Consider the following 144,179-nt stretch of genomic DNA (forward strand, 5'->3'; position numbering starts at 1 on the left):
GAAAGCGTAGCGCGTTGCTGAAGCCTGGTGTTGGGGGTGCACCTCCTCTGCTGGCTGTCCTGCAGCCTCCAGCAGAGCTGTCTTCAATCGGGGAATATGCCCTTGGCTGCTTCAGGTCTTGAAAAAGACCGCCAGGGTTTCTTCCCCCCTCCGACAGTCGTCTTCATGATTCCAGCTCTCTTCTTCTTCAGGTCACTAATGAGGAAAAGCCCCCCGATATAAGGGCGCGTGGCTCTTTATAGATGGACCGCGTTGTGCCCACAGGCATCCAAACACTGCCATTGGTCACACTCCATCTGGATCCGTGTTCCTATTGGTGCATTCCGGATCCGTCACCAGCATGTGGACCCACCTGCCGACCAGCGCCTAGGCCCGCTCCCCTTCCAGAATGTTCCCCTTGATTGACAGTCACTCCCCACCAATGATTTGACAACATAAGGGTGGGACACAAGGGTTAACTAACTAAGGGTCACACAAAGGACAGCATGATTGACAGGACACACAAACCACAAATAAAACCTTTCTAGCAGATTTAAAACATAACTTTCAATCTATTAAGGGTCCTGCTATGACAGTGTATATGAGATAACTTGCATGGATTCTCTTCCTTGAGGATTGCTGGATCTGGAAAAGGCCATAGGACCTTAGGTCTCTTAGAGAAGGTCATCAATATAGCACATATGTCAACATTAAATACATGCAATAAGGAGTTTTATTAGGTACAAATGCAGAACCCATGTCACTGGAATTCTTCTGGGTTGGATACTTTTGTCATACAGTGTGAACTGATTTGCTCGTTAGGTAAAACGGGCTGTGCAATTTATTGAGAGGTTAGTGTGCCTCCTTCAAACATATCTCAAATACTTTAGACAAACACACACATATTGAGTTCTTTAATCAGAAGCCAAAAGGTGTATCTCTTTACATTGGCATCTCTTGGAAACAACTTCAGCTTGTCATCAGTTTAACCCAAAACTGTACTTGGCTCTGCTGAAATAGCTATGTGTTTCACCTTGGTTGAATGGCAGCCTTTGCCTTCTTTTGCTCTCTCTATGCTCATAGTACACACTGGACACACTTCTCTGACTCAAAATTATTGCAAAGATGAGAACTTAAAGTCACTGCTAGGTGTTACCCATTGATCAGATTGAAACATTTAAATTGACAAAACAAGAACATCACCAGGTTTCTTTAACCTGGATTTGCAGTCCTATGCTGCAAAAGGTCCCCACTGGGTGGTGAGGACCCACTGCCCACACTGTATGCAGTCAGAGGGATTTGCTTCAGGCTGGCACCGGTCTACCTCTGTGAGCTTGTGCCCTCCAGGATCACTCCCCCATGTGAACCAAAGAATAGTAAGTAGAGACCAACAGGAAAATCACTTCAAAGGTGCGCTTCTAATCCAAACCATAATGCAAATATAGACTTACCCTCATTTGGCTTTTTTCTCTTCTCTTTGGGACTTCTGCTCTTGACTCCAGCAAGAACAGAATTTGGAGAAGGAGGAGAGATTTATGAAGCCCCATACCTGCTCTGCATACTGCCTAGCTTTTCCTTTTAAATGTTTAATCTTTTATTGTATCCATATTTCCTCTAATACACTGTTCCTTACTGCTTTTAAAGTCTTTCAAAGTGTTTTGTCTTTTTTTCCTTCTTCTTTCCAGCTTATCTCTTCAGGAAGTTCTTTTTCATTTATTTGGTATTTATTTTGATTTCTGTGTTTTCTTCTGTACACGTTTGTCCTCTGCTAATCATTAGCACAGTGCATTTCTACTTTTGATTCAGTCTTCCTTCTTTTCCCTCTTTTATGACTTTATTACATTTCTTGGCATGGGACGAGGAGGATTGGGTTTGTTTGCCAACTATAGCTAGTGAAATTGTTTATGGAGGGCAAAAGAGTTTGGAAGAGTTGCCCTTCAAAGTCAGATGATATGGAGGCCTGTGGAGGGATGGACCTCTGTCATAAGGCTTATGTCCAGTTCTTAACTTCCCTAAAGACAAAACTTGTTTTTATCCAGAGAAGAGGCACAGTGTGAAAACCTAATCAGGGTTTTGTTGTAACACCCTTTTTTAAAAAAGATCTGACAATATATCCAAATGAACAAAATATCCTTCCTTTCAATACTATGCAACATGTCTGTATTTTCTGCTTAAAAATTTATAGTGTGCCATATTTTTACTAATGGGCAGAGTCTGTACATAAGGCTACCCCTGGGGAGTATAACTAAGGGAAGAATTGTGGCTCTGGACTTCAGTTAGGTTTAGGGAAAATATGACCCTGTTGGAGACCACTGCCCCAGAGTTTATCTGGTAGCTGCTGACGGCAAGCCGACATTGGAGGGGAATAACAAAAACACTGAAGCTGCACAGATGGAAGGACCTTAAAGGGTTATCATCATCTTGAGACGTGTATGTCTGGAGAGGGTCTTTGTGAGCATAACTGTGCAGAAAAGAGAGGCTGAAGAAAGAGGCTGAAGGGAAACAGGTGGACTGGAAAGAGGAGGAGGGAGGAAAGAGTGAGAAGTACATGAGTTACATGCAGTCGTATGAGTACTGGGAGAATGGAGCTGATATAAATCAGAAAGGAGACTCCCTTCCCTCCCCTCCACTTCCCTTTGTTTGCCTCCACATTTCTATTTCTCGTTTGTCATCTTTTTAAGACTTTATGATATACTTATCACTACAAAGGCCAGTGCTGGCTCTTGACAAATTGGCTGGTGCTCTTTGTTTGTATTTTTCCATTTATAAAACTGTTAAAGAATTAGGAAGTTTAGTCTCCCTATAGCCAATATAATATACTTCTAATGACCTAAACACATTGCTGAGACAGTAGTGCCTCTTTAAGGGTATAAAATATGTGCTACACAGTGCCCGGTGGTAAACCAGTGCAATAGAAGAGACTAATAAAAAACAAATTATTTTTAAGGTGAATTTTAATATTGTTTAATATTATCCAGATTACATTTGTGTAGTACTTAATATGATGAACAAATTCAACATTCTAAGAAATATATCTAGAAGTCTATGATTCCCCAAAGACACAGAAAAGTATCTATCTGCTAGTTACTCATAAGTGCTTTTGTTAAGGCCACAAAGAAAAGAAAATGCAAAGAGAAGCTTGCCATCTAACATTTAGAAAAGCACACAAATTCAAGCTGTACCTGTATAGTGTACTGCAAAAGGAACATTTTTATAGCGCTACAGATAACTTCAAATGAAAATAAAAAATAGTTCTTTCTTAATATGAATTTCAAAATGTTAGCTATGTTCTAGACATTAAAGTTTCCCTTTCTCAGTTAATCACATTTTAATTTTCTACATTATTGTTTATATTGTTAATGTAAGCAAGTATCTCTTATACAATCAGAAAGCAAAAAGGCTAATGAATAATTTGGGATATAAAACTTAGAATTTAGATGGCCTTTGCAGAGTCATTTAGCATTTGAAGAAGCTAAATTCAACACCTCAAGCAGCATTATGAGTTCTTCTGTGGGATTTTGATTGTGACAGTCTTAACTTCTGTGTATTCATGAAGGCCATATTCTCCCCTAGATAAAAGAGAACCAAAAGCAGTACTCAGACTAATGCTTTTTATATGAGTTATGTCCTGGATGGGATTTTCTGTGGTGCTGTACAATTGGCCAGATGTATAGCCAGCACCCTAGGCATATTCTGAAGACGTCTGTGCGGCTAGACTGCTGCTGGATGCTTTTTGAAAAGGAACGGCAATCGTTTCCCATGAAAAGTGGGAGAGAGAACAATTTCACTTTTGTGTAAAAGAATGCTGTTTAATCAATTTAGTGCATTTCTAAATTGGGCTTCTGACCACCAAATCAGGGACATACTAGGTCTTCACAAGCATGCTCAACAAGTCTTTTGCAAAGGTCTTCCTCAGCTGTCAGTTTTCCCCAGAGTCAAAGAACAGGTGCTTCATCTCAAGTAAATGGGGGGACATACATACATGATTAATCCACTACAATCTCTCTCAGACAGTGAAAAAATCTTAACTCTTACTGACATGTAATTAGCATGATTCCACCTTTAAATTTTACATTATGAGATGAAATTGCTTGTGTGCCTAGCTGTTTTGTATTTGATGCAGTCACAGAATTTGGATAAATGATTGTTTTATAGAACAATAAGTTACTAGAATATAATGCTATCCAGTTCCCACAGCTATCTTACTAAATACATACGTATGCAAAACAGAAATCTGTGCTCAGGACTGTGTGATGTGGGAAAACGTTTACTAATCTCCTTTTCATACTATTTTGAAGAGGCATTCTGTTAATATGTAATATTCAATACTTTACTTCACAATAGTATTAAGATTCCAAGAATTATTTAGGGAGTTTTCTTCTGGTATTCAAGGAAGTTCTATATATACCTTGATACATTGACTTTCTGATTATTACAGTGTAATTGTTTCACATTTATTTCTTCCACTCCTAAAATTTTTTGTTACATGTTGTTTACAAAATTATTTGGCATTAAATTTCTTTTTTCCATGGCAGCAGTCTATCTAGTACTAATTCCTTCCTTTCCCTATGACAGAAGCATTTTTTGTTGGTTCACTACTTGTAATTATGCACCAAACATTAGGAAAAAAATTCATATGCACAAAAGCTGGACTCATTTAAAATGCACTGTTATAGACAATATTAATCTTTATGATATTATATTATTGTTTTCTTGTTATTTCCAGCAGATAAATCCCCAAAGTATTTCTGCAAAGGACAGTAATTCAGAATTGATGATCTCCCAATTTTTGGCATTCAGCAAATGCAAAACAGGCCTTGATAGTAATGGCCTAAATTATTTTTTTTATTTTGACATTTTCTAAAGCTCTCAGCATTGGCATAACTATGTTTCTTTTGACGTCAGTGGGAACCTTGCCATCAGGAGCAGATTGAGTCCAGTGATGAGCAAGCTAGCCTTTCTCTCTCTTTAAAAAAAAAAAAAAAAGGAAAAGAAGCTCTGATGCATTACACCTGCACACATATTATCGAATTACTTCCATAATTCACTAAAAGTACTTTGCATTTGAATTAACAAAAGGGAAAACTTACATGTTTTGATATTTATTCTTTTCTGTAAAAATAATTTGGTTGCTATTCTCACTTATTTGGCATTCTTTAGCAAAAGGCTGCTTGTAATTTATGTTCCAAAAAACCCCAGAAGACATAATGCTATATAATGTAACAAACAAATATGATCTCTGATGTTTCATGATCTAACACATTACAGGATTTGTTTGCTAATATGAAGATCAGAATGAATGCAGATAAAACAAGACATGATTCAAATTGAAACTGGACTAAACCTTAGATGTTCAAAACAATTTGGTTAGCTTTTCATTTGTGTATACTTCTGCACTACTAGTTTGGGAAAAGGCTAAAGGCTTAAAGACCTCAGAGAGCTATTTTTGTCATTACTTTTGACCAAGCTGGATAGTACTGCAAAAACATTGTTGCCACAACATTGTCAACCTGAAAACTCTTTTCTAAATCAAAGATTTTGAAACTGGAGCAAGAAGGTCTTATGATTTCAAAAACTGAGCACTTAAAGGGGATTTGACAAACTATGCATGACTGTATGTATATTTTCATGCAAATGACATTGTATATATATGCAAAAATTGCACAGTGTAAGCACAATGATCAGTTTTGCATATATATGCAAGCTACTAAAAGCCATAATTTTGAAAAGACGTGTGTATGTAAATAATTTTCTTACTGTTTTTATAGACGAAATCTTTGCTTGGCATTGTCCCTAATAATAGGGACAAAATCTCAAACTGGGCATCCTAGTCACGAATATTAATAGTGGGCTTTGGAATTTCATTTTGAAGTTCTTGCGAATCTAAACTTAGAAAAATATTTACTTACATTTCTCGTCCATTTCCTGACATCTTAAATCCTCCAAAAGGACACTGAGCAGACAATGCACTATAGCAATTAACCCTGGAAAAATAGGAAAATGACTTTACGCAGTGTGGTACAATTTTTCCTTCTGAAAAATCAGTGTTGTTCCTTTGACTGTAATAAACCTATGGTGATATTCACAAACTACATATGACTACATATATTTCAAAAATCCATGTAGATTAAGGTTCAGAGAAACAAAATATCACTAGAAATTATACTACTAGATATGACCAGGTTTTACCATTGATCAAGGGTCTTCAGAGTGACAGTCTAATCTTTATGCTGATAACTATGGCAAATCTCCTTCCTAGCTACTGCATCAGCTCTCAAACCAAAGAATAGTCATGGTTAGTCTTCTGCAGGTACACTTCCAATAGGCAAAATTAGGATCACTTCAGTCCCTATTTAGGAAATGTTGTTTGATTCTGCTCAGTGGTTTAGCTATTCTATATTGTTGTTGAGGACAGAAATATATTAACAGGTAGGCTTGTTATTAAGAAAGGAATTTCACACGGAGAATTTGTAGCATGAAGAGTTTTAGTGGAATGAGCATTCTGCTCACTAGCTGAGAAGCTCTTTCTGTCTTGTAACAATGGCAAATAAGAGATTCTCCATTTTCAGACCTTATAATTTTTTCTACTCTCACTGCCAGCCTACTGATTTCAGCAAAAGAGGTTCTTCTCATAGCTGAGGATTTCTAGACAGACCAACACTGACATAAGATTAAAAAATAAAGTTATTGTTTTTCTTTTAAACTTTCTTCCTTTTAAAAGAATACTAACTCTTGAGTTAAAATAGTTAACTGAGCTTTAGAAAGTATGTTTGTTTAGGTCACAGGGCCTGGGCAGGAATTTGTGCTGGCTGCAAGAGATATAATGTTTTGTGTTCAAGTAAAACTGGCTGTTCTCTGTCTGATGCAGTGATATCTGTAGGGAAATACAGGTCTCCTTGCCAGTGATAGTCATGAGACTTAGTCTGCTCTTCCTCCAGGCTTTCACTCTTGCTTCTCCCAGCCTTTCCCTTCCCGGCTCCCTGCAGGTTGCCTCTTTCTGCTCCACCTCAGTGTGGCAGCTTCTTTGGCTCCTTCTCCTGCCTCGTAGTTCCCCTTGGCATCTGCTCCTGCCTCCTTGCACCAGGCCTCCTCCCATTTCTGGTTCCACCCTTCTTGGAGCCACATTTTATCTACCATTTCAATAACAAGAGGACATTCTGCCCAGGCTAATGGCCAAAGGCCTTCAAATAATGGATTTTTTGACATAGGACAAAAAGTGATCCCTCCAAACTGAGTATACGTTGGGCTCTCCCAGGATCCTGAATGGGAAGGAAAGTAGCGCTCTCACTGGATTCCTTTTTCTCTCTTTTCCTTTTAAGCAAGTCACTTTCATTTTTCAGACTGACTTTACAGGAAAATCATGTGAAGACTTGCAAGAAATATTTATTTCATAGCTCATTAAGTGTGGAAAGGTGGGGGGAAAGAGAGACAGAGGAGGATGGCATTAATCTACCTCTTTGAAGATGGCCAAGAATTGAAATATAAATGTCTACCTCCCCCCAATTACTGCCATTGGCACTCGCAGATCTGAAGGAGGAAGAATTAAGTCATTACTTACCATACTGTTCCAGCCTGAAGAGCAGCTGTAAATGTCAGTGCTTTATCAACATCTTTGGTAAAAACTGCTGCTGCTAAGCCATAGGTAGTATTGTTTGCCCTCCTGATAACTTCATCTGTAGTTTTAAACTTCATGATTTGTTGAACAGGTCCAAATATCTGTTTCAGACACACACACACACATGAAGTGGATTAGTATAGCTCATTATTATGAATCATTTATATTTTTAAAAATTATTTCTTTCAGATGAGCCTTATTCCTACACTCATTTAGTCAAGAGTATGCCTCTTAGAACAGAATAATAAAGTATTGTAAGTTCACATAACCATAAGATTTGTATATTATGCTGCATATCAAGCCTACTGTAAAAGGATTAATAAAGCAATAAATAATAAATGAATTGAAAATAAATGATGAAAATAAATGAAGAAGAAGAGACTTTATTTTATTTTCTAAACTCCAGTTAATTGGAAAAGGCATTCAGCTTCTCCTTCTCCTGAACTTTTTATTAGATTTTTATTGCTGCAAGTAAGCTGCACAACCAGACATATATGTAAAGTAAAACAACTAATTATGGTTTCCTTCTGGGTGTTAAGTGTTATACAAGAAAATACTCTGTCAGAGTCAGCTTTCCTGCTACCACCTCACTCTGTGTTCTCAACCAGAGATGTCAGTGCCACCACACAGTGCTATTGTTAGGCAGGGGAAGGGGGGCATTGACACATCAAATGAGTTTTCTTCCCATGGAAATCATCATGAGCTTTCCACATGATTTTACTGGAAAGAGTGTTTGGTGCTAAATTTCTAACTATAGTTGCAGGGTTTGATTTACATAAATCAGAAAGCCTCCACAATTCAACCTGTGATATTCAGAACCTGAATATTTTTAAATTGCCTTAGCTCACTATGGTTTCATTATTCAATAGTTCTGAAATAGCATGAGAAGAGCAGTTCTTGTGGTACTGCTGACCCACAGGAAACAAATAAATCTGTGAAGAAACATCTCTCTCTGCAATTTCCCACCTGACTCCCAGACCAGCAAAAACAATCAAAATTACTTCTCAGACAGTGCCCTCCTATTTTCCTCCCCTTTATAATGAACTCTAGATGGTTCAGTGCTAATTTTAAGTCAGCCTATTGACTCTTGCTCAATGCACTGGATACTTTTAGCAGAATGCATCTGCAGTATTGCTGGCTATGTAAAGTAACACCTAGGTTTGCAATGATTTTGAAGGAGTCATCTAGTATGCAGAAGTATAACGGGCACCAATTGCAGCACAATTGTAGCTGTTAAAATCAAGGTGAATGTAAAAAAACAGAGAGAGAGGAGGCCAGGACTGTACTTTGAGGCTGTGTTTACACAATTAATTTTCTCAAGCAAAGCAGCTCTGCACTCCTAACCCTCTCCCCTCCCTTCCAGTTGGCCATTGCTGTCTAGGCACTGCCCCCTTAGTGCAGGCTCCTTCAACACTGCATGGGTGCATCTGCAAACTGATCCAGGTTAAATAAACCCTGCAGAGGTAAAATTGCGCTTTGTTGTCATTGATATCAAAAAAAAAATGCTTGTGGAAGCACAGCCAAACTCTTGTCTCATTGCAGAATAGCTCCTTGTTGCAGAGCTGCTTCAAAACCCCAACTGGCGTGGCTCCTTATGCAGTGCAATGAATTTGCAAGCTGTGCCTCCAAGGTTTGTTTCTCTGTTATAGGTTACCATGACTCTGGTATGAGAGACACGGGAGTGATGTAATTAACAGTCCCAACCTTAACATTTCTTATCTCCTATCAGCTTAAGCTGGAGCCTTTGTTGGCAGGCCAGCCTCCTTCTCCTCTCCCTCACCTCCACGGAGTTGCTGAAACGGGCACAAGAAACTAAGAAAAGGATTTTAAACCGCACCAGGCTGGAATGACAGATTTACTGGGAACATTATTATGTAGCCACTTGACCTTCTAAATGGATATTTTGTACAGACATTTAAACAGACAATCTCCAGTGAAAGTACAAACTGCCAGGAATTTATTTACCTCTTCTTTGGCGATGCGCATATCATCTGTAACATTAGAAAACACTGTGGGCTGGATGAAGTAACCTTTGTCTCCCCATGGACCTCCTCCACATTCCAGTTTGGCTCCTTCTTTTTTTCCACTCTCAATTAGCTCCAGTATTTTTTGAAACTGCTCCTTATCAATCTAGAAGAAAAGATATTGCAGGGATGAAAACAGTGTACACTGATAACAATTCTTTTCTAACTCATTAGCTGCGCCATAACAATGTTCTAGCTTTATTCAATTGTACGTGTTGAAGTGAAACAGCTGGAGAGCCCTACAAACATTCTGCTCTTAACTTCTCAAAACTTTACAGGCTTTTCTCAGATAGATCAGTAATCAGAAATTTAGGCGTAAGAGAATCAGCTCTATGAGGTCTGATATCCTGTTTTCCCTTAGTAAAAAAAAAAAAAGAAAGAAAAATAAAGAAAAATGTATTCTATATTTCTTTCAATACTCATGTCAACTACAAATTGTCCATTAAAATTAGAATTGCTGGGCTCGATTCTGCAGTCATAACAGAGGGTTTGATGCAGCCAGTGGGATTCTTCCACACTTCACTAGGGCCAGTAGATTGGCCCTGCTGTTTTCCTAAACTATTTAAAGAAAGTTAAAAAGCAACAACGATACAATATAACTGAAATTCATTACTGTTTCCAGTTCATTCTGACATGTTAGTGGAATAAAGCCTTTTACATTTGAGCCTGAGAAACATAGATGGCAGATTGTTTACTGGATGAAGCCAACTCCTGTCCCTCACACAAACCCACTGACAAATACAACCTATGTATGTCAAGCATTTTTTTGGCTCTGTGGTATAGCAGAATGCACAGTGTTTGTCTGGGAAAGGAGTTTACGATGGCAGTACAAAGAGGCTTGCCTTCCTCTAACCCCTTCCAGTTTTCAGTGGCAAAGAGATAACTGGAAATAGGGCTGTAGCTCCCTAGAAAGTTCTAAATGGGGTATAGAAATAGCTTACTCTTCCTTTCCTCTCCTCCCCTCTCCACATCAACACTTCACCGCTTCATACCCACAGGGAAATTTTGTACAAGGTAACATTTATTTCAAGAGAAAGTCAATGGTAAAGCTTGCTTGTTAGAGGCCATTTTCACAATTTCATTGTTCTTGTCTTAATTTTTTTCAAAGTTCAACCCTTCAAGCACTGGCTCATGAAGACACTGAGATTACTTCCAGGGGGACAGTTACTCTTGCATAGAAGATGCTTCTCTGTGGTCATACTACAACATTCAGCAAGGGATCATGTATATCTTATTCTTTTTTGCCATTTCAGCTTAAGGAACAAGTATTACTGTGGTCATAAAGTAAAACAGTATTTTTAAAAGGTTTTGGGGAATCCTGGAGGCATATTAGACTAAACAGTTATTCAACAAAAAATGTGCTAAAAGCTTATTTTTATAAGAATATTTATTTATAAGGATATTTATAAGAATGTGATTCTTAGTTCCCTGCACTCCCTTTGTCATTATGCTTTCAAACAATTGCCTCATTGCACACTGAAGACATACAATTTCTGCTACTCTGGTGACTTCTTGTGCGTAAACATTACAAAGAGAAGAAAACGTTTGGATGATACAGCTCATGTTGCTTACAGTTGTTCCTTTGTTATTATTATCATCGTCATTATTTTTCTTAATAATGTGTGAATTAGCATATATATGTTCTTGTGCATTCCAACGGGGCCTTCGGCTCTTCCTTGGTGCCCACTGTGCAAAGCGGTGCCAAGGCAGGTGCTGCCCTGCAGAGCCTGCACGCTGCAGAGATGGCAAATACAGCTTTCGAGGCAACTCTATGACAAGAGAACATAGCGATATGCCTGACCCAAGATACCTTTTTTCATTTTGATAGAGAAGTAGGCAAAGCACAGCAAGGAAGTTAAAGACAAAGAGAGGTATTTAAAGTAATTACCACAAAAGAAATGAATCTAAATTGCATGGTTACAATTTTCCATTAAAATTGGAATGGAAGAGCAGCACAGACAAAAGTAGAACATACTAGTTCTAGAAGGAGAAACTTTGCTAACCTGTGAAGAAGTTGTCTGCTAAAGCTTGCTAGGAAGAAAAAGAGGTCAAGAAAGGCAAATGCTGAGCCTGATGGAGAAAGAAGTTCTCATTTTCTTTCAACTATTCTCAACAATGCCATTTTCAAGTGTTTAACCTTTCATTTTGGTTAGTAAAATTTATTTTTCTCTATCATTTAAATTATTAGTACAAAAATTATTAGTGCAGAAATAAAGCAACAATAACATGAGGGCAGATTCCTCTTAGTTTAGTATTAACTATATACTAGGCTGAAAAACAGACACTGAATTCTCAGGATATCAAAATAGCATCCTTAGTATTTTCAAGTTCTCCAAAGCTTGTGTGGCTTGGAATGCAGTTTTCTAATTTGCTTGGTTTCTTTGGTTATATAAAATGACTGTGATAGCTAGTAGAGAACATGTTATCATTATCAACCGTGTGGGAGTTTCCTTCACTCCAGCTTTTGCTTTATCTCTGATACAGTTCCTTTATTCTGTAAGGATTAAATGGGTACATAATAACTCTGCCAAGAAAGTGTACATCCTGTAGTACAAACTGATATGTGAATAAGACTCTAGATGAAAACTAATTTTAAAATTCTCTGATGTAATCCACGGACATGTGATAGCAATGCTTTCTAATGTTGCATGTTAGCATTCATGGGCAGCTGTTGGCATAATCTTTTAACATAGGCAGGAAAAAGTACAAAATTATGCATTTAAATTGTGCAGTACTCTAAAATTGAGAGTCTGATAATGATACACTAGCACCTTGGAAAAGGGGAAAAGACACTATTAGCTTTGATTTCCTCAAGTTGCTCACTTACAGTGGCATTATTTGAATACAATGCTATTAGCAATCTCTGACATGGGTGATTGAACTTGCACTTTTTCACTTGCCACATCTGAGCTTTCTTGAGGTGTTTTAAGTTCTGTGCTCTTGTCCCCATTCCATAGTAAAAGGAACTAGAAAAGAGGATCAAAGCTTACCTTTAGGCCTATGATGGTGGCAGTAATGACTAGAACTCAGGTTTCTTCCTCCTGGTCCTCCAGCCTAACCACTAGACAATTGTACTTAGCTATAACACTAATACAACAATAGATTTATAAGTACATTAAACTGTGATGTCCTATTCAAAATATATTAGAAATATGTAACATAACTTACTTGAGGGCCTTGCTGTACACCAGGCAACAGAGGATTCCCAAGGGTGTACTTCTTTGCTCGTTCAATGCTTCGGCGAACAAACTCATCATAAATAGGCTCTTCCACAAAAATCCTAGATGCTGCTATACAACACTGACCCTGGTGGTAGAACAGACCAATATGTGCAAATTCCACAGCGGCATCCACTGCAAAGAAATGCAGAGTTCATCAGATCATAAGCTTAAGTGTTCACATCACAAATTATTACTCTTTGTCATGCTACCTCATTTCCCTTTTTAATACTTTCTATTTTTGGCCCTTTAAAACACAGATATTCATCTGTTTACTTATGTCCAAAGCTACTGTCATGAAGAATAGCACAGTATACCTGAACAAATGCACATTTGACTGTGCCACATGAAATGTTGATTCAATGTTATTTGCTCTATCAGCAGTACCAAGAGGAATGTTCATCCAGAAAGTTAATGTACCTATATAACATCCATCTAGTTGTTTTTTGTTCTGAATTCATGTTGAATTAAAATGATACTTAATTACAATGAGGGTTGGCATGCTGTCAGAAGTTCCCATCCATCAATGGGCCATCAATTTCTGGTGGCAATCTAAGTGAAAACTATGGCATGACTAGAAAAAATGAATAATTACCACTCTTTTAGTCATATACAAACCATTTTTCTACAAAGAAAAGAAAAAAGTAGGACTTGCAAATATATTAGGTTTATGTAATAAAAACACTACTAACAGTCTGCATCCGCAAATATAATGATAGGACTTTTCCCTCCAAGTTCCAACGTTACCCTCTTCAGATTACTCTTCCCTGCTGCTTCTTTGATTAGTTTGCCAACCTAAAAGGCAGGAAAAGGACAACTTCATCTCAACAAATTTATTATGACCTCAGTAACACTTTTCTGAGTTCCTCAAAAGTGAAAATCACAGTTCACAGTTGTCTACTATCACAGTAACTATAGAAACAAAACAAAACAAAACAAAACAAAACAACCAAACAAACAAATAAAAGGGAGAGTAGACTTGGAAGGGAAGAGCTAGGATGCAGATGAATCACAAGCCAGGACTGCTTCCTAAAAAAGTTTCCCCTTGGACTTTCTCATACTAACTGCCAAAGATATATGGTGCTTGCTTGGTACTGCCACTCTACTTTCTCACATCTGTAATCTAAAGTAGGCACTGATTTCTGCTCTGCCAATTCCTTCCATTAGGTTGAGATTTCTCTACTTTATACATGGGAAAGTCCCATGGGAAAATGCAGATACCCACACTGCCTTCATGGCCTACTCTTTTTCCCTCATCAGTGATAAAGAGGCCTGAGAGAACTAGAGGAAAGGGGCAGACCTGGGCAGCTCTCTTGTTTCTTTGCATTGATGATATAATTAAATAACTTTCTTCTATGAACTGTCCTGGAAAAAATATATGTGCTTCATTTGTGGGGGGAAAACATGCTCATAGCACTTGTGACTGTGGCCAGTGTGTAGCAACCTTCAGATAGTTTCTTCCCTGTGCTTGCCTTCCAGCCTTTGGGAACACCCCTCCTTCCTTTCTTGCTGCTAAATTGCTCTGTCAGATGAAGAGGACTGTCAACAGAGTCTACAGATATTCCCTCTGCTTCACGTACCCTTGGAGGGAATGAGGTTCCCTGGGAACACTGGGGATTTTAGCTGTTGCTTTCTGTTGGGAATGTCTATGGGATATTTCTCAGAGATTGCACTTTCGGGTTGTTTTCTTTTCCCACTACTTTAGAGCCGAGGGTTTCTGAGAATAAACATAACTCTCAGTGCGTACTGACCCTTGACATGAGGCAATGGTATTTATCTTTGGAGTCTACATCCAAGAAGTTAAAAGACCAGTTGGCAGCTCTTCTACGTAGCATGAATGCAGTATAGCATAATGTACTGTATTAAGTTTATAGTTATATAATGTCTACACTGATAAATATTTAATTCTGTGAATCACTGTTCTTTAGAAAGAAGGCTAGGGAAAATTAACAGTGACCTTCCCTTCAATTATTAAACTCATACATATTCAAATACACTTCCAAGGCCATGCAAATGATTATCAGTATTATTCAAATATCAAAAGCCATCACCTAACCTAAGTCTGTGCAGGACCAGAAATGAGATTTCTGGAAGTACCTTCTTAACATCACGTTGTTATTAAAATTAAATAGAACAGAGCACAGCTTGTTTCACTTTTGCATTTTTAAAAATAACCATTCTTATACAAGAAGCAAACTGAAAAATTTATGAAAATATTTTATTTTTTAAAGGACAAGCCTTAAAATAGCATTGGTATACTAGAACCAATTGTATCTCATGGAGTGCCTTTGTTTGAAGAGCTTTCCTGCAATACAAACATTGTTTAAATATGTTTGAAGTTAATAATAACAAACAAATCATTAAACAGACTTTGTTTAACAAACCAGCAGCCAAAAGAAAGAAAAAAGTTAAAATAGTTACACAGAACAAATTAGACATTAAATCATTACTGGGAATCAGAGGGGCAGAGTTCCTGCTTATACTTTCTTGCATTCATTATAATACCTCAGTAGAGCCTGTGAAAGCCACTTTATCTACATCCATGTGATGAGAAATTGCTGCTCCGGCAGTGGGTCCAAAGCCTGGCACAATGTTCACAACTCCAGGTGGAAATCCAGCCTGAATTAGAAGAGAGAAACCCATAAAGCTGAGGAAGTGATAATGACTAGAAAAATATGTCTCATATTGTCTTATTTCCCTTTTCAGTTCTCCAGCCACCTTTTCTCCATCATACAGTTATTCTCAACTGTAGAGTCCCAAAAGTGTTCATTTTTCACATTATTTTTCCCCCACACTTATCTTTTAGGCCATTAAATTTGCCCTTAAAAAAAAAACTATTTTATTTTAGGTTTTTTTCAGTGCCATTGCCAACAAATACATTTATTCTTTCTTTTCTCCCTCAGTCAGATGTGTAAAGAAAAAGATTGCTTAGTTTCTTGTCTGCTTCATTAAAGCTGTTTGAATCATTCTGTTTGCCTGTTGACTTCTGCTCGTTATTCAAGTTAGATGATACTTAATTTGTTAGTAATTGCTAACATTATTACTAATTACTTAATTAATGATTATTAATACTATTAATAATATACATGTGAAATGCTATTATGAAGAATGATGGAAATAGTATTTCAAATTCAATGGCTTTGCTTCTCCTTCTGGACATGGGTCGAAAGCAGAGCAATGGACAACATGACAGTTTACAGTACAAAAGAAGGCAGATCTGGGTAACAACCATAAAAAGACTGGCTACCTGGCATATCTGCAGTTCTAGTATCTTGCAAAGTTTCTTTTTAAAGATGCCCTTCTTATGGGCCAAATAAAATCTGTTGTCTCCTGCTAATTCTGTATTGGATATGCTCCATTCATAGACAAAATAAGTTATTTTTCTTCTAACAGCCCATCAGCCCAAACTCTCATGAATGTGAGATGCAGCTGGATTTTCTTTCCACTTTTGAAGCAGCAATGGGATCTCCATGTCACTTGTGAAGCAGAGCAAGCATAGAGTTACAAGACTAAAAATACATATCTCCTGTATTATCACTTTAACAAGTCACTTTTTAGGGTTAAACAGGACTTTGGAATAACATGCACAGATTCCATTTTCATTTATCTGCTGGTGAGTATATTCTGCATTATGGACATCAGACAAATATTTCTGTTCTAGTGACTTCAGTTGCTCACAGGATTATGCTTTGATTCACTCCATCAATCTTTTTATGCTCATTTAACATTTCAGATCAATATTTACCCCAGAATTGATGAGACAATGAGGTTCTTTGCATTTCCTTTGCAGTGTGCTTCACACCTAATCTGGACAAATAGTTTGTAGAGAAAAATAAGGATGATATCCTCTACAGAGTGTGTGTGTGGGGGGAGTAAGTCACACCTTCTCATTTTAGGCATTTAATTTCTGTGTCTGTAGTAGAAGCTATTATCTATATCAAAGGAGCCTCACAAGGGCTATTAATAAAGATAGTAAGGATTACCAGTCATGACTATATTTCTTTTCTGATGCAGACACTTGAGAAATAAAAAATTAAATTAGCTCATCAGTTAGTTTCACTAGAACTCTAAAGAAGCTACTGAAGTGAACACTGAGTTTTTGATCTCTAACAAAGATTTGGGCTCTCACTTTATTTGAGTAATCCAGATATAAACAAAAACTCAGATAGATTTTGGTGAATAAATCTTGAGTCATCTGATGAGATAAATATTTGCCTTTAATTAAAGCCCCACAATGTCTGCCAGATAATCCACTAAAGACATTTAACACATATACTAACATATATTTAAATTTCTCATCCAGCTGATCACTGAATAGGCAAAATGTGGATCATCTCTTGTCTTTTCCTAAAAGTGTAGTGTCATACCAGTCATTATCACTATGTAAAAGTCCTGAGCTTGAATGCAATCATGACCACATTCCCAGTTAGCTCTCCTTTCAAGAAGTCATATCAGAACAGATACTTTATTAGACTTGGTGCAGAGCTGAGTTATTTTCCCTGTAAATTTGCTTTTCTACAGAAATAAACTTTTTGATACTTGCTAAAAATTAATAGAGAAAATACCTCTGAATGTTTTTAAAAGCCATCCCTTCCTCTTCGATATTTTCTAATAACAACTGTTGTGCAATGCATAATGGCAGGATTTGGCTTCTTCATAACACTCACTCATTTCATGCCCTTTAGTCTGCACTGAATATCAGGGTGTAGGCAGTCAGTGCACCCTGCTGAATCACTGTTTCGGAGCAGCATACTGGAATGTACTAAGTCATTGCCATTAGCACTTTGGAAGGTCACTGAGCTGGTGATTATTGACATCCGTGCCAACTCTTCAAGCACATGAAATTACATTTGTTGACCTTATTGGGAGGCAGGATAGTTAAACTATTTCACTGACATTCTCTGGGTGTTTGCTGGGCTGGGCACAATAATCAAGGTTGCTTTGGAGCCATAGGGGAAACTACTCTGCTCCCTGCACTCAGAAGCACAAGGTGTCCCCTTCTTCCAGTTTCTGTGTGAAGAGAGTTCATGAGTTTGGCAGCAGTTAGGCAGTTTAGTTTTACAGCTCTCTGTTAACCATAAACTCATATGGATGAAATGTTTGTTCAGTCAAAAAAAAAAATAACTAGCTGTACAAATAGATCCCTTTCTGTGATAACTATGCTAATAAAGGCATTGCCACCCATCTCTAAAAACCCTGCTCTTGACTCCTTGTTTCCTTTTGACTTTGAAAGTTATGGTGCTTTTGTAATACACATATGTTTGCCAAGGAATAGGGTTTACTAAATTGCTATCGTGGGTTTTTTTGTGTGGGGACTAGGCTGAAAGATATTCATGCTTTTGCCCTGAATTTGCTTCACTGCTTTACAGTAACGCAGGTTCCATAGCACAAGGCTAGACATGCAATGAAAAGTACTTGCACAGGACAGCCAGGCTTACATTACCTCCATGACATTTCAGCTGAAGTATTCTCTTACATTTCTGAGAAGTGCAAGAACGTGGCTGTTACAGACTTACCTCTTTAATTAAGGATCCCATGTAAAGGGCACTCAGTGGAGTTTGTTCTGCTGGTTTGACAACCACCGTGTTTCCACAACAAAGGGCAGGGGCGATCTTCCAGACAAACATAACCAATGGGAAGTTCCACTGAAAGACAGATGAGAAGGTGTATCCTGTTTCTAATACACCACCAAACTGCCTTTGCTCTTTCTGCAATAATAACATGAATTGTCAACTGGGTGGTTGAACTCTTTGTTGAACTCTTTTCAGTGTGAAGATAGTTTGAAAAAGCAACTGGCAAGCAGTGTTATACAAAGACCAGTGATTTTGGTATATATGAGTCCAGGGGATCCAAAGGGTTATTTAAAAGCTCAGGAGACAATAAGAGTACACCTCTAACAAAGCTTGACAAAAAGTTGCTGGATTAGTGGTGAAGTTGGGAGTTTTGCTATCTTGTTTCTTAAACGATCACTTCCATCATCAATTCAGGTTTCTAAGGGAGATAAGGTAATAGTTTGTAACACTGCCCCTGCCCTCTTCCCTGGCAGTTTCACTGGCAGCTGTTTGTTGCAGTGAGCCCAGCCAGGCTGCAGAGTAGCTGACTACTTCGGCCCCCATGTTCAGTAATGTGGGTCACAGTGTGGCTGGGGCACAAACCAGGACAATCATTTCTGCCCCTTTGAGAATACTTCTAAAGGGCTTTGGAAGTACTGAGCCCATGAGCCTCACCGCAAAAGACATAGAGCATCTTACATCTAAGAAAGCAGGGGAAAAGGCTGTTAGCCCTTACCTATTATTTCAGAAAGGCTTGGAGAAATACATATACAATTGCTCTCTCTCTCTTTCCTTAACTCATTCCAATCCTCCTTCCCCCCCCAAAATAGCAAAAGCACAAACTAGCACAAAGTAAGGGAGTACAGGGTTTCCTAGGTCTTCTTGTGTGAAGTAGAATTATACGAGCGGAAGGGAAAAGCTGAGCTAGTCAAAGTGTTTTGCAACATTCACCTAATCCTCCAAGATTTGGTTTATATAAAAAACCTCCAACTTGATGGGTTCATGTTTCAATGGAGAGCAAAGAGAGATACACTTAGAAGTCCTTGAATATTTTATAAGGGCAGCCAGTGTTTGCACTAACAGGCAACTGCTTATACTTGAAGGCTACAATTTTACTTAGAAGTGACTACATCTAGTGTGTCTAGTTCATTAGCGTATCTAGGCTCTGAGCGCTTTACTTGAAATATCTTGCGCCTGACTTACAAGGGAACTCAGAATGGCAGCTCTCTTGGAGGCTTGATCCAAATGTTATATTCCAGTGATGTCTTCAAAACCAATGTAGTGATCTAAAGAGAGGTCAAACCTCCAAGCTCAACTGAAAGACATTGGGAACACGTGTGGGACCCACATGTCTGAGCAGACCTGGTGGACAAGCTGACTATTTCAGAAACTGGTAGGCTGTCAAGCAGGTCAGGTCAGACTGCCCACACCCTACCATGTGCACAGAGGTGGGTGGATTAGGAGTGTGTAGTATAACTACAACTAATAATAACTATTCTCACCCATCAAATCTCTATAGACCTTACCAAAGAATCTCAGAGTTGAGTTGCTCAGGGTTTTGGGTGTTCAGACTCAGGCAGTCCTTTTGACTCCACTTAGAACAAGTAACTTAAAAAACTGGGAATGTTGACACTCTGAACAGGAGCTTGGGAACATGTGGCTCAGTATCACTGCACTTATTGGACACATTCTTTGTGTTGTTACTTGTACCATCAACAGGGTGTATGAGTCTTAGTCATAAATAAAGATCCCAATGGTCTAGGTGCTGTACAAAACAGAATAGAGACATTCCATGTCCCAAAGAGCGTATTGTTTATAGGCTATAAATATTCACCTCTCCTACTAGTTTATTCCCAAGTCTTTCAATTCCAACAGAACACATAACCTGTCTTTCAAAGCAATCTATCAATCAATCTTTTGAGATTTATTTTTCTTCCATACATGGAGAAGAGAGAAGTGAGGATAGACAGATGAGCATTCTTCAAAATGCCACTTTACAGATTTTTGAGGAATACTCAGGATAGTCTCTACCTTATAGGACCAGAGAAGTTCTGACTGGCAATGTTTCACATATCCACTTGCACAGACAAAATTTCAAAAGCAAGTCCATTTACAGTAGAAACATTTGTATTTTATATAAATGGCTCCAACTTACAGGAATAATTTGGCCACACACACCAATGGGCTCGTGTCTTGTAAATGTAAAAAAGTTTCCATCTAGAGGAAGAAGAAATAAATTAGACATTCAGACAAAGCATTTGGGAGAAACAGTTAAATAAAACAGAAGATAAATTTGGATACCAAAATTAGCTGCATACTATTTTACTTATAAATGACATTTTCAAAATCTTAACTATGCAACAACAACCAAGAAGTACACCTGGATTCAATCTCTACTTTCCTCATAGCTTCAAGGTTTGATTCTGCCAGTCTAACCGACTTGCTGCAATGGTAGCCCTGCTTCTCAATATGGTATGCACAGAACACCAATGAGCATTCTTCGTTTCTTTTGTCCTCTATCACCTTTTTTTTGGAAAGTGCTTTTTTAAAAGCTAGTTACAATCCTAGATACATAGCAGACATTTTTTAATATTAGATCTTAGCTTAAATCAAATTCATTAAGTATAAAATTCTCTTTGTTTCAAATAAATGTGTTCCATTAAGCATAGTATAGGGATCTGCGTGATGCAAAAAGTTGGAAGTATTTATCACTTTAGTTTTCCTTAATTCCTTCTTTATTACCATTCCTTTTTTTTCCCCCTCCTGAGAGAAGGCAGTTAGAAACAATGTTTTCATAGATATACTTAATGGGAAGAGGGAACAGAATGGAATTTCAGCAAAATAAGAGAGTGTTTCATCATTTCTCTCTGTTGAACTCTTCCTAATACACTATCCAATAACTGAATCAAAGATTATTATTTGTGCTAATCTCAGCCTTAATGAGCAAATATCTGGCTTACATTATTGTATCATCATATAATCTACACTTTGCTATGAAAAAGTAACCTATCAGACTTCTTTGATGCACATACAGGCTAACACCTTTCTAGTCAATAAGGAGTACTTATTAGTGCTGTATCTATTGAATAAATCAATTTGAATAACTGCACTAAATATGTAAAAAGAGCAAAATGATAAACCTCAATTAACCTATATTTAAATCTATTTAAAATATTTTCCTTTTAAGACTTTTTTTTGTGTGGCACCACTTTTAGAAAGAGGTATTTTTTCTTAAAAACAGATCATATGGATTCAGTCCTGTATTTTGGTTTTCTCAAAAATACTTACCCATTGGCATAGTACGACCATGGTTTTTATCAGCCCAGCCTGCACAGTAGCGTAATGTTTTAATACAGGCACCTACATCCATTAGGTAGGCAGTGGAAAAGAGTTTTCCACCATCAATGGTTTCCATTGTCTGCAGACAACAACAATTACAAAGTTAATATCAAATATTGATAAGCATTCTTACATCAGTAATTTGTCATATAGCTTTCAGTTGTTCAATTTTTCAGCTTTACAATCATTTGGAACATTAATTCTCCTCTGAGGGAGAGTCAACTTTTGAAAAACCCAAGCGAGCAATTTACAAATGAGAAATTTTCATAAAGGTTTATTCTCAGCAATCTATGCAGATAACTTGGTCATGGTACATTTGAAATGATAAGAGGTTCTGAAAACATTAAATTTCTCCCAGCTGAATCAGGGAAACTGCTCTGATTTAATCTAAATATTCTACAAGCATAGATGAAAAGATCTACAGCTAGGAGTCTGTGGATTAGCTGATGTAAATAAAATGAGGGGTCCCCATCACTCTATGTGCTTTTTGCACTGACATCCAAGGTAGGCGATAGTTTCCTGGCAATGACTAGCACACTTATTTAGACTGCTGTGCTTTTTAATTGCCAAGGGACAATTTTGCAGGTGCTTAATGAATGCATAATTGGCAAATTATATGAGCAAGAAGACCCAAAGCATGCAATACTAGTCCCAAAATAAACCTTGAGTCGCTGAATGAGCAAAGACCTGAGCCCTCAAGAACCTTTAAGGGAGAGCAAGGTAATATGAAAAATAAATATTTATACAGAAGAGACTCTCTTTTATTGGCTAGCTAATAACTGAGTGAACTAACTAGTCAATATGAAGCCATCTCCTCATGCCTGGCAAATATATATCCAAAACCTTAACCTGTAGAATAATAATCAGCAAGCGTTCATCTATAACTTTTCCACTGACCAATTCTGTTCCTCCCACAGTGCTATAATGATCTCATAGAGACTCCAGCACTGAGTATGGTGGAATTTGAGCCAAATCTAGAGAGTATGGTTTGGTTATGGTCATTTGAATACTCCTAATTGTTGGGAAATTTAATTAAAGATCATATCTGGAATGTGTGGAGCTCTGCCTAGGGGTGGATGATGAGAAGGTCGAGAGCTTAAAGGGCAGGCTAACATGGGTGACACTGTTGTGGGTGTTTGCTACAGGCCCCCTAATCAGGAAGAGGAAGTAGATGAGGTCTTCTACAGACAGCTGGAAGTAGCCTCATGGTCACAGGCCCTGGTTCTCATGGGGGACTTGAACCACCCTGACATCTGCTAGAGGAACAACACAGCAAGGCACAAGCAATCCAGGAGGTTCCTGGAGAACATTGATGATAACTTCCTGTCACAGGTGGTGGAGGAGCCATCAAGGAGAGGCGTGCTGCCAACCAACCTGATAGCCTTCTATGATGGAATGACTGGCTGGGTAGGTGAGGGGAGAGCAGTGGATGTTGTCTCCCTGGACTTCAGCAAGGCTTTCGACGCTGTCTCCCGTAACGTCCTCATAGGCAAGTACAGGCTGTATGAGTGGACAGTGAGGTAGATGATTGAGACCTGGCTGGATGGCAGAGCTCAGAGGGTTGTGGTCAGTGGCACAGAGTCTAGTTGGAGGCCTGTAGCTAGCGGTGTCCCCCAGGGGTCAGTCCTGGGTCCAGTCTTGTTCAATGTATTCCTCAGTGACCTGGAGGAAGGGACAGAGTGCCCCCTCAGCAAGTTTGCGGATGATACTAAACTGGAGGGAGTGGCTGACACACCAGAGGGCTGTGCTGCCATTCAGAGGGACCTGGACAGGCTGGAGAGTTGGGTGAAGGGGAACCTCCTGAAGTTCAACCAAGGCAAGTGCAGGGTCCTGCACCTGGGGAGGAATAACCCCATGCCCCAGGACAGGCTGGGGGCTGACCTGCTGGAGAGCAGCTCTGCCGAGAAGGACCTGGGAGTGCTGGTGGACAACAAGTTGACCATGAGCCAGCAGTGTGCCCTTGGGGCCAAGAAGGCCAAGGGTATCCTGGGCTGCATGAGGCAGAGTGTTGCCAGCAGGTGGAGGGAGGTGATCCTGCCCCTCTACTCAGCCCTGGGGAGGCCCCACCTGGAGTCCTGTGTCCAGTGCTGGGCTCCCCAGTACAAGAGAGACATGGCACTCCTGGGGAGAGTCCAGCGGAGGGCTACTGAGATGATTAGGGGACTGGAGCATCTCTCCTATGAAGAAAGGCTGAGGGAGCTGGGCCTGTTCAGCCTGGAGAAGAGAAGACTGAGGGGGGATCTCAATGAGTATCAATGGTATCTGAAGGGAGGGTGTCAAGAGGCTGGGGCCAGTCTCTTCTCCGTGGTGCCCAGGGACAGGACAAGAGGCAACGGGCACAAACTGAACCACAGGAAGTTCCATCTGAACCTGAGAAAAAACTTCTTCACTGTGAGGGTGACTGAGCCCTGGCACAGGTTGCCCAGAGAGGTTGTGGAGTCTCCTTCCCTGGAGATATTCAAAACCCACCTGGACGCGATCCTGGGCAATGTGCTCTAGGTGACCCTGCTTGAGCAGGGAGGTTGGACTAGATGATCTCCAGAGGTCCCTTCCAACCTAAACGATTCTGTGATTCTGTGATTCTGTAAACATCTTCTTGATACTCCTAGAAGCTTTGCCCCAAATCTTCCAATCACAGAGACACTGAGGACCTTTACATTTGTGGACTATCCTGTGAGAATGCTTGGCAGAAAAATCCCAACTTATAGTTCAGAGATCTAGTCAAATCTTTGAAATATTCTTTTCTTTTGAAATTTGGTATTTCATATAGCTAAGGTTCCTTAATGTTTCAGGCTGAGTCTATAGTCTGATCTTGCAAAGATATTGTTTCACCTAAATACTCCCTGCATTGTCCATAATTTTAGTTAGTTTAGTGAAAGGACTGCAGGAAGAGAACAGAGCAAATAGAGAAGGCGGCAATGCTTGATGGTTTTCAACAACAAGGAACTGATTCAATGAAATATGCCCTTGCCACTCAAGGTGGCAATCCAGCCCTGTATTGTTTACATTCTCTTTGACCATAGGAGAAAATTCTTCCCTGGCCCCAAACTTATGTACTCTAACTTTGAAGATCACAACAGACTGAAACTTTAGAAACAAAAATCTCTGTGGCTCTTTCAGTACCCTACTTAGACTTACTCTTCCAGTAGCCTACCTACAAGACTGTTCAGCCTCTGGAGCTTTTGGGAGAGGCATCTTATCATTATATGAAATAACAAAATGGAATAATTTTGATCCTGGCCAGATGCACAAACTCATGAAAATGTATTTACAATGAACTTTGGGGGTCTAGTTTGGCCTCTAGTGGTTACAAGGCTATTTTTTATTCTATCTCTACTGGCTCCACTGCTCCTCAGATAAGCTGAGAGTGGAGAAAATCTCTTTGGCTAACTCAGACTATTCTGATGAAGTCTGGAAAGCACTTCAAGCACTTCATTCAAACACACCTTATCTAAAAGGGAAAAGTAGCCAATAATGTATTGAAGGTGTGGGAAATAAAGTCAGTAAAATAGAAACAAGGGATAGACCCCTGAGGGAAGGAGAACAAAAACTGACTGCTTTGTTTCTGCTTCCTTGAGGAAAAAAGATTATTCCTCTGTCCTCTTTGCATGTGTAATGCCTTAGACTGTATGACAAAGAAAATGCCAGTTTATCCAATATTTAGCTGACAAGCAGGTATACTTTTCCTATAAAAGGTGTAACTCCTTTAAAATATAGTCTCTCTCCAATAAACCTAACATTATTAAAGACACAAATGATGGCCACCTTAGTTTTTTCCTGAGAAACTTAATTATCACTCCAGATCAAGGTGACAGGATTAGTTTAGAGAAAGAACTTAATTGAAGAAAAGTGTAAAGCTGACAGTTGCAAACTTTGAAATTTTGAGGAAATAACCAGTTCCAGTGCAAGTATCTGTCTAGACTAGAGCCAGAAAGAAACCATGGACAATAGAATCTTTTTTTGCAGATTATATGTATTTTGGAGATTTAAGTTTTACTAGCTTATTGTTGGCACTGTTTGTAGCAAATGGCTAAATGCTTTGAATTGCAATTAAATCAATCAAAGCGATGATCCTGAGTGTTGGATGCTCCTTATGCTTTCTTAAATTTTTGACACTGTTCAAAGAAAGCCAGAGCTCATCTTCAAGATAGTGCAAACAAGTATCCTGTCTAAACTTTAGTTCCAGGAGGTGCTTGAAATAGCAAAGAGATCATCTTAATGGCAGCATCAAACTTGGGGTTTAAAACATGTGTAGGGTAGTACAGTTTACCAAATAAGTAGTGCATTTCTACTTTAAACATTGTTTTTTGCATTTGTGCACAGATGGTAGGTGGTGCTGCTGCTTTTAAGAGTAGTAAAATTGGTGCGCCAACAGACAGGAGCTGACAAAGACGGGAAATCCTCCCCCCTCCCCCCCGATGCTCTTCTTACTAACATATAATTTGTGTTGCCTTTGGTTCTGGTTAATATTTTTCACTCATTGCCAGGTACAAGCTGGAATTAATGAAGGACCAGTGATTAAAAAAATCATACCCATGAATTCAAGGTTTCTCCTAGTTCTGACTTGTTTCTTCTGTAAGTATGGAACCTCTGAGCAGAGCTGTGAATTAGGCCTTGAGTCAGGTCTTGATTTAGCTAAGTGTTAAACACGTTGGATGTTAGCGTGTCCTTAACAATCAACAATTAAAACTGCATTGATTGTAGGGGGCTTAAGCCTTCTCTTAAAGCTGATCAAATATTTAAGTACTTTGTGGATTTGGGGCCTTAGGGGACCAGAGTGCAAGCTGGTTTAATGAGGTCCATTTGCAATACAGAACAAAACCAAGTATTTAGATAGCCTGACTTTCCAAGGGGTTAAGCATGTTAACCTTGCTGATACCTCTTTCTTTAAAATTCAGGGCATAGACTTTTTTCCCCTTCTTTTTGTTCACATATTATACTTACAGCAAGAATTAGCCGGTCTCTTTCAACTAAATCAGCCAGTTTATTCAAGAGCCTTCCTCGTTCTGAAGCATCCATCGTTCGCCAGGGTGAACCAAGCTCAAAAGCGTTTCTGGCTGCTTTAACAGCCTTGTCTACATCTGCCTGTGGGGAAAACAGGGAAATTTTATGATCAATAATTGATTCTGTCATCCAGTTTTGTTGGTTGTTAAACATGCAAGGTGTTTTGCAGAATAAATAAGAGACTCCCATACCATTAGAAAGCTTAGAATCTAATCAAAATTAGTGCAGTAACTTTGTAGTAGTAAACTAGATATATGTTTTAATTCTTCTTTCAAAGATTTTTGCTACCATTTCAGCAATGTGAAGTTGTATGAGAAACAGATGGGTTCTCAAAGCTCCTAAAATAAAAACTTATTAAGGAACTCTATTTTTAGATTTAGATTTTTCAAACCTGTCTGTCTTTTAGCATCCATAATTGGGGATACACCCATACGTTGCATTGCTGATGCAATTTAAACTCTCTCATGTACAAAGAAATGCCCAAATCTGCAAGTTAAATTTTTAGGCATCCAACATAATCTAAAAATATCTGGTGGTGTGATGAAGACCAGTTTAGAAAAATTTGTTCCTTAAAATGTTTTGTAAAATGAACCCAAATGTATTATTGGGAGAAACAAATCATTTGTATTTGAAGACATTAAGAAACATAAGTATTTAAAATAATGTGAGCAATTGACTATTTGACCAGGTTTAAAATGCTGAGCCTAAGCACTGTGAGCATTGTCTTTGCATTAAACAAGTTAACTTGTCAGACTATTAATGTTTTTTATAGCATAATTTATTATTTATTATTTGGCTGTTGCTATAGCAAAGAAACATACAATAAATTATATGAAACTCTTCTCTTTGTGAGTGTTCCAGGATATAAAAAATCCAATTAAAAATCTCCTGAGAAATGGCTTTCAGTACTTGGAATTTTTCTATATTTCATGAATCTTGTAAAAGTTTTCCTAGCAAAACAAAAAGAGGTTTATTCTAGTCTTTCATTATAAATTAAAAACAAATTTAAATTAAAAAGAGCAAATCTATCCATGGCACATTTCCCTGAGCAATTTACATGCATTCTTTAAAGGATTTCTTTTGAATGTTTTTGTATTGCTGGTTTCTAGAGTCTCCTCTGGGTAAATCACTATCAAGGTTGACTAAGTCAACACCAAAGTCAGTTGTTTTTAAATGTGAACCAGCTCTAGAACTTTTAACTGATGTTGATAACCAATAATTGATTCTCCTTAGAGGAGGAAAAAAGCCCCAAATCCTGCCTTGGAAAGCCCAGAAATCCCCAAACCAGCACAGATCTGCAAGGCAGGACACCCCCAGAACTTATTCTACTTGTAAAGGCAGGAGATCTGGGAAAAGGATGGATCAGAAGGATCCATCACCTGATTCATCATTATATAGTACTTCTAACCAGTCACCTACATCAGGTAGATGAAATCTGCCAGACTAAGGATTGCTTCTCTTCTGAACTGTCAGAATCTCACCAAATACCTCATCACTTATCTGTGGCCCAGAAAACTACATTCAATGAATAATTAATTCATACTTTTAAAAAAAATGTTATCTATTGTAAACATTCTAAAGCTTTTCAATACAACAACTTGGGATATATGCCTTGGCCTGTAATATTTGTCATTTATAAATATTGGAAAAGAAAGAACAAGGTGAGAACTTAAGTCATACTTGTATGAATGGTGTAAATTAAAACTAAATACAGTGTCATGTGTTCTTTCTACTACAGGTAGAAATAATTAAAATCAAGAAAAATTATTTAAAACTAATTAAGTGCTGCGAATGAAAAGTAAGAAAAAAAAGATGTTCTTCAACTATATGAAATTAAATTTAGGTATATAAATCTACACTGAGAGAATCAAGATTGATAGTGCCTTGCAGAGCTAGTTGTTTTAATAGATTTTTATAGATGTGCATTTACTTTACATCCCATTGACCATTTGTTAAATAAATGTAGTTCTCCTTTATTATTATTAGGGGCCTTTAGGATTAGTGAATGTAGCTTGAAAGAGCCAAACTGAAAGGAAAACAGTTCCCACCCACATACGTGTCTGTGCTTTGTAATCTCCACTTTTTTTAAAAAATACCACTGCAAGGCAGTGTACAGCCCTTTGTCAACTCTATTGTACGCACAAATTAAATTCCTAAAATCTCTTGGCTCATTATCTAAAGACTAGGCTCTAGAATATTAGGTTCACAATGACTGTGTAATTTACTAGATTTGTACATTTCACTTGGCAATTTAGTTAATAGCAGTTGTCATTACACATTAGTGTGCAAAATTATTGGAGAGAAAGCAAACCTGTGTGTTGAACAGTATTATCTCTAACAAGTTGTTAGATTGCTTGTAAAGAATGAAAGCTACAAGAGTTCTGAATGCTAAGAGTTCTGAGCACTAGATACAGATAACAAGGACTAAAGAAAAGCAAGAATGAGACATTTCAAGAACTCATGCTCAGACATTTAAGATTATAAAAAGCCAGATTTATGCAGACTTTTCTCAGCCATCTTTTGTATAACAAAAAGTTTTTTAAAAAATGTCTTTACTATGACTTTTTTAATACTGGCAGCATGCATGGTCACTGTTGCTCACGTGCTAGACAGATAGCATTTGGGCCAAAGTTTATCAGATCCATGACAAAAATTATAGAATCAAGTAATTGAGATTCAATGGGTACTGAAAGTTGAATTCCTCAAAAAGAGAATTTAATTTCGTGGAGAATCTCCATACAGTAAATTAAAATATTCTGAAAGAGACTGTGTTTATTATATTGGCAATAAATTGTGTCAGTAAACAGGTAAGATAGATACACTGCTTATAGGTTTCATAATAGTTCTCATGGATGAGAAGGGGTTTAACAGACATTTTGCTGCTAAATATAAAACAGATTCTTTAAACAAATCATTATAAGTATGCATACTTCTTGATCAAAAACAAGTCCAATTGAAAACAAATTGAATGTCAGATGTCATTTTGTGAGAAATACGAGCAAATTTTCTGGCTTTTGGACATGAAGATTTGCCTTTGGTGGGAAAGTGTAGAAAAGCAAATAAATATTTGCATGGGCCAAAGCATTAATTATAAAATCAGTATTATTTTCAAGCCCAGTTAACAATTTTTGTATAGCTGTCAACTAGGAATAGAACATTCACTTCTCAGACTTACTTTCTCAGAGTTTATCCAAAAAATTTCTTTGGTCTTTTGAAACTGTTTAAGCTGCAGCGTCTGTTCTTTTTAAACAAGTAACCCCCTACTTGATAACATGCATTTAAACTATATAATACCACTAAGCAAACCCTTTTCAACTGAAATTTACCTAGAATGATGAAAATATATAGCCGCTTATTTGAGTGTTTAGGTTTTCCTTATAGCTTTGATTAAACTGCATTTATCTGTAATTTTCCACTAAGAAATCTCATATATGTGAAAAAGGAATGTTTGTTTATAGCTGTCAACAATTTTTTTTAGTCCTCTTCTTAAATTCATCAATTCAACAGGCAAATCAAGTTTGGTGGAATTAGTATCTATTTGATAGGTGACCTACATCTTCAGTCTTTTTTAGTACTATGTTCCAATATATTTTTTGGAAAACCACCTTGTTGAAGGGGGCAGTACTGAGAAGACAGAAATTCACAGCTGTAACTGTGGATAGCAATGATCCTATTAACATTTTCTCAGAGTTTTCCTATCATGGGAAAATACCAGTATTTGTCCACTTTATTATGTTATTGGTAATGAAAGGCCTTATGTAATATGTGCTGTGAACAGATTATATCAGTGTAAGGAAGACAAGTGAAAAAATAGCTAAAATGACAGTAAAATGACTAGATGCCACCGATCAAAGAAAACAGATAAAAATAATATTATTAATAAATAAAATTAGCAAAAAAAATTTCCTCATAATTTTCTTCAGATGAGTAAGGTCCTAAGTGTAAATCAGTTTTCCAGTGTCATTTTATACACAGCATCAACTCCTAGTGAAAAAGCTAAGAATTATGTTTGCAGAAGAATTTATACAGGAAGTAGGTAGATCTCTACCTGATGTAGTATTTTACGTGAACACAGAAGGATGTTTGCCTTCCTGCTTTTAAGGTACAGAATTGTATTCAAAGCCAAGGTTAAAAACATGAAAGAAAACCCCACCTTGTCACCTTCTTCAATCTCACAGATTTTCTCTTCAGTTGCAGGGTTAAAGACCACAAATTTTTTACCACTGACTGAATCATGCCACTCATTGTTTATAAAAATCTGCAAAGGAAAAAAATAATGCAACATTATTAATAACATCTTGTCTATTGTTTATTTTAATGACTAAATCTATTGTTCACAACTGAGAGCTGTCTGGTTGGCACCTGAATGCAAAATGGAATAGGTATTTCTACGTTATTCTGAAGAGATATGCAGTTAACCAGGAATAGCTTTTTAAAATTAACTTCCTATGGAGACAAGCCACTTTCTCTCTCCACAAGATATTTTCACTTTGTCTCAAATTATGAAAAGATATTGGTACATAGAGGTCCTTCCTCTGTCAAACCAAGGTCTGTGAAGTACAGGGGAGATACGGTCCTAAGTGACCTACCTAAATTTACCCATCTTTACTATGCTCACAGGTTTGGTAACTGTTGAGGGCCTTTCTGCTCCTACAGAAATAAACATGTCCCTACAGAAATAAACCCAACAGTTGGGTTTAATACATGTAGTATCTTGGAGAATGCAATTTTATTCAGCTTTCTTTTAATTCTTTTCATTCTCTCCTGAGGGGGGAAAAAAAAATCCTTTGGTTTTGTGGATTGGTACCTCAGTGGATGTGATCCTAATCAACATTTAAAAGAAGAATCATAATTCTATTAATCTTTTACAGGAAAAACAGGATCTACTCCATTAAACAAAGGAAAGAATCACAAATCAAGAGGAAGTTACTGATGTGTTTGCCAAAAGTATACTGTTAGCATCCATGGAGAAATCCTAAACTGTCCTTGCAATTGGTGCAAATATTCTGAAAGAATATTTGCAGGATCTTGACCTGAACATCTTCTCATCACAGTGCTGTATTTCCCAGAGTTTATATGATGGGTGCCAGATGTGGGGTTATGATCATATAACCATAATCCTTCACTCAGCATGTGAATATACTCACATGAACATACAGCAAATGTTGCTGCTGACATTATAATGTACCCTCACTGCTGGGCAGGACTACAGCTGATGGCCACGTTTATGGGTGGCTCTTCTCTCTTCCCTCTCTACCTCAGCTTTTCTCTCCAACACACCAGGAATTCAAACCTCTCCCTCTTTGGTCTTCAGCATGTGCTGCAATTCCTGCCTTTGAAAGATGAAGCTACTTACATTATGAGACTTCAACTTTCAATGAGATGGTCTTCAGGTGACAGTTTTAGCTGTCATTACTGCATAACCAGTATGACTATCTTCTCTTTTAGCCAATCACAATCATTTTTTGCTATTCAGTACTTATTAAATAATTTCCATCAATGCCCTGATTATCTCCAGTTTAATTGCCACAGGCTCCAAATCTTTTGTCTCCCTGGTATTAGTGCTGCTTCCCTGTCTCCCATCTGGGTGATAGGTATAGAGTGCAAACATACCCCTGTTATTCTGACTGTCACTACTGGGTTGAATATTTTTATTGAAACTGCAAGGGGCATTACAGTAAATTAATAATACTTGTGTCCAGCTTGACAGTCTTTCATACTTTATTCCAATTCTGAGGATCTCTGTTATGTTTCTGCACTATTTTTCCTCAGGAGACATCACTGCTTTTGAATTTCCTTTCTCTTTCCTGGCCCCTTTTCCTAAGCTGTTGCCATCAAGTTGAACATCCATATTCCAGGAATACCAGGCAATCATACTTTGCTCACTTAAGTGTTTTCTCATTACTTTTACATGGGATCTTACATGGGACAGGGATGGGAGGAAGTCTAATAACATTAAACATAAAATAAGTTAAAATTATGCTTTCCTAAATCTTGACAGAATATCCTGTCTTTTTATTTAATACCTTTCTATTTCAAGCTCTTAATAAATGGCCAAACATGTAGTTAGCAATTAAGCACATAAAAAGCAACAATTGCACAGCGGCTGGCCTACATCAAAGTTAATCATAACAGCTTACCCAGCAGCAATGAAACTGATATCCAAAGCTCATTTAATAACTGCTAGGAACTATGTCCTTATTCAAAGATTAAGCTTTTATGCAGGCTGAAAGTACAGTGTGTACCAAAATTACTTTGCATGGCTGGAACAAACATCATCACATCTTGACTGAAACACTGTTGGCACACATATAATAAGAATAAAATAAGACAAGATGGGCACTGTGGTTTCCTATATTGAGCTTTTATGATCCATAACTTTTCATGGTATAATAGCATTAGAAATTCAAACCTAGACCCTTTTATATGGGGATAAGTAATTGGCAAATAGACCATTACAGTAGAAGAAATAATTAAATGTCTATTTTCCCTATAAAGTCTAAATGACATCAGTGTCAAACAAGAATACTTTCTCCAAAGACAGCACAAAATCATTTCTGGTTTGCTTTTGCTCTTATTTTGTTATCTGTTTGGTATGGCTCTTACCTTCTCCTCCAAGCTCTGGCATCCTTATTTCAATTTTGCTATATATCCCTTAAAACTACACCAAAAGAGTGTTTCAGGAGTGAGAAGTTCTGCATCTATGTAGATTTTTGATTACTGGCAAATCCTGTCTGAATAATAAGACTGTTGATGCAATCTGTAGAAATTCATCTGCTTCCCCATTAAAAAAAAAAAAAACAAATAAATAAGGAAATAAACCACAGCAATTTTTACTGAAAAATTAATTTTGTTTTGATTCTGTAGGGAAAAAATATGACACCTTCCACTTCACTGTGAAGAGGTAAATGGTGTCGTCTAAAATGTGTACTTTATACCATTATGAAAAGACTATAATGTTGCTGAAGTTTCTCTTCTGTCATATTGAAGATGATGCAAAATGAACTGATTCAGCAATTGCTAGACAGTAGAGAAGGAATAGATCTACTAAAAATATTCCCTTAGTTGTAATTACTGAGATATTATAAAATACTACAAAGCTGTGAAAATTCAGAAGACAATAGAAGTGTGAAGGCACAGATGATAAAAAGAGGAGGCTGTGTTAGGTGCTATGTAGGTTGCTCTTTAAAGTGGACACTATTATGTGTACAGTCTGATATTACCAGTAGCAATCGCCTCTGTCAAATCCTCCCTACGCTGTCTGGGTTGAGGTCAGTGTTGAAATGAGATCACCTCTCTGAGCAACCCCAAAGCCCCACATTTGAGCCAATCTTCCTCCCCAATGATGGCCAGCATCCTCCTTTCCCATGGGCTTCTAACGCCATTGCACTGTCTGCCCTCGCATAAGGCCTGCCCTCATGCTCCTGGAGATTGCAGCAGGCTCTGACTGTACCATCATTGCTACGAGGGTATTTTATTCTCAGATCATGCCTACCTTCAGGATCATGGTTTGAAACTATCATCTTGTCCCACTGGTTATTAACCACACAGTCAAAGGGAGACCAACTAGCAGAAAAGGTACCATTCCCATTTCCTCTCCATCAGGATAAAACACTGCTGCTGCTCGTAACAGCAGGAGTTTCTACATTTATATAGAGAATCAGGAAATACTTTGGGGCAGGAAAATCAAAGTAAATAATGCTTGATTCGGGGAGGGCAGAAGCAAGGCACCATAACTGCAGGATAAATGTGTTTTGTCACATGGAACTGCAATTTAAACACAGCCACCACAACCACATATGTTATGAAAACAGAAAACCTTTCAGGAAACAGATTTTTTGCATAGTATTGAAATTACTTACACTGACTCTCTGGGCAGTTAAGAATTGGTGAATAATTTGGTAATAAACTATCAAGGCCAATAAAAATATTTCTCTCTAAATGGATATGGTAACAATTTGCTATTATTATATTCCTATATGTTTGAATTTGTCTATATGTGGGCACCATATATATAGTGTCATTATTTCCTTTAGCTATCAGGGCTGACCATCAAACTCCTGACTTATCAAAAGCTGTAAGGCAAATAAGGGAAATATGAGTCCCTGGAAATTTCAGGAAGAACCACATAAAATTGATTGTTATGAAAGGGCAAAGACAGCAGTTAAATGGTTAATACGAAAAAGGCCATCTTTAGTAACTAGATACATTGCCAAGAAAAGAGACAAAGTAAAAGGTAAATATTAACATAACACTGCTATGATGTTACAGTATGCCAAATTCATATCTGTCTGTGAAAGGAATAATAGTAAAACATACCATTTTTGGAAGTTTTGAAAGTATTTGTTTAAATACTACATTTATTGCACCAACCAATATCACCCATGATATTACTTTAGAGTAACTTTCTTATTAATGTTTCTAATACCATTTCCTTTTAAAATTGTAACTTTATTACATTAAATATGTACACGACATTGTATCAGGACTGTATAAATCAAACTATCCAGCTGTCTTCTTTAAGTTAGATGGCAATCTTCCTTATGCAGGTGTGAAAGACAGAAAAGAGAAGGAAAAAGTCAAAACTCTCCATGTAAGCAGCATTACATGTATTGCAGGCAGCTGCACTCCTAGTTGTGTGAGAAGCCCTGCTCATTTAACACTGCAGAGTATATGCTGCAAACAAACAGGATGTGGATTTCTAAATCCAGGGAGCATTGATGTCCCAGCCAAAAGCAGTCTCTGGCTACTCCCCCGTCTTATTGAAAAAAGCATTTGGAATCATCTTGCAACAGGTTACAGTGTTTTTTTCCATCAGGCAGAACTTCTTTGGCAGCCAAAATCCAAATTTTTTTTGTTTGTTTGTCAGACGTAAATGCAAAAGACCCACTTCTCTCTTGCACATGCTGTGCAGGGGGTTGTCTATAATGACTGAATACAGACCATGGAGCTTAGGGCTGAAAATTTATGTTGCAAGGATTGACATCTTCGAAATGCTGTTGCGTGCATTTTGTAACTGCTATTTCACTGGCATTTTTAAGAAACAACAAATTTAAGAATTTATAACTTTTACCCTTCTTTGCACTAGACCTGAAAATCAGCTTTTGCTGGAGATGATGCTGTACACTAGTAAAGCTTTGTATTTAAAATAAAGCCCAGGTAACAGGCTATTGCAGTCAAAATGCCTTTGATTGGCTTTATTTTCTGGTGTCAGAGTATAGTAAAATCTTGATTCTCTGAACTGATTGACTTCAATTCAGATAATCAGATATAGAGCTTCCACCATTTGGGGCTTAAGTTATCTGCAAGACTGAAGTGTTTCTGTCCTTGTTTAGACAGTTGATTTGGTCATTCAAGTGTTCTGAACAGAGAATTGGGAGACAAGACCTGCTCTTTGCCTTTCTTTGTCATCCCAGTGGGTTTTTTTTTTCCTCCCTTCAGCCCTTGTGTATGTTGCAAAGACAATGAATTCATTTTGCATATTTTGCAAAGTATTTGTTAGCTGGAAAGTGCCATATTTGTGCCTTTGTTGTATAAGGAAAATGTTTGACTCAGGACAGCTTTGTCTCAGGTGGAACATGCTGTAGCTCTGCTGGGAAGGATTTCAGGGCTCTGCCCTAGGTACCAAGCCCTAATAAAACAGCTCATTAGAGCATCTCCCAGAGATTAAAGATCCCCTTTTGTGGGCTCTCTATTGTGCAAAGCCTGTATAGGATAGTCAGGTCTCAGTGCTTCCACAGAAGTAACTTAAAAGTTTTAGTCAGTTGTGCAACTTGGAGAAAATGTTTCATTTCTGATGCTGCAAAGATCCTTTACATAGCCCCATATTCAGGATCTGTCCATAAATTTATTCTTCATTAGGGAAGAATTTTTATTAGAATATTATAATCTATAAACCATACTACAGAGATCTAGTCAAGAAAAGTAAAATAGCCATCAAAAATATGGACAAATTGACCTATTAAAGGTGGCTTTATAAATGTGGAAGGATATCACTAAGCTATCTTCTCTTTAGCTACTAGCAACTTTTCCAAATGCATGTAGAAAAAGCATAACCTCTTCCCCTATGAATCTGCCACCTGGCAATCTACAACTCTGGCTTGATAAAGTTTTTCTTGACAATGCTCTTCAAATGTGTCCAGTTGCCTGTTATACAGAGCTAAATGTGGTCACCTAATTTCAACAGCTGTTCAGCTGACTCTGCTCACAAGCTTTCTAGCACAGATGGTCAACCAGAAAGCAAAGCTACCAGCTTTCTTAAAGGCTAGGAGTAAGAAGGGGGCACCAGGGCTTTGGCTGGGCCCTTGAATTCAGCATTGCTCAGGTGAGATGAAGGACAATGTTGGAAAAAAAGTTGGCACCTATTCACACCTGCTCTCATAGCCTGCAAGAGTTACTCAGTTATACTTGTGTTTGATGCTACCAATAAATCTTAGGGTTACATCCATACCTGAGAGATGTGTGGCCCAAGAGCAGACTCATTTCAAGTGCTATAAACTCTGATTTACTTCTACCAATATGTTTAATTGAGTCTCACTGTATTCTTTAAGCAGTACCATTAAAATCAGTGAAATTACTTCTAGAACTACTCAAGGTAAGAAATTGCAAGCCTTAAATAAATATTTCCTATATATTAGTATAGAATACCTGCTGTGAAGTCTTTCTTTTTTTTTTTCCCCCTCAAATTTTTCCTTACAAGAAGTTGATATTTGGCTAATATTTCATGTGACAATTTTTGAGAACTATATTTTATTATTGATGCAGGAATTACATTTTACTGCTTCAGTGAAGTAGTAATCAGAGAGGCTACCCTTTCTATTTATTATTTATTTAAACTTTTTGGTGTATCAGTTAGTGGCTTTGTATTTACAAAGTCAGCTGAGTTTAAAAAAAAGTTGGTTTCTATAGTACCTTTATGGTTGACTACCTTTCCTTCAGACATTGTAGTTTTTTTCCATTTCCCCCCTCTCTTCATTTTTGTTTTTGATTACAGCATACATGATACTTGGCTGCAACTTTTCTTGACTCAAGGTGGCTTACCTTTCCATGCTTTCTGGTATTCCACAAGGAGCTTAGTAAGAAAATACTTTACTGTTTTTCTTCTCCAAATGCAATTTAACAACCTAATATTTATCTGATCTGGATTTCCCTGATTAAAGGAGCATGATAGGGCTTACTATATATTTGAAAGAATCACGACAGAAATAATTTGTCAAACAATCACTGTCTAATTCCTCAGAGTTGACTAAGTAAAACATTTACTGGTATGTTTGTAGCCAGCCACCAACACTGAAACACTCTGAGTTCATTGGAATATCTTTAAAGGAGGTTCTGATAGGAAACCAATTCAGGATCACACCATGGTTCAACATCCAAATCGATTTAAATTTCAAGAATTAAACTGAATGAGTTTTAGAAATTCTAATTCTCTGAAGTGTGCTTAGTCTTATGCTCTATGTGAAAGCCATGATCTGAAAGGTAATTATATCAACCTATCTGCCCACAGATGTATAGAAATACTTAATTAAAATAACTTTATTTAAGGCCCAAGCTGATCCCTCTTGTAGAAAGCAAAATAGGGGTAGACTTAAACTAAGTGTTTGGAACATCTCCTGTAGACTTTTCCCCAGATCCTTGTGTGATGGCAATTGACGTTATACCATTATATACGAGGAGAAGAGTGAGTTCCTAGAGGTGAGGGGGCTGCTGATGGTAAGGGTGCTTCAGGCAGCAGGGTTAGTACATCAGCACTAATTAACGCTTCCCTCGTCTTGATCCTGCAATGGTCCAACATAACTCATCAGGGCAAACCCACACGCTGTGCACTAACTTCGAGGGGGCAGGAGAGGAACAGGGTTGGTAAGAAGACAGAGTGGAAAGGCTATAGGAAAGTCAGTCCAGCCCTATTAAACTGATGGAGGATTGCTGGATGTGTTGCTGGTGGGATGAAATTTCTATTATCCCTTCTCCCTGTTCCCCCCATTCACTTTTGTGGCTTTCTGACAATCCTGTGTCATATCTGAAGAGAGGAGGAGAGAATTGCAAATGGAAAGCATTTACAAAGATGTATATGATTTGTTCAGTTGTAGGTATATAATTCTGCAAACAAATGCCTTGCAATTTTTCAAAGGAATGCATTATATGCAGTTTTTAAGGAACTGTTATCTATTGTCAAGGCAAAAAACCCCATGTGTTTGCAAGATGACACTCTCCTTAATGCAAAATATAGGAAATTCCGCCATGCTGCCTATCTTGTGGTTGCCTTTGGTATGTCTGATATTAATGAAGTAGGCTTTTGCCTAAGCACTAAATATTTTAGAAGAATAGAAATGTTTATAGGAATTTGTCATATTCAGTGACAGCAGATTTCTGAGTTGGCACTTAGCTCTTATTAGTTGCTTTCTGTTGGAAAACTTAGAAATTGAAAAAATATCACTGTAGTTTCTGGAACACCACTGTCCACCAGGTACTAGAGTATCTTCTCCAAATTAAGTGCTTTTTTGAGACAGGAAGAGCACTAGTGAACTATCACATGGCAGAACTACACTGCTCTCCTAGCCTGTTAAATACTTGCAAACGAAGGTCCTGCGTGCATTACTCAGGATAGGTATGGATTGAAATTTGGGTAGGTTTTTAAATTAAAAATATTAAATGATGGAATAGAATTCAAAATCTAGATAATTGCTGAACACCTTACTTTTGGAAAAGAAAGTAAGCAGTAGTTCTAGAAAAGTAAGAATTATTTCCTTTGTACTGGTAATGAGGAAAAAAGGAACTGTAATCAAAAAGTCTCCAAAGAGAAGAGGTCCTTTCTGATCAATTGCTCTACCTGAAAGTTTCAGAGGGTAGAGTTTCAATATTTTTGCCAACAGTTTATTCAAAGTTCTTGCAGATATCTGCATATTATGATATAAAACAGGCAAGGAGTCTTTTAAAGCTGCGAACGCAAGTAGTCTTTATCTGTGTATTTCTAACTTCGTATAGAAAGAATTTGCTATTACAAAATGTTTTTGGTAATATTGAGTAATTAGCAATGGTAGGCTTTATCCGTTTTACTGATAGTTATTTGCTTAAGCTGAAAACCAGAATTATTATCTCTAAGAAAAATGTGAGTGGTATGAACTTCAGTTTCATTTTCACATATCCATTTCCACATGAGCATATTTGACATAATTGTTTAAATCTGCTTATAATACATTGTGATACCCTAACATTTTAATTTAGTCTTGCTGTTCTGAAAAATAATATTAACTTTTCCTTCTTTGCTCCATTTATGCTTTCTAGGAAACTTTTATCGCTGCAGAAACTTCAGGGGGGTTAGGGAGAACAGCTCCCCTTACCAAGAAAGCATGAAATAATTCTATCACACTTGCACATTTCCTGATACACTTATACACTTCCTGAAATGCTTAGGCAAAAGGATCACAGAACACTAATTACTAACAAATACAATATCAGAAACAAATCTGAATAAAAACTTTAAACACACCTCTGACTTAATGTTACTTCCATGGCTCAAATAAGATTAAATTAGCACATCTTACACTCTGAACTGAATGCATAAGGAAAGTTAACAAGTGCAAACACTACTAACCTTGGTGTACTTAATTTTCAAATCTTTGACTGGTTCTGGCAATGCTGGATTAATCGGAATGGGATTGCTGTCCAAGCAATGTTTCTTCATATCTTCAGTTGAGAAGTTTGGGGATGTTCCTGAAACACAGGTGAAATGAAGTATCAGGGAAGTGCAGTGATTTTTGTCCTGACTGAGCCCTTAGCTTTATTTGTGCCTTTTTTTTTTTTTTTTTTTATCTGCACCAGCTATAGTATATTTGCATACAGGAATATGATTGGGTGAAATAATTCATTGCAAAGAGAAAATGACACTACTTATTTTTAAGACCAAGAGCAACAGTGTTTTTGCCGAGCTGAGACCTCAACAAAGCAAATCCTGCTGTACCAATCTGCCTACCCAGACACAGAATTTCTTGCTGAGGAACACAATTTAAGGCATCCTCTTCTTACCTGTAAAATTGCTTTCTTTCAGTAGGCAGGTCCCCAGATTTTAAGTGGAGTTCTTCACTTTCTTGAAGGCAGCTCTGGAGGCAGAGACAGACTTCTTATCTCTGGGTACAAACTGAGCCCTCACTGTAGAGCTAGCGAGAATAATTCCCAGAGCTGCAAAGCGTTTGCCAAAAAACCACCACCTTAGTTCTAACTTTTCTGAAGAATGATATCACAAAACAAATTGGGATTTTTTTTTTGTTCAAATCAACACTTATTTTTCTATGCTAAGCTTCTTATATATGCACAAAGGATTTGAGCCATTGAAATAAAGGGAAATGGTCTTATTGCTTTCATTGAGACTACACAGATACTTGAAGAACCCACTGAGACCAGTTAATTCTTGTATCAGGACTCATCTAAACTATCTGGCAATGGAGGCTTTGTTGCTTTTAACTGTTGGATGATATAGGACATATCATGAGATTAATCTTATGATGCATTAGTTATATGTAACATACTTTCTGAATTAAAGAATATGCTATAATTCTCATTGATTTTTGTGTTTGGACAGATGATTGTAGTAAGAGTTTCTGGCCTTTAGAAAAGTCAAAGTAACTTCTGGAAAAGAGATTATTCTATTCTCAGAATAACTTTCTCCCAGTGAGATGTAAAGAGCTGTGGGGACCTGAACAATTTTCAGCCGTTCGCTCTTTCACGTGAACAAAGGGCTCCAGTTCTCATCTCTATAATGCTGTGATTTCTAAGGCTACCAGCTCAGTAACTTCCTTCCAGATGCATTCTTCAGCTTCTCTGCATCAACTGGCTGGCTCAAGACATCCTAAGGTACAACGATATATTTGAAAGTGCTGTGTTCACCTCTTGCTGATCTTAACATTTTGGGTTACAGTGTCTGCCTGCCTTAAAGAATGTCTTTGAGCCTCAAGAAAAAACACAGTGTCTAAATAGGATTTGTTCATTAAAGATGCTTAAGCATTTTCATGGTATGATCACACTTTCATCTGGAAAATAGCTTTTCAATGCTATTTTCATTTGGCAGTTTTTTGTGCCTTTTTAAAAATTCCATGCAAATTTCTGATTTAGATACTAAATTCTAATTTTATAATAGTCTTCCTGTTACTTATTTCTCCATTAACCCACCAAGATTTGATCTCCAGTTAGCTCACCTGCTAATTGCTCAGATTTGTATGGCTTAAACTGAATTTAACTGGAGCTGTAACACAGACATCAGTGAAATTGCCTGGTTTCAAGCCAAAAAAAAAAAAAGATTTCTTTCTCCCAAGTGAGATCCTTCTGAATGCATTCTCATTTTTTAGGCACCACTACATCCCTGATTTTTATGTATTTTTTTTTTAAAATGAGTTAATCACAAGTGAATTAAGATAGCTTCTCTGAAAAACAATGGCATTTATCCCCTTTCCATGTCTATAAGGAGAGCCTGCAACTTCATCAGACAGGCTTTAGAGATACTACCCAGGGTGAAGAGTTTCAACTTTTCCAAACATTCTGGTAATCATTGCTTTATTTTCCACATCATTCATTCATTCAACACATATTTTACCCTCTTTTTTTCTCCTTTTTGTTTCCTTCTTTCACTCTTGGATTGCATGAGTCACCTTCACTACTACACTTTCAGTGACTCCTTTCTTTTTTTCCTCTAGACCTTGTACATTGTTAAAAAGGTCTCAGCTCTTAAAAAGATTACTTGGTATCTTGAGCTCTTTGCTTGTCCTATTGTCTGACCTTATCTGCTGAAACTTGTTCCTTGCATTACCATTAATGTCAATAATTCCTTTAACTTCTCTGTCTTCTCGTATCTATGAATGCCTGCCTCCCTTCCCCTTTACAGGAAATTTTAAATATTACTTAGAGTAGCTGTTCATGATCATCCCAATCCCATCCAATAACTTTCCTATTTGCTTTCAGCCTAGCATTCCTTCTGGCCCAGTGTAGATATGATTTCCCTTTCCTCATTTCCTGTCTTCCTGTTTATTACAGCTTCCTTCACTTTCCATTCTCTGAGGTTTTTTTTCCTTATTCTGCAACATTACTGTTACACATTTCACCAAAATAAAGATGTGCGCTTCACTTTAGCAGACTCTACTATTCTTTTCAGATAGTGGATTAAACAACACTCAGATATTACAGATATTATTATACATGGAAGTTTACATAGTTTTGTTGTCAATATTTTCTATCCAATATGGAAAATTTTAGATTCCATCTAATTTTTTCCTCTTCTTTTGGTCATTGTCTTGATTGTTACTTATTGTTATCTCTTCATTGTTAAGGTAAGAGCCATTTTCTTTGCCACTACACCTTGAAGAAATGCATGATATCATATGTAACTATGTGATAGAGCTTTCTACTCTTTAATGCATAACTTTTCTCCTGGTTTAAACCTACTGAGTTCCTCTATTCAATACATGATCAAGGAGGAACAAAGAAAAGTAGATGATTCCTCATACAAGTTGTAATTAAGCTATGAAGTTCCCTACTGCAGGACACTGGAGGTGCTAAAACACCTGATCTGGGCTGGATGAACTTTGGGTCTGATTTATGTCATTCTATGTGAGTTATTTAAATGAAAGCTGGTACACTGCTGACTTGAAAGAAGCTGTAAATCATTTATTCATGTATTTCTTCACAAAGATTAAAAAACTAACAACCAACCAAACATAGCATTCCACAGTGCAAGTTACCTTTCTCCTCAGATGTGGCAATACAGTGAGATATCACCAATGTTGTTAGTTGCTTTTTGATCAGGTTCATTGAAACCTAGGTGGGTAAACTATTTGGCTTGAAGCAGATTTGGCCTATACTCTTGTGATTCGTTTGCACATGAGATATCTCTTAATAGCCAGCAGGCAGAGTTTTCAGTTGGGCTAGTTGGAAATCTTCAACTAATGAAATCACCCAGAGGTAGCCTGTCACTAGATTCACTTCCCTAAATGCAATACTAGTATTATCTGAAATGCCCTACCTACCCCAGGATGTCAGTTCAGGAGAGTCCTGTAGGTCCTGTGTCATCTCTGCCAGGCTTCTGCACCAGAAGCCATGAACTAAGGTTTAGGATTCTACTTGGTATTTTTATGTTAGTTTATGTCAGACAGGACATAGTCTGAAAGCTATATAATTGTTACAGAACTCCCCCTTCCATCATTTAATATAGAAATATTTACTTTTTAATTATGCCATATTATTTCAGAAGATCTGTTTCTCAGATATTCATTTAAAAGCTGTTATGGGAATAGACACAAACTTACCTCTTTTCAAAACAGTCTATTTCTATTTTTTTTTCTTGAATCAGTGCCAACCATCTTCCCAATTCCCACAGTCTGTGTGCCTCCGTTCTCCAGCATAGGGGACAGGTGACTTACTCTGTGTAATGCTGAGCTTGTGATCACAGCAGTAAGACATTCTGGCCATAGTTTCTATAGAAAGGAGAGTTTGCCCTTCAGAATACATATATTTGATCATTAAAGACATCTAACTGTTATCTTCTATTAGACATGCTCAAAACTATGTAGATCAGATAAGACTGCATATATTCAGCTTGCATTACCTTTAATGTAGGACAATGCAAGGATTTTATTGCAGGGAAACAGGCAGTAGATGTTCTCTACTTTCAGTTGTTGTCATTTACAGTTCTGGGAATGTTCCTAATTGCATGTTTTTGGCATCTGATGATCTACCAAAATTACTCCTTGAGCTGCATAACTATTATGCCTTCTAGAAAGTGGTATAATGGTCTAAGCAACATCCAAAAAGTTGTAATTGTTATAATTCAAAACACTTCAGGTGAATAACCTAGCATAGCTGCTTTAAGTGCTGTTGTCAAACGTCCCTTGGAATAGGAAATGAACTGAATAATCTGATGCACTCCACAGTTTGGTAGCAGTGTTGTATCATCTGTGCTGAATTTAGACAAGTCTTTAATGCTTAAAATACATTTTTACCTTGCAAAACCTTATCATGAAAAATCACTTGAAAAATCTCTATTGAGACAATATCAATGTTAATCAAAATCATGATTAGCTGAACCACTTCTTCCAAACTCATGTTACCCAGGGAGTTAAGAATGGAAATGATTCTGTGATTCATACACATCCCCTAGTGGTACTGACAGAAACTGTCTTTAACTAAAGGGTAGAAGCAACAACTGTCAAAAGCACCAAAATATGTTTGAAAAAATGTGGTAATCATTGATATTCATGAAATCACTGGACCTTCACTCTAAAATCTTTTACTCACTTTGTTAATCTTTCTTCTGACATCCCATCAATGACTATTGAACAGAAAGAGTGGTCACTATTTAAATTGCTGTGGAAAGGCAGCCATGTCAGAAACTAGTCAAAACTGGTGTGAATTTTATGCTCTCCTTTCTAGTTTAAATTGAAAAGCCAAAGGAGATTGGGATTTAAAAAGCTCTGATAACTCTAATTTTGAGATTGAAGTATTCAAGTCAAAATGACCAGATTTTCAAGGCCATTGAGCAAATTCCTTTGACTTTTGCAGCATACTGAGTATGCTGCATTTCTGAAAATCCAAGCATTCCTTTTATATAAATAGTGGTATCTCTGTGTACAACTATTATTTATTCATTATAAAATGTCCATAAGGTACAAACTCCTGGAGTGAAGCAGCTGACAGAGGAATAAGTATATATTTGAGTTTGAACATATTTTATTTAGTGAAAAATCTTTCCCTGTTGCTATATGGAAGATAAGTGTATGAAGAAATGTCCCAGAAGATATTTCTTGATAATGCCTCCACAAACAATTCTGAGCATGTATAATGCTAACTACTGTTTGGCTGATTCATGCAGACACCTTTGCTCTAGTAATGGCCAGGGTTAACTTGCATTGGTTCTCTACAACAAGTGCAGAGGCAGAGGAAGAAGTAGAAAAACTAGTGTTACTTATTTTGTAATCTTGGTATGAAAAGATATTGAATAACTTCTTGCCATCTGTGCTTGGACTGCTTGTGTGGAAGCCATAGTGAGATCTATTCTCTGCTGAATCCAGTACTGATACTTTTGGCCCAAGACACTTTCTGCAAAGAGGGACAGAGTGTCCCCTCTGTTCCTATATAGAAGGTGCTAGGCAACCACAATATAACACTTTCTCATCCAGAGAGAGACCCATCTACTAGTGGAACAATATTGTTTCTTCTAATTTCATTCACAGATCAGAAACTCCCTTCTTGACTGTATTCTGTGTGCAGAACCCAGACCTTTGAACAGACATAGCAACAAATATTTCAACTTTTCACCATATATCCTTTCACAACAGGCAGGAAAGCATAGACAGAGCAAGAGAGAATAAAATACCTAGAAAGGAAACTTGGGCCTCAGTATGGGAAGACCACAACCCATATTTATAGTGTGGACAGCAGTGCAGATACCCTGTAACCCCCAAACACAGGGACAGCAAAATTACCTGGTGGGCTGGAGACTCTGCAAATCATCTAGGCTGCAGTAGAACCAGTCAAAAACTAACCTTAGAAAACCAGTCATAATCCCAGTCCTTCAGGTTTTGCTGGGCTGAGTTGACATGATTTGTCATGATTAGCCTATCTGCATGGAGCTCACTTGAGCAAATTTAGGTTGCTCCTACACAGCTGTCCACATCTGAGCTAACCATGTAGCATCCCTTCATAATCAGTGGTGAGAAATGGGCTCTTTTAGAGCGTAATTCCTTACACTCTGAAGGAGGCAACTAATTTAGATTGGCTGAATAGAATCCCATAGGTGCCTAATTGTTGGTGACTGTAAAGGGAGTCTAGACAACTAGTTCAGATACAAATATCTTACTGGACATACCTAGAGTGAGGTGAGATAGGTCTCCCTTTTTTTTTCCTGACCTTAGGGAGATGGCTTCCTGTTTATCATTTATGAACTTTTATATTGCTTCTGGAGCTGTAATAATCTGTGAATAAAGCTTAACATTATTAGAGATTAACAATATCCCTTCCATGGATATGACCCCTTCCTGGCCCTCAGGAGAAGATAAACATATCCCCTGTGCAGGAGAGCCTTTGCTCTTTAAAAGAGTGACTGGGAGTCCAGGACTATTTATTTAAAACCTAGCTTAAAATCTAGGGTTTAGTTAGGGCAAAATGCTTTACTAGAAGCATGTGCATCGTCTAAACAACCACATGTTTTTAGAATGCTCATCTCTCTTTCTGTTACCTGGACACCAATTCTTCCTGATCTCTAGTTTGTGTAGCATACATTTCTTAATATGTATTAATTTTGAGGATAGATGCCATATCGCTGTATGTAGGACAATTTGAGTATAAAATAATGATTTTAGGATCATCACAAAGACACCAAGGAAAAAAATAAAAGGAGAATGTTAAAGGGAACTAGAAATATTGTGGGACAATGAGAGAGAATAGAGTAATAATTTCAGGAATTAACACCATTTTTTAAAAAAGGTTAGCTGCAGAACCTGTTTCAGCCATAGGAAGCAATTTTCTTTGTAAAACAAATTAGATGATTAAGTACTAACTACTTCAGCATTACAGCAGTTTCTAAAAGTTGCAAGAATATTTAGTAACGTTTAATGTATTGTTTCCTTAGATTGAAATGACTTGTGATTGTTTTTCTCCCCTCTTGAATTTATCATCAAAGAATTGAGAGAAAAATAAAACAGATCATAGTGTCCATGAAGAGAGCAACAAATGAAAACAACTCTATAGTCTGATGCCTCAAAAATGTACATACAAGGAGAAAAGGTCAGTTTTCACGAGAGAGGGATAAACCATACCAATGAAAAATGTAACTGAATCTTAATGGTCTGCTTCTGCGCGTGTTTACCCTAAAGTATGGAACATACAATTCTAAATAATGTCTTTTATATTAATAGAATTTTTCCTGCTCTAATCATTCCTCCTTATATTCTATCATGGCATCAAATAATTGCAAAACTAAGATCATAGAAACCGTCCATTCGTAAATTAGCAATTGACAAAAGTATATATTTTTCACTCAGGCTAAACTAGTTTTCATGTCAATAGTATATTATTCAATTAAAAAAATTATGAATAGTCTGTTGCTTTTTTAACTATTCTCTGAAATTTAATGGAGATTTAAATCTCTTTCGCAAAAGTGCTTTGAGAAAACTGTGGAAAGACTATTTTATGTGGGCTGTAACAAATGAGAACTAATAAAAGGACAGTATTACCACAACAACATCTTATCAGTAAATAAATATGAGAACAGTTTTCATCGTTATAGTTTCAGAGACTTCATGCCTGTCTTGGAAGCAAAGAATTTTTTTGACATTTAGAGTATTTTTCTGGAATACTGTTATATTTGTCCCTAATTTATGCTGTAGAAGTGTAACATTAAGTAGAGGCAATTTGCCTGAATCAGGATGACAAATTTATTCCTGCCTTTCCTGTTAAAAATTAAGCTAGCTATATATATTTATTTATTTATTGAATATACATAATGAAATAGTTAAAAGTTTTCTCAAATAGTTGCTTATGAATAAGGAGGCTGATTTATGCCACAGGTCGCAGATAAAAGCTCTTATCAGTGAACGTCATGAATAACTTGATGCAAATCAATGGAGTTCATACAAGTGCAAAACCAGTCTGAGTTAGATCAGAATCAGGCCCAATGCTAGTTATTAACCTGCATTGTTAGCAACAATTGCTGCCAAATAGTTTTCAGCATTTTCTCTATTAACCTTTGTTTCAAAGCCAAGATCTAGACAGCCTCAATTGATTTTGCATAATTGCTGTGTGCTTTATAAGTCTGCGTGTAGTGATTGTGCTCTTCAGTTATGAAAGCCTCACATATGAAAATAATCCTCTTTCTACTTTTGAAGTTTTAAAGAGCATCTAAAAACATTTAATGTACAACTAAAAAAAAGTCAGAGGGATATTTAATCTACCTCTTTTTTGATAAAAAAAAAAAGTTTTCCAAATATATATTATATAATTTGCTTGTATCAATTTTTATTATTTTTAATGTTAGTATTTGACATTAATATGCAGCATTATTATAACTTGCAGTGTTTTTGCAAGATTTATTTTTTGCATAGGGTATATAGGGCCATAGGAGCTGCACAGTGGATGTGAGAACAGCCTTCTCACTCGAGATCCACTGCACTTTCCCCATAGAGCTAGGATATGATTTGAAACTTGCTTGTAGTAGGAGAAATCAAAAGGATCTCTACTGAATTTAGAATTAAAGCTAATGTGGAGTCAATAACAGGCCTTCTATCTCTTTCTGGACTTGATTTTAGCATGATTATTCCCAGAAAGTTCCTACAGAGTTTGCTAGAAACTGCTCACATGGGTAAGAAATGTTTGGATCAGAACTCACCTTTACAACATTTGAAGTGAAATGAGGAATGCCAGGAAAGTATCATGCTTGTATATGAGTTATCAGAAACAAAAAATAACTTGACAGAGTGATTCATCATATATTTCCAAATTAACTGTGACACTCAAGTATTTTCCTAGTATTATAATGCCAAAGGGGAATTTTGATGGATTTCCAACTCCCCTATTTCCCAACAATTTAGTTTAACAAACATCTAACACTAGACGAGACCTCTCTGTTTACTGAGTTCAGGGAGGTTTCTGAGGATGCTGTCAGATGGTGATGTTCATAATGAAAAGTGGACTTTAACCCAGTTGTAGATCTGAGCATACATGTGCTCTGGGGGAGTAAGACTCAGAATCCAAGTCCCAATATAGAATAAAACTTTTGCAATACATAATGTACTATCTCTGTTTTGCTGTTGGTAGAATATACTCTCCTTTTAAGGTAATTAGTAAGATTGACATTATCCCCTGTCCTGTAGTTCACATCTTAATTTCAAGTTTAGATATAGTGAGTTGACTGCATTAGCTTGTCATTTGTAACTCCCATTCTTCATGTACTTTGTCATGGTTATAATCCAATTCTCATGTGTTTGTTGATAGGAGTATTGTACTAATGTACATATGCTACTCATTAGCATCATTGGTAAGTGAGAATTAACAGCTAAAACACTTGACTATGACTTTTAGAAAGATGATGTGATTAGTCTAGCTCCCACTGAATGCTGTCGAGAACTTTCCCACTGCCTTGGGAAGGAGTAGTTTTAAGTCCTGTGTACCATTTAATTAAATAATAACATTTAAAAAGGAATATGTGTTGTGGCAAATTTGAAGTATATTAGTCATTTCTGTAAGATCCCTTCAACTCAGGAATGAAGAAGATGATAACCTCCTCATACAAGAAATCAGATAAATAAAATACATTTGGGGAACTAATTTCCTGCTTTGTTACAGAAAAATGTTAGCCAGCAGATTTACAAATGCAAGCCCAGCTACAGTAAATCTTGGAAGGAGCCATGCTTACAGTGAAAACCACATCCCTGCATGTGGTATGTGACACCACATCCCTGCATGTGGTATGTGACATTATTAACATTTTGTCTAAAATTAGAACTACTGTGAACAAATATGGTTTGTGGATGTGTATATGTGTGTGCATTTGCATACACATGCATACACATGTAGAGTACAGCAGAGATTGCTAGAACTATACCTACTTTTTTTGAATTGATTCAATAACTTTGTTTCACCTCCCTCCTAAGAAGATAATTGGACAAAGGAAAAAAAAATCCTTTCTCTAAAGAATGAGAATATTTGACCCAGAAATTCTATAGCCCAATAAAATGTACCAATACTTTACTATTTTACTGTAATTATGAGAAAAAAAATATGGCTGCAAATATTTTCCAATTACCAAACAATTTCTAAGAAAATTAGAGCAACAAAGCCATTTATCTCTGTGGTTCTAATCTTTATTTTTGATTTTTTTTGGTTGCTTTTTTTCTTTCCACGAACACAGTAAACAGTGAAAGTACCTTTCAATCTCACACTGCATATTTCATCCTATTCTGGTTAGATTTCACACAACTTTAAGTAGGCTAATGCTCCAAAGCTTGCTCTGATCATCAGTGGATTTGAGCCACTGGTAATCTATATTAATCTATATAATAGATTAATCAAATACATAAGCTGCCTCATACTTCTGACTTGTTGCTTTGGTGGTGAGTGGCAATGTTATGCCTTATGCACAATAATTATGCTTATACTAAACTCACAAAAAATTCTAAGAATTATGCATTACCTGGATGATAACCAAAGTTTTATTCTGGGCTGATGTTAATGATAGTAATAAAATGAAATTCACCTGAACAATCAGCATATTCTGGAGAAGACAGAGAGGCAAAAATGAGTCAGAGACAGGGGACAGCTATCAAAGGTAGAAGTTTTTATTGATTCCTTACAATTTTTCCCTGAAAAACAAGTTGCATATAGCTAATGTTATAAGTTGGGCTAGAAAAATTAAAATACTGCTACCCTTCCTTGTTTAGTTAGCTTGCCAAACTTCACTGACACAGAAATTTTGCAGGCCATGGCAGACAGAATTTAGTCTTTCATAACCATTCAATTCATAGCTGTTTTGCTCAGGATGAGAGTTGCATGAAACCACTCCTTTCTCATCATTGCCAAGAAAGATTTACCATTTCATCTCAAAACTAAGCAAAACGTTGGTTATATCTGAGTTTCACCTTGAGTTTTGTATTAATTCAGCATATGTAAGTATGAACACTTTTACCAAACCATAAGGCAAAAAAGAAACTGGTCCAGAGGAGGAGCAGAGGGGAAAGGAGTGAAGTTTTTCAAAATACATGCAAACTAAAACTTACAATGTTAATAAAGGTAAAGAAAGAAAGGTTTGAGATGAATATTCAGCTACTGTGGACTCAGATATACATTAGAATCAAAGAGAATTGTGTATATCCAACTATTGAAAGAAACTAAAATGACATAAAAATGTTAGAAAGGAAATTAGGAATAGGAATAGGAAATTTGGGATTCTTCGTTTACACTCTGAATATTTCCCATTATAGGTTAAGTATAGCCAGATCCTCCTTTCATGACCTCAGTGAGAGCACAAGCAGACAATTTTACATTCTCTTTCAGTGCATATGCATCCATATTGCTGCACTGTGGCTTTTGAAGAGAAATATTCCCAAAGCCACTGTAAAACTTGGTAGTTGCTGGGAGCTGGAGCATGAACTGCAGCAAATGCATTTTAAAAATCAGTTTTCTTCCATTTTACTCTAATCTGTTAATTGCTACTGTTGGGGCCATACAGAGGCTCCCAATCTTCTTTCTTAAGTTGAAACTTCTCACTGTCTCCTTCATGGCCCCTTAATAAATCTGCTTTTGCCTCTGACTTTTATTAACCATTTCTCTGACCGTGACTCAAGTGGTAAAGCTGGCACACTAGAATACATTGTACACCAGAAGATATTCCATTTTGTTCCTCTCTCACAAGTAATTCTAAGCTTCTAAGCACTGAGATAACTAGAATAGCAGGCTGGAGTCTGCTCTTTGTGCATCTCTACATTTTTTGGTCTGTTTTTCACAAGACTAGCTTCCATTTTTCAACCTTTCATCACTACCAGCTCTTTTGGCCTTCAGGTTGTCAGCCAAATAAATGTACCTGATTTCTTGTTAGAAATTAAAAAAAAAAACAATATTTTAAAAGATACCTGACATTAACCATATTTGCTCAGCCACAGTAACTCTTCCTCCTTGTACACATCCATAGTTTGCAACTTTTCACTGTGTAATATCACCCCAAGATTATAAGGTCTTAGAAGCAGAAACCTATCTATCTGTTCATTTGTTTGTTTGCAAAGTATCCTGCATTGCCAAGGGAACTTAATAGTGGAATGGAATACTGTCACATTTCTGCAAAAAGCAGAGAAAAATCTGTTTCTACTCAGGATCATTCTTAGAAGAACTACAGAATATCTGTTCTCTGAGGGGAAATTACATGAGATCCAAGTGCTGCAATTTGCAATGAAGAGGAAGAACAGTTGTAAGATGAGAGCAGGGTTATCTAGCTAGAAAAGTCATGCAAGTTCATGTTAAGTCAAAGGGGGCTATTAAGATGTCACTTACTATCTAAGCAGATTTAAAGATACATTTAGTACTCAGTTCAGAAATGTTCAGTGTTTGGAGAATTGCATTTTCAGTTCACCTGATGCAATTAAAAATATTTCATCATAGGCAGTAGTTTTTGAATGGAGGGATAGTCAACGTAAGAAGCTCTGAAAGACAAACTGCACAAGACATTTAACAATATTAATCTCATAATTTATTCTCTCATTTCTTCAGCTTGTGACAGCATGCAAAAAGAAACAATATGAATGTTATGTTAGATTGGACTCCAGTGTTTTTTGTGTTTTTAGTGTAGCTATAGCTGTATAAGTAATGGATTTAAGTTCAATTCAGCAACAAATCTACTGAATTTGTATATGTTTGTTTATAAAGATAGAGGAATAACTGTCTGGCCATGCTACCACTACGAAAATAGCAATAGTGAACTTAAAAGTAATGAAGTTTTGATAAGACATTTCAAATCCATTCCATCAGTGTAATATCCAGTCCCTAATTTTATCATGAACTGAAGTGTAGAGTTAGTTAAATATTCCACACTGATGACATGTTCTTAAGGCTATGTATATTTGTACATTTCATTGTTCAATTTATACATAGACCACCAAGAATATTTCTTAAAATTACTCATAGCAATTTGTTTTGGAAAAAGTTGTAAAATTCCAAACACATGAGAATGTCATAACTTCACAAAAATTTCCAAACAAAAATCTCCAGGCTCTTTTTCCTTCTCTCACAGATATGACCACAAAATAAGAAAAGCTGCTTGCTTTGATCTAAAAAGATAGTACTTCTTAGGTCTCTAAACTCTATTTAATAGTTTTAAAATAATGATTAATGCTAACATAAGTTAGAAAACAAGAAAAATTTGTTTACCCCAATCCAGGCTTAAATAATATGCTAACAATCAATACAAGATACTAACCTCAGTGTTATGTACAGACATTTTGTCAAGTAGGTTTTTGCCTGGAGTTGGACAGCCAATACAGGGAATTTCAGCATGACTATTCATGGCAGCAAGTGCTTTGCCTGACGGTGAGCATTTGCAGAAGCAGGGACTCGATGTAATGCTATGCAATGGGCTAAAAAGGGAGTGTTTGTGAAAAGGGATGGACAGGGTTCAAAGAAGGAAAGGACATTTTGGACAGGGTACTCCATTACAGGAAGAATTTGTTTGCTTCTCGTCCTACAAATTAAGTAATTTCAGATATTTCCCTACATAATCAACATATAAAAGTAATCATATACCTCTGGAAAAAATACTCAATTTCAATGAGAATTTTTACATAGAAACTCTTATTTTTTTCAGTCAAAAGGTAAAAAAAGTACCCAATAAAGAAGCTTTATAACAATGACATTAGATTCCATCAGATTTAAAACTAGGGATACGTCAGTCTGATTTACACAGTCCTCCCATTAGAAATGTCCTAAAATTTACATTCTGTGAAATACCAGTTTGCTTTAAAGAAGCAGAGCTTCTCTCAGAAGGCAGGATCAGGCCAGCATCAGTGAGTGGAAAGTATCTGTGATGGTGGAGTTGGTGCACCTGGGTGATTCAGAGCAGCTTCTCTGCTGAAGGGTGCAGGCATTTCCCATGTATACCTGGACCTTGCAGTCCTTTCTCAGTGTTTTCAGCCACTGTTTCATTTGTGAAGTTAGAGGATGACATTTGTGTGTACCCAACTCTGTTATTCCCACCACATACTGAAAATAATCTGCTCAGAAATGAAGCCCAAGATGTCTATTTCTTATTTAAAAGTGTGAAGCTAATGCCATTTTTTGAGAACATGTTAGACCTAATATGGGAGAGAGAATATGGAGCCTCATTATCCAATATATTATACTGTTTTAACATCAGTCTCACAAAATGAATAGCCAAGGCAATTGCATTTAAAGGCACAGTTCTATTTTACCTCCAAATTTCTTGTAAAATACAATAATAAGCAGGGTGGAATATCTACTACTGAAAAGAGCATACTCCAAAACTGTTGCATATTTCTGTGTACAGTAAACTGTCCTGAATATCTAAATCCCTTGTCAGTCCCCATATCAATACATTAAAGCTTACTAATGTCATCACAATTTTCTGCTGTACCTCTGACTTCTCTGGAAATTAGCATGCTGGTTAATATTCTGTATGTTCCTGAGACAGCACATAAGAAGAATCTGTTTGATTATTGCTAATATTCTGTATAGTTAACTTGAGCAGATACATTGAAGTCAGGAAATGTAATGTTACAATTTCAACAATTTGAGATTTGTTATTCAGTACCTTTTGTGCTTTTTTGGATTTTGTTTCTGTAAGTGCCAGTATTAGTTTTTATGTAATTTTTCACAATCTACCTAGGTATGTATGCAATCTATGTTTAAGATATTTGTTAGTCTGAATTTTAGTTCTGATGTGAAGTGCAAAAATACCACCATTTCAAGTGCAAAAAATACCACTGTTTCAACCTATGTGTATACTTATCTTTCTGTACATATACTATAAGTAGATATTTCTATATCTACCTGTCTGAAGAACAATGTAAAATCAACTACAGTACAAGCATAAGCACTGAGAATATAGCAGCACACCAAAATGATTTGCAGTAGTTTCTAGTACCAAAGTTAATAATGCACTAAAAGCAGTATTTCTTAAACGATAAATTTTAAAACCACTGGCTTTATGCATTCCAATATTTCCAGTTAGATAAGCAAACGTATGAATCTCTATGTGCCATTAACTCCCGTAGGACACAACCACCCCTGCATTATCTGTACATTTTCAGCATTACTTTGCTCTTAGTTCTGTAACTGTTTATTAGACATTTATTATCTGATCCTGCATTCTGTAGCTCTGACAAAGTTTCATACCCAGTGTAGCTGGAGCTGAGAAAAATGTGTCTGGACTTAATTTCATAGATAGCAATGTATTGAAAACAGCCTGTATTGTGGATTTTTCTCTGTGTTACATAGCAATCTTCTAGAGTAATTCCACTCAGTTTTCTACAAATATTTGTCCTAGTTAATTATGTACTAAAGTGATTGTCCTCAGACTGTAGCACTATCCTTCACCTATTCTCACCACGCCAGCATATGCTGATGGGAGCCAGGGGTTTTGTATGCATTAGGCTGAGAAGCACACTGTTATAGGCACGGTGCATTTTTAGTGGCTTGCATGTCCATCTTAAATGGGGAAAGAAATGAGTAATGACAGAAACCGTGGTTCTGATCTGCTGCATTCGGGGGAATACATATGTTCACTCCTATAAACCATCAATGCATTTGCTGTGTATGTGATAGAATGGCAAATATTTTCTGCCTTTCTAAAGATATGCACTTGCTGGATAGCTGTTGGATAGATGTTATATTAATTTAGCTTTACTGTTTTTTCTGTTATTTTACTTTCTGACTAAGCAATGGTTTTACATGTGAGTTTATATGTGTTTTACGACTTTTTAAAGATGTTTCAGCTGACATTATAACTATAATTGATATAACCTCAGATATCAAAACTGCATAAAATATAAAGTTTAAAAACTGTCCTGGATTTTTATTAAGCAAAAATTTTGTGCCTTTGCCTTACACAACTCTCCCACTGTGATCTACGATACTTAGAGAAGGAAAAGGATTATGCAATTACAACAGATTTTTGATATTATTGATATTGAAACAGGAGGTATTACTGTAAGTTATTTTAATTTCATGGAGGAATAAAAGTATTTTTCATTTGTGGTGTAAAATACAACAACCCACGTCACTGCATTTTTGCATTACTGTATAAAGCAAAGATGGAACAGAGGATTGTTATAAGGGCCAAATCTATCTCTCCTCACAGTTTGGACATAAATGTACTAATACTTGGGGAAATAAATAACCAATTTTTAAATCAGAAGCTGTGGGAAAAGTAAACTTACTGCAACATCTCCCTGCTTGGTCTCATGTGGGTTCTGTCCAGCTAGAAACTCACTTCCACACTCTCAAAAAAAGTACCAAGGATATCTTTTAGAAGGGATACGAGCTTTTCCAAAACTTTAATGCTCTTATATGTTCTGATAATCATGCTTATACTTTGCTTTTCATTATACATTCCTTTTGTGCCCCTTTAGTCTGATGTTCTCCCTGTCATAAACAAATTTTTGGGGGAGAAAGACAAATTATTTTTCTTACAATATATAATGATATTTTGATTGCAGTACCTCTGAAGTCTCCCTTTCTTCCCTATTTCAAACTGGTTTTTATTCTGTTTCCTGGATATCAGATGTCAAAAAGACTTCTGAAATTCTTTTAACTTCAAAGCATGTTTGCAAAAACATTACTAATTAATGGATAAATTATTAACACTAATTACTACCACCTTCATGTGCACATACATACAAAATTAACAATTTTATGCAGCCATTGTCATAAATTTGACTGTTGATAGACCATGAATCTCACACTACTTTCTTTGAAGGCTTAAACTTTATATATATTTATATATACATACAAGCACACACAGACTTATATAAATATAATACACACATGTATCTTTGTATTATGTGCACAGTTCTACCTACCTTTCCTGAGCATGCATTTCATCAAGCTGCAGTCAATCAAAAATGCAAGGCCTTACCTTTACAATCAAGGCTTGGTTTCCTAGATCTGCTATATTTCACTTCCACAGCACACACTGCCCTAAGGTCTGTGATCAGCACTACAGTCACAGTACCAGGCATGACCTCTATATATACACAATGCAGTAACAGCAACAAGTGAATACTTAGGTTCTTACTTCAGTTCCACATTTATCAAATGATATTACTCATAAAAAGAGATCCTTCAAGCAAACACTTAATCTGCATTGAATTGGGAGTGATCTTGATGATACACTTGGAAAAAAAGGAGCTTATTGTACAACAGCAGATGAAAATACCTGCAGCCATTGCATGTACCACTAATTCTGTTAACCATGTAATATACATTGTCATTTTGACATGTAGACTATTTCTCTTCCTCTATCACCTCCATGTCAATCCAATTCATTCATTCTTGCCAATGATGAAATGGAAAAAAAAAAGCAGGAAAAAAAAAAGGAGACACAGAAAGATTGTTATCCTAGATCTCCATTTGCGGAACATTTTAAAGCCAGTTAGATTAACCATTGGGAAGATGTTAGTCTTGATAAGAGAATCCCCACTGGTTTTCTGTCTCCCTTAGACAATGAAATCACATAGTTGTGTCTGTGCCTCTCTGTTTTGGATTGCTCTATTGTAACATATAACAGATTGAGGGCTGCCTACGATTCCTAATTAACTCAAGTTAAACTAATGAGAGAGAGAGGATGGAGGAAGTGCCAAAAAGAGAAAAGAAATCATGAATTGGAAGAGATTGAATTACAACTTAAAGGGGATGGAGAAAGGAAAAGAAAATGGGGGGAGGGGAGGTGATACAGATACAGTTAGGCTGCAAAGTTGGGCAGAGGAAGGGCCTTTGAATAGTTTTGCCCTTCATTTCCAAGAAAAGGCAAAGAGGGCCTGTAAAAGCATCAAAGAAATATATGCAATCCAACACTGTACTGGCTCAAATTCTTACTTCTTGTTAGGGAATACTTCAGCACCCACTTGAGAACAGCTCAGATTCCAAAATCTCACTCTTGCTATGCTATCAACAGCTTTCTCCAGCATGTACCCACAATTTATTGACGTAGTTCTTTTTGCCAACTAAATGCCATGTCAACTACTCATGGAAGACAGTGGTTTCTGTTTGTTCTTTCTAAGTCTCATAAAAAATGCCAGGAAAATGTCAGATTTTGTTATTTTGTACTGAACAAATTTAAATGTACTTTTTCTTATGATAGGAGTTAGAAATATGCACACATGCATAAAAAAGAAGGTAGAACTGAATTATTCCAGTGCAAAACTAACATACTACTTTCTGAGCTGTGAATAGACTAATTTTGAGATTGTATGTTTGTGCACAAGAGGTTTTCACTCCTGACTTTTGTTGATATAACCTACTTTATGTGTAGACAGCTTTATAATAGAATATATTACAACACATGTTTTGATAGTGCTTCTTTGGAAGATTTCCTATTTAAAAACACAAATCTGAACCTCTAGTGATCCTGAATACCACAGGTCCAAGTAGGTTAGTTATGTTTGATGGTGCAACTTACAGCAGTGACTAACTTTACTGCAGAGTGAGTGTGAAATAAGAGTCAGGTTTCACATGTGCATATACTGCGGGTAACGTAGTGTTTAGAGGGGCATGTTTTTGCCCAAACCCAAGGGGAAGACTCTGGCTAATGGTCCCACATTTTCACTTCTGAGATTTCCTTTCTTCCACATCTGGAGACAAATCAAAGCCCTGCAGAAAGCAGAAGAGGAAGGCAGCAGTGTCCATGGTGGAGGTGTAACCAAGGTTGCATTGCTTGTCAGACAGGAGAGCTCACCTCTTAGTACATGTTCCTGCCCCGAATTCAAGTGGGGGAAGGAGGAAAGCAAGTACAGCAACACCTGCTTTGGGGAAGTCAAGGCCGGGGAAGTGACATGAGGAGCAGACAGAGGGATGGGAGAGCTGGGTGGTGGCAGTGTGGTGTTAAGGTTGGATGGGAAGGGTGTCCCAAGGAGTTAAGCTGAGGACAGAAAGTGTGGTGAAGGAAAAGTGGGGCCAGGCCTGGAGAGGAGCAGAGGGGGAAATAACCAGACTTTTGGGTCAGGGAAAAGTGACACACAGAGAGACGGGAGAGGTGGAAAACCGATCAAGAAGGGGTTACTGCAGGCAGTGGCGGCGGTGTGGGGAGGGGAAGGGAGAGCCGTGGGTGAGGAAGGAGGGTGGTGGGGAGCCTCTGGTGGGGGAGCCCATGGGCCAGGGCCAGGCTGGGCCTGGGGATTTGGGGGGTCTCAGCCACCCTCACCCAAAACCAGCAGCTCTTGCCAGACTCTGGTGCGTGTGTGCATCTACTGTGGCTTGGGTTGGGTTTAATAAAAGCACTGACTGGCCTAATGAAAGCCGAGGGGATGTGACAGGTAGCTGGGAAGGAAATAGCGGGCTACTTTTGGCTCACCACAGTGGTTTACGTCTAACTAGGCCAGCTCGCCGCCAGCCTCTGTGCAGATGAAATGAAGCGATGGGCTGAAGCAGGGCAAAGGAGTTGCCATGCCCTGACAGGCTGAGGTGTGACCTGACGAATCCTAACCATCCCGGACATCTGCAGGAGAGCGTGGGGAGTGGATGCAACTCCAGCTCAGGCGAGGGGGAAGGACACACTGAGGGAGAGAGGGAGGAAGAGGGGAGCTGTGCATCACATTCTGAGCACAAAAGCAGGCTTGAATCACAAACACAGCCCTGCCAGAATGCCAATCTGCCTGAAGGAGAAGGTTTTTCTTAGGTTTTTGTTTTCTTTTTCCAAGGAAATTTTTGTCATCTCCACTTTACTTAGTTAAAAACAACTTTAAAAATTCTCACATCTTCATATCATTATCAACAGAGGGTTTTGGGGGGGAGATATATATGGTATATGAGAGGAAACAAACATTTTCTTTCAAAATGTATTCAAAAACACAGCCAAAGGATAAACAGCCTGACCTTCAGGACCTAAATATACAGACACTTGTATATTTGCAATTGCTTAGTGACTTTGGACATCCAAAAGCACTAACTTATACCCCTGACAGATGGATATCACTGCAATAGATGGTAACCCAAGCATACTGTTTAGCTGTGTGTTTGTACCTTTATGGAAATACTCTTTCTGTGTGCACATATGTGCATACCTGGGTCTACATGAACGAGGGATTTTGGTTATGTACAAATGTACCTTGCTAAAGGGCTTTTACAGGAAGCTGTTGAAGGATGATTAGGAACATTCTGTTTTAACTAACTTGTGCATAAGTCTAGCTGTCTGACAGAGCAAATTAAAAAAAAAAGCATGTGGATTGTAATTTCAAAATCAGAAGTAGTGGAAGAGAATATTCTGATTATCGTTAAGCTGTTCTCCTCTTGAGAAGCACACAGCAACTGTTATTAAGATGTAGAAGCAAGCAAAGACAGACCTGGATGAACATTTATGTAGCTATATGCCAGTTGCGTTTCAGATTCCCTGCTACTGTTATTTCCTAAAATAAAGGAAGTAATAATATAAAATGAAGACTGAAAAGAAAAAAAAAGAACGAGATAAATACTACAGTCTATTGTCCTTGGTAGTGCAATATTGTTAGAATATACTTTTGTTCTGATTAGGTTGGATTTGCTTTCATCTTATGGCGATGTTTCACACACATCATAAGAGATTAAGTTGTAACACTGGGTAGGCTTAGGCTGCTGGATTTTGCTGTGCAAACCTCACACTAGGAATTAATATGTTACAGAAACCATCCTATGGTTAACATACTGTGCTGCTTGGAGTCAAAGGCAGTCAAATTGGTGCAGGATGCCAAAAAGTCAACTGTTTTACCATTTTTATACTTGATTATCTAGAACATAATGCATCTGTGCTTATGCCAACATTCTTTATCTTTGTACTGGAAAACATACAATAAATCTTTGTTTCTCAATAATTATCAAGAACACACAGAGATTTTTAAAGACACAAAAATCCTCTATTCTTGCCATCTCAATTGAAGGACTCTTCTCTATTGCACCTGTGTGCACATGTATGTAAATGAGAAAGACCAAATTTACAAATGTATAAAGTAACTTATCTCTGTGAACTATGCCTTTTCCCTTATCAGAGAGACCTTTACACTAGTTCATAAATCCAAATAAATATTGTATGTCACCTGAAAATTTGTATTCATGAAAAAAAATAAGAAAAAGGAAAAAATAATGACAATTCAGCTGCAGCCCTAGCAGAAATAGGCCAAAACCCTATAAAGATCTGACAGATATCTATGTTACCTACACACATAGGTCTAATGTAGAGCTAGACTGCATATCACTTTTCTTTGATTAAACAAGGCTGTAAGAGACTTCTCAGGAGACTGGTATCCTGGCACAAAGGGCTGCTGAAACTATAGGCTTACAATTCCTATGAGACTCTGGTGACTCAACAGCCCTGGAGCTCAGCAACCTCTGGGGTGAGGGTAGAGAGGACAGAGGGCTGAGGGCCTAAGGAGAGGGGATGGCCTCAGCTTTGCCCCTTCTGTTAGTCTGACTGCTAGAATAGCTTGCTAAAGATGAAGGTCAGAATAATCTGGCCCTTCCCAACTCACAGTTACTGGAACAGTAATGGAAATAGTTGCAGAAAAACAAAAATCAACTACTTGGAGAACAAAAGGCTTTCCAACGTATACAGAAGCAATAACCCAAATATTGATTTACACATAGTCATTTTCTGCCAAAAAGAGAAAAAACAGACAGAAAAATGTGCACTTCTGGCACAACACAAACTAATCCTGATGTAAAAAAAAGGAAAGGCCTTTTACATCACCCAATGTAAATAACAAGAAGCTGTGTTCAGATTATTGTTGTGTTGGACTCAGTGAGGCCATATTAACTAAAAAGTCTCTAGCACAGTTAATATCACACTTACCTGCAGTAGTCTTTCACTACAGCTTGAATTCCACTGAATAATGTAGAACTACTCATTCTTCTCCTGTGTATCAAAGTAGATTTTTAACGCTGCAATTATCTTCAAGTTATTCAAACAAAATCTTTGTCTTGAGAATGGTGCAATGCCAAACCATTAATAATATCTTCTGTATAATGCCTATTACAGACTTATTGTGCAAATTACTTAAGAATTATATTTTACTTTCAAAAGACAATACATATTCTTTCTCTATTAAAGCTTTCTCTAGAAAGCTATTAATCAAAAAGACAAATCATGACAAAAACTCACTTCCAACATGTACCCTACTGCTGGATAAACAAAGTCCCTGCATCTGTGAACCCAGTGAGTCTCTACAAGAAGGCACCTGCCTGAGACGTCAGAGAACTTAAAGGATAGCTGTTAAGAGATGTGCCCTATCCAGTTTATTTTTTTATGACTGCTGAGGCAATGTGGCTAACAAATTTAATCTTTCTTCTTCACCTGAAGATGCCACGGAATTCAATAACTTCAATTTTGGATTAATTATTAGATCACAAAGGTTTCCATTTTGCTACAGCAGGTCACATTTTTTTTTTAATCACTATGTGCTGGCAGGAGTTTCCTAAAGCTGTTGCTGGTCTCCAGCTTTTCACGTGAGAGGGAATAAATTGCCATGCACATGGGCAATGGAGAACAGGAGAGGTGCCTGAGGACTGGAAGAAAGCCAAGGTCACTCCAGCCTTCAAAAAGGGTGAGAAGGAGGAGCCAGGGAACTACAGGCCTGTCAGCCTCACCTCCATCCCGGGAAAGGTGATGGAACAGCTCATCCTGGAGGTCCTCACTAAGCATGTGGAGGACAGGAAGGTGATCAGGAGTAGTCAGCATGGAGTCACCAAAGGGAAATCATGCTTGACTAATCTGACCTGGATGAAGGGACAGAGTGCCCCCTCAGCAAGTTTGCTGATGGTACAAAACTGGGGGGAGTGGCTGACACACCAGAGGGCTGTGCTGCCATTCAGAGGGACCTGGACAGGCTGGAGAGCTGGGCGGAGAGGAACCTCCTGAAGTTCCACAAAGGCAAGTGCAGGGTCCTGCACCTGGGGAGGAATAACCCCATGCCCCAGGACAGGCTGGGGGCTGACCTGCTGGAGAGCAGCTCTGCCGAGAAGGACCTGGGAGTGCTGGTGGACAAGTTAAACATGAGCCAGCAGTGTGCCCTTGGGGCCAAGAAGGCCAAGGGTATCCTGGGGTGCATGAGGCAGAGTGTTGCCAGCAGGTCGAGGGAGGTGATCCTGCCCCTCTACTCAGCCCTGGGGAGGCCTCACCTGGAGTCCTGTGTCCAGTGCTGGGCTCCCCAGTACAAGAGAGACATGGCACTACTGGGGAGAGTCCAGTGGAGGGCTACAAAGGTGATGAGGGGACTGGAGCATCTCTCCTATGAGGAAAGGCTGAGGGAGCTGGGCCTGTTCAGCCTGGAGAAGAGAAGACTGAGGGGGGATCTCATCAATGTGTACAAGTATCTGAAGGGAGGGTGTCAAGAGGCTGGGGCCAGTCTCTTCTCCGTGGTGCCCAGGGACAGGACAAGAGGCAACGGGCACAAATTGAAACACAGGAAGGTCCGTCTGAACATGAGGAGAAACTTCTTTCCTGTGAGGGTGACTGAGCCCCGGCACATGTTGCCCAGAGAGGTAGTGGAGTCTCCTTCCCTGGAGATATTCAAAACCAGCCTGGACGCAATCCTGGGCAATGTGCTCTAGGTGACCCTGCTTGAGCAGGGGGGTTGGACTAGATGATCTCCAGAGGTCCCTTCCAACCTCAACCGTGCTGTGATTCTGTGATTCTGTGATGGGAAGGAGGCTTTTGAGCCAGATGTCCAGGCAGCTCTATAGCAGTCAGTACACTGGGTGCAGACCCAAGGGAACTGGTGAATATAAGCCGCCTGCCTGAACTAAAAAACCTTCCGTCCTGAAATCACAACAAATTTTCATCACAGATTGTCAAGCATAGGCATCGGCAGCCAGACAGATGGGAACAAACCAGAGCCATCAGCCATCTTAGCAGGACACTTTTACCAAGCTTGTAAATCCAGGGTGAATTATGCCAGTGCTCCTCTGTACAGCCACTGCTCATCCGCATATGCTTTGGTCACTCGTGTGAAGCTGCATTGCCCAGCATTTGGCAATGGAGCCCCAGGTTTTAGGTCTGTTCATTGTACATAAGCCCTTTCTATGTCTTTCTTTTTCTAGCCTTGGAGCATGGAAGGCTCAAAAAAAGTTATCACCACTCAACATAGAATCATGCCTGAAGCTAATGTCCCACTAGCTTTACATCAGCATAACTTCACTGAGTTTAGTCACGTTACTGTTAGCCTAACCCAGCAGGAGAACAAGGTCAGGCTTTTATAATAAAAGTGATTTACATTTTAGGCATGTTTTTAGGTATTTGGATTGCATGTGTTTTCACAGTTTGCAAATATTTTAACACCTTTTGTGCTCAAAAATTTGCAGATCAGTGGAGGATGAAGGACTGTTTGGCACTTGTCCATCAATTCCCATCTTCATTCTGTTGTAAAACTTATTAACAATAGTCAAATCAGAAGCTTATTTGCTTTGGACAAGTCCACCCTCTAAATGATGTCTGGCATGACCAAATCTACATCTGTGTCATTTGTGATTGTTTTGTTTCAGGCATATCTATGCCTGTGGCAGTGAAACAATGTCTTTCACTTCTTGGAGATGATAAAACAGTGGAATATAATACAATATTGTTATTAAACTTCTTGCAGGATGAAACAACCTCTTGAAGCAAACTACATATGTATTGCACCACAGTGATAAAATGCACATTTTATCATACATATACAGAATAAAATATACAAGTAATCTTAACTTGATATATGTTGTAAAATAAGTTAAGCAGCAAACATCAGTCAGATGTTTCTGCTGCTCTGAAGGAAGAAGTATTTAGCATGGTCACTAAGCTAAGAAATAATGAAAACATTTAGCACATGCTCTAGGGAGGTTAACTGTAAGCTGGGTTTTCATTAAGGGAGAGAAAATGTTTAAATGTTCAATTTTCGATGAAACACTTTCATAACTGAATCTGGGAATAAGTACTCTAGGAAGATTCTAGGCATGACACTACTAAATTTGTTGCCAAGCAACAAATCTCTAGCTCCAAAGTTCATAATCATGTTCCTGCAAAAAATTTTAAATAGAAAAGTGTCCCCCAAAACAAAAGTAAGGGATGAGTCTCTGACAGTTGTAAAATAATGCAGCAGACAATTTAACAGGAAATGCTTTAGCTATTATGTTACTTTTTACAACATATGCTCTTGCAACTGAAAAGGACAGCTCCAGAGCAGTCAGAAAAATGCCTGAGTTTTATGAAGTGTCAGATATTGAAGTTATAGGATGAGACTACTGGAATGCAACATCGTTCAGACCACAGAGCTATATGGAGAGGACTGACTGGCTCTGCAGTGGGTTGTTCACTCCGATGTCCTGAATGGGACTGTCAGGAGGGCCAAGGACAGGTGAGCAACTATCTGTGCTTCTACCTTACTTTCTTAAAGTTGCCTTGGAATTTGTTGTGTCTGACTTTTTTTTTTAATAAAAAAATTGAGTTGACTGTGAGGGAATCTATTTGCAGCTCATGGTGAGCTTGAATCACAGCTTTCTGAGCTGGGAAAAGAACCTGTCACATCATAAAGATCTATTTTCTATTTTTCGGTACAAATGAAGCCAGTTTTTCTCAAGGGCTGCCTTTCTAATAGTTGCTATCTTTGAAGACAGCAATGTGCCTGAATAAAAGAGAACTTCTGATGTTTTCCTCTGTGGATGATTACCTGTAATGAAGCTGAAGAAGAGATTTTACTGGTCAAAGATGTTACATTTAGCTGACTGTGCAGTTATTGTTTGGGGTGGGTTTTTATTACCTTTACGAACTCTGTTGTTTCAGTGGGTTTGAGACTTCTCCAAAGACACCTGCTTTACCAGAAAAGTGTTGCTCAAGTTGACTGCTCAAACCAGCTATTTTTCTGTGGTAGAGGAACTTCTGCACTGAAAGAAGTTTTGGTGCTCTTAGGTGGGCAAGGAGACTGAATTAATATTGACTAAATCCAAGAGATTTATTAAGACTGTTTAGTCAGCTGGCATGCATTGCTACCTGATTTGCATTTTAACATGTTGTTCTTTGTAATTAACTGTCATTGTCAAGAGTACTATAGAGATTCCATTACATTGCTTCACTGATAATTGAGACATCAACAGCTGTAATGTTCCTGTAGGAATTTTGGTATATACATGACTGATCCTCAGCACTTCTTCTATTATGTTTTCTTTCAAACGGCATTAATAAACTCCTTCAAAACTAGACTTATTGAATGAGTCAACTTAAATGAGTTATCTTTCAGCCTTTTTTTAAATATAAATGCATTTATTCTTGCAAACATGATAAATGAATGTAGTACCTATTATAACTGCTATATAACAGACTATTAGAAAATGCATAGTAAAAGTTCACCTCTTTGACTTCTTCTACATCTGCTATTTCCATTTATGAAGATTTGTTGAATTCAAAACCCAACTTTCATGGCTGAATTCCCTCATATCTTCTCAGGTTACTTGAAAGAGTGCATTAGTTAATAATCTAATATTGCTGGTTCATTACTGTCCATAGAGTACTTTGAATATGCGAAATGCTGTGCAAGTAGCATTTGCCAGGACAGTATTTGCCAAGACAGTATTTGTAAATATTCTCCCTTTGAATAAAGGAAAATTAAGTAATTTAGGGGACGGTTCTGATTTAATTTACATCCATACTTATCAAAGCCAGAATGACAGTGGAATCATTTCCAATTATAGCATGCGTAATCAGGATTAGGCACTTAGGCTTTGTGGTAGTGAAAGCAGATGTCGTTGAAGTTATATTATCAAAAGTGGTTTGGTCAGATTCCTAAACTTTAATCATCAAATAGATTTTTTTTCATTATCTGAGAAATTTCTTGCAGTTTAGTTTTCAGTTATTGGTATCACTTTTCAGATGATATCTGAAACTATAGCTCAATCTCATAGAGATAATCACTATTTATTTTACAAAGAGCTATGCTCAATAATTGCAACTGTTTTTCTTTTGAGGCTACTTCTATCTTTCTGAAAGTCCTTCTATTTTCCCACTTCAGGTATCGTTACTTTAATGAACACTCCTGGTGTTCTAACAGTAGCTCAAACAAAGCTCAGCAATTATTCCTCTGGTTATCTTTTGTTATACAGTGGGGGTTGTAGCAAAAAAGGGAGTGAAGAGTGTCCTTTGTTCCATTTGAGAGTGTTTTAAACTGGGTCTGTTCCAGCTGTGAATCTGGTGTGACAAGGCAGTCAGTACCAAAACGTGGAGGATGTAAGGTATTAACGTCTGAGCTAAGAAATATTTACTAAAGAAAAGGCCAGACTCCAGTTCCAGTTGTGTTGTTGGCATTGTTACAGGACACAGTGAAGAGCTGTCGGCCTCTGTGTGTGCCTCTAATGCTGGGGACCGATCAAGAAGTTTTCAAACTTTCGCTAGGCTTTAAAAAAAGAAAATCAGAATAGCAAAAGAAGAAATTCATATAGTTATTTTAGAAATGTTAATATGAATTAGAAATAAAAAAATGTGGCAATGCATTCAATATATTTAAGCAAATTAGTTAACATCTACATAACATGTCCAAAGACAAGTTTTTCTGTTTTACATCCACTACCAGGACCAAGTGGTCAGTTTACAGTTTTGCAGAATACATTTTAGAATAAAGATTTATTGCAGAAAGAATTGAGAATAATTGATGATTGACTTGTTATAGGGCTTCATAAAATACTTAAAAATTGGACTAGCCTTCCAAAATCCTGCACAGTAAATATTACTTAAGCAAGGCTTGCACATAGCTTCATTAACTATTAAGACATCAGGGAAGGCTGGATAAGAGTTGCCTAGCATTTAAATATAAAAATTGAGTTCTTTTTTTTTAAATGTAGTCATAATCTTAACAAGAACATCTACCTTGAGTGATTTTTGTTGCTTGTTTTTCTGCTCCCACTGTTCAACAGAAGTTGGGATCACTTCCTGGAAAATACATTTTTCTGGAAGTTTAAATATGTCCTGTAACTATTTATCACTTTAATGGGGAGCTGGCACCACCAGAGTCCTATTCTTCTCTTTCTTCCCACTGTAACACTCACATCTAATAAGCAATTTCAGACTGTAACTGCTTCATCAGAAAGACTTCCTTTATTCTCAAAGTCTGTTATTAGAATGTCTCACGTTTTTTTTTAATCATCATTTCTTCTTCCTTACATTTGGGGCTATTTGTATACATATAATAAAAATCTCTATTCATTATATATATTTTTTCATTCTATTGAATTTGTACATTTAAATGAGCTTATGAATGAGCTACCTCATTTTCTGTTTCACTGTGGGTGTTGAAATTGAAGAGGTTTGTGTATCTTGATATTCTTTTTTCTACTGAGTTTATGTGAGAGCTGCTGTCTTAAGACAGAATTAAATCTGAAATGTCTCTTGCCTCCTTCCTATGCAAATTTTATACTCATCCTCACAGAAGAAATTAAGAGAGGGTACATTTGGAATAAAAATATATTCCCAGAATTGTTAAATTTTGAAAAAGCTGTGTACCAAGAAATTCATAAGTGCTACTGATCTTTGACTTCCTTATCCTTTCCAAACTATTTTGGGTTCTTTACAAAACTGAATGAAAGTAATTTGCTTATTCTCATCAAGGTAATTCTGAATTCTATTTAATTATTGCTGATTAGTTGTGGAATATTGCAAACAGAATTTGATTTATTATGTACTGATTAGCTTACTTGGATTATTTTGTATATTAAAATAGCTGATTGATCAGTTAGGTTTTGATTTACAGGTTCTAATACCTTATCTCATTAGTTTTCATTTTCAGTATTTGCTTTTCATTCTTTTACTGCATACTTTTCTAAAGTTGCATACTTTTCCAAAGTTTCTCTTTTCCAGTAATGTTAAAATATACATTGATATTCATTAAATTAATCAAATTAGTGTAGCAAGTGGACATGCAAACTTTCTCTAATATCTAATATCTAATCTAATATCCAATGTCTGTAAATTTATTTCTTCAGTCATATGAGAAATAGGTGAATCCTGAATGAGCACTGGTTTAATAAAACATTCCACAATACTTCACACAACACTAACCAGAACCAAGGGCAGACCAGAAGCGGGTGGCTAAAACTGAATTCTTGCATATGTTTTCAAGTATATGCACACATATGAAACAGAAGTTGGGATCTCAGGGAAACAAGGAGCTTCTCTTAATACATCATTGCAGCTTAAATAGGTAATACCCGTTTGCTCTACTTAAGTGGAAGATTTCAAAATGCAAAGCAACCATTTGGCTGATGGAGACCTCTAAAGAATAGAAGCCAAGAATTATATCAAAGTACTAATTATATCCAAGGTGAAATCTTAAAAAAGATAAGAGATTCTATGGGCAGCCTTGTCCTCCACTAAATTGTATTCAGTAAATCGTCTTTGTCCGAAAGCATATAATAAAATATAACCCATGGACTTTTGATCTCAATAACAACTAAAGGTAAAATTCATTCAACTTTAAAGTCCAGGTTTTCAGAGGGTATGTAAATAGAAAGGTGATATTGGCTTACCTGACTGAACAAGGACCATGTCTTCTTATGGAAGATCCTTCACAAAATCCTGAAGGTCATTTTAACCCAGAACACCCAGTACTACAGTACTTGCCAAAGAACAAACCTTATGGCTAATCTGCTATATTTTTCTTACAGTTCTAAGCACCAAACCTTCAGGTTTGTGCATTTCCTTACAGTCTTATTCACTTCAATATGACATTCTGTACTGCTGAATTGCAGTCAAATCTCTGGAGACTATGACAGGAAGACAACAAGAAAGAAAGAGGTAAAATACAGATAATTAGCTCATTACATGAGATTTGCAATGTGCAGTAGCAAAGATTTTGAAATGTTATAAATCTTGTTGCATTCATACGACTGAGAAAAAATTAAAGCATCACGAAAGCTTCATGAAAGAAGCAATTTTTATTTAAGAAATCCTTTTGAATGGAAAACATCAACCAATTGCAAAAGCCACCCTTTTCATGGCCCTCACATTAGAAGATTATCCTTTAACATCCATTCTCTACTCACACGGAAGATGAAAGTTAAATGAGAAAACTAATATCTGTCATCAAACAGGTGATAAGAAATAAATGATAAATTAGGCATGACAAGTTATGTTTGCTAATGCCATTTACTCTTCTTCCAGTCTAAAATGCTCCTATCATGCTTTATTTTACTGCTTGCAGCAGCATTGCGAAATACCGCTGGCTCCAGCGATTTGCTAACGCAGAAAAGGAGAAAGGGGGCCACAAGTTGGGAAGGTTCACACATGAAGATTGTCCTGTCACCAACAAAATTTCTTACACAATTGTTCATCAGATCAGAGTGGCTCTTATATCTGTGCCTTTGTGTATAATTTTGCTTAAAACTACCAGTTTTTTATCATGAGGAGTTATTCACTTTTTTAAGGAATCATATGGTATGGCAGAAGAGAGTCTAAAGGAGGCAAATGAAGAGCCACTGCTTTTAAGGAAGGGTTCAGTGAATTCTGAATTCATAGGGATCTAGATCCAGCGTACTCTAGAAAAACAAGCCTGACTCAGGAGTTTTCATCAGCTTCATCTTGCTCAGCCCTTTTAAGGACCTTCTTGCATTTCTGGGCTATTGGAACATTCTTTTCCAGAAATTCAGAATGGAAGATGAACCATATGGTAGCTATTCAAAATATTTTTATCTTTTTTTGTAGGAGTCTTGATTGTACACTATATACCTTGACATTTCATCTGAATGTTATTCTTCACTCTTTCACAGTTGCTTACTGTGATTGTCTTTCTTGTATCTGCTTGAGAAATGTCTAGAACCCTATTCAAGACTATACAGACACAGCACAACTGTAAAGCTACCTCTGTGTGTTGATATGTAGCTTAAATACTGCCTATATTTAGAAGAGATATCTAGAAACCATGCTCTTAGCCAGATCTTTACATAAATAATACATCAGTGAAGTGATACTGATGTAGTGGTGGTGTGATGAATTTAACTGCAATTTAAGCTCAGGTGATAATATAAATAAGAATGAACTTTGTTCTTCATCTGCTAAGAGTAAAACTATATCAGTGTTTTATCTGAACAATGTCTGGGAGTTCCTTAATCTTCTCATAAAGCAATTTCATGTTCACAGACTGTTAATGATTTACTTTCCTTGCTCTACTGTCTTCTGCATCTGCTTTTCATTATACCACTAAGGGCTATAAAGTTTTGCACTGATTTCAGCTCACAATGTGATACATTTCCAGACTCAAACTCAGCATAAGTCTTGTCTGTGCATCTTTATTGCATGTTTGCTAAATGAGTTGAATAATGGCATTATTCAAACTTTTAAAAAATAAAACTTCATAAAAAATACAATAGCACCACTGTGTTACTCCATTTTTCTAAGTATAGTAGTGGATTTAGTATAAAATTAGTATAACTTTATGGTGAATTAGAAACCTTACAGGAGATCTGTGGCAGAACAAAATAAATAAGAAACTAAGATAATGAGATACCTAGAAGTCAATAGAAACTTGGATGCCTGCAACACCAGCTTTTTGAAGACATTGTTGAAGATTTAAGTAATCTGTGCTTAAACACTGAAGTTAAACATCCACTACCGCTTAACTTGCAGCCATGCAACCTTGGGCTCTAGTCTTTCAAGATTGCAAAACCTGAGCAGCCTCAGTGATAACAAGACCTTGACTGGAAGGTTTCAAAGGGAAGAAACTGACTGCTGCAGTATTTCTTCTCTGAGTGCCTGGCTAGATGTCACTCCTCCAAGAAAGATGAAAAGTAGGATATAGGGAATCTTTTTCTTTCTTTCTTGCATAGTGGCTAGGAGTAACCAAAATGTAAGGGCAAGTACTTCATTTCAATACTCTGTATTGCACTTTACTCAGGAATACTTACAGTATGACTAGGTGTATTTGAACTAGTTAAAGGATAAAAACCTTGGACGACAGCCAGTGAGGATGCATTAGATGAGACTTCAGGAAAGGCTAGGTGACACAGCAAGCACCACAGTGTGCTTTTACAACCTACTGTGACACTTTTGCCAGTATGACTGCAGAACTAACTAACGTTTACTTGGACACATCTGCTTATACTTCCAGTATGTATTTTCAGGACAGTATAGGAATATTTTAAGGTACACAATAAAGAGCTAAGGGGTCACAATGGACAAGGGGCTGGCTGAATACCAAGGAAGAAGTATGTTGTACCTTTTGAAGCATTAGAGCTGTATTTCTAGATTGTGGGGGGAAATTAACCTGAGGCAGAATTCCTCCTGAAGAGCTCTCCACATACACTGCAGTGGTCTAATTAGGAACTTTTTGGCAAAAATAAAAAGAATGTCAGTCAAAATGCTGTTTTATCGAGGAAAAAGAAAAGAAAAATATCATGCCTGGACTCCTGACTGCTGGCTTGCAGGAGAGCTCAGACTTCCGTGGACTGTACCTCCAAGACCCCTGTAAAAGCTGAGGCACTAAATGAGGCTTTTTGAAAGTCCTGGCCCTTGGGACTTCAGTCCAAGATTTCAGTAAGGGGACTCAGTATTTAACTACCTGGAGCATGGAGAATTTGAAGGATGGGTAATTCCCTCTCCTTCCTTGATTTTCACCACTGTATATCATTCCTACCCCTCAGCTTATTCTGACTGAACACAAAATGGAGCAATTCACAGTTTATTCTGAATGATACACTCTACCAAAACCCAGACTTCCTTTTCATAACCGCCAGGCTATGTCACCACTCCTAAAGTCATCTACCCCAGAGAAGCCATTCCCTTGGCCCCTAGGTTTAAATGATACAGAGTGGTTTCTGACCCCACCACTTAAGACTAGTCTTCGAAGTGCAGAGGGGCTCAATCCACACCGTGTAGCACTAGAATGGCTCCCCCACGCCCTTAAGGTGCAGTTTTCTATGTATGTGGTCTCAGACCATACTTTATGAAATAATTTGAGGCTGTTTTTCAGTTTTCCAAGAGTGTCTGTGGCATGAAAGATGTCAAGAAGGAACAAAGCCCACTGGAATACTGCTGAAGGTGGGATTTCTTCAGAATTTTTGTAAGTATTGTTCCTGGAAAGAGGTATTCCTGACCCCACCTGGATTTTGTGTCAGAGGCAGTTTGGTGGTTCACTTTAAAGGAGAGACTGGAAGCAAACTAACAAGTGCAGTGGACCAGGTTCTCCCAGTAAATCAGAGAGCTCTTTGGCAGTGTAGATGCACCCAAAGAGATTGCTTCTGAACCACTGATATTTCCAAGTTAAACTTACTTTATTATGGACTCTAGATGTCTTTTACCTCACCATACATCCATTTCTCAACACAGCTTTCTCATATGACATTGAAATACTTATTTCAGAATATTAAAACCTTGCCTCACAAACATTTAACCATGAGGATTGCTAATGAAATGATTAATCTGTCTGGTTTCTCATGGTCAGTAATCTTTTAATGAACTGACTGCCATTCACTCATTTAACCTTCAATGAGAAGCTGGCAAAACTGAGCACATATTTGAACAGACTCAAAAATGATCGTGATGCAACGGAAAGGACTATTCAATGATTAAAACTACCGGTTAGTTCCCAAATCCTTTTGCTGAATGTCAGCATCAGCAATGATGGGAGCCACCAGCAGCAGAAGGGGTACCACTGCTGGTAATTGCAGCTCCCAACCCTGTGCTGGAACAGGTATCACTGGAGTGGCTGGGAACAAGATCTGAACTCCTAACTCCTTGTAGATGTAGCATCTTGCTCCCTCTCACTCCATGAAAACTGCTATTCTATAGATATCTATATGGACACCATCTATTTATCCTTATATCTAAGTAGTAATAGTGGATCCATCTTCATTCCCTGCTCTTGTTGTACAAGGAGTTAGAAGTTCAGATCTTGTCCTGTCTTTACCAGACAAATGATGAATATTTTGGTATGTTCAGGTTCATTATCTTCTCCTTGAAAAAGTGAATAAGCATTCATTCATTCAGCATACATTCTAAATACATTTTTCTATTTTGAGGGTAAGAAAATGAAAATATTTTTTCTTAAAAATTTTTTTTGTTTACATATTTGGAGGATTTTAGCATTGTCTATTAAGAGAAAAGTTTTAAGTGAACTTCTGAAGAGACAAAGACAGAAAAATACATGCATAAACTGAAATTAAAAGGAAAAAAACCCTTAAATGAATGCACTTTCATTTCTATAAGTCTAATCTAGTTTTTCTTCTGAAAGTTTTATGTACTCACCAGCATTTGGAATACAGTTTTTAAAACAGTAAGATAATTTAAACACAACAGAATACTATAAAATTTTTCCTGTTAGAAGAGGATGAGTTAGTAGATTCCATTAAACTCAGGCAGGTTAGGAATAAGTAAATTAGGACATATGCAAGAAAGAAAAGGGAATATAGCTTTATTGTATAGAGTGAGTGAGTGAAAAGTCACAAGGCAACGTAATCATGACTTTTCACACAGAGTAAATAGAAGAAACAATAAAGCTCAGTTGTGAGAACAGATGGGTGAAACAATAAAAGCCACCACAATTTAAACACGTGGAGAGTGTGAGTGGAAACTGAGTGATGTGGCCTAAACACTGATATATAAATGCAATAGCAAAGGTGCTGCTTAATGGAGCTTTGTGGCAAAACTATTCCCAGCTTTCTTTCAAAGAAAGAGCTAAGAGATTCAGGACAAAATGCTGCCCGAAAGAAGCAAGGAATTGTGAGTAAAGGAACAATTATTTACTTAAATGCTAAAGGGAACAGCACATATATGCAGCTTTTGTAGATATTCACAATGGCTTTGAAGAAATTGCTGCTTCTGTCTTCAGGTTTTCCACCCAATGGAAAACATGAACAAAACAAAAAAAACAATTGTTGAATTCTGAGAAATGGATAACTGTTCAGATTTGCAAGAGGCAACAGTATTGCAGGAGAAAAAAAATAAAAGGTGAGAGAAACAATAGAGATTCTTGGAAGTCAGCACAAGGGAATCTGAAGATGAAATGGCCACTGTGCATCAATATGAAAAGTCATCTGTTAGTAACAGCACAGTGTTCAGACCTCATCTAAGAGTATTTTATCTACTTGTTGTCATCAACACTTCATCAGTGCTGCTATCAGCAGCAGATATTTCAGAACATTATGCTTTGGCCTTGTATTTTCCATATTCACAAAATCATGAATGTTAGATAAAATTCAGAAAAGGAAGGAAATTTATTTTATTCCTACCACAGAAGACACATTGTAGAAATACAGTGATATATAATCTGAAATCACTGAAATACAGTGAGATATAAATATGACTGGTTTTGCCTGGAGGGCTACAACAATGTTTTGATATATAAACACTGTTTAATCTTGTTAAATCAGAATAATAGATGATTGTACCTGTGTAAAGTAGATGATAAACACTACCAAGGTGAAATCGCAAATATTCTTTATCTACCATATCAAAGAGCAAGATGGATGATGTCTGATGTAAAATATTTAATGCAGATTTTTATCAATAACTTGAATATAGTTGACAGCTAGACATGTTCTTTGTATTGAACTAGTACTCCCTCCTTATAGTGCAGAACTGTCTTATGTATTTCATCCTTTACTATTATTTTTCTTATCTATCTATCTTTACTCAAAATACTGGGGCTTCTACACTTTAAGGTATTTTCTACAAGCAGATAAATCTCAATATCATGACAATGATTTGGGGACTTTCTCATGGTCCATTTTTTTCCTGCATCAGCATCAGCAGCACATGGGATATGAGGTTAGCAAGGAAACCGAAACACTGATGAGAAAAAAACCATATATGGAAAAAAAAACATAGCTGTGCTGTCCAGAGAAGAGGTCAGTTACATTAGCTAGGAGCCAAAGAAAAGTTAAGTTTACTACTTTCTGTTTTCATCTAACACCAAAAAGGAAGTATCAAAGAAAACCATCAAAATTCACAGAACAATAATTGGCATTAAAAGTGTGGCAGGCCAAAAAAAAAACCAACAGTTAGTTGCTTGAAAGGATCAATTGCACCTCCTTGTGGTATACCAAAAAAGTTATCAGTCTTTGACTCGGCTGATTTTTACTAAATTGAGACAATTAAGGTAATTCTATTTGAATATACCCTGGAGATTACATAAGGAAAAAAAACATCAAATACATCTATTTAGAAATGTTTCTTATTCTGTGTCTATGTACAAGGCCCTGAAGCAGATCACTGCAAAAATGACATTAAATAGGCATCTATAATTACTGGCCATAGGAATCTGGCTACAGGAAGATCTATGAGGCTTTTGACCAGTACCAGTGCATCAAAATCAACAGTCAAATATTGTCACTATTACATAAAATTATGACCCAAAGTTGGTCACATTCCTACCCTGGCTACTGTTGACCCAATTTAGGCCCCTGTGTTAGTTTTTTCTGCTCTCAAATATCCTATAGTAGACTCTTTTGCTAGAGAGAGTTTCCAATATACTCACAGCCACAGAGGACTTTGTAGCACTTGAGGTTACCTTTGGGCTGCACATGCATCCCCTAGATGTTCAGTTCGTGATTGTACCTTGCCCATCCTTCCATGCAGTCATGCTTTTGGTACCGTCTTGCCCTCCACGCTTTGGGCAAAACAAGGATGTATTGTTACTCTCCATCTGTCTTGGATGCACCATGGGGTGCAGATCCTGAGCAATATTCAGCAAACCAAGTATGTATTTCCCTGGAATTGTGTGGGGAGTGTCATTTTATTGGCAGTCACCTTGGGAAGCTAAACATCAAAGTGCTATAGATTTACCAAAAAAACCCACAAAACAATCCAACCAAACAAACAAAAAAAAACCAACCCAAACCTAAGAAATCCCAATTGCTCAAAAGGCAGATCAAAAAAAAAAAAGAAGCTTTGAAGTTCAACTCTGATGTATCTGGAGGCTGGGAGCTGCTGGTACAACCACAGCAAATTTATCTGTGTTTCTATTTACTTGTTCCACCCAAGTCTGTACCACTTGCTTTGGGTCTCAGACTCTTCTTTAATAGGATTATCTCCATTAGAGATGGCATGTGTACATAAATATACAGAGTTGTAAACCTTTAATATATTCTTGGTTTGAGTAATCTTCTTGTTGTCTGTTTTTATTGTAGAACAGATATGAGACAGGTGAAATCTACACCCCTAACAGAATTCAATAAGATTTTCCAGAGTTAAGTGCTGCATTTATAGACTTTTTGTTGTGTGGAAGAGATTTCCATAGACTGAGAAATGAATAAGGAAATCAGGAACTGGTACCAGGCAGATTACTGTTCTTTGTTATTGGTGAATGCTATTTGGGAAAATAACACACAAATGCTGAGATATGAGTGCATTGCAACTCTACAAACCTTGGTGAAATAACAGCTCAGGTACACTGTTGTATGTGATATGAGACTTCAGTGGGCTTTGGATCACACTTCTAGGGATTATTTCCTTACTCCTGGTCATTTTTTGTTATGGGGAAGGTGCGATCTAAAGTGGTCACTTGGTGAAGAATGGACTAGTGTAAATATAATGAGTGTTGGTTACAGTGGTGGAAATTGAAGATTCAGAAGTTTTGCTAGATATGAACTCCAGCTTCTCATGTTTGAAATTAAACTAATGTTGGTGACACACAACAGTCTAACATTTATTTCTGCTTTTCTGAACACTCATCTTGTTTATTTACAAAATACTGTAAATATATATTACATGCACGTGATTCAGAAGGGTTTTTCCACCAGAAGTGAATAATACAATTCCCTTTGTAGGAAAAATGCTTGGACATCCTTGATATTATCTTTAGTCTGAGATGCCTTCATTGAAGTGATCTTTTCTGTCATTTTTTGATGAATAACCAGAGAATTTGGAGAAAGTTTAATTTCCACAAATAGCATGTACAGAGCCCATTGAGAACATGGCAGAGCACAGCTTGCTTAACATTAATGTAAGATTGGAGAAGCACTTGAACTTCCTTGAACTACCAACCAGTCTGTGTCCAAAGTGGGAATGAAATGGCCTGATGTTAGGAAACCTGGAAATAGTGGTTGATGCTTGTAGCCACACCTTCACTATCAAATCACAGCTAGACGATGCTAGTTTCTGCCATTAGTGAGAACAAGATAGAAAGAATGGCTCATTGTATGAAGGGGAAAATACAAGTCCTTGTAGGTAAAGCTGTTCATACCCCTTTGTACCCTCTGGTTGTTATTATCCCAAAATCTTGCCTTCACACTAGTCACAGAGTGTGACAATAATGATTGAAAATGATGACTGAAACAACTTTGTTTATCCTTCCTTCAGTGACCCAGGACTTTTAAAGGACTTTTTAATGAACTTCTGAAGAAACAAAGACAGAAAAACACATTTGCAAAGTGAAATTAAAGCTGAATTAAGCTCTAAAGTGAATTAAGCTGTGTGGGGCAGGTTTCAGTGGAAACACTGTGATAATTTGGGGAATGCTTTAATTTAGAATGCACCTCATTTTTTGCCAACTAGCTTTCTTGCCTTGTAAAGAGAGAGGCAGCAATGCAGGCCCTATAGAATTTATTTCTGCCTTTATGTATGTGCAGTCTCTTGTGTGATCTGGGTTGAGTGAGGCAAACCTAGCTTTGTTGATGCCTTTACTTACTCTAAGAAAGTTTTTGTAAGTAAGTTAGGGAATCAAACACTTAAATATGTAAAAAAACTCCACTTTCAGAGTTCATCACACAAAGTAGTTGGAAGAAAATGAGTGTCACCTAGATCAGCAATAATTTTGCATTTTGAATACATAATTGGTAACAAGGCAATAAGCTAAAGAGAATATTTTGTGTATGTTTCATGAAAATGTCCAGAATGAACAAAAAAAAATAATTTCCTAGAAAATTTCTTTGTTTCCATACTTTTTTGCAGAACACTATTTAAAAATCATTAATATTAAGTATTTCTACAAAAGGAGATGTTTTCCAGTACAACAAATATATCATAAAACCCAGAAATAAACTAAATAAATAAAAACACATTAAAACAAAAGTAAATAAAAGCTAAATAAACTGAGTAAAAATGTTTGGAACTATAAAATCAAATACTGGTAGCTGGGAGCAGTTTCCACATTGCAAGAACCCTACAGTAAAAAGTGTTCATGGAGGAAAAACAAATGATTTAATCAAAAAGATTAAACCTTTTGCCACTTGGAAGGCAAGTTGTGTGCTTCAGAAAGGAAAGGAAGCAAGGATACCTGGGAGATATACTCTACCTCAAATTATAAACCCTAAGAAATTATTTGGGCTAATTCTAGAGAGTTCTTTATTACCAGGACACCTATCTATATTAGACTTTGTATTAAAGCAATGACAGTTTCTTTGCAGTTAATAATTATTCCACTGTTAAAAAGTTATGTACTGTACTAACTAGGGCTTAGTATCTGATCAGTCTGCATTTCACTGGGCCATTCAGAGTCCTCATGAATACATGTTTTTGAGAGTCTCATCTCATATCCTTACTCAGTGCTGTAAATCCCTTTCATTTTATTGTTACTGTAATTAGCAAGAACTTTCCTATCTTGAAATGATCTTTTCTGATAGCCAATTACATATAAAATCATGTTATCATCAGAGAATATTAAGGCTTTTAAAATATAAAATATATAACTATATCCAAAGAGTAGAGAAAGCTTACAAAGTTGAACTTTTAAAAGCTAGTGAAAATAAAAGATCAGAGCTGCCACCACAATTTTTTGAAGGTTTTTTTTTTTTACTTTTTAATTCCTTTTAGAATTTTGGTGAGGTCTGTCTCAAGGATTTGAGCAGTCGTAACAGACACTCCTGGATGTCGTTGCGGGCAGTGGAGTTTTATGAACAATTGTAGAATCACAGAATAACTTTGGATGGAAGGCACCTCGGGAGGTCAGGCACAAGCCTTCGCGCAAAGGAGCGCCAGCTAGAGCAGGTTGTCCAGGCCCTGTCTGGTCGAATTCTGAGCCTCTCCAAAGATGGAGATTGCACAACCTCTGTGCAATTCACTGACTACCTCACTGTGAAACGTTTGCCTTGTACCCAGTTGGAATTGCCTGTGTTCCTGTTCCCTCATCCTCTCACTGCATGTCTCTGAGAAGGGTCTGGCTCCATTTCCCCTATGCCCTCCCACTAGACAGCTGAAGGCAGCAAGATCTGCCCCAGTCTTTGCTTAGTTGCTCTTCCTGGATCATGTGTTCCAACCTTTGACCATCTTGGTGGCCCTCCTCTGGGATGAGTTGCAATTTACCTCATGAAAAGCATAGATAAATTGATAGTCAAGAGGCCAGAGGTCAGACATTCTGCCAGCGATGTCTACTGGTGGGACAGGGAACTACTACAGACACAAAAGGATGTGTCAGACGAATGCCTCACTCAAGACTTTTATTACTTGTTTGTAATTTAATGATTTATTAGCATTTATGCATAGCCAAGACTTGGCTGGATGAGATTGCTAGCCTTTTGCAAGCCTTTTTTTCTTTAAATGACATCTCGTGCAATGTCAAGTGGCAGAAGGATGTAGCCGGGTTGACAAGTAAATTTTATTTGAAGGTGTTTCTCTGTCCAAAAATGGATTTAATTGATGTACAAACCTTGTTGGTGGCATGACCAGCAAGTATGACCACATATAAATGGTGTGCGCAAATTAACTGTAGACTGAGTTTTCATTTGTTATGAAAAGATTTTCTAAGTTTGTCCTAGATTGAATGTCCATGAGGATATTATCTATCCAGTGTTCACTCATGACAGCGAACACTGTCCCAGTCATGCTGTCTCAGATGTCTTTTGGATGCACTCATTCAATAGACACAACTTAGCTTTTGTACATGGCTTGGATAGAAGGAAAAGAATTGGAAAATTACAACAATGATGGACAGATCTTCCTGCAATATGGTCAAAATTTGCTCCTATTGACCCAGCAGTGATTTTTTCCTGAAAGACCCTTTTTTATTCATGAACATCTGCACAACTGAAAGCAGATGAGGGATACAAAATAGGAGAGCCTGGAGTCCTCCTGTCAAGACATGCATTTGCTACACAGAGTGGCTCCTCTGAGGGGACTCTTTGGATTGTCAGTAGCAGTTTAGAATATACTTTGAAGCTCTTTTCAGAAAAGACACCGATATTTTACAAGCAGCTATGTGAATTACAGCCTCTGTCTTCTGTAATTTAGTGCTGGCTTCTTTGGCCTCATGAGCTCCTCCTCTACCTGAAAACTGTGAGCACAAGAGTGTTTGATATATAATGGCTATAAATATGTGCCCATGGTGGCACTTCATGCCTAAAAGAACATTCAAATCTGCAATGGGTTTCTTCAAATTTAAAAGCCTGAACAGTGCCTTTTGTATTGGGTCTAAGGAACATCATCCTTCAAAGATTTTTGCCGCAAGTGTAGGATAGAGGTGGACTGACATGCCATTCTTGTTTTTTTTAAAAAAGAGGTTTTGGTGCTTAGTGGAATATGTGCTTATGGACACTGTGAGCGGGCTGAGTTTGAAACTCAAATGATTAAAATTTGAACATACAAATTTCTCAATGACGTTCAAAAAAAAACGACATCAGAGGGAGCCATAGACTTTCTGAACGTGGATATTACTGTGGCTGGATGCACATGGGACATTCCCAGCTGGAATAGGCAATGGTTTAATCTGGTGTCAGGCACACATTGAAATCCACTTATAGTATGAAAGGTTTTTTTGGTTTTAGACTCATTCTGCTATAAAGATTAACCATGATCACAAAATTTACTTGTGCCCAGTTTTAAAATCCTCCCAAATTCAATGTTAGGAGGTTAAAATGTCCATTCAGGCAGACCTGTATGCAGATCCAGGGACTGTTTAGACACTCTAGGTTAGGCAATTTTCCTGCCTCCAGTATTTCCTGGCCCATTGACCTTAGCTCACATACTTCATATATAGCTCTGTTGCTGCAAAGAATACGCATGTCTTTGTGGCTCTTTTGGCATGCTCTATTTTTGTGTATGGTCTATGTCATTATATTGTTTGTTAAGGATTTACAATAGACATTCTTGAAAATCAATATTCTCTTAAAGACAGAGAAGAAAAAAAGAGCAATCTAAGCAAAGCAATATGTTAGTCTATATTTTTTTTATCCTTGCTTTCAGGGAAAGTGAGTTTAATACAGATCTCTACTCTAGAATAATTTTTGAAAGGCAGTAAAGCAGTATGTTGGTTAGACATGCATCCAGTGGAGCTCAACATGGCTATCACCACTCAGGGGACACTTATACTGAATACCTTTAGTAAAGGGACACAAAATTCCCCCAGCTGTGGTATTGTGTCCCAAAATTTTGGTAGCTCAGTTGCTGTGGTCCCTTACTAAGATGGTACCGACATTTTTTAAAGAAAAGCAACAAGGTTTTACACCTTTATGCCACAATGTTTCTAGTGTATCAAGTATGGTTACTGTTTCCATGTTGTATATACAAGTTACCTTTACTCTGATCTTTAACTAGAGATTCAGGATGTTGCACTGATCATGCTGCAATTTCTGGGTTGCTGGAAGGCCTCATCTAGCTATCATGGAAATATAATGAATTTGATAATGAATGAGATGTGGGGAAAGGGGAGAGAGAGGGCTAAGTTTGATGCAAGCAAAACTCACTCATTGCTTCTCAGAAAAAAAGATATTTAAAAGAAATGAAGTACACAGGACAGATGCTAATCACTGTTCATTTAGTGCATGATGAGACATCACTACACTGCAGCAGTGTGTGCAGTGAGAGAGCCTGCCTAAAACAGAACTGAGCCAACCATGTAATGAAATAATGAGATAGAAGCAGAATTTAGAAAGGAAATTGAAGCCCAGTGACCCCTGTGAAGATATGCATTTATCCAGTCAACGTGACTCCTAGACGTGACGTCTAGATCAATAAACACTGTGCCTCTTAAAGTTGAAATGGAGCAGAAAGAGGCTGGTAAGATTCAAACTCAGCCTTCTATTTCTTTCACCCTTTCTTTCTAGTAAGGGAGCTAAATTACAGGTGATGGGCTGTACTAATGAAGCTCACTTGGGCTCTCTCTACACATCTAGTTAATAAATCATTTAACCAAAAAGTGAGGTTGACTAGTGTATAAGTTAGTTAAAAACTTTAAATCTCCTGCCTAAACTGATGTAAAATGCAAACATGTTTGGGGGCCAATGCTTTTCTGATTCCGAACTTTTTTCTCCATACAACTACTTTCATCATTCAAACTATAAATAATCAACAAGTTTTGCAAACCTTTGCTAATGGTCTTCCATTCTGAAAAGATAGAGTTGTTTTTTTTTTCCAAAGTGGCTGTAACTGTCAGAGCTGTTTTTCTGTCCTTCATACTTGTTTTAGATGGGATCTAGTTTTCTGAAGATCAGTAAAACCAGCGTATGTGAAAATGGAAGAAGACTCGTGCCATTTGCTTCAGGTAACCAAGCATTCCTTATCCATTAATGTTTGGGTAACATCTTGAATCTTTTCTCATTTTGGGCCACATCTGTGGAAATACAGTTCCCGGGTAATACAACATTATTCTGATATTCTTCTGCTGACTCCATACAGAAACAGCAGTGCTGGACATTCAGCACAGTTTTGTTCCCAGCTCTCCTGCCTCCATCCTGTCTTCCAGTTACACCTCTTCCTGCTTCCATACCAACAAACGAGAGATGTGCACATAGGAAATGTGCAGGTTTTGCCTTCATGACTTTTAAACTAGTAATTTTCAAAGGCATAGAAAAACAGTCAAGGTCCCTATTCTACTAAAATTGAAAAGGCAATAAACTCCTAACTTCCATTTGTGCTCCTGTAAATCTGCCCTGAATTAGAAAGGTCAGGTTACTTCCTGAACAAGGAAAGAACATTTTTCTTTACATGGAGTCTCAGGAAATCTGCCAAAGTAAACACAGAAAAACTGTGACTGCTTCTCATTTTACCAAGTAGCTTTGTACGACACAATCTGCATGAAGCAACATATTAAACAAATGTTCAGGCAGATTAAAGTGCCTATGCCTCTTCATTTCAGCTGTGATCAAATGGCAGAAGCATTTTATTTCTGTTAGTAAAAACCATCACAGAAAATGATTCACAGAATGGTGCTTAGTTCTGATTTCTGATATAACACTGTATATCTGGTGCTACCCTGGAGTCAATGGTTTTACTGTACAGTTATGAAATGCAAATAAGATCAATCCTTAGACTGGGGAACTCAGAGTTTTCCTCTGAGAAGGATATCATCATTACTTTTGTAGAAATATACCAAGATCAATTCTTTTCTTATATAACTGCCATGAGTCAGAGCATGTCGTTGAGAAAATATTAATTGCACTTGCAAGAATAATTTTAGCAGGAATGTCTAAGGTACTTGAAGCCATTGGCCCCATGTGTCTCAGATTAGAGTCAAGCCTATTACATGTGAAAGAATGTCATGTGAAAGCTTTTTCAGATGAAAATTTATCCAAGATTTTTGTTTTGTTTTGGAATCATCTCAGAAACATTACTAATGCTCTAATAAGTATAAGCAATAAAAAAGAACTGATGGAAAAGCTCCAGACTTATCAAAAGATAATATAATAAGTACTGGTAATGGCATCTTTTGAGCTGGCAGGTATTAATAAAGTCAAGCAAACTTTTCAACTGTTACTCTTGGGAAGTTTCAGAGTATTTTAGAATAGGAGGTTGAAAATTATTGCAGGCCCACTTCCTTTTTCATATATGCCAGTGTATGGTAATTCAACCTCATTGTCTTCCCTGGAAGATATTATACGGCACATATGCCTACATTATGAGAGTTTTATCTTACATTTTGCTGCTGGTTTTTTTTTTTTTTTTGGCTTTTGTTTTTCTTTCTTCAAGATCAAATATTTTATTACTATGGCTGTAGTGAATCTTTGTCAGACATTCAAATAGAATTTCATGAAGAAATTGGTATTATATTTTAATCAAAAAGAATTCATTATTTTCATGAACTACATTAAATAGTCCCACTTGATTGTTTGCAGGTCAAAAGACTGGATTTGTTAAGTGAGAATTACATTATATGGAAGCTTTCCTAAAGAGTACTTACTTATTTTCTACAGCAAGGGCTTCTTCTCTGACAAGAAATGAAGCATTTTAAAATGAAGTTTCTAAATAATGTAGGTTTTCTAAATAATTATTCTTTTTTTCAGGATACCTGCATTTATTTTGGTTAGCTTCTTTTTTAATTTTTTTTTTTTGCTTTTTGTTTCTGTGTGCTAGGGGAATAGTAAAACAAAGTAATCAAGGATTTCTAATACCACTGCGATGCATCATAAGCATCCTTTAGAAGGCCAACCCTGGAAAAGATTTACAGATTATAGAAATTGACAGATTGCTTTGGAAATAAATGTGCCTTTTTCATTTTTATCAGCTGAAGATGATGTAAGTATCCTTTTTTTAGCTTTGCTATTTAAGGCTTGATTCTGATCTTGCTCAGACTAAAGTGAAATTTTTCTATTTGTTTTTTTTTTTATTAGTTCCTTCCAAAACAGGAAACAGATTGGGAGCTAATAAAGCTAATAAAACTTTTATTTAAACAAACAAAAAAATCAATTTTTATAACCAGTTTCTATGGGACAGACCCTGCTTAGCATTAACTGTTGAAACACTAACTATGGTTTCCACTGGCTCCCTCCAATGCCCACTCTCCATGGGATAGAGCTGTTCATGCTGTCTACCTTAGACAGATGCTTCACATGGAGAAATTTCCCTCTGGAGCCACCTCTCTATATATTGCTTGTAGAGGCAGCCTAGATGCCCAATTTTAGACTGCTAAAGCTTAGCTGACTAAAACACATCCCATCCAATTCAACCAGATCTATACCTGCTTGACTCAAAGTCCTGGATCCTTTGTTAGTCAAGAACTCTTTCAAGTTATCACAGTGCTGTCATTGTTAAAGATGTCTTCAAAATGTTTCTTAAAGTGAGTAAAATTTTCAAAATGCTTAAATGGCTGTATAAGCTTTGCTGGCAGTTAAGTAGTAAGCAACAAGCTTGTAATTCTTCAAATTCAGTTTCCACTCCAGAAGTACTGTGGAAAGTGCTTCTCCATTCCATGCTATATCTACTACGGGAGGAGGTTAGTAGGCTGCGTAGCATCCGAGAGGATGAGCGGGAGATTGACAGGGCGTTCTCGGAGACTGTTCAGCTCCAGGAGTCCCCAGCCCCCACTGCAGCGGAGTTGTCAGAGGGCTCAGCACCATGTGTAAAGGTGCATCATAACGCTGTTGAAGAGGGCTGGAAGCTGGTGACCTCTCGTAGAAGGAGAAAGGCTCTTGCTCCTCCTCAAGGTTACCCTTGAAGAACAAGTTTAGCGCCCTCCAAGCTGAGGAGAGGCTGGGCACGGCTCCAAGGGAGGCAACTGGCCTGGCAGACCCTGTGCCGTGCAGGAACCCCCGGAAGAAGCGGCGAGTGATTGTTGTGGGTGACTCCCTGCTGCAGGGGACAGAGGCACCTCTCTGCCGACCTGACCTCTTGTCCAGAGAGGTTTGCTGCCTGCCAGGGGCTCGAATAAGAGATGTCGTGGAAAGACTGCCAAGGCTTGTCCACGCATCGGACTACTACCCTCTGCTGATCTTCCATGTGGGCGCTAACGACACGAAAGGCAAACTGGAAACCATCAAACAGGACTTCAGAGCTCTGGGAATGGTGGTGAAGGGTCTGGGAGCCCAGGTCGTTTTCTCCTCAATCTTGCCTGTGAGGGGAAAGGACAGGAGGAGGAGTAGACGAGTTTTCCAAGTTAACAGCTGGCTGCGCCGCTGGTGTTGGCAACAGGGCTTTGGTTTCTATGACCATGGGACCCTGTTTGAAGATCAACAGCTGATGGGGAGCGATGGGATCCACCTTACCAAGAGGGGCACGCATGTCTTTGCCAGCAGGTTGGCCAGCCTGGTAAGGAGGGCTTTAAACTAGGCAAGATGGGGGAAGGGGAGTGGTATAGTGGCAGGGGAGTCAGTAAAACACCGCTCAAGTCAGGATGCCTCTAGCGGGTGCACGCAGCCAGGGGAGACAGCATGCAACATGGCTATGGAGGATCCTCTTGCATCTCTCCTGGGAAGCCTGCGTGCTTGACTGGCTCTCTGAAGTGCCTGTACACCAATGCACGCAGCATGGGGAATAAACAGAAAGAACTAGAGAGCTGTGTGCAGTCGCAAGGCCATGATCTCATTGCAGTTGCAGAGACATGGTGGGATAGTTCACATGACTGGGATGCTGTCATGGATGGCTATGTGCTTTTTAGGAAAGACAGGCCAGGAAGGCGAGGTGGTGGAGTTGCTCTTTATGTGAGGGAGCAACTAGAATGTATGGAGCTCTGCCTCGGGGTGGATGAAGAGCAAGTTGAGAGCCTATGGGTAAGGATTAAAGGGCAGGGTAACATGGGTGACACTGTTGTGGGGGTCTACTACAGGCCACCTGACCAGGAGGAAGTCATCGATGAGGCCTTCTACCAACAGCTGGAAGTAGCCTCACGATCACAGGCCCTGGTTCTCATGGGAGACTTCAACCACCCTGACATCTGCTGGGAAGACAGCACAGCTAGACACAAACAGTCGAAGAGGTTCCTGCAAAGCAGAGATGATAATTTCTTGACCCAGGTGGTGGAGACGCCAACAAGGAGAGGTGCAATGCTAGACCTTGTACTAACAAACAAAGAAGGTCTAGTTGGAGATGTGAAGGTTGGGGGCAGCCTTGGCTGCAGTGACCATGAGATGGTGGAGTTCAGGATCCTCCGAGGAGGGAGCAGGGCAATAAGTAGGATCACAACCCTGGACTTCAGGAGAGCAGACTTGGGCCTCTTCAGGGACCTACTTAGGGGAATCTCATGGGGTAGGGCCCTAGAAGGAAGAGGGGTCCAAGAAAGCTGGTTAATATTCAAGCATCACTTCCTCCAGGCTCAAGAGCAGTGCATCCCTCTGAGGAAGAAGTCCAGCAAAGTGGGCAGGAGACCTGCATGGATGAGCAAGGAACTCCTGGCAAAACTCCAGCAGAAGAAGGAAGTGTACAGAATGTGGAAAAGGGGACAGGCCCCTTGGGAGGAATACAGGGACGTTGTCAGAGCGTGCAGGGATGCGACAAGGAAGGCCAAGGCCCATTTGGAATTAAATCTGGCAAGGGATGTCAAGGACAACAAGAAGGCCTTCTTCAAATACATCAATAGCAAAAGGAAGACTAGGGAAAACGTGGGCCCGCTGCTGAATGGGGCAGGTGCCCTGGTGACAAAGGATACAGAGAAGGCAGAGTTATTGAATGCCTTCTTTGCCTCCGTCTTCACTGCTAAGGCCAGTCCTCAGGAATTCCAGACCTTGGAGACAAGAGAGGAAGGCTGGAGAAAGGAAGACTCTCCCTTGGTGGAAGAGGATCAGATTAGAGATCTTTTGTCCAAACTTGACATCCATAAATCCATGGGCCCCGATGGGATGCACCCACGAGTGCTGAGGGAGCTGGCGGATGTTATCGCTAGGCCACTCTCCATCATCTTTGAAAGGTCCTGGAGATCAGGAGAGGTGCCTGAGGACTGGAAGAAAGCCAATGTCACCCCAGTCTTCAAAAAGGGCAAGAAGGAGGAGCCAGGAAACTACAGGCCTGTCAGCCTCACCTCCATCCCTGGAAAGGTGATGGAACAGCTCCTCCTGGAGGTCATCACTAAGCATGTGGAGGACAGGAAGGTGATCAGGAGTAGTCAGCATGGATTCACCAAAGGGAAATCATGCTTGACCAATCTGATAGCCTTCTATGACGGAAGGACTGGCTGGGTAGATGAGGGCAGAGCAGTGGATGTTGTCTCCCTGGACTTCAGCAAGGCTTTTGACACTGTCTCCCATCACATCCTCATAGGTAAGCTCAGGAAGTGTGGGCTAGATGAGTGGACGGTGAGGTGGATTGAGAACTGGCTGGATGGCCGAGCTCAGAGGGTTGTGGTGAATGGCGCAGAGTCAAGTTGGAGGCCTGTGGCTAGTGGTGTCCCCCAGGGGTCAGTCCTGGGTCCAGTCTTGTTCAATGTATTCATCAATGACCTGGATGAAGGGACAGAGTGCACCCTCAGCAAGTTTGCTGATGATACTAAACTGGGGGGAGAGGCTAACACACCAGAGGGCTGTGCTGCCATTCAGAGGGACCTGGACAGGCTGGAGAGGTGGGCGGAGAGGAACCTCATGAAGTTCAACCAAGGCAAGTGCAAGGTCCTGCACCTAGGCAGGAATAATCCCATGCACCAGGACAGGCTGGGGGCTGACCTGCTGGAAAGTAGCTCTGCAGAGAAGGAAGGACCTGGGAGTGCTGGTGGACAAGTTGACCATGAGCCAGCAGTGTGCCCTTGGGGCCAAGAAGGCCAAGGGTATCCTGGGCTGCATGAGGCAGAGTGTTGCCAGCAGGTGGAGGGAGGTGATCCTGCCCCTCTACTCAGCCCTGGTGAGGCCTCACCTGGAGTACTGTGTCCAGTTCTGGGCTCCCCAGTACAAGAGAGACATGGCACTCCTGGAGAGAGTCCAGCGGAGGGCTACCAAGATGATTAGAGGGCTGGAGCATCTCTCCTATGAAGAAAGACTGCCAGAGCTGGGCCTGTTCAGCCTGGAGAAGAGAAGATTGAGAGGGGATCTCATCAACGTGTACAAGTATCTGAAGGGAGGGTGTCAAGAGGATGAGGCCAGCCTCTTCTCCGTGGTGCCCAGCAACAGGACAAGAGGCAATGGGCAGAAACTGAACCACAGGAAGGTCCATCTGAACCTGAGAAAAAACTTCTTCACTGTGAGGGTGACTGAGCCCTGGCACAGGTTGCCCAGAGAGGTAGTGGAGTCTCCTTTGCTGGAGATATTCAAAACCCGTCTGGATGTGATCCTGGGCAATGTGCTCTAGGTGACCCTGCTTGAGCAGGGAGGTTGGACTAGATGATCTCCAGAGGTCCCATCCAACCTAAACGATTCTGTGATTCTGTGATTCTGTGATACCCAGTGTCTCCTAAAATAGGGACCTTGCTCCAGGGCTGGTGTCTCTCTTACTGTTCCTTTTTTTCATTAGTAACCTAAAAATATAAGTTATGTTATTAATAAGTGCCAATGTAAATATATTACAGTTCATGTTCATTACTTACCAGTGCAGAGTTTCTGTGCATTAACTCAGCATGACAATTGTTGTATTATCTGTATAGGGGAGATAAGGATTTCAGGCAATTTTGGGGCTACTTGCTTTGAGATCCAACAACAGCAATATGTTAAGGGTCTCATTGCACTGTGGTTCTCATTGCATTGCTAAAGTACTTCTTTGGGTCACTTTCAGCAGAGAAAACTCAAATCAACTAGCTATTTCTTGTCTGCAAGACAAGATGCAAAGACAGATGAGAATATAGCCTACGACTTAAGTAAGAAATCTATGCATCCCAAATCTTCAGATACATGAACACTTTACCTCTACTTGTAAAAGGCATCAAAGGCCATCACAATGTTTAAAAAGATTTGTATGTAAATGAAAAAATGCATATAGAGATGTGCAAATAGAACATTAAAATCCTTACATACACAAAAAGATACAAATTTATAATTTGCTAGTTAGCAAGGCTATATTATTCTTAATGTAGATACTCTTAGTGGCTGGTATAATATATAACTGTAGATCTCTATGTAATTCCTATTGAGATTTGCTTTTTGGAAAAAGGCACACATGTAGACACATCACAGGATATAATCCAGAGCAAATCTCACATCCCTTAAGAACAGTTAGGAAAAGGAAGGCTTTTTTTTAGTAGCTTCCTTAAAACCATGTCAGATGTCATTTTAGTGTATTACCTTGATTTGTGATTTAAACTTCATGAGTTTGTCTGGAAGGTGGCTTGTCTTCTCAGAACACATATGTTTTCCTGGGCCTGCTGGGGGTTTCCAGTAAGTGCATAGTTAGTATGGTAAGTATATAACACAGTAATCGTCTTAAATTAAAAATGATCATTCTTTCAAACAGAAGTTCACAACCCTCCTCCTTTCCCTGCACAACCTACCAAAGTCACATGTTTTGTGTTGCAAAATCACAAAAAAAGTAAGCCAAATATTTGAAAAGGATTTCCTGCTAGTATTCTCAGAAGGGCAGATTGATTAAATTAATTAATTATTAAACTGATGCAATGTATATTTTGAAGGACTCTTGTACACAGTTTGGGGTTGCCTCTCTCCAAATCCTGCAGATCTATTTACTGTCGGATTCAGCGCATTGTCTGCCAAACCTGGGAGTATTCTGAGTCTGTCTATCTTGGACACCCGCTGAGGTATCTAGATATGATTTACAAAACACACCTTCTTTTTTTGAAAATGACAAAGATACCAAATAAAAAAGCACAGTGGGGAGTAAATGTGGCAGCCATGTGTTAACAAACCATGATTCAGTCTTAAAATTCATATACCAATTCATTAAAATGCAAATAACTGTAGCTATTTCATGGGGTACTTTGTCACATGGCTGTATATTCTCTCAGTCAAAAGACAAGCATGAATCTAAATGCCTTTTGCTGCTACACTGTGTTTCCTTATATTCAAAAGTCAGCTGGTTCAGGATAATTAAGCTTCTCTGAATTGACAAGAGGGTTTCTCACCTTTCAAGGCTACATAAAGACAATCCCTTTTAATCCAGTTGGGGATTTCCCCTGTCTGGATACAGTCAAACACAATCTTCTCTATTTCAATGTATTCTAATTCAGACTGCTCTCCCAAGATTTCTGAAAAACTTCATCAAGAGCTGTGTCCTGTCACTGTTCAAAAAAATAAGAGTTTGTTAGGAACAGTTTACTTAAAACACAAGATGTAATTAGCCCAGAGTATGAGGAAGAAGCATCCTGTAAAATTGTAGGAAGGAGGAGATGTTGATGTTGTAGCACAGGCTTGCCAAATAATCTTATTTCAGTGTATTTTATAATACACTGGATGAAACTTGTATAAGCCAGTTAAGCTGAGATGGTTTTCTGCTCTTTTGTAGGTGGTTCTTCTAAGTTCCCTGTTTTTTTTTCTTTCAATAAAGATAGACTCTACTTTGATTTTTACTCATAACTATGCATGGAAATTATAATAGCATTTATTAAAATGTATTTTCTCTGTGTGAAAACAACCCATTACTTTCCTGCATTATTTCTATCGTTGCTTTATTAACTATCCAATATACCTTTTGTCATCCATAGGTTCATTTCCATAAAACACTTTATAGGAGAGAATGTCAGCCTGAGCATTATTAAAGGCTTCTTTCCGATCAGCCCTTTCATCCTTGTTCTTCCTGATATGCTGACTGATGTACTGCTGTGCCTCAGGAACATTACAATATATGTTGTGAACCTACCATGGATCAAAAATTAGAGCATATTTCCTGCAAAGCTGGTATATCAGTTTGTAATTCATGTGGTTCAGAAATCAACTGTAAGGATAGCAAAACATGTATAATTTCACAATGCCACTCTCATGCTTCACTAATTTGTCTTTTAAAATAATGCCAATTAAGGAATGTGCTGGTTGGTCTAATGGGTTTTCTATAGGCTGAATTTCAGTGGAGATTTTGGGTTCTTTAATCCCATGAGGTATTCTGAAAATTTCAACTATAGCCTTTAAATCAATGTAAACAAACACATCCATCACAAGTTTTCCTATTTTTTAAGATAATAATAATAATAGTAAGTAAAAAATTGACTTTTTTCCTAATTGAACCTTTTAGAAAACCCGGTAAATCATTTTTGTTCTTTGCAATGACTGACTACTTACCTTCTTGACAAGACTTTACAAGAATATTAGCACTGTGATTTGAGGTTTCATTGCTTTGTTATATCTTCTCTCACTTTGTAGAAGCTCAGTAACTTCTTTCTCTCGTTTTTCCAAAGATTCCTGTATCTTTTGCAGCACAGCCTGTGCTTGCCAAAGATATCCTTTTTCCACCATGAGTTCAGGCTTCACCTCTTCATCAGCTACCTAGGAGATAACAAGGATATCTTTTATATGTATGCTAGATGAAGATTTAGATTTTCATTCTTTTCATATGAAATTTCCAAGATTTTAATGAGTGAGCTAGAGCAAAAAGGAGAAAAGCAAAAGGAGTGTTGAAAAAGGTTCCAACATTTGGAATGTAGGCTTATAATTCAGAGAAGGAGATTTTTTTAAAGATTCTTGTAGTAAACTTTATACTATCTAATATTATAATGAGGACAATGTTGCAATATCAGTGGGAGAATCAGAATTCAGAAACTGCTATGCAAAATGCAGAGTGTAAATATCTACAAAACCATACTAAACTAAAAACACAATGGAATTTCTTTTAATTTCATAAATGATAGCTTATAGGTATAGCTCTTAAACCACATTATAAAATACCTGAGGTTTTATTGCTGTCTCTATATTCTTTATTCTTTTCACACATGATTTCCTATTTCTGAAATGAAACTGAGAAATCAGACTTCTATTATTTCATTGAAAAGATGTAAATAGCACAGCCTACTAAATAATCTAAAAATGAAGATCATAACTTTCTCAATGTCTGTGCTAGTCTGCTATTTCTAAGTTACAGACTAAGTAAGAAAAAAAAAGTAATTTTTACACAGTTATCTTCCAAATGAAATAATGACAATAAAAATTATTGTGTGCTTGCATTATAATAATGGATATAATAACAGATATGTTAACTATTATAAGAGGCAGTTAAAATATAAAACACTAACTAGAGAAACATATCATAGCTTAAAATGTCATAAATAAATCTCAAATATAAATCTTTAGTAATACTCAATTTAGTTAATTTCTTATTCTTTGCACACTTATCAACACAGATAAACTGTCAATTGAATAACATGAATAAATACTTTAAGCTGGCCTGGTGTTTTGAAAATCTATACGGCAGTGTAAGGGCACTTCTGTATGTGTTTTCTATTATGCATATTTTTCTTCACTCATTTCAAATAGTGAATAGGTATTATCTATACTACAGAGGAGCTGTTTTCAGACTATCATATCAAATCAAATGCAATAAACAGTGAAATATTTCAAAATTTAGTTCAGTATGAGAGTGGAAAGCCAGCATATTTAAGAGGCACCATCATGAGATGGATACATTTCCTTTGTATAGGCTAGAGGCATGCCTGTGATTAGCTAAGGAGCCTGTCTGCATGGCAAAGCATGCGCTCCCAAATGTGGTATGTATGCAACACTGAGGGTTGTGAAAGAATAAAGTGATCAGTCACAGAAGAACTTCAGTGGGCAATTAGAGAGGCTATAGCCCTGTGGTGGACCATCTCCTAGAAATCCCTGAACTCAGCAAGTAAATAAACTCTGGTCTAAAGACACACCAAGAACAGAAAATACTAAAAGGAGAGATGTATACCATTGTATATTCTGTATACCATGGGTAAAAGCTAGGTACTGTTGAAACACTTGCATAAATAAACCTCTCAGTAAAGAATCAGATTAAGATGAGAAACCCATAGCCTTTTCATGTTATAACTCATTTCATAGTATATGAACCATAAATATTGATCTTTGCAGGAAAACATGGGTTAAAGGAAGATTGAGAGAGAAAAAAAAAGGAGAAACCAAATTTTCAGAGATAGTATATTCCTGAATAACAATTATATTCCAAAATACAAAGATTTACACATAGATTATGTTACTGGGTACAGGATAATACCATTCATGTAATATTCATTACTGTGGTGTTTTAATCATTCATCACCAATTTGTAATTCCCAAGCCATGTATATATTTGCAGAAACACAATTTTTACTATCAGTTAGTTCACTGGTTTATCTCAGCTTTTGCTAGAGTGAGTCAGTCTGATTGTCTTTGAAACATCTGAAATAATTCTAAAAAAACAGTTACATTTCCATTTCTGTGCTCACCTGTTCTGCCTTTAATTCTAAAACCACTGACACATCTGTCTTTTCTGTTTCTGTCTTTTTAGATTTTTTCAGAAGAATTTTTATCTGGAAATCCACAAGGTCATGCACTTTTTCCACATGTAGACTGATGTTTTGAAGTTCCTGCAAAGCTGAATTGAAAACAATAGAAAAAACAGGTAAGAACAGCTAAAGCTAATATATAGTTGCTAGAATATTGTCCAGTTAACCAAAAATTTCTCCCTTTAGAAATCAAGAATTTACACTATTTATATATATATATTTATAATTTATAATAATCAAGAATTTTATTTATTTATTGAATCTCAAAGAATTTTAAAGAGACTATATTTTGTTTTGTTTTAAAATTCTGAAGGGAAAGCTACAGGTGCTAAAATAAATCTACTCAAAACTGATGCTGACTGTAATAAGTCAGCTACTCTAAGGAGTTTGGAGTCATGACAGACATTAGCTCCAACATTCTTCTATTATCTGATCTTAAAACACAGTATTGCAATGGAAAAGCTTATATTGACTTCAGCTGGTATGCACCAGAGCATAAGAAAAGCAAACAGGAGAGAAGATAGGCAGATCAAGAAAGTCTGTATCTGAAATACAAAACTCAGCGTGTGCTAGGTGTAAAGATGATGTAGGGTTTTAGACAAATTTTCTAGAATCCAGGTCTGCAAGACAAGAAAAAAACACAGCAGGAAATCAGTGTCATCAGTTTTCATTGTATTACCTAGGGGAGAAGACCTGCAATAATTAACAACTTAATATTGTGTAGGTTATGCCTGAAAGTTGCAACAAATGGGCTGTCTTGCAGTAATAGGCTGTTACTAGAAAAGGAAGCACAGGAGTAAAACAGAGACCACTCAGGCTTTACTGTTTTTACTAGAGCCTCTTCCAAGACATCCTATGCTTATATTTTCTATAGCATTTGTCCACATCATTAGAATGAAAGAGATTTAAAAATTACATGGAGACACTCCTGAAACAGTTTAGACACAGAGTCCTAAGTCAGCCCTGAAGGAAAGCTTGTGTGCTCCAAATCCTGCCTGTATTGCTTCCTATAAAAGAAATAAAATATCTAATAAAAGAAACTCCCTCTTTCTACAAGCCTCAGAACAATGTATCCTCATCACTTGTTACTCTTTGTTAGAATGATTTTTTATTTTTTGCTACATTTCCCTGTTATATAACAATTAGGTCAAAGGATTTGTAAAAACTGGGATTTTTGACTGCTTGGCAATCAGAAATTGGGCATTATTGTGGTAGACATTGTTGAAAATGCACGAAAAGAGAAAACCTTAAATTTAAATACTGTTGCTATGCAGAACTTAATCAAAAGATGGTGCTACATCATTAAACAAATGCAGCTTCCTGAGCCCTTGCCTCTGAAACGCTACGGAAATCTGCATTCAGTTTCATAAATGCAAAAGAGAATCTGGCTCTAAGTCTTTTTTTCAGTTGTTAACTAAGATGTCCCTGAATAAATGCCTTGGAATAGTGCAATGACAACTGGTTGCTATAAAGTAATGTTGAAGATTTGCAGAGTTACAGAGAGAATTACATGGAAAATAAAGCTGCTCAGAAAATAATAGACAAAGATCAGCCCATGCTCTTAGATTCTATCTATAATAAACAGCAAATTTATTTCTTTTGTCACAGTCACAAGAAATTCAGAACTTAAGCTGTTTTTTACCTCAGAAGACAGATTCCATTTGTGAAATAAAATGTACCTCAGGACTTAAGGGGAGAGCAATTCTGACAAATCATCATTTGGCAAGTCAAATTAACCAAAACTTTTGCAGTGTACCCACAAAAAGAAATTTCATTAGAGGTTAAGTTATTTCTACAGGTAAATTTCAACAGGTAAATTTATACAGGACTACACACTGGAATATTTAGAAGGTCATGCTTTTTCAGTGTACATATAGAGCCAAATCTGGCACTGCATAGTATTTCACAGCATACATATTGGTGATTTCCTGCTAAAGATAAAACAGGTCACTGATATAATTTGGAATAAATTAAATAATTTGAACATGTATTTGGGTACAACACTGAGAGCATGCTGGGCATACCAGTAAAGGATTATTGATATTAATCCTAGCAATCTATTTTATTCTTTAAAAACATAATCCTTATTGAACATTATGTAACATTGAGCACTACATAACTGTTGAATAAAACATAACCTTGTTGTTCTGCTTGCTGAAGTAAAAATGAAGGCTTACTCTGTTAAACTCTGTGCAGTTATATTAATGTAGTGAAAAAAGAGTCAGGACCCTGGATCTCTGCAAAGGAATTAACTGCCTCTAGGATGCATGCCAGTGAGTAATGTTATATCCTCAGGATCTCTTCAGCTCAGACAGATCTTCCCCTCTCTTTTTTTAGTGTAACAGAATTGTTACAATCACAAATAAGAGAGTGTAACAGAATTGTTATGATCTTGCAATATATAGGTTTTTTTTCTGCCCAAACAGTTTTTTCCCCTTTTTTTTTCTCTCAACAGTTCCTTTCCCTCCAACAATTTCTTTGCTTCTGTCATAAAGAAGAACATCTGATAATGGCTCAATACAGAACAAAGTTTAAGAATTACTAAACCGGCTGAAAATGTGGCTGCAGCATAACTTGGCCAAGATGAAGGGGAGGATGGAAATAATTGTAGTTTTAACCCACTACTGTGGCTACTCATTTTAACAGTTACTGCTTTCTTTTGACACTCCTGCAGTCATCTCAGATCTTTAGTAAACTAAAGTTGCATTGTTAGAAAGAAATTTTGCGAGCCCTGAGGAATTTTAGGCATATCCCTTTTTCCTAGCAACTACCATGCCAGACATTTTTGCTGGTTAGGTTAATCAGTTACATTGCAGTATTGTAGTAGTTTAGATCAGGTAAGATTTTTGTCTATTTTTAAAATAAACCACTAAATCAAAAATAACCAATGTGCTTTATTACGATTTTACAACAATTCAATTTCAGAGTGCTCTGAAATTAGAAGACAGGTGCCTAAGTAGCACTGACAGTTCAGTCCTAGCTGATTTAGGAACACTTATCTAAAGGCAAACAGTGCAATTCCCAGGTCTCTCAGGCTCCTGGGAACTGCACCCATCAGAAATGGAAATGAGAATGCTGGCTTACTTCAAAAAGAAAACAACGCTAGCTTTGTTTACCTTTTCTTCTTCCCATTTCTCTATTTGTTGATTTATTTGGTGAAGAAGGTCTTCCTTTTCTTGGTTCAGTTGTCTGTTTCTTTCCCTCAGACTCTGAAAGCAATAGAACACGGCAAAAGGATCAAAATTTCTATGCCAGGGCTTCATTTTGCAAAAACACCTTTATATTTTTTCCTGTGCCATACATTTTGAGAAGTCATAACATGTGGACCATGCTGATAAGTTCTGATCATCTGGCACAAAAAACAATTGACCATCTTACAATGAACATATAGATGGTGGTTTTATTCCAAAGACACTCCTTAAAGGCTTGAATATGCAGAAACTTTTTTCTCCATAGCAGAAAAGCAGGAGGAATGGGATAAACGTTAATATCTGTTCACTATCAGAAAGCATTAACCATCCTAAATATTCAGTGAATATCTTTACATATTTTTTACATTAAAAAGACCAGCTATTTTCAAGTGTGTAAGCATGGACAGTAAGGGAGAACCCCACACTGAGTTCTCATCAGAGCAGTGAAGATGCCTAAGCTATGAAAACCGTTCTGAAAACATACTGTGTAAGGCATTATTCATCTCCTGAAGGATGAAAACCATCTCCAGAAAACCATCAACATGGTGTTGTAGTAATTTCACAAATTCTTTGTCTTTATTTGACTGTGCTTCCCAAAGAAGAAAAGATGACTTATACAGGCTGCTTCCACAACCTCTGGAAGTACCCATGTTTCTTATCCCCATGCAAAAACAGTACTTCTTGGGTACCTTAATTGTATCTTACCAGTGCGTGCTCCTCTTGTTCATCAGCTCTTGGTAAGCTTCTAACTGGGCTTTCAGACTCCTCATTTTATCATCATAATGTTTCTTCATAGTAGTTATAGTCTGTTCCTGTATTACAAAAGATTGTTGAGAAAATGAATAGTGAGTGAGAACAGAAAAGCCAAGCAAGATAAAAAGAGCAGTTTTCACAACAGCTAACACTTGGCTCTCTTTTTTCCACTGTTTTTTGTTGTCTGTAAACTTTCTTGTTGATCATATTGGCACAGAAGGTCTGTGTTGTCACAGGCTGAAGACTTTGAGCAAAAATTCCTGCTAAAGTAATTTCTCTTCTCTCTCCTTTTCTGAAGAAATAAAGACCAAGTAATTTCTGGGAGCAGACCAGAGTGAATTCACTCTAAGCATAGCAAAAGCAACTTTAAAGAAATAAAATTTTGCTCAGAAAATAAAAGCATAGCAGGATAAGATACAAGCAGCACAGAATATAACTCTGTGCAACAGGCTCCATCTAAATAAGGCAGTAAAATTTTATTAGAAATACAAACAAATTAGAAATTTTTAAAAAGTGAATGATTTCAGTGCTTCTAGGAGTGATTCTGATTTCAAATATTTTAATTACTAACACATCAGAGCAGCCATAACAAAAGCAGTTCAGTGAAAAAAATCATTACAGTCCCTGTGTTTGTGTCCTTGTCCTGCAGGCAATTCTCTCTGATTGTGTGTGCCTGTGTTCTTTCTGTTCTCCCACTGTTTCCCTTTTTCTCTAGCTCAATCTATACCCCTAATAATCTACAGAGACGTGAAAATTTAAGGTGTGACTGTGTGAGTGTTAAATTATTAGTGAAGCATGGAATCAGATTTACATAGGTTTTGCAATCTTTGTGCAGGTGTAATAACTTGAGAATTCGATGAAATCTTGTTCCTTACCCAAGAATAAAAGCCATTGTACACTACATGCAATGAACTCTCTTGAGTTTGCTTTGTAATCTAAAGGATTTGTTTTGTTTAATTCACTTCCCCTTGAAGGCTCCAGAAGATTTTCTGTACTTCTTTTGTGTGTGTGCCCTTTGGACAGAATCAAGTTTGTTTGTATGGAAATCGTACAGCTACAGAAACTAACTGGCTGCCTTACTCTGGATTAGAAAAGAAAATCACGTGGTGAATAAGCACAAAGAGGCAGTGACTGAAGGAAAAGGTAGCCAAGGACGATGTGGGCAACTTCCGATTTTGGGAGAATTACTGACTAATAGGACGCAGAACTGCCCTCCCCCCATGAAAATGTGGCGGCACGGGGTTACAGGAGCAGGCTGGCCCCTGCAGATCCTTACTGTAAACTTGGTGGGGCTTACTGGTAAGGGGATTCTGCAATTTTGCAAGAGAATATGTCAACAAAATGTTGGGTGACTAAACTCAGGTATGTAGAGATCTGTCTAGGCATGCTGACAGCAGGAATCATGTGGACATCACTTTGTGTGTCAGCCAGGCTGCAGTTTCAGACTGAAGGCAACCATCTTATTTGTATTTGAGAAATGACCATATTATTCCATTTGTATACTACTAGGCTTTCAGACATGGTTTATTCATTATCTTCATTAGGTTCATTAACATCATTAACCTCACAGTAACCACTGCAAACCAAGCTAACCAAACAGTGGATTTACTCACTCAAGATGAAAGAGGAAAGGACTCTACATAAAAGGTAGAGGAGAATGTACCCACAGACAAAAAAAAAATAAAACTTTCCAGTGCTCTCCACTTTGGCAATGAAGAGGGTAGTATAGCTCAGCATGGTCCTTTACAATAAGATTGGTCCTGACAGGCACAATCTACATCTTACGAATAGCCTTTGATTAAATGTGAATGTTTTAGCCATAATGTCAGTCACTAGAGGAACATGACATTTAATAGGAAAGTTTAGTGACAATGAAGTTTGGAAAATACCTGTGACTATGCCACCTTTAATATTAAGAAAGAAGAAAGGAAATAGAGGAAGTCAAAGAATGTAGTCACAGGTGACAACAAGTAAGACCAGATTTCATGAAGTTGCAAAATCAAATACACTTAAAGACACATTAATAATATTTCTGGAGACTTTGAATGGGTAGTTGAATGCAGATGTAAATGCAAATACAGTGGATTTTATCCTTCAGGGTTATTTTGACTAATGATATAACCCAACAATGATGCTAATGCTTCAGTAGAATTACCTGGTTTTCTTTCCTTATATTGTCTAGTTCTTTGATTATTTTCGTGTGTTTGATTTTCATTTGCTGCATATCTTCTATAAAACTTCTTGAAAACAGAAAAATGGCCAACAGGATTGCAGTCCAAAACCTTCAGGTTTCAGCAATTAAAACTTGTTTTATATTACTGACTATAAATCTGTATATTTATTGGCTTGACATGAATTTTCTTTTCTGGTCATAGGATTGTACCTCTACATCTTCCTTGCTATTGTAGTAATCTGAATTGAGTACAGAAGACAAAACCATTATAATTATTCTAAAGTCCTTGGAAAAGAGAGACAGCATTGTGAGACTTATTACTCAGAAAAAAAGGAAAAAATGACAGTGGACAGTGGGGAAGACATCATTTAAGAGTTAGATAATGCAATTGGTTACTACAGACTTCACTCGTAGTTTTATTTTGTATGCCATTATTTATAATTTGAAAAAATGCAAAATTGACTTTAAAGTTCACCACAGGCATTTCTCATGACCAATAAAAATAGATGTATAAATAAAGGATTGACAAAGTGACCTTTTTTTTCCCCTCTGAAAATGAGGGACTTCCTCATCTGTTAGGTGCAATGTCAAATTACACAACACTGATACTTGTTGCATTTCAAATGAGGCTAACAGATACTGCTGGATGAATTACAGCAATAATGAACGTCATTAGGTGCAAGTTATAAAAATCTGGAGCCTTTTCAGAGATTTACTTGGTTTCAAGTCTTCATTTAAGCTTAATATGATGCAGATTCTGCTGACAGTGAGCAGCTCAGATGAAATTAAACTGACAAAGAAAACATCTCTGATTTTTGTGGAGGTTGATTAATGATTTTAAATGTCTGTAATTGGTAACTGTGGGTATTTGCAAGTGGTGAGTGAGTGGTTTGTGAGTGAAAAATCTCTACCATCTGACACTGACACAGCTCAAAGATATAAAAGTAGTAGAAGAGGCAAAGTGGTATTGAAATATACTGTCCTACTTACCTCACATCAGAAATGATATTGCAAAAGTAGAGGGATTTTAAAGAGACATAATAAAAATATTAACAGACATGAAAAGCCTCTTATAGGAGGAGACTGAAAAGATCCAGACAGGTTTATCATTCTTATCACCCACAGAGCTCTGAGCTGCCTTAACTAGATTGCTTCAGGTATTTGAACTTGTTTCTTACAGCTAGCCCAGGAGTCTGTACCCTCTACCACAGAAGTCACCATAGAAATTCTTTGTTGCATAATAAAAGAACAAGAGAACAAGGGCATATTTAATGAAATTGAATGGTATCAAATTCAAACCAATAAAACAGGAATATATCTATATATATTGCATGATATAAAATAAAATTATGAAATTCATTAGCTCAGGGAATGATTGAACTAAAAAAATAGTTTTAAAGGAAATATAGGCCACTTTCACGGTTAAACAGAAAATACAAAGTTGTGCTAGTTACTGCTACCGAAAAAATTGAAATTGCAACAAAACTTCACACTAGAAGTCAAAAGCCACTTCCAACAATCAGGGATTGTGATAAGAAACATATGAAAAGGTGAAGGTTTTCTCCATATCCAGTTACAAGGGAGTTTCTTATACTCAGACAAATATCTGGAACAAGCAAATCAGCAACTTGGTATCTGATCTTAAGTAAGTTGGCCATTTACATTTTAATGTTTGTATTTCTATGTTAATGTTCAAAATTTAAGAGCAAACTTCCAAATGTCAAGAAAAACCTCCCCAGGTATGTACTGTAGCAAGTGTTCCACAAAACAATAATAATATTTTGTTTCTGCTCTTATCGCTATACCTTTTTCTGTAGCTCTGTTTTCACTCCACCCAATCAGGGAATTCAGAAATGACCACTTGTTTGTATTCATTCCAAGTTTGTGCAACCAAGAGTCTCTCTACCCATTTGTTAACAAAATGCAGGTGCTGAAATCAGGGGAAAATCATTGCAATTTTCTGAATTCTCTTGATTCCTTAAATTATTGGAGTAAAACATGGTAATATGTGACTATACACTAATTCTGTTGGGCCTACAGGGTATTGTATGAGTAAAAGTGATAGCAAAAGAGTAGGAAATTAGGATATCACTGGGAGAGCTACAAGCAGAACACAGATGTATTTGAGACTTGAATGGTTCCACCTGATCCTGAAAACAGAGATATACTGAAACCAAAGGCTCTCCTCCAGACTTGTTTCTCATTGTATTCCTATTTACCATCAGTTACCATGCTTAGCAACTTTGGGGAGCTACTGACCATTTGCAACTAATATCAGTTGTTCTGCTGCACATTACATGTGGAAGCAGACTAGACGGACTTTAGCTCAGTTAAAATCTCCAGCAAAATCTAGTCTGTTTTTCAATTTTTCCTTTTGGAAATTAAGTTTGTGTGTGGGAAAATCACATTCTTAGAGGAGATATATCTGAATCAATTTTCTTAGTGAACACTCTGGATGCATGGAACACTTCTGCTGAGAGAAATGTAAACCAAAACAAGATTTTCTCCAAGTATTCTGGTGTGAAAGTGGAACTGTATCTGAAAGGAGCCTTCTAACTCTTTGACTAGGTCAAAACAATTATCAGAAATTAAGAAGTTTTGGCCACTGGGGAAGTCTAGATCTGGAGCCATCTTTGCTGGGAACCTGAAGCAATATTCATTTACTTCCACAGTGTGATGTTTTTCTACAGCCAAATATCAGTCTCATCACATTGCTTTTATTGGACATTATAGCAAAATGTACTGTTTTTAAATATAGTCTACCTAGTTACTAGATGGAATCAGCAAATCCTATTCTCATATAACCATAACAATCTTGTTGTCCAAAAGCAAGTTCTGATGATTTGTAAAATATGTAACTAAATAAATATATATGGAGAAGTGCCCTTAATTCAATTTATTATTCATCTTGAATTCATCATTTACATCACTATACATACATATATATACATATATGTTAGATTTTTTTCTGTCAATTATATCAGTGAAGGATGCATGCCAACTTATATAGAGAATAACTACTTCTCAAAGTACTTTGATATTTCAGTGTTTGGAATTACATGTATTTAGTTCATATTTGGCTTTCTTTCCACTGCCTTGGAGACTTTCTGAAACCATAGTCTTTCTGGAAAAAGCCTTCCATTACACATTACACTGCTTTTGGCAAAATGGATTGAATCAGCCACTAGACTATTAGCACTTGCAGGCTGAAACTGTAGGTTCGATCTTCCCATCTAGGATAAAGATTAATCTTGCAACCCTTAAAGGAAAACAGACATACAGTTATTGTTTCCTATTGGAAAAAAAATGCATACTATATAACTGGAGCTTGCTATAGCTGAAATGAGTGCATAGTTCCCCTTCAGTCTGTAGTAGTCCATGGGGAAGAAGGACATCTGAAATTCCCACAGCGTAGGTTAACTCATGAATGAGAAAAATTAGTCTACACATCTTCTCCTTAGCTTAGCATCTTATATAGAGGCTCTGATCCCCAATAGTACTGAATATACCTTTTCACACCATATTTGTGAGGTAATTCACATAAAACTGTGGTATGGCAAGAACTAGATATCTCTAATAATTCTTTCTTTTCAATTCTGTCAGTAAGACTGGCTCACAAAAGATGTTCAAACCACCACAGCACCTGGTAGTTTAATCCCTTCTAGACTGTAAGCCTGATCAAACCAGAAGTCTCTCCTTTTTCACAGTACAACTAGAATCAGAGCATAACTTTTACCTCCCTCAAAGTAAACCCCAATTTTCTCTTGCTACTGGTTATTTTCTGGCAAAAATAATACCTTCTTTTTAGCCATGTCAACAGGGTAATGTAATAAGTGCTGGCTCCAGTCATTTAACCCTAGCTAGCCTAGTCTATATAACACAGACTAGCAGAAAAGTTGGACTGTGACATGTTGCTGTTTCTCAATAACTGCAACTATATTTTCAGAGAGTTTTTAGAGAGTCTGGTAGGTTACACACCTTGTTACAGAAATTACAGATACAGAACATATAAGTTTATTTCTGTTCACAGAATCACAGAATCATAGAATGGTTGAAGTTGGAAGGGACCTCTGGAGAGCCCAGTCACCCTCACAGGAAAGAAGTTTCTCCTCATGTTCAGATGGACCTTCCTGTGTTTCAGTTTGTGCCCGTTGCCTCTTGTCCTGTCCCTGGGCACCACGGAGAAGAGTCTGGCCCCATCCTCTTGACACCCTCCCTTCAGATACTTGTACACGTTTATGAGATCCCCCCTCAGTCTTCTCTTCTCCAGGCTGAACAGGCCCAGCTCCCTCAGCCTTTCCTTAGAGGAGACATGCTCCAGTCCCCTAATCATCTTCGTAGCCTGTTCTCCTGCTGGCTTTGGTTTTAATGGGCATAAGGCCAATATGCATCTCTTGTGCATGAGGACCAGTTCTATTACCTATATGCTGAATCGCGGCAGGGACTTTCCCATTTAATCTATACTCATATCATCCATATTCAAGCTATTCAATGCTGATGATGAGATATCGACTATACTGTTTATGCAGTTCTGCTGCTGTGAAACTACAATGTGGTAGTGGGCTACCAGTCTGCCCTTTTTTTGGAAAACAAAGTACAGTGTTGTTCTGAATATCCAAGGCACAAAGTGGCTGCTTACCCTGATCAGGTTCCTCTTCAGTCATAACACTTTTAATCACACATGAAGGATGTTCTTGTATCTCATCTGAATAATCCATAACACTGCCTGGTAGAGGAACAGATGAATGAATGGTGGTCTGTGATTTAGGTTCAGCATCACTCCTTACTGCATCTTCAGGGACTTGAGAGACCGAAGGCATAACTGTTTGCACCCATGCTTCTGGAAAAAACAAACACAGTGATCATTGGTAATAAAATACCAGGACTGTTCCTGCTTGAATAAATCCAAGGATACAGAAGGATATTGGACCCCAGAAGTTTGGGCAGTGTTTTAACTGAAGAGTGTAGGAGACTGTTTATGTCTGGCAGAAGCATACTATTGCCATAAGGAAACTGTTTCATCAGCTTTTGCACTGATCTACTCAAGTAGGGACTGTGCTTTCTAAAGATAAATGATCTTCACTTGATCTTCTGGGCTAGAACGGACCATAACACTCATGGTGAAGCTCAGTGTGTACCTGGCAATACTCTGTTTTTTCCTAATATGCTCTTTAAAGTACTGCTAACTTCATTTCCCATAGATAAACTCATAAGGAACTGAATTATCTTCTTACTTGCCTGGATGCTTTTCTTTCCAGAGTGGAATCTATTGGGGCAACTACACCACACTGAAATACAGCACACCAGAGCAGTTGTTAAAAATATCACCCACCACTCCATCTTGCAAAGCACTTCTCAGATTGCCATTTCACAGCTAACCCTCATGCCTCAGTGTATCCTCTAATGACTGCAGCTCTCCATCTTACACAGAAAGTGCAGCTTAAACTCAGATTCACCTCAGGCTTGCACAGCAGGCTCCAATACCAATAGACTCTTAATTTGATTTTTAATGCTTTATCAGGGTAAATAAATATTTATTTCCCTCTTTCTCTCTCTTTTCTGTAATCTCTACTTTTTCTTATTTATGTGCAAATGGTAGAAGTGAAGACCTTTCTGAGACATGATCACAGTTTATTGCTGTAGGCCAAAATTCCTAGAGCAAAAACTTTAGTCACTCAGGGCATGATTGCAGGATTTCATAACCTCCCCTAGACAGACTCAGTTCAGCAGTGAATCTTTTGCCCTACTGCTGTTTTTTCTCCTTAATTATCCTCACCCTTCTAGAGATTTCCATTAATAATGAAAAGGAGATAGCCTTTGCTGTTTCTGTTAGAGATTATTTTGTCTGGTGAGTTTGAGCCACCAAAAACTCATTATAACTGTATAATGTTTCCATGTAATAAATGTAATAAGAATAATCACACTGTAACAAGGGTCAGACTGGTTTCACTGCTCCTTCCCTCCCACCATCACCAGAGTCTGGAATATTTTTTGTTTCCTCAATCAATTTACTCAGTAGCACTTGTCAAACAGACAACACATGAATGTCCGCATATAGATAATAGCTTCCAAGCAACCTGAAATTTAGGTGATATTAGGCTGGGAGTTGGATGAAATCTTATTGAAGCTGGGAGGATTAACATTGTTTTTTCACTCAAAATGAATATAATAAGCATTTAAACTTATCTATGCAATAAAAAAGCTGGAGCATAAGAGCTCTGTCCACAACACAGACTTACGTAAGCTATAGTGTTATCTGAGTAGGAGGGTTTCATACAGTATTGTTTAATACTGTGCACAAGTGAGAAAGAAGCAGCAGAAACACTGTGGGAAGAGACAGATGGAAGCACTAGCGAAATACTTGTAAATAAGTTTTAAGGTAAGATTAAAGATGAGAGCAGCTTTTGAGTAGAGCATTTACTAGTAAGAGGCTTGTATCTGTAAAGAGAAAGCTGTCACCTGTTTGATTCCTACTGCGGTCAGGATACAAACAAGGCCTTTTTACGTTCCTTTTTAATAAAAAGGATTACACTATAAAATACCTTAATCTATCATGAGTTTTACTTCTGTACCCCAAATAGCAGTGATTTAGAAGGAAAAAACTAAACATAATAAGCTTTGATAAGCTCTCATTCTTGCAATCAGGATGCTACCAGTTTTGACTGAGGCTAAAAGTCTATTTTACTTTATAGCTAGGCTAACCAGCCTGCAATCTAGTAGAAGTAATTCAAAGGAAAGTTTATCTCATGATCAGAACTTAGTCTGAATGAGAGCACTGTCACAGTTCAAAGCGGGATCTGGCACACTTCTTTCAGACTGTAAGATCAGCAAGGTGAGATCTGTGTCTTCCTTGGTACTTGGAAAGAGCCTCACCTTCTAAACTAAATATAAAAATACACAGTGTTACTGACAGTAGGCTCTCCCTCAACCTTCCCTTTGTAAGTAGAGAATTCCATCAAAGACTTCTGCAAAGAAATATCCATGCTTGATGGAGGAGGAGGTTTGCTTGATGCTTGATGGAGAGTGGGAGGTTTAATAGTGGACACTTCTAAAGAACAATGAGAAAATACCTGATTCATCTATATAGTAAGGGTACACATAGTAATCAATAATATTGGAAGTAATTTGGAGCTTTACTTAACCTCTAATTATTCCTACATAGCATTTTAGATATTACCATGACTAGCTTTGGGATTTTGGGGGAGGATTGGCTTAATCCTACAAAACTACATTTTGACATCCTTTCCTTCCCTGAGATGTTATCTATTTCTGCCTACCATTATTTAAGATGCAAAAAGAGAGGCCTATAATTTTAGAAATGGATGCAAACCGATTCCTTGGGGTGCAATTTGAATAGATTTGTTTTCTATTTAAAAGGTTAATTTTCATGTCACCCTTACTCCCAATAGTGGATCTTAACGCATTATTTCTTTTCAGCTTTAGGTCCCTGATCGTATTGTTTCCATTTCCAAGACTATTTTGGAGCTTTTAAAGGGTTAACATTTTTATATAAAAGCTTTAGTTTTCATGTAGAGTTTTAGTTCCTCTACCAATGCAGGAACTTTCTATACATCCTCCGTGGAAATTTAGCATGCAGCATTCTTTTGTCACTCTTTCTCCTGAGTGTTAGCTGGTTGTTGACCTGTACATACATACACCTGCTAAATGCTTGATGAGGAATGTAAAAGATCCTCACGTTAATAATCCTCACACTGAAAAGTAAACATGCAGCTTGTGCAGGCTGCATGGAAAACAAAATGCATGTAAATATATGCATTATCAGAAAAGGGTTACTTATCTTTTTCTGTTTCATTAAAAAAAAAACTTCTTGGAACAGAACTGATGATTAAAAAAGGTACAAACATATATTTAGAGTTATGCATACTGGTTTCCTTTGCATTTATTATTATTTTTATTATTTATTATTCATTTATTATTATTTTATCTAACCATCCATCTGCTAATTCAGTCTGTCTTGTAGTTTCTACAGTTTGCTTGCTGCAGGAATCAAGCTTTTAAGCCTGTAAATCACTAAGTTCTGGAAACTTTTAAAAAGTCAGTTTGCTCCCCTCCAGTCCTCAGATAACATGGAAGTCTTAAGCAAGAGGCTAAGTTTCTTTGGATGGTGCCAGGGGACAGAATTCCTCCCCATGACAGCAGGAGAGGGTTAAAGGCTGCCTACCTCCCATACACCTGCGAGGCCTAATAAAGCTTCATGGAGCCAGGCTTATAAATGCAGCCAGAGCAGAAGGATAAACAGCTATTGAAAGGTAGGGAAACTCTGGTCACTTAGCTTTTAGTGAACAGGTAAGGCATTTATATCTGTAGCTTGAAAGCGATGAGAATTCATTAAAAGGAACAGGAAAAAATTTCAGAGAATTAACCATCTTCTTATGAAATGAAAGAAAGAGGGAGAGTGATGATTCCAGTTCATCCCTTATAAAGATATATGCTCAAGGGATGAGATAGGAGCTGTGCTAGCCTGTATCTCTATAACGAGGAAACCAAACTAACTTCCCATGAAGCAGCAGTCTTTAGTGCTGCCCTGGGGACAGGGCTGCCACACGTCTTGCAGTGACTCTGCAAGGCTGTGTCTGAACTTGGCGTGCTTTGTGCTTCTGCTTTACACAGGCATGAGCACATCTGAGCGCCAACTCTGGCATGGGAGGAGATTGGTCATCCTAAATGCAAGTTATCAATGCATAATCAGCTATCATAGGAAGTAAAGGGAGCAACAACTGTCTGTGGCTACATCCCCAGCTGCAATGGCTTGGGGATCTGGACCACAGGCTATGCTGAGGAACCTGCTTGGTGTAGATGAAACCTTATTTTATATTTCAAAACTGATGTCTGGGAAGCATAGAGTTTTTTTTTTTTAATTAAAAGTCATAATTTAAAGTAGGAGCAGTCAGTCTTTGCATGCTCATTTTATAGCTAAGCCATTCCCCACTGATATTTTGTGTGGAGAAAGAACTGCTTAAGAATTCACAATGTGCTCCAGATGTAGCTGTAGCTGAAAACGGCTGTTTCCCTATCACATGCTACTTCTGTGCTGTTTCATGCCAACTGCAATAAAATGTAGTACTCTAATGTCCAGGGGTTATGCAGCATACATTTTGAGGTCTGTCTTACAGCTTTATCACATGCCACATGTTTCTCTATTTAGCTACTTCTTTTTTCTATAGTGAATTCTTTCTTATGCATTGCACCAAAATAAAATGCTCCATGAGAGGAGGTTATTTTCTTTTTGTAGGAGAGGCCAGTGGCAATTTTGAAAGAAGAACAGGAATATAAGTGCCTTCATAGTACTGCTTAAAACAGGCAAACAGTTGGAAGAGGATCACTCATTCCTGGGGATGAAATTCCAAAGTCTCATAGCTTTTATATTTTGCTTTCCTGGTGCCAGAGAAGTTTTTCTTTAAAAAAATCAAGACATCAAAGTATGCCAACATAGAAAAGCATTATATTACCATATCATTATACTATTATTATTATATTGCAATTTTAAGGAAACATTGTCCTGGTGGGGTAAAAATATTTGCATATTTGAACTTGCATTTTTAAGTGATCAAAGTAAAACAGAAAAATTTTACTGCACTGCACTCTCAATTTCATCCTTCCTCATAACAAATCCCTCCTGAAAGCAGATAAGAGAAAAGAAGAAGCAGATGTGTCATGTTGTATGTTGTTATATAAAGGGAATTTTTCAGAGGATCTCAGAGCAAAGGCAATGGTCTGGCACTTGTTTTCTTTGCAAACATGAAATAATTCTTATGTTTTGCCTCCTTAGTAGTAATTTAGTTGAAAGGTATAAACCCTTCTATTGCAATTACTGGAATATTCCACCAGAAGGAAAAGACAACTTCATGACAGGCTAGTTGGGCTTGATTGTTAGAGAGAGCAGAGGAATATCATTTTTCATATAGAATTCTGGGTATCAGGAGGTTTTTGCTACAGAATTTTAATTTTGTACTGATTGACTAATATTCAGCTTTTTTTTTTGCCAATAGCAACAATTCAATAGTACTCAGCCATTAGAGAAAACATACAGATTTAACACTCAAAAGTGTGTTCTGTAGAACTTCTCATATTATAGCCATTAGCCCAAATGAAACACAAAATTGTAATCCTTTTCTTGTACCAAAAATATATCTTGGGAAAGGCATGTATGTGCACATTAAATTTATTTTCTTCTATTACAAGACCAAAATCTTAAACATAGCAATGACTGGTATTCTGAAGAGGAGACCTATATGTTTTGTATCTCTTCCAGCAACCAATTACTTTTGTGAGATGGAAAAAAGGCTTGGTTTTGCAGTCAGCAAAGCCAGTGGGATAGTTCAGTTTTGCTGGCATTAGAAGTGATGTCAAACATTCATCAACTTTAATGGGAATGTTATCAATCCAATCACTATCCTAAAACAGTATAACATAAATAGGAAGTTATTTGCTCAGACTGTATCTGATAACTTGCAGCTATGGTCTGAGGGAAGACAAAGGGCTCTGTGAGGAAAATAACATATTTCCAGAGAAGGCTAATTTCTATTAAAACTAGTTATTTTATGAAGTTCCTTTTTTTTTTCCTGTACAAAAATGTCAAAATTAAGAAGCTAGTATAGGTTGGTCAAAAAGTCCAGATAGATAGAATAATTAATATGATTTTATTTGTCCATATTAGCATCATCTTTAAGATAAAATTATTATTTTTGAAAAAAAATCACCATCACTACCAACTTAAATACTTCTGAGTGCCTCTTTGTATTACTGTCTGTTTCACTTGTCAGGAAGTTCTTTCCTTTCTAACCAGGAAAAATTAGTCTGTGACAAAAACTCATTCTCTGAGGGGAAGCTATTTCCATTGCTTTTTGAATTGTACTCTATAGAGAGTTAAAGAAAAATAGAGGTGGATGGAAATTCAGTCTTTACATTTGCCTGCAGGTTTATCAGTGGGTTTACAGAACAGAAAAGAGGTAGAAGGAGGATACCACTTCTGCTATAAGTATGCCAGAGTAACTTGTTCAAAATGCTATTACACTCAGGATCTCAATGGCAGTGGGGATTTCACAGGATTAGGCCTTGTGAAATGGGAGCCACATGCCCAGAAGTGCTGCATGCCAACTTTATCACTGAAAGAAGCTTTGCTATAAAAGCATGGATACATGGGTTAGATGGTGTGTATAAAGCTAGGGAGGTCTGCAGTTTCCTTGAGGTATGAGTAGTTGTAATTCCAGGCAAAACGCAGCCAGGTAGGCCTCATGTGATTACAAACAATGTTTGTATGTTTGTATTTTTAATGATCACAAGCAATCACAAAGCACTGGCAAGCCACGCATCATCTGGCATGATTGCCCACAATAAACATCTGAGGAGCAGCCATGAGAACATGCCTCAAGCCCATCGATGTCTTGCATTATTGAATTGTGCTTCAGACAAATTCACAGACAGGCCTGTGCTGTGAGTACTAAGGAAACTGGCTAAAGGCTCATGCCAGAATGCCTGAGCAGCATGGCATGGAAACTTTTAAACTGCTCAATTTTCTGCAATACAGAAAAGGGTGCCATGGGGCTGGGCTATTCTAAGTGTGTGCTAATCCACTGAAACATAACCTGAGATTTAACTTCCTAATCTTAAACGGAGCAAGAACATAAGTGCTTGCCTTAACTCTTTGAGTACTGGACATTTTGGAGTGGATATCTCCCTGGTGCCAATACAAATTTCCATTCTAGGTCCATATTGAAGACTCTTCTGTCTACAACGTCCCAGTATCCCCATGAAAAGTTTTGGTTTTGATAAGCTGACATTCCCCCTGGAAAACTTCCAGTGAAAATTTTGTCAGAATATTCAGTTCTACTTTCATGTTTTTTCTTCCTGATTTCATTCCAGATCAGCTACCAGAAATAATCAGAATAACAAGAATCACTGTTCCAACAACCTAATGTGTTTGTATCTAAATGGGAGAAAACTTACAAGCAAAACAGTAGCAAAAAATTATTCTTTTGTGCCTAATTTTGGATCACTGGGCATTTTTACTTATATTTCCTAAAGAATTTCAAGTTCAACAGTCAATATTCTGAATAAACTCAATTTTCATTGACTTCAGCAGGAGTTGAATTAACTCAGTTCTCTCCTGGCATCTCAGCTCTGACATTTTTATGCAGTTGACCTTGTGAAGTTTATGGGCATTACCACTTGGGTTCTGAAATGCACTAACCATAAAGCAAAGAGGATCGTATTTTGAATTGGTTACTTCTGCTGAATAGGGTCTCAGCTCCAGACCTAGAGAAAACCCTTTGTCTCCCTCTTCCACCTTTGGAAGAGACAAAAAGAAGTGATGCAAGTAAGAACTGTTGTTTCGTTAGTAGCATGTATTCAGGTTTGACTTCACAGAGTTCCAAAAAGGAAAAGCCCCATGGAAATTTCTCTGTATCAGTTTTCAAAACTGTAGCATGACTCTTCAACAGAGATATATCATCTTCCTCTTTAAACTAATCTGATCCCTAACAGATCAGTCACTTCTCTGCAGCTGAAATCACTGAATCATTAGGTCTCAAACTAACTTTGGGGGAAGGTGAGGCCATGTGCATTTAACAAGTGTGTTATTTATGGTTGTAAGGCTACTGCAACGTTATTACCAATGTTCACATAGGTGTCAGGTATATTCATGTTCTGCTCCAAAACTACCTCAGGACCCACCTAGGTTGCAGCAGTTAGAGCATTTGGGAATACAGACTTAGTCGCTGCAGTGGATACTATTTTGTCCAGCACCGTAACTTTCCATTTAAGTGGCACCGTGGCTGCTAACATGCAATGGTCTGCCCATAACATAAAAGGATTGTGCTAGCACGTTGAACCAATTGGGCCGAGGGCTATTGTAATACAAGCTAAAGCACTGGATAGTAAGACAATGATAAATTACCTCGTTAGTCTTTCAACCTCACAGATATTTGGTCTATCACAAATGCCAATGTGCCAGTTAATGTAGCTGTAAGGTCATATCTGAAACTAGCAATTAGTATGACAAAGCTATATTCTACTCTTCCAAATGCTCTTTTCTGCTTCCCTCTCCCCCACAAATTGAAATAGAAAGGGAAAGTGGTTGAGACCAGACCCCTAGGCTTACAATTGGACAGACTAGATTAGTTTTATAAACAGCTAGACTGAATCAGTAATGTTCAAAAAATCACAAACATGCTCAGTCTCATACCACCTTCAGTCTGGGGACTAGAGACCCCAAACCTGCAGTCTCATCTGTGTGGCCTATCAAAGGTTTCCAACCAGGCCTAAGACAGATGTCTTCTCAGCACATGTGCTATACCTGCAATTAGATTAAACACGCTATTAAAAAAAAAAAAAAAGCCAAACCTCTATTATAATGGTAACATATTCTTTTTGATAATTTCTAACCATTTGATGTGTGTCAGTGTTTGCAAATAAAAGAGGCTAACATCACCTGTTTTGCTGTAGCTTTTAGCAGCAGGAGAAACAAAATTTGTCTTCTTCCAGAGCCAGGATCATGATGATAGGGGGATGATTTTCTTCAGAAGTGAAACACTGCTCTAAGAAAAAGGAAAAAAAATGAAACAGAAAAAAACCAACCCACCAAATTGCATGTTCTGAAAAAGTCATTCTTATTCCAGTTGTTAGTGGACCTTTTTTTTTTTATGAGAATACATTCAGCTAATATGCACAGTACACATAGCAGTGCATCTAGGAGTATTTCAGAAATATCACCATGCTCTCCTACTTATCACATGCTATAATAAAAAGAGCAAGGCACACTCTATAGTATTTAAACTAATTTATTTAAAGAAATAGATTAAAATCAGTCATTTGATTCTGATAGAGCATGATCATGATCTGCACAAGGTCAAGAAAAAAATTAGTGTCGCAACCTCAAATACAGCTTTTATATTCTTGGACCAGTTTTAATATATTGCCTCAGTGTTCAGTCTGGAGTGTAGGACACTTTACAGGTTGTATTGCCAGCTACCACATTAATTAATTTAATATCTTTCAGATGAAGAAAAAGCACTACAGAAATTATTAGGTATTAGTGACTGAGGGTTATCTCACTAATGTGTAGGGTTGCTCCTCCAGATGCCCCCTGCACAGGGGATATTATATTTTAATATATATTATTTATTAATATTTTAATTTTAATGCTAATTGCTATATTGTATGCTAAGTGTCATATAAGCTAAGGGCTAACAGCTAAAACAACCCTACAGTCGGAGAAGCAGATGGACTTCAGGTTACTTTCACAGCCAAGTCAGACCAGCACCTAATGGGGCTCTGCAAATAATCAAATATGCAATTCATTCAAATTGCAATTCATGGCTGGGAACTGCTGGAACACAAGGCACAGCTTATCCTACAGTGAGCTGCTCCTGACACCTGAGAAAGGCTGCTGTAAATGGGTGGAGAAAGTGGCCAGGATTATATGATATCTTTCCTTGATTCTACAAATTCAATATTTAAACTGATAATGCACAGATCTAAATATTCCTACATCTTAATATATCAATACAATAAACTTCCTCCAGATTAATTTCTCTATGCAATAAACTGGCATTTCAAGGCTATGACAAAAAATAAGGCTTAAACAAATAATACCTTTGCATCTGTTTCTTGTTGGTATTATTTAACACTTATACTCATTGTATGTCAAAGCACAAAACGCTGTGATTTTCATCAAAATGGTAAAATTGAAAAGTGACTTTTAGCATTCAAGGCAATTTCTGAAACCTAGCCAGGACAGGAATTTGCTGAAGTCTGTGATTTGTGGGGCATGGTTGGGGTAAATTAACCTAGAGCTCGATCTGGGCCCCACCCTCATGTTGTGAGTAACACCCCTAATTTTACCCACTCATATTTAGGGAGGTCGCACTAGCTCACAAAAAAGCAGCCTGCAGTAACAGAAGAATATATATATTAATATATATAAAGCAGATATTCTTTTGATAACATTGTATAGAGGGTCTGTGTGTAAGCTACATGCTAGCTCCTTGTTACAGGACCATTCCAGGAATGTACAGGCTCTGCTATTGAATGTTATCCATAATGTGGGTGCACACACAGGGCTTCCTCATAAACACATCAAGAAGGTCCATGGAGTCTGTCCTGCCTGCTGTGCTCTGATGCAGGATGGGGAAGGGCAGGGAGAGGACTTTCAGGGATGGTGGGACTGTCTTTTAAGTATGACTAAAAAGAAGAGCAATAGTGAGAGAGAGTACAAGACTGTTCCCTTAACATGGACAATTTCCCTCTTCTTACCTGAAAAATGAAGTGTGAAACTTGATGTGGATAAAAATCAGAGAAGCAGAGGCTTCTTAGTGGTTCTCCTAATATCCTGACCAAATGGGCACTGATAATCAAGACCACATTGTTTCTCTTTGTCACACACAAAGAACTGGGAATTGTCATTTGTATTGCTAATCATGATCCCTCATGCAACTAGTCAAGTGTTGGAATGTAGTTGCAATAATTCAGCATAGTTTGGTGGTTAGAAATGGGCAGTTCAGGACCTCTCTCTTGTATCTGGATGGAATAGTGGCTGCTATCCTATTACCTATGGACTGGATGGTCTTACAGACTAGTCTGGTCCTCGCTTCTCATTGAGCATTGTGCCACAGTGATGGTAGGTTCTGTGATACTTATGCCTGCAGTTATAGTATAGTCATAGGCAAGTCATTCTTTATCTAATGAATTCAGCCTTGGTATTAAGCTGAGGATTTGTGTGTCACTAAGTTTTCATTTTCTGAGAAGGGTATCTCTTATAACTCCATCTCATCTCTTGAAAGTAATTTAACAATGAATTTCTGACCATATTTTACATGTATAAATTTATATTGTCACAAACTACTCCTCAGGTTTTTCCAGACAAAAATACATTATGCAAAATGTTTCTCAGAAAACCCTCACCTTTATCTACTTACCCATTCTGGTCAAAGCACATTTCTTTCCCTATCATTCTCAGGTTACATTGCCTTAAGTAACAGCCTTGCCCAATGGCATTGCCTAACAGAGTTGACAATCAATAGTGTTCTTTAACCTGTTAGTCTTAACTTTCAGTTTATTGTGTGAGAAAAGGGCACATAAATAAGTCAATCGACTTGTCCTTTTAACATTAAAATCCTTTAATTATCCTATAAAATACATTGTCATAAGGAAGAGGAGATATAGAAGTAGACAACCAATAAGTTGTTGATTTGGAACAAAACTTAGACATCAGCAACTAATACTACAACTTGTTATCCATGACAAATTGCATAACAGATAACAGGTTTTTTTTCTTGCTGTATTTTGGCAATTATGGGTATTTTCCTCTTGGGAATCAAAGTGAAGGAATATATTTCAAACTATAAGCAGCAGTTACTGAAGCAAAGATGAGAATCTAGTCTTAGCTTTCCTTGGAAATTGATAAGCTATTGTAGGTTTATCTGTAGACATATCTGTTTTATTCTTATTGGTTAGAATTCATATTTCCATGTTCTCAAACTTTGCCCATTTATTAGTCAGCTGCCTGAGAATTCAAACAGAGCACAATGCCTCACTAGCAGAGTGCTATTCATCTCTAAATCAGCCATGGCAATCTTTCTTTTTAAATCTTTAGTAAAATATTTAACTTCTAAGCATAATGCTTGAGAAGTACATTTGATACCCGAGAAAAAAATAATTATATTAATATGAGTAGGAAGGGTTCAAATATATTCATTAATATTATGTCAGAGCGGACTGTTCCCTCGTGACTTATGCACCGAATCTGCTGGTTGCACAGAAAGAGCCACAAATCTTCCTTCTCCTTCCTCACTCAGGTGTTGTCCCAAAGAAGGGTTCTTTCACCCGGTGTGCAATGAGCCGAAAACACAGAGTCGAGATATTTGCTTAATTCATTTCTGCGCACAGACGGGTGCTAGGCGGTAACGCCACAAAGCTAGCACACCTGGTTACTACACAGCCGACACCTCATACAGTTTAAGCAACGGTTATCAGTACAGTTCACAACTACATCGTCACCCTCGTTCCCATTGGTTCTGCCAGGTCTCGTCTTCGTTTAAAGTCACAGTACCCTCTTTTTCTACTACCGCATGCTCTATGGGGAAGGGGCTTCGATCTGCGGGGGGCTTCCCTGCCCGTGGGTGGGTTTTTTATTCTGCTAATTAGGCTAGTTCTCCCGTAGTTCAAGTAGTTCTCTCCTGTTTATCGTCTGTTTTTGTTCTCTTCAGGTTTATTTGGGTACTTCCTTATCTGGTTGCCTTATAGTGTTGTCTTGCTCCTTCCTCCTCCAGGGCCTTGTTTTGTTAACTACCTGTGAAAGACTGAGTAATGCCCTAATCTCCTTTTTCCGCATCCCTCCAACACAGGTGTTCAGCAGCCTGCTCCCTAAAGGTGGGGCAAGGCAAACAATCTTGCTGTTATTATAGGTTTTGCATAGCTATACATTTATTCTTCAGTTACACACCCCTGAAAAGCACTCACAGAATCTGGCCTTCTACTTCCACTCATGTATTCCCCTAAATCCATTTGCAATAAAAGCTCCAAGCTAAAAAATGACTACTGATTCTGGATACTTTTGTTTTTGAGGCCCCACCTGAAATACCTTAGTGACCTGAAATATGGCCACTGAGGATGTGCATCAAAAAAACTGAAGGCCCAAAGTCACTAATCATGTTGAACACTTAGACTAATATCTTGTAAGAGCTGTGTTCTGTAAAACAAAAATGATTTTAAGAATACAGGTGGTATTTAATGTGAACTTTAACATGTCACACTTAGGATACATGTGATCCCTGTGGTATATTCTGTATAATAAAATTATGTTTGTATATATTCTAAAAAAGAAAGGAAAATCTAGTGGGGAAACTTCTAATAAAATTTGACAACGTGCATTTTTTTCCCTTTTGTTGTTGCTTTATGTTCTCTTCTTTGAGACATAATCCTCTGGTAAAAGTATTTACATTGCAAATGATTTTTTAGTCAAACATGGAATTAAAATTTCAGATAAGAAATAAGCAGCAGGAACAGGAAAATTTGAGCAGACATCTAAGTTTACAAGAAAATATTCCTAACAAAATGCATCACAGAAAACAAAGGACAACTATCTATACCTAAAACATTTTTTATCAGACATTTGTCTAATCTATTAAAGCTCCTTTTAGTTACTGTGGGCTTTTTTACTTAATGTCCAACTGAAAATCCTTTCCCTCAAATTTAAGCTCATTGCTTCTTGTCCTACAACCAAGTTGCAGTTTTCTGAAGAATTAAAGGTTTTTACATCATTAGACTAACAAACCCACTTTTCAATCTTTTGCCAAAAGGCACATTCATTAGCCTTAGGATCATTCCATTTTCTGTTTACTCTCTAACATGCTTCACCTATTTCTTGAAATGACATGCCTAAAGTGAGACACAGTAAATAAACATTGCAATACAGTCACTTGCTGTGGCTGAAGTAAAACTCAGTGACTTGCTGAGCTGTGGAAACTCAATCTGGTTTTTCTAAAAATTCACAAAATACTTGCAAAACAAGGAGTGACTTTACTTAGGAGAATTTCAATTATGCCACTATCCCAAATTTTTATGAAGACATGTACAAACTTCCCAAGTAGTCAGTAGAATTCAAACGTACATATTCCTAGGTTAGCAAAACAGCTTTTGAAAAATTATTAGGTGTATTCAAAACTTTACTCATCCACTTGTGGAAACAATATTTATTCCATATTTTTGCTACAACTTAGCTTTTTGGTATGTCTTTCATATCAGTGAGATCTTTTTTCCTTGACTTTTGTTTATAGCTAAGAAGCTTAAAAATTATCTTTTCCAAACTCAGACTGTTAACACAGTATTTGCCTGGCTCCACCCTTCCACTCTCAATAACTGTGTTCTATAACATAACATAAATAAACACTTTGGGCTTTTTAAAATATACATTATGTCCTAAAAAGTTACCTTCATCCATCGTAATTGGTCTGTTTCTCAGAGCCAGTGTTTTCCACAGAGGTGCGAATTAAAGCCTGCTATTTTCTGTCAGCCTCCCACACTGTGTACATAAATATTTATCTTTAAAAATGCAAGAGCTTCACTAGGCAACAAGATACCTGTAGAAAGTAAAATGGGAGATAAGGATCACATTTCTTCTACTGTTTCCTGTGGCTAGCAACTTGTGCTTTGTCAGGAAAATAAATCTTATTAGATGAAACTCAAAGTTGTAGAAGACTTAGCTATAATTGAAAATAATAGAGGCATGCACTATATACCTGAAAGCATAAACACTCACAAGATTAAAATTGTTTCATTAAAATATTGTACAAATGTCCACACTTCCTTGTTTCAACTGAAAGAATGTGAAATCTGACACTCTTGCTACATTTCCAGTAGTGATGAAACTGGTAAAGATCTAAGGAGTGTTTCATGCAATTTCAGCCCTAACTTCACATAAACAGGGTTATTAAATGCTTCCAGATGTGAAACTGGTATTCTATTAGAACACAGTCTGTCCTATTTGGGAGGATTGCATTGTACAAGTGCATTGCCCTCTCTTCCCTCTGCTTTATGAAGGTAAAAAACATATTTATTACTGCCAGTAACATTATGCTGAGGTTAGTCTCAGCTAATGAAGCTGGCAGGTTGTTTTGAATTATAGGGCAAATATTGTGTTCTCCTGGAACAACCCAGGCACATGCCTTATGATATGTTCCTATATCAATATGAACAACCCAGTAGCAGGAACTGAGAGAAGCAAGTCCTAGTCAGCAGCTGCAAAAACAAATACAGAATAAATTGTTTCCAGGCTGATGTGATCCAACTTCCCCGGGTGGGATCAGCAGCTCAGGATTTCCCCTTTGCTGCTATTGTTCTGGACCTCACCCTTATGTCAAAAAGGCTTAAAAACAGGAGCTTGCCTTTGGATTGTAGTCCAAGAGCAAGGCTTTTGGTATTGCTAACTCCACAAGCAGTTTCACCATCAGTTTATAGGCGGCAGCTTTGTGGGGAATCTCCTTCCAACTAATACACAACTAACCAATTTGTATGACTTGTTTCTCTGGTGTCCTCTTTTGAATACATCATAGCTTCACTGGGATGTGAGGAATAAATCATGATATGGGACTAGATAAAAGGCTTCTCTGAAAGAGTGTCCTTTCCTTATTTAAAAAGGACTTTTTTATGATATTTCTTTTTATGAAAACAAAAATATTCAGGAGTCCTTTTCTTTTTTTCCTCTTTTGCCTCTTGCTGCAGGGGAAAACAAGAAGAGAAAATCGAAGAAGGGCAAAGGAGAAAAGGCAAGAATAAATCTCTGAACAATTGAAAATGTTTCAAAAATTGCAAACTTATAAAAATAAAAACTTATTTTTGACAGATCATGTTTCCAGAATTTTTTGATAGCAATAAAATGATATATGTCATAGAATTAGCACTACAAGTAGTGCTAAAACCAGAAACTGTTAGGTTTATGTTAGGTTTCAACTTCAATTTTTCAACATTTATTGTCATGTTTTTTGTTTCACTTAATCATTTTAGGAGTGAATAATAGCCCCAGTCCTGAACTAGCACCTGACTGTGCTAGCTACTAAACAAAAATAATAAAACAGATTGGTTGTGCCACACATATCTTAAGACCACTCCTTTCAGTATTCTTTTCTGACTCATGTGTTCTTGCTAATCCTATGTTAGGAAAAATATCTGCAAGCCTTCTTTACATTTTTATTTAAATCACCTTTCATAAAATGTCATTAATAATTGATTATAAAATAGGCCTTTTTAAAAATCACCACCATCTTGGGACTCAATATTTCACTCTTGCCTATGGTGTTGTGTTATTGATAATAGTATTTTATGCATAATTTTGAGAAGGTAAACTTCCAGGGCTAGGAACCTCATCTTCCTCTATGTATATTGCCAATCACTATGATTCTTTGAAAAACCTAGTAGCAGCTCCAGGGATAAATAATCTGACAGGGTTGGTTTAGTTTAGAATTGGGCCACCTATGAAATATCATCACATCTGCATCTTTCCCCTTTGAGGAAATTCAGATGCAAATCAAGCTCTGAGTTATGTACCTTTGGGCGCTTCTATAATGGGACAAATCGCAACAAATACAAACATGCCTTGAAGTTTCTTCTCTTTCAAAGAGAAACAAGCCAAAGTCCTTTAAAATTTCTCACGAATAACTATGACTGAACTATGTTGTCATTCACTGTGCTGTATGCAGTATTTTTCCCCAAGCAGCAATAGGCATGAAGCAACCCACTCTAGAGTAAAACTGAAACAAAACCAGGAGATTTCTGTTTTCTTAGCTGGAAACCTCAACAAGCAATTGCCTTTCAACAACTGAATGTAGAAGTCTGGAACAAATATCCCTGATGCAAATTCTTTTGTTGAAGGTCAACAAAGGTCTTATATTCCTATTGAAAATAAAACACAAAATGAAGGAGGCCTGAAAAAGTACATCTTCACATGGAATATATCTGTTTAGATTTTTTTTTTTATTTATACCCTTTTTCTTTGAAGGTTTAAGGGAAAGCCCCATAAAGATCTACATTTTGTCTGAGATGAAACTATTTTAATCTTCTGTAGAAGCTAATCAATCTTGCAGTCACTGACTAATTGTGAAAATAGTTCCGTCTCCTTTGCACAGAACTAATTCTAGCAGGTGAATTACTCAGTGAAATAACAATACCCAAGGTATCTTAGATAACTTTTCCTAACCTTGTGTCAGAGTCCAGTACTCTCTGACCAGGTTCTTTTAGATATTGCACACACAGAGAGGGTAACATTTAATATAAAAAGTTTACTTTGAAGGCATTTGATGTCACACGGGATTTTTGACTTAGCAGAGTGATACAGCAGTATACTGAAATCACAATACGAGTGTAAGTTACGCTTAGCCAAATCTAGCAATTGCAATATACAGTCCAATCACAACACCAATGTGATCCCCGTGACCAGCCCCTATAAAACATGCTCACTGTCACAACACTGGGTGTCACCAGGGAGGACCACATGGGCTGAAGCCAGCTCAAGTCCATTGCTCTCTTCACAATTCCTTTGGTGGTTGTTCAGGTTTTATACTCTCTGTTGGGCTCAGCCACATGTACACCTCCCCCATGCTGGTCTGGCTATCTCAGGGAGAACCATTTACACCTGGTCCAATTAACAGATATGGCTGCTTATCTAACACAAAGGCCACCCTCTGGCCCCCTTTGCCTTGAGATAAAGTCAGTTCTCTGTGCCACAGCTGTGGTTAACGAGCAGCATCCTACACTATCCCTGAGCTTCATGGGGCACCTGGCCCTCTGAGCCTTCTCCCATTGTAGGGGCTATTGGTCGGTCACACCTTGACAGTCCCCTGTTAATAATGGGAACAGCTAGGATCATGTATTACAAGAGAAAATTGAATGTCTAGTTTTCTCAACCTTCTCTGACTGTTCTTATCACACCCTGAATGTAGACAATAAGCAAAACATAATTTACTATTATTCACTGATCATATCATTCCTGTTTCTCTAATGGTAGCAGGAGCCAAGCTAGGGCTGTGCCACTCCAAACAGGTCTCAGCCTGACTTAAGTGATTCTGAAGCTTCAACATGTGATACTTGTTCCTCACTGTATTTAGGGAGTAAAATATGTTTTATTATTTTAACCTGGATGGTTACCATCAATGTATGCACTTAGTGGTACACATTTCAAAATAGAGAAACAGCCAAGGCAGAATGATTTGCTTACAAGATCTTTGGAAATGTTTTATATATTAATTTTCCTTAAAGGAAAAAAGAGAACACGGAAATAGCAATACAGTTGTGTAGCTAACTTGGAGGACAAAATCATTATGGTAATACCAAGCAAGCTTTAAAATCCTAGATCGCTAAATTTAACCTACATATTGCAACATCATAGACTGTTCATCTGCTCATTAACTTTTTGCTAGTTAGTGTTGTCTTTAATTTCTTTGAGGTTACAATAACACTATTCTTTAGCCAAGTTCCACCTCTGGTGGGATGCGGAGCACTATTCACCTGGCTTCCTGGGCTCAGGGGAAGACGTTGCCTGGTTACACTCCTCTGAGGACTAGTTGTGGCAGGCCAGCAGCTTACCTTTGTTTTGTCCTCAAAAACAGTTTTTTCTTCATGAAGGCACTAAGCTTTTCACAGCAGTCTCATATTTTTCTATTGCTTAAAATAAAGCTCTGCCATTTGTGTTCCCTTTTTTTGAATGCCACTTCTGATGTGCCCCTCTGATTAGCATTGTAGATACTCAGCATAGGCCAGTAAAAGGCTCATGCGCTCACACTTCCTTGTCTCATCTGTTTGGTACTCAGTTCTTCCCACTGCATGTGCACTGAGTTGTACCTTCCTGAGTGAAGTACTACCTTCATCACAACAAAAAGAAGAAAGAGGAAAAGACCCGGGCCTGGAGTACATGTGCATAAACTACTGAGAACTTCACCATCATATAGGTTTGTTTTGCTCTACTGCAATTTGGAAGAGGATTTGTGTAACCAGGGTTTCCACACCTTTTTTTCCTAGAAGCTTCCTAGAAGGCTCAGATTTGTCTCATATAAATTACTTTGGCACACAACCATAGTGGAGTCCAGGCTTCTTCCTGGAAGGCAGTCTGACAAGTCAAGAAAGCTTCTGGAAACGTTTCTCAATCTGCATCCCTAAGATAAATTCCTGGGTCCATTGAAATCAATAAGGATGCTCTAATTTATTTAAACCAAATGGGATTTCTAGTTCCACAGTTGATGCTGAGATGTCATCACTTCACATATAGCTAAGCTGCCTGTTCCTATTACAACATGGGCTAATGTTTATTTCATTATGTATGGGACAGTTTACTAGCATTTCATGTTTTCTGAATAGCCAAGCTATGGTTTACAATGAGACTCAGAAAATCCCTTTATACTTCCAGAAATCTCTTGAGCTACAGAAAGGTATTTATTGTAGCCAAGTGAATATTAAGTATTAGAGCTAGTTATGGACAGAAGGTGCATGTTTGATTAAAGTAAGGAATTCCTCTTGCCAGAGGATCAATGCCAATTCAGTATTTCATGAGGCACTAACAAAATACTGGCTAATCCAAGATGAAAGAGAGAGATGAATGATATTTTGTGCAGTGCTAAAACAAATACAATGAATCCCAGATAGAAATACTCCTCAAAAATATTTATGAAATAATTTGAAATACTATCAATACACAAATGCATGTTTTGCCTATTTTTCCCCCCATCTTTTCCCTATTTGTAAATTGGCAGAGATCAGCAGCTGAAATGTGAACTAAATGAGAAATCATGTTGTGACCGCAAGGCGGGCAAGAGAGGGTCGGGTGCCGGCGTAGAGAGACGCTCAAGGTTCCGGAGGGGTTAAACCGGGTAGATTCAATAGAGGACTTACGCGCCAAGCTGCGCGGGGAGCCCCGGGAACCGCGCGGAGGGGTCGCTGATGGGAGGCTGCTGGACACCCGGGTCGGACGCCCAGGCGGGACTCACCTCGCTGTAGCCTAAGGGCCCCTTACATCTACTCGAACTCTCTCCTTATCTCAGCTGTGCTAACCTTGGGTAGCTACCGGCCGGGAAGCAGCCAGACGTTGCTGACCAAAGGGAATATGCGTGCCTGGCCCTGACGGGAAGTCGGTCAGCGCGTAGAGAGCACACTCCGGGGCTGCTACCACGTACTCTGCCAGCCACTGACTCCTCGCCAGATCTCCCGCAGGTGTGCTCACTACAAATGCATGAATGAAAATAAATCCTTTAACACAGAAGCCATGCAGTTTTGATTACCTGTCTTACACACACACATATATATATATTTGAGCATGAAAGTGAAAAGGAAAACGTCTGGATTTGAAGCTCTATACTACCCAGGCAAATAGTAAAGTTGTATATTGTCATGATCACAGCCCAACTATATATGGACCTCTCTAGAATCACATAGATTAGATGCAAATGAACAGCCAGTATAGCTGTTTTCTCTGAAATTGAAATTTAATCTACTGTAATGTCAAAGGAAGTGATGAAGACCTGAGAAGGCACTATACTTTGGTAAGCAGAAAAGATTTTTTTCTGAACAACCTAACAGGGACATGCTTCCTAAAACAGGAATTTGTACCTTGCTAAATATGCATTAGCAGGGGAAGTACAGGGTTTGCACTGGAAAGCCTTGTTGGAAGCATTACTGCCTTTATTAGTAATGCTGTAACTCATACAGTGGTGACACCATGTGTATCTGTATCATCTATATTACTGTATCTATTACTTGAAACCTGAGTATAGCTGGTTGCCCTGCAGGCTCTTGCTATCTAAGGAAATCAAGTAATACATTTCTCAGTTGCATGGAGTGTATATAAAAGCTAGTGAGGATGAAGTCACAGGGTGCAAAAGACCAGAGAGGCAGCTTCCAGCTGGTTCTGGCTTGGTATCAACTGGCCCCAAATGGATGACTGACCTGATGGGAAAATAGGCAGAGCTCTATTTTATGACTCAATTTATTATCTGACTCAGTACACTTGGGTGCTGCTGCAGGACAATGCTATTTCAGAACAATGCAATATGTTAGCATCAGTTTTCACTTAACATTTATCTCATGGGTAATCTGAAAGTGATTAGTACAATAGGCTTCCTCAGTTGAGTGTAGGTGGAATGACCCATTCCCAAACACAGGTCCTCTTTAAGGCATTCCTGCTAAAACCCCCACAGAAAGGTATTTCTAGGGTAGGGGAGGCTTTGGTCTCTGAAATAGATGTAAGGGTTCCTGTCTTTTTCTCAAACTGTAAGAAAATTCCTGACTTATTTTGCTTTTGCCAGTGCTATGTAGGATGAGTGGCTTAGGGAAACTTCATTTGCACAAATGGATTATCACCAGCCTCAAGAGAAATATTTGGTAAGAGCAAATTTGGCAGTTTACCAAAAGGTGCTATTTTTGTCTTGCTCTATTTTTACTTTGACTACTTTTCCATTTCTCACAGTAGCAATTGTATTCTATACTAGGGGGCTATTATATCAAAATATTGATACTAGCAGTATCTGAGGCATGTTGTATTGAGTGTAAAAGTTTTTTAAAAAAAGTTTCTCTTTCTCTTATTTATATTATAACAGTAGCTCCATGTTTTGCAACTTTTGAATAAACAGTACCAAATTCTGAAGCTCTGCACAAATTATTATAGCTTTGTGAAACAAATGATGGAGTTACTGTTAAACAGTTAACAATAAATGCTTAAGTTCCCTTCAATTAAATTATAATTTTTAAGTGTGAGAGTACTACACTTACACAGAGAGTAAAGCTCTCTGATGATGACTCACTCCAATTTCAGGAAGATGATGAGTCAACATCTCTGCCCATTAGAAAGGAGGAAAAAAAAGTAATTGCAAACAGCTCCTGAAAAGAATTGTAGCAAAATGGCTTCATGTTAGCTCACTCCGAAAGCTGAAACACAGGCTTGAAAGACAAAATAAATAAAACAAGTAAATAAAATAAAGGTAGAAAATTACAAGGATGAAAACAGGACAATAGTCCAGCTGTTCAGAAGGCAAATTAAAAAATAGTTGACCTGGAAGAATGTCTTACTAAGTACTTCTAACATGCTGTTTCCTGCCCTTACAGGCCTGTAGTAAATGCTGCTGTATTATTTTCATTAGTCAGAAAATGCCAGCAATTTATAAGGAAGCTCTGAGTCTGCATAATTTATCTTTCTAGGTTATTTCAGGACTTCAAAATGCTCAGCTAGGAACACCAGGATATACACATATTTCTAGATTTTCAGTGTAAATGGATTGTAATTAGCCATGCTCATTAACAGGCAAGGGAAACAGTTCCAGAAAAAGAATGTAAACAAAGTTTTTGGCCAGCATTGGAAACCACTAAAATAAGAATGTTAACCTCATACTAATGTGGAGGTGGGCAGGAGTAATCCAACTTTCGCACAAGGAATTGAAAAAATAGCTTAAATGATTAAAAGTAAACTTATTTGGAGTTGATTGTTTCCTATGCTTTTTCTTTCCCTTTGTAGCAGACTGCTGTAGAAATCTGTTTGCAGGAAAACTGGAGTCACTGGGAACAAATGTGCTTTATATGAGAATTTAAAATGTTTAAAGAGGAAAAAAAAAAAAAAAAAACCAGTTGCTATGACTTGAACAACAGTTCCCTGCTTTGGGACAGTAGACCAGTCTTTGCTCATGAGAGTGATGAACGTGAGGCAAAAGAACCTTTAAGAGACATGACAGCAAAAATCTGCTTTTATAGCTAAGAACGTGTGCAAAACCACATAAGTAAGGGCTGTATAATTTGGAGTTTGTTCTGCTAACAGTTTCCACTGAATTTTCCAAGGGTGAGGCTGTTTTCCTCTCTGATGTTTCATTTGTATCCACGGGACTTTCCCACTGTAAAAGAAATTGTTGTGTACCTACAGCTACTGCCTGCTTTTCTGATAGGATTTTATGATCTTAATTTACATCAAGATCCTGGTAATTAGCATGGGACTGTAACCAGAGATGATATATCTGATATGATGTGATTAAATAATCATAGAGAAATGGTAAGGATGAACTTGCTTTGACTCAAACTCCTATAGCTGAGGAAGTAGTGTAAAAGATTAAGTCTTAAAATATTTTCAATAAATAATTATTTTCTGAAAACTTCTTAAAATTTAAACATGTCCAGTTCAAGGGTGCTTTACAGGGAGTGGCACCCAGACTGAAACAAACTTTGCAGTAATTCTTGTAAAGGAACGGTTATGACTTTCAGTCCGAATCTCCCTTTGATTTGTCATTGCAGCTGCGGTGCTGATTGTTCCAATTTGGAATGATAAATTGCATAATAATCACAATATTTTTCAAACTGAAAAACTTCAAGCTCCTATTTCCTTTTAACTGAGATGTCTAGAGATTCCAGTTTGGGTAGTAGGACATGCAGCCTGGGCAATATTTTATTAAACAGAATAACTTTGAAATAAGTATGTGGTGTGAAATAACCAGAAAGAAATGTCACCCTCTTTGATGGTGCCTTCTATTTGCACCACTCTAGATGTGTTTTTTTTTTTTCTCCCTCTTCATAGACTTTGTGGAAAAAAATATGGTAGATCCCCCCTCCCCTCTTCATTATAAATTAAAATATTTTGTCTGAATTTCTCTCTTAAATCTAGGCTTTGCTTACACCAGCTGTTTGCATTCCAGAGTGGCAAGGGTCAAAGCATTGGGAAAGGCCTCTACTCTTTGAGGGGGCTGGCTGTTTCTCCCTGGATTCCTGCAATCTTTTTGTATTAGTCATATTTTCTTATAAAGCAGGCAAACAACGATTTTACATGTACACTGGTTTCTTAACTTTCCAAACCAATGTAAGCAGAGTAAAGTCTTTAGCCCTTATCAAGAACATTTGTCTACTTTAGCTTCTTTTTAAATTGTTATTTGTTTACTAGATGGATCTACATGCCAAAGTGTCTTTATTTAAAAAGCAGAAAAAATAAAGGTTTCATTTTAAGACACAGAATTATTTCACTGTATCTCTAATTTAAATTAGAATAGGCATAAAGGCTTAGAGGCTTAACGAACCCCATTTAGCGGAGGTTAGCAGCCCTCTACTCTAGTCATCCCTATGAGCAGCAAAATCTCCAGAGCTGGGTGAGGGTGTGGATGGGGAGAGGCAGAAGGGTTGGGGAAGTAAGTGGTTATCCCTGGGGTCAGCCCTGCCAGCTTCTTTCCTGCTGAATGTTACACTGTCAACCCAAATGCAATTTTGGTTTCACCTCTTCACAGATCTGGTGCTGTGAAACTGAATCTTGCTTTTTAAATTGTAAACAAGAGTACAGTCTGTGAACTTATCAGTGGACAGACATACCTATGTGTGTCACTGCTGGTGACCAGGCATATAGGGCTCAGCCCAGTACAGAGGCTTTAAAATGTCTTCATCCTGCTGCATATGGCCTTTACATGTGATGGGCAATTCCCTGTTATAAAATACAGCAGGACTTTAGATACCACAACACTTTATCTGGCCTCATATACTTCAGCTATCAAAACAAGTGTGGTACAGGAGTTACTATAGCAGTTCAATAAAATATTGTTTTTAAGAGCAACATAAATAAGCTTTTCTGGTCCTTGGTAAATTACATGTGCCTAAAAGTTGGTCCCAGTCCTTAAACTTACACCTGCTTTAAGTGACATATAATTATAGGATCAGAACCAGCTTCATGTTTTTCAGCAGCAGAGGCAGAGCTGAACTTTGTGCCCTTGGGGCTGAGAGAATGGCAGAGAAGCAGGAGTTTTTTTGGGGAGAGGGAGTGGAGCTGGGCCCTGCCTTGCAGAGGGGAGGAAAGGGTGGAGCTGGGATGGAGGGCTGGCTGTGAGAGGTAGCTGCCTTTTTGCTGACAGCTGGACCTGGAAATGTGCTTTACAGCTTTGCTATGAGTAAAAGGAGCAGCTTGGCTGCAGCCACATTGCTTGGCCCTAGGAGTGAGTTGCTTTAGATGACTGCTCTTTTCCCAAGGCCAGTCAGCACCGTATGGATCATGGGGCATAAATAAAGCAAGGGCGTTTGCAGCATCAGTTTTATACTTCTGCATAAGAGCTGCATTATGATCTGTACCCCAAGATCTCCACTAGATTAAAACACATGTAGTTGCAAACAGCATTTGGTCTCATTATGCTAGATATGCGAGGTGTTCTTCAAAGACATTCCAGATTAACAGGCAATGTTATCTTTAGTTTATTGTTTATATGTGTGCTTTAAAATCAATTCTTCCCAAGAGTTTTCTATGGAAAAATGTGTTTTGATGAAAAATCCATTCTGAGCAGACAACAAATACTTTATCTGATTAAAACATATTTTTTCCCCTCTCTGTTCTCTCACTGTTTCTATTAGGAACAGAATTTTCTCTACACCAAGGTTGTTGCGAAGCAACCCATTCATTACCATTGAGTGCTTGGTTTCAAGTCACTTCCCCGTTGCTCTTTTTCCTATTCTGCATGACATCTTATGGAAAAGCTGGCCTGATTTTTCTTTTGTAATGGTGAAAAGCAAAAATTATTTTTTCCTTCCTGTGTGGATATTGCTCTACTCTTCAGTAGAAATTGGAGAAAATATATGAGAAATAAGGAACGGTATAGGTGAAACTGTCTACTTCTAATCATCTTTCTTAAGGGGCTATTCAAAGAAATTAGATGAGAGTATATTTAACAGGGGAATATCTTTTGTCTTAACACAATACACACGAGCTCAGAACTCGGTAAATGATCATACATGAATACTTATTTATCACTGACTTTGAACAGAATCAAATATTCAGTAAGGTATATGGACCTTTATTAATGCAGAAAGACAATTGTTTCTTGTAACTTTCCTTTGAAAGCCAATGCTACCACTTAGGTATTACCATACTAAATAAGCAAAAAGTCCAACTAGTTTAGTGTTCTATTTCTAATCTAAAACTTGTGGCAGTAGCTAAGGGTGTCTGTATGAGCAGGCAATTGCAGAGCATTACATCATCTGCTAAACATCATAATCAAAGGTTACTGCTTTCCGATAGCTTCCCAAGCATTAATTGGTTTGTGCTAACTTCTACATTTCACAGTTCAAGAGAAAAGACTTTGCAGTGGGAAAGCTCCCACTCTTAGTGATAAAATTGTGGAGGGTGTTGAATATGTAACTATCAGATATTACAAGTGTACACAAATTCAGTACAGAATGCTGTATGTGAAAAATGTATCCCTAAGACCTTGCCATTTGTCTTGTGCTAATTACCTTAAGAGGCAAAAGATTAAAAAAAAACAAAAAAAACAAAAAAACAAATTAATAGTGGGTTGTTGAATATGAGACAAAGAGTACAGCTGATTCTAAGACAGTTTAGCTAAACTACTGTTGTGTTATAAAAGATCTTACCATATTTCACACCAAGTGGGATTTTCTTTAAATATTTCATCCAAGAATCTCAGAGCATTTTTTAGCCGCTGTCAAAGAGGGTAATGAGGAGGCCATTGGTTAGATAGTTCTGCTGGGTTGTAGGCCCTACTGGTAACTTGTTTTGTAATGTTGATTTAGGTCAAGGCAAGTAATCTGTCATGTAGTGGAATTCATTATCCCCAGGTCCCTTTAGATGTTGCCTAGGGAGTGTCCAACATCTGAGAATGGATTGACCAAAGGCAGCCAGCAGGTAATGTCTACGAAGAAGGTGTTGCTTACGTCTCATGTTTCAAAGAAGTTGGGTAACTAGTTCTCCTTTGCTTCTTCCAAGGATCAGGCCTGAACCCTTCTCTGAGATCTTGCATACAAGAAGTGCTTGTAGTTTTGGATGTGAGTCAGCTGAGAAGCCACTTAATGTGATGTACAGTCAATTTGCATAAGATGAGTAGGGATATTAGTAGCACTTTACTGGCAGTGCCTGCAGGATTTAATTGTGGTTTTAGAGTCTTTAAAATTTGGACATAATTGTCTAAAGTTAGGAAGTAGTTTCCTGTGGAAGCTGCCTTATTCTGAGAAATAGGTCCTCAGGGACCCAAAACAATATATGAGCTACTTTCTCTTTAATAGAAGAGATGCAAAAGGAGGTAAAACCAATACATATATCATACTGGGTCTGTTTAGCTATGTGTAGTTACTAAACTCAGAGTTCATTCCCTGATAGTGGTATAATAGGCAATCCTGAATACAGGGTTTATTTAGGCACATAAAACTGCTTCCCTGCATAAATATTCTTTGGAATGAGCTTTTTTTTTTCCTGCAGAAAAGTTCAAAAGGTGGCTGTCCAGTCCAGTCGTACCCTAACTTCGATCCATCAGCTGATGATGATGCTTTGGACAAAGCTATTACCATAAAGGGTAAGAGGAGTAAATATTTAACCTGCCACATTAGGATTCTTCCTTAGGAAATTTTGAGAATAGCCCTGAATAAAATATCAGAGCCAGAGGCAATGGCAAGCAGGAGAGGTGTGACCACTTTTAAAAGCCTAGTAAGACATCAAAATTATGCCACCTGGGAAGGAATCTCAACTCTTTGATAACCTGACATTATATTACAATTTCAGACCTTAATACTGCATTAAGGTTCTTGAATTTGTTGAAGGAAGTGTAATAACAATTTAATTTCTAGAGAATCAAAAAGAATATTATGACACATCAAGCTAATGCTTTTTGATTTGATTTCCATAAAAAAACCTGCAAGTAGTAGATATGCTGATACTGTAGTATATGCTTCTATTATGCTTCTCTTAAATTCACATTGGGCACTTTGCCTGTAATTTGAAACCTTTTTCATTTTGACTTGCTGAGGTTAAATGAGTATGCTATCTAATGCTGTTTATTTTATTTAGTTATGCTGTAGTGTAGGTTCAGCACTCAGAACACTTCAAGGCTTTCTTATATGAAATTGTGGCAAATAATACAGGTTTCTGTTGTATGGGAACCTATTTATCAGCTTTCTTCGCTACATCACTAAGTCAGTAGATGATTGCAATTTTTCCTTTGGTTAAACTTCAATGTGTCAAACAATCAAAATGTGACACGTTTCAGATAATAAAATATAAAAATGATGATTTGATTAAATAACACACTAGAGACTGTTATAAACATTTGCAATATATTAGACATTATGTTGTTTCATTACTCGTAGGTGTGGACGAAGTCACCATCATTGATATCTTGACTAAAAGAACAAATGCCCAGCACCAGCAGATCAAAGCTGCCTATCAGCAGTTGAAAAGAAAGGTAAAGGATATCCAAGTTCACCTTGAACGTACACCTGAAATGTCAGCGTTGCCCAAGTCTGGTGCATACAGCTTTAGCTTCCCAGAACAAAAGGCTACAGCAATTATCTTCTGTAGTTTATGAAAACTGTGACAGAGGTGATAGTATACTGAAGCTACATTGCCAGTGATGAGTCTTTGGACACAGTGGCCATTATTTTTTTGGGAAAAAATCCCACATTCTGACCCTGCAGGTTTTTGAATGCCCTAAAGGTCCTTTTAAATCAATCACTGGGAATGTAGAAAGCTCACTACCACCTCCCAGTCTGCTGGGAGAAAGGGAGGGGGAGAGAAGGAGACTTCACAGCATCTCTCTGTGGATATTTAAGTATTGATAGAATACAGAATGGGACAGGAAAGATGCAGGACCATAGTCTTGTTTCGCACCCACAGATGCACAGGGAGCAGTGTGCTTATTTGTTCTAGTGGCAAAACTGCTAGTTCCTGGAACTGAGGACCTTGGAAATTACTGGATGTTTCTAAATAACAGTTTAATTCCTCTGCACTTTTCCCTAAACTTTTTTTTTTTCTGCAGTTGAACTTGTAACTCTAAATTGAAATTATAATTGCACAGTTGGCATACCAGAGTTACTGAGCCTTTGTTCCTAGGAAAGTGACTCCCCGAGTTCTTTGTTTTGTAACTCTAAGTGACTTGTAAGGGCCAACTTAGAAAACAAGTCTAATATCTCATTTTACCCTAGATTTCCTGTGTTTCTGTTCAGGGAACCTCACTTGCAGTTTTCACAGCTCTCTTCTCCCATAGAGGAGGCTCCAGCCTTGCAATTATATTTTATCAAGGCCTAAATTAAAATGTAACTTCAAAGGCACAGGGAGCCTAATGCTGTTAGATACCCTAGTGCCTGGCACACCATCAAAAGCAGAACAGAACTGACTACGGACACAGTGCTTGCTTCTGAAGTAACCTCATTGGCTTAGGTACCCTGACAAAGCAGGGTTATATATTGACCTTCTCACTCTTATAGCCACTGTCTACAGACACATTTGGTGGGGAAGGGGGCTGCAACTTCATATAACAAAAAACTGTTGATCGTTTACTGATTACAGGCAGAATAAACCAGAAATCTATTTATTTATTTATTTATTTTAAACTTAAATTTAGGTCAGATTGGAATACAGTCCCAATCTATTCTTAACTTCAGGACTTGCAGTTTTGGATAGGATGAGATTATGCCACAGTGTTTTCACTACAATTTCCATATCCTTTAGGCAATAAACACATAAAATAGTCTCCAGATATGGTGATTGAGTTGCTTAAATGCACATCATAACAGCAATATAGTAGTACCTTCTCTTAAAAAAACTAACAGCCTATTTTGAGTCTGCTTCTAGTGCTGTAAATGGGTGAATGAAAGCACTCTGAATATTTACTGGAAAAAAACCTAACACTTTAATGAACAGAAAGATGACAATCTATAATTCTCATGTAGGTCTTTGCAATTCTGTCTAGTAGCTAAAGGAATGATGTAGACTAAGATTCTTCAGATGTTAAACTCATTTTTATATTGTAGCTGAACAGCAGCTTTTAACCATTTGCTAGCTTACTGTTTTTCATTCTTCCTTTCACAGAGTCTGGAAGAAGCCTTGAAAAAAGTTCTGAAAAGTCACCCAGAAGATGATGATGTGGCTTTCCTGAAAACTCCAGCTCAGTTTGATGCTGAAGAATTAAGGGCCTCTATGAAGGTTGGACAAAAGCTTTTCTAGGAAAAATTCCCTAAAGAAAAGTAAATAATTCTCAGGGCCTGTAGATGACACTGGGCTTGCATTTTGAAGCTTGCATATTGTCTTCATTTTCTTCCCATTTTGTAAAATAAATCTGTACTGGTAATGCAGGTTCTAAGAATGAGACATAGCAGTCTCTGCTGAATTTCAAAGTTGGAGGAGATTGACTTCAAATGCTATTCTCTTATGAGAATAAGCTCTCTTTGCCTTCTGAAAACTGGTTGCTACTGTGGTGGTAGAAACCCATAGTGTTTACATAGGGGTTTTCTTAAAAGTAAGAAAAAACAAAAAGGGAGGGTGGGTATTTTTCTTCATGGATTACAAATTCCTATCTTCTATATACACTGCTCAATCATTTTAGCACTTCTCTTGGGTACCAGTGATGTTCAATGTGATAAAAAATTAATTCCAGGGGAGTTGAAATAAGACTATTATATGAAAGAAGAAATGTTTTTCATTTTTCTGTCTTGCTGCATGTGGGATCTTCAGATCCTTCTCCCTCGTTTTAATCTTCTTTCTGTTCTTCTACATTTTAAGTTTGCTGTATTAAATAACATTGTTAAAAATCCAAACGTTTTTCAACAGGGGATTGGAACTGATGAAAATACCTTAATTGAGATTCTGGCCTCAAGAAACAACAGAGATCAGAGAAGCCAGCAGATACTACAAATAAGGTAATTCAGAGAAGGAAAAAAATATTAATGGTATGCAGCATTGGGAGAAAATGGACAGGCCCTGTTCTGTAAAGTTGCATTCTTTTTATCAATAACTTTTTTTTTAAGCAGCCATAACCAACAGATCCCTGCAAACTTAATACCTGGCATTAAAAAAATCTAGTGTGGGTCATGCAAGTCTTCTCAGAACTCTGTAGCAGACACATTATGCTCACAGCCTCACTCCTCAATAGGAGAAACTGAGATGACATTTTAGGAGGCATGTAAAGCTATGAGTAAGATTGGAAGAGATGCAGGAGAGGCCATACTGACTTTTTTTCTGACCCGAAGAGATCACACTGCAAATGGAAAAGGCCTATGATCCCAGCCAGAAGTGTTGATGTTTCATGGAACAGGACATGCATTTAGATGTTTTCTTGAATGCAAGCAAAACCCAGCTGTTTTTCCTCTCCCCTAACTAAGCCCTGACTGACCTCTTAAGAGCTCACTAGCCTTGAAAAAATGCTTATTGAGTTAGTAACACAGATCATATTAGTTGCAGGAACTAGAGGGGGAAATTATTTGAAGAAGTAACTAAAACATAATCTGGCATCTCTCACTTATGTAGAGTTTAGTACAGTCTGTGTTGTCTAATTAAATCTCATGTTTTCTGAGATTATGGGCTAATGTTTCCAAGAAATTTCCATTCAATGTGTCTCAGTTAGAAGCCCAAATTTATAATTCAGTTTTTCAGAAGAGTTTTGAGCCCTGTTGGATATAGTTCAGTGCTATTTAGAATAGTCAGAAATAAAAATGAAAGACAAATGGGATACAAAAAGTTTCAAGCTTTTTTTGTATTTCACAAGCAAGAGCCCAAGATCGGCCCACCCCCAAGACCCTTCAGAATGACTGTTTAAGCAGATTTTGGATCTGACCTCCAGTTTCATAGCACATCTCAGAAATGAGAGAGCATGTTACAAAAAATACTCATTCTCTCAAAACTAAATGAGAGAAATGAAGAAAACTGCAGTTCCAACAGGCATATTTAAGTAAGAAATTAAGAAAAGAAAGGAAAAATGATAGAGATGATAATGGATCCACAGTTTGTTTTAAAGTTATCATTTGATTTCAGTGCTGAAGAGAGATCTGATACAAGACATTATCTCTGACAGCTGGAGAGTTTCAGAAGGCTTTGGTTGCTCTAGCCAAGGTATGTTGTGTTTAACTGTTTTCATTGATGTTGCCAATACTAACAATTAATGTTGTCAAGGCTATGTTAAGAAAAGATATACAATAAATAAGAATTTAAGTAATATTTATTTCCTTGCTTTATTTTTTACTTACACATCTTAGACCATATAAAGTTGTTAAAAAAAGCCATAAGGAGATTTTATTCAAGAACATTAAAAAAATGTGATATTTGTTACTGTTTATCAAATCTACTTTTAATTCTTTTTTGTGGTGACTGTAAGCATTTAAAAAAACAATAGAAATAATGTCATATCAGTTGACTGGAGGTAGAAAAAAGCGATGCTTATAAGTAGAGAAATAAACTTTTTGGTTAGCTGTTAAGATATATTTCTAGTACTAAGTATAGTGGGATGGTGGGAGCTAACAAGTAGACAAAGTATTCTGTGAATTGATGCTCAAAAGCAGTTCAGTTTAAACACCAAAGCTGCTATGAAAAGACTCTTTGGAAATGCAATGAATATTGGATTCCATGATTGCTGAGTATGTGTGTGAAGCTTCTACATGCACGCCAGATAGTTTGTTGATATGCCCATGTGTATAGTTCTGTTTTGCAATTTTGCTTTTAAATGACCTTGAAAGAAGTTCATTGTAGAAGTTCACCAGTAGCTTCTGAGATATGTAACTTGACACTGAATAACACTAATTCCTATGGGTTTTGATGTACTATTTCAGAAAGTAGGTGCTAATGGCCTTAAAAATGTGAGCTCTAATTGATTAACGAACACTTCAGCTTCAGTCACAGAATCGACAAAACTGTGCCTGTTAAAGTTCTGCAGTATTAAGCATGTACCAGAACGGCAGGCCAGAACTCTAGAATACTGGGTTTTGATGAACTGAATGATAATGAGAAATGGTGAATTTTCATTTATTTATTTATTAAGGCTGACCAAAGTGAAGATCCTCATGTGAATGATGAACTTGCTGACAACGATGCCAGGGTAAGATCATACTTGGTACTCTGCAGTTTCTTCGTTTCACTTGCTTGTGATTACAAGCTGTGCCTGGCTGTGAATGTTCCATTTCACCATTTCTGCTGCATTGCAGACTCTTAAGTACACCAAATACAGCCAGCATGACATGAACAAGGTACTGGATTTGAAGCTGAAGGGTGATATTGAGAACTGCCTCACTGCCCTTGGTAAGTGGTTCTGCAGATAGTAACCCAGAATATATATTGACCATAAGAAAAAACATTTTTTTACTTCTTGCATACTCTCTATAATAGGAAACCATCCTGGTTTTATCCAGCTTCATTGAGAAGCTTGCTAGATAAAATCTAGTCTGGGAAAATCTGGTCTGAACACAGTGACTTAACTGAGTTATTTAAAGTCAGTTAAAGTTGATGAATGAATAGAAATATATCTCCTGACATATAGAAGGGTTTTATAAGGAGAATAGACATGTCATGGACAGAGAAAAATTTCTGCAGGAAGTCACTATGCAAAAAAGACCTGTAAGAACAGGGACTGTTTGCATCAAAGATTCTATAGTTTTGGACATGTTGTTTTGGTTTTATTTCTTGAGGAGTCTTCCTCTAAATTTAGTTTTTCAAAGACATTTATGATACATGATGAATAAAAGTATGACAGTTTCCCTTCTGAGGTTTTGTTCAAGAAGGTATTCTTGGTAAAGGTTCATGATAAAGCTATATATTAAGATCTTTAACATTACTGTTCCCCATGAACAGTATAAATGATAACAAAATGAGTGAGCCAGTGATCCACTTAAATCACTGTTATCAGTGGACCAGGGATGGAATCAAGAGTCAGACTGTTCTCAGCTTTTGTGTCATGGTCAATGGCAGATACCAATGGCAGGTGCATGGCATTATTTAGGGGAAGGACAAGGGGCAGAGGGCAAGGGTAATACCTTGATCTAGCCCAGTGGCAGAGGTTGTTGTTGCCCTCCTCTGAGGTATTATGAATTTGGCCTGTTGCCTGCACACCAGTGACACCAGGAAGCATCAGTATTTATGGATGATGCTCTTCAGCTTAACTTTGGTAGGCATACTTTGGATACAAAAATGAGTCCTATCAGATCCCTCTTAATATCATAGGTGGGTGGGAAGTAGTTAATATAATTTGGTTTACAAAACATCAGATCATAACCCCCGGCTCTGCTGTAGAGAAAACAAATGCTTTCACATTCTTATCCTTGCAACATCTTTCTTTACTTTGTGGCTATGTAGTACAGTCCTGTCTTTACTGTAACTAGAGTATTCATCTCTGACTGAATTACTTTCTGAATAAACAGAGTGGGGAAAGGAACTGTCGCTTCTCTCATATTTTGAAGATAGGTAAAAAAAGAAGTAGATAAATAGGTGCACAGAGACTGCTTTTAAAGTGTTATCTTTCCAGACTTTTTTGCTTTTTGTTACTTGTTACATATATGTCAGATGTGACCTTATCTCACTGTTTCATTACAGTGAAGTGTGCCACGAGCAAAACAGCTTTCTTTGCTGAAAAACTCTACTTGGCAATAAAGGTAACCTCAACCAAGAACTTCTGTTTGTGGGCAAGGGGTGCTTTGTAAGCTGAAAAATAACAACCTGGACAAGAACTCTCTTAAGTTCTTTGTGTGAGGAAAAAAGGACTGCAGAAAGAAATTCGGTATATTTATCTTACTCTTTTCCTTTCTTTGAAACCTCTGAGTCTTCTTCCATGGGAGGAGCTATCTGTTTGCTATAGTGTATTCAGGAAGGCATCTGCACATTCATGCACATATCTGTTACTCTAGACAGTGACTGAAAGGTAATTGAAACTTTTTTTTATGAATCCACAAAAATATTAATGATAAATGAGAAAGCAATTCCAGAACTGGGGTAGTGGAGACCCCAAATGAGCCTAGTCTTTGACTAGAGATTTGAGGTCCTTATGACAAATTGGGAATGTGAGTTGAGTGATGTAGTCTGAGCTCGTGAAACAAGGGTATTACCCAATTCTAGTATATATGAATTTATGTAACTCCTGTGACTTAATTAGGAGCAGGACATGAAAAACTAAGCATATCATTATGAAAATGGAGTTCATTGTACTTTTTTTTTTTTAAACAGTGAAGTATAGGTTGTCTTTGTTGTCAGGCAAGCACAGTGAAGGACCTACCTCTTTTCTGGAAGCAGCTGCTGTAAAACGGAAATCCAAGGTCCGCTGCTGGTAGAGGTAGCTTGTGATCAGTGAATTTGTGTTGGTTGGGAACAGAAAGGGGGATATGAGAGGAGCAGAGATGGTAAAGGAATAGGGTCTGGACCCTGTACTCCCACAGATAGGGGTGATGGATTAACACACACAACCTTGATTTAAAAAGACATTTCAGTCACTTAAGTAGCCTCATTTTTTGCTTTTAACAGGACTCTGGGACATGGCACAAAACACTCATCAGAATTGTGGTTTCACGTTCTGACGTGGATGTGAATGAAATCAAAGGCTATTACAAGAGACTGTATGGCATCTCTTTCTGCCAAGCTGTTATGGTAGGTTTTCTCCCAGGTGAACTATGAAGTGGAAAATAACTGGATGATTCAGGAGGACCAGTAAGGGGTTTGTTAACTCTTCTCCTCCTCAGTCACCAGTTCATCCCGAGTACCTCATTGTAGCTATAATGTTCTCAGTGGTCCATGTCCTGGTAGAACTAATTCATTCTCTGGGGAGAACATTTTCATCACAAAACCTGTAGCAATTGGCTATTTGTGGTACATGTCTCAGGATGTCATCTTACAGTAGAGGCCGAGTGTTGATTGGAGACTATGCTATGCCCTAATGCCTATGTTTGTATAGGTATAAGGTACATTGGCAGAAGAGTGGTGATGATCGTACCAGCAGCTCTATGGGAGATATTTGGTGTCTCTGGCTCTCTGAAGTACTCATGAAAATACCTTTTTAATTTGACATTTATTTGTCCTGCTTTCCAGGTCATTTAAATAAATAAGTTACACCAACAAAAATACCTTATGAAAGGGTACAGGCCACCCAATGTATTTTCTAGAAAATTTAAACCGGTGATATACAATTAGAAAGCTAAACTTGTAAAGCAGCTTTGTGGAAGCTAGTAGACAACACTAAAGAAAAGGTCTTGATTGGAGCAGAAATATACTCCCTACATACACTAAAGCACCCTATTGATTTTTGCTAATGTTTGCTACTTTTCCAGTTAAGTAGCAAAGGTAATTTATATTCTTCCCTCATGACTGTAGGTGAGCTGTCATCTGGGATGTAATTACATCACCTCATCTTGGTCCAAAGTGATGATTGTGTCCAAATGGCTTGAAGCCTTACTTGGCTACACTATATAATTCTTAAGTCTCTGCAAGGTAGATTCAAACTTGAGCAAATGTTCAGTTGAATAAGAGATTCTGTGGTGAATCCAGTATCACTGAATGATTCTTAACCTCTGTTTGAGATAATCTTAGATATAATGTGTATATGTTACCCTGCTTGAGCAGGGGGGTTGGACCAGATGATCTCTAGAGGTCCCTTCCAACTCCACCTGTTCTTTGATTCTGTAGAGTGTTTTAATATTAATGAACATTAGATATCACTGGTCAAGGGAGGCATTTCCACTTTACTGAAGGAAAGCTTAAGCTCCTGGACAGATAGTCTTCTGTGCTTCACTTCTTTATTTATGCAATAAGGCCTATCAGTTTTTTTTTGTTGGCCTTGTCTACCTTGGCTCCAATCTGGAAATGTATGTGTTTATTTCTATGTGGCATGAATAGTTCAACTTTAGTGAAGGTACTCAGTTCAAGTTCAGCCTGTGAATAACACATTTGTGTTATCAAGTGGTTAATTTATTTAGGTGAAGGACTAATGTTTAGTACATGTGTACTGAATGCTTAGTGAAATTGGTTTCACTTGAGACAATTACCCTAACAATTTTTTTTTTAAACTTAAACTGACAGGATGAACTGAAAGGAGATTATGAAAACATCCTCATGGCTCTATGTGGAAATGATAACTAAGTTTCATGTTCTTCCGATGCACTCCAGCCCTGTTACTGAGGATATTTATCTTTGCTTCAGCTGTCTATAAATAAAATATGGGCTATATACATTGAGGTTTCTCTGGAGTGGTACCTAGTCCACATGTGTTATCTGGAAAACCTGGAATGTATTTTTTGATATCTTTATTCTGTATGTCATTAATATCTCTCTACCATTATTTATCCAAAGCCAAAGAATGCTCTTAAGTTTCTATTTGCTTGATTAATCATGAAAAGGTAAAGTTTTCATCTAAGTAAAGCAAATACACTTTTAAAAATAAAATAAACCTATGTGAGACTTAATATGTCCTTTGTCACTTTTCTGCATTTAATATCAAGTTGTCTGCATACAGTATGAGAGAAACGTCAGCAAACAATTTAAGTCATCAACAAAGACTGTAACAACTTCATGTAGTATAGCTGAACCTTTCCATTTCATTTCAGCTAAGGTGCATGTAAACCAGATATTAGAAAAATAACTGAAGGTAACTTGTTAATAAATACTAACCTTATGGAAAAAACTAATGCTACCTCTGGCTTTTTTTGATGTTATTTAAATTTCAGAATAAAGAGACTTGCTCTGTACATAGAAATAAAATGATTTGAAAAAGCTCTTTATAGACCATGTAAGACCTTATCTTTTTCCTGGTGAGTTGCATGATTTTTTTTATAGTATCTGCAAAGTGCAAAAACTATTATCACTGCTACTGTTGTGGACATGGTTTGTGCATGGGGTTGCTGTTCCCGTTGTGCTAGACTCTGTACAAATGAGCTAATTGCAGTCCCCAAGTGCACTGGTGGGATTCAACATTTCTTGTCAGCTCTTCTTTATGTGCAAACGTTGCTGGTCTTTATAATGACGTCAATCAGCTGCTCATTTGAGCAATAGCATGCTAAGCTATTAGGAAATCAGTTTACCATGGCTTATTTGTGTTAAAGATCGCAGACCCTCTGCGTTTCATATTGGCATGGCCTAGGATAACGAAACTAGGCCTTTGGAAAAGGTGACGTCCTATTCTAGAAAAAACGTGGGATTGTATCTTGGCCTTACTGGAGCTGGAGGGAAAACTCCTATTTGCCTTCCACAGGGCCAGGTTTTTATCTACCCCAACTTATTTTCCAAGAGCTATATGCTCAGGCTACCATAGTTTACTCTGTTGATAATCCATATTGTCCTCATAGAGTAAGTGGAAGAGAGAGATTCAGGCCAAAGTAGTTTATGGGACAGGTACGTGATAGTCATCAATTAAAAAGGAAAAACAAAACAAACCAACAAACATATGCACAAAGATTGTGTGCTGGGAGGTCTGTTTGATGAAATGACAAGCCTCAGACAAAACAAAACAAAAAAATACCCTGCATGTTTTGAGTGTGGCACTAGCAATAGAAGCATGTTCTCAAAAGGCAGATAGCTGGAGGAT

At 37.6% G+C, this 144,179-nt stretch overlaps 1 protein-coding gene, 1 long non-coding RNA gene and 1 pseudogene across 3 annotated transcripts; 1 reads left to right on the top strand and 2 right to left on the bottom strand.

Annotated features, from left to right (window-relative positions):
• Nucleotides 1-2,915: 2,915 nt before the first annotated feature.
• Nucleotides 2,916-40,861, bottom strand: LOC104150505 (aldehyde dehydrogenase 1A1). 2 transcript variants are annotated; one of them, XM_068925816.1, is made up of 14 exons: nt 40,757-40,861; nt 40,326-40,444; nt 30,885-30,989; nt 26,672-26,812; nt 21,677-21,806; nt 20,544-20,605; nt 18,353-18,481; nt 15,342-15,455; nt 13,529-13,631; nt 12,787-12,971; nt 9,560-9,724; nt 7,538-7,695; nt 5,889-5,963; nt 2,916-3,548 (listed from the first exon to the last, which is right to left on the bottom strand). In XM_068925816.1, the coding sequence occupies exons 2-14, from the start codon at nt 40,413-40,415 to the stop codon at nt 3,476-3,478; spliced, it is 1,530 nt and encodes a 509-aa protein (XP_068781917.1). In that variant the 5' UTR covers nt 40,416-40,444; nt 40,757-40,861; the 3' UTR covers nt 2,916-3,475. The 2 variants fall into 2 exon arrangements, with proteins under 2 accessions (XP_068781917.1, XP_068781916.1); XM_068925815.1 differs by lacking the exon at nt 40,757-40,861 and having other exon boundaries at nt 40,326-40,522.
• Nucleotides 40,862-44,109: 3,248 nt separating this feature from the next.
• Nucleotides 44,110-69,969, bottom strand: LOC138064200 (uncharacterized). The gene is made up of 3 exons (XR_011137489.1): nt 69,932-69,969; nt 62,244-62,306; nt 44,110-44,190 (listed from the first exon to the last, which is right to left on the bottom strand). It is a non-coding gene; the product is annotated as an uncharacterized lncRNA (long non-coding RNA).
• A 62,527-nt stretch (nt 69,970-132,496) lies between these two features.
• On the top strand, nt 132,497-142,760 carry LOC104149706 (annexin A1-like; annotated as a pseudogene).
• The last annotated feature ends 1,419 nt before the right edge of the window (nt 142,761-144,179 follow it).

Source organism: Struthio camelus, chromosome W (genome assembly GCF_040807025.1).
Source record: "Struthio camelus isolate bStrCam1 chromosome W, bStrCam1.hap1, whole genome shotgun sequence".
In the NCBI taxonomy this organism is placed as follows: domain Eukaryota; kingdom Metazoa; phylum Chordata; class Aves; order Struthioniformes; family Struthionidae; genus Struthio; species Struthio camelus.

What these genes read in the sequence shown, in the direction of transcription:
- LOC104150505 (XM_068925816.1), bottom strand. Translation starts at nt 40,415, where the DNA reads ATGAAGAAACATTGCTTGGACAGCAATCCCATTCCGATTAATCCAGCA. An exon ending in TGAAAATTAAGTACACCAAG is followed by an intron (nt 30,990 to 40,325) that starts GTTAGTAGTGTT and finishes TTTCCTTTGCAG; the next exon opens with ATTTTTATAAACAATGAGTG. An exon ending in TGTGTGGCCAAATTATTCCT is followed by an intron (nt 18,482 to 20,543) that starts GTAAGTTGGAGC and finishes TCTGTCTTTCAG; the next exon opens with TGGAACTTCCCATTGGTTAT.